Source organism: Bacillus rossius, chromosome 12 (genome assembly GCF_032445375.1).
Source record: "Bacillus rossius redtenbacheri isolate Brsri chromosome 12, Brsri_v3, whole genome shotgun sequence".
Lineage (NCBI taxonomy): Eukaryota > Metazoa > Arthropoda > Insecta > Phasmatodea > Bacillidae > Bacillus > Bacillus rossius.
This window is the reverse complement of record NC_086339.1, coordinates 33,837,104-33,981,282: the sequence shown is the minus strand read 5'-3', so window position 1 is coordinate 33,981,282 and position 144,179 is coordinate 33,837,104. Positions and strand designations below refer to the sequence as shown.

General features: G+C 39.0%; 4 protein-coding genes across 9 annotated transcripts in view; 2 read left to right on the top strand and 2 right to left on the bottom strand.

Annotated features, from left to right (window-relative positions):
• Positions 1 to 1,643, bottom strand: part of LOC134537820 (dolichyldiphosphatase 1-like) — a 39,585-nt gene extending 37,942 nt beyond the window's left edge. For 2 of the 3 annotated variants that reach the window (XR_010076048.1, XR_010076047.1), the window contains exon 1: positions 1,512 to 1,626. Coding sequence is in view for 1 of the 3 variants with exons in the window: in XM_063378667.1 (XP_063234737.1) it covers positions 1,512 to 1,617 (106 nt within the window). In the remaining 2 variants the exon portion in view is untranslated. Of the gene's footprint in view, positions 1 to 1,511 lie in introns of all 3 variants that reach the window. The other variant, XM_063378667.1, reaches the window with a different exon arrangement.
• Positions 1,644 to 60,771: 59,128 nt separating this feature from the next.
• On the top strand, positions 60,772 to 103,722 carry LOC134537818 (vacuolar protein sorting-associated protein 52 homolog). 3 transcript variants are annotated; one of them, XM_063378661.1, is made up of 12 exons: positions 60,772 to 60,975; positions 64,363 to 64,611; positions 65,692 to 65,867; positions 67,463 to 67,560; positions 69,284 to 69,437; positions 70,987 to 71,308; positions 72,982 to 73,137; positions 77,377 to 77,531; positions 79,457 to 79,541; positions 79,749 to 79,952; positions 81,201 to 81,378; positions 85,563 to 95,441. In XM_063378661.1, exons 2-12 carry the CDS (start codon positions 64,369 to 64,371, stop codon positions 85,808 to 85,810), a joined length of 2,019 nt encoding a protein of 672 aa, XP_063234731.1. In that variant the 5' UTR covers positions 60,772 to 60,975; positions 64,363 to 64,368; the 3' UTR covers positions 85,811 to 95,441. The 3 variants fall into 3 exon arrangements, with proteins under 3 accessions (XP_063234731.1, XP_063234732.1, XP_063234733.1); XM_063378662.1 differs by lacking the exon at positions 85,563 to 95,441 and adding an exon at positions 81,589 to 84,328; XM_063378663.1 differs by lacking the exon at positions 85,563 to 95,441 and adding an exon at positions 103,665 to 103,722 and having other exon boundaries at positions 60,803 to 60,975.
• LOC134537819 (lysosomal thioesterase PPT2 homolog) lies at positions 100,435 to 123,003 on the bottom strand. 2 transcript variants are annotated; one of them, XM_063378666.1, is made up of 5 exons: positions 122,776 to 123,003; positions 116,126 to 116,267; positions 107,205 to 107,312; positions 103,758 to 104,031; positions 100,435 to 100,909 (listed from the first exon to the last, which is right to left on the bottom strand). In XM_063378666.1, the coding sequence occupies exons 2-5, from the start codon at positions 116,202 to 116,204 to the stop codon at positions 100,711 to 100,713; spliced, it is 660 nt and encodes a 219-aa protein (XP_063234736.1). In that variant the 5' UTR covers positions 116,205 to 116,267; positions 122,776 to 123,003; the 3' UTR covers positions 100,435 to 100,710. The 2 variants fall into 2 exon arrangements, with proteins under 2 accessions (XP_063234736.1, XP_063234735.1); XM_063378665.1 differs by lacking the exon at positions 122,776 to 123,003 and adding an exon at positions 119,199 to 119,602.
• Positions 123,004 to 126,370: 3,367 nt separating this feature from the next.
• On the top strand, positions 126,371 to 135,100 carry LOC134537322 (uncharacterized). The gene is made up of 2 exons (XM_063377625.1): positions 126,371 to 126,524; positions 130,577 to 135,100. Exon 2 carries the CDS (start codon positions 132,257 to 132,259, stop codon positions 135,098 to 135,100), a length of 2,844 nt encoding a protein of 947 aa, XP_063233695.1. The 5' UTR covers positions 126,371 to 126,524; positions 130,577 to 132,256.
• Positions 135,101 to 144,179: the final 9,079 nt, after the last annotated feature.

Here is a 144,179-nt window from a genome sequence, read left to right as displayed (position 1 = left end):
GGATGAACTCGCTAACTTGTATTTTGGTTTAGCGAGCTAGGGTTTGTTGCAAGCATAATTATTGTAGTTAGGTACTTGAAGTTGTTAATAAAATTTTGTATATTTGGTAGGATTTATTCTTACTGTGCCTTTCTTAATAGCATCCATTACTCTTTGTATTTATCGCTCAAAATTGCCAATGATTTGAGCCAAACTATCTCACCTTGGACAACTTGAAACCAGCAAGGCTGGCAGTTCTAGGGAGAAAAAAAATGTATTTAATTTTATTAAGATCTAGATTGCTCCTAGCTTGGAGGTGAGTTTGCAGTGCCTCCCCAGAAGGGGGAAAGATCGCAGTTTAAACTATCAAATTACTTACTGAAAATACAGATTAGCAGCAGCAGGGCTAGATGACATGTATGTGCTTAAGAGCCCGTCTACAATAGTCCGAACCTGTGTGTGGTCCGTGTCCTTATCCGAATGTTAGTGACGTCACATTGTCTCACCGAAAACTGCCCTGTCCACAATTGCGATGTCCAATGTCCGAATGTATTGATTTCTAAAGTTGTCACCAGAGCACAGTAAATGTGCCAAACCAAATGTTTTTGTTTATTGTTTTGATGCTTTGTAGTTTGAGATTGAACTTATGAAAGTTGTGGGAGTTCAATTTTACATATTTATTCAGCATTCATTTCCTTCAATAACAAAAACAAACACGTTTTTAAACGGGAATCGAAAATTCAAATATTGTGAGTGTTCTGTTCTTTTTCTGTGTCCGAAGTACACAGGTTGGGACAAAAAGTTCAAATTGACGAATATCTTCGGACAAGGTAGGTTCGGACCTTCGCCCACTTGACGCATGGCGTCAGAGGGTCACGTGGACCAATCAGCGACGAGTGTCCTTCGGACACAGTTTAAGACATTGCTATTGTAGAAGGGCAATTAAGCACACATACAGGTTTAATTGCCTGTATACTTGCACACCTATACATTTGTTTTAAATATCTGTGTACCCAAAAAATTCACTATCCATTTATTTATCTGTGAAGTTTCCCTTTAAACATACATGGTTGCCTCTCAAGTTTTTTTCCTTCTTCAGAAAAGCAACTTAAAACCTCAAAATTACCACAAACATTTCCCCATAATATTTGACGTTCTTACCATCAGCCACTAACAGAGAGTACACAACAAATATGTTAAAAACATACTCTTAAACATACCATAGGCTATGTTTTACAAAATAGTTAGGCACCGATTGTATATGATCGTAACACAACCACCCTCAAGCTTGTACACAATGACAAGACAAAGAATTGGTTTATTTCGCTAACTACTATTTGAGTATCATTAAATGACCATTACTAACGTACAGTGATTATTAAAATCAATATATATATATATATATATATCACAGCATTATTAAAAAAAAAAAATATGAAATGTTTACGGAAGAATAGAACTATTAAAGAACACAAAACGAAATCTAAGAGATATGAAGTATAAATGGTAGTTAAATCAAATTTGCAGAATACCTTGAGGATATTCAACCAATGTTAAAGACAGCGGAACCCATTCTAACCGATCATCATTTGACAGTTTAGAGTGAACAAGGAATGCTTCGTCGTCTGTTGCCGCCATCTTTCACACATCGCGTTGAACGTAGTCATAGAATAGAGAGTAGTTATAGAATGTAAACTCACACAGTAGAGTACTGGGCACTTTTGTTTGTGCCCCTGGCGGCTGATTGACGAACACTCAAGCGCGGGCCTTTCGAATCATGTAAGTTGAAATTGAAAGTGCTATATTGACATTCTTACCATACTCCAGCTGCGTAGGGAGGCAGCCTGCAGTGTAGTAATGCTTGGCATGGTCGAATCATATTATGATAGGCATCTACCTAGTAATAATGTATTTAGATTTAGGTATATGCTGGCTGGCAGCCTGGCGCGAAATGACAAAAAGTCGCCTCCCCCCCCCCCCCCCCCCAAAAAAAAAACAGTGCCACCCACTGTAATGCGGACAGCAATGTCCAAGTTCCCACCCTTTGCTTAGTAGTTTATTTCTACTCTGTCCAACTCTTCTTCAGGAATCATCCTTCTGTTTCCTGTAACCAACCTGCTTGTTATTAATGCATGAAATTTTGCATCCCGCATGTAAGCACCCAGGTTTTTCCCTGTGTCTATGCAGGTTTTACCTGGACCCAACTTATCTAGTTTTTAGTCTAGAATAGTTAGTGAGGGGAGTTAGTCATGGTGCCAATTGCTGCCATGGCTGGCCAATCCCCCTACAAGCACATGATGCATGCTTCCTCTCTCGCATGGCTTTACCCTGCATGATTAGAGCATATTGGCTTCGGCCTGAGATGCGCTTAGTCTCTTTCCCTAACCCAGACTCCTCCCAAAGACACATATAGTTTTTAGTTAGGTTAGAAAAAAAATTGACATTTTTAATCACCGCCCTTAATATTACAATTTCTGGCAATTAGATAAATGATTATTAAGCTTGCAACATTTTCTTATAATAACAATTGTTTATAAATTTTAAAAATTAAATTTATTAATCTAGAACACCACTATTCACTATGACGCGAACCCCGCTACCTCTATGAAAATTTACGTAATTTTAATACTGTTCGGGATCTCAGGGTAGGTTCGGCCTTGTGGCTAGAGGTAGTGGTTCGACACAGTAGGGCCCCCCGAGCTGTTTAGGCCACTCGGGACGCCTGAAAAGTACAAGAAAATACCGGCTGATTCCTTATTAATTTATTACGGCACAGCCCTATACATAGTGCAGACCATCCTGGCCGTAACGGTTGTCCCGAATTGAATTGTCACCTGCGTGACCACTTACTCAGTGGCGGCTCACGATTTTACTGCCTGGTAAGGTCATTCACTTGGACACGATGCGGTGATTACAAAACAAACCCTAACATAATACACTAGAAACTTGATCACAATTACACTTCCCAGTTACAATTACGTGGTACGCTGGGTTAAGAAACACATAGGCCCGTAACTCCGGCGACACTATCTGAATCTTAAGACTGTCCCAGAAACTAACACGTTAGTAAGTTTGAATGTTAGTGTTGCCTACTGGCGGCCCCGTGCGGGCTGAAACTAGTTAGCCAGTTGGCTAGGATATCGCGTGAAGCGCCGAAGTAACATCTCGTAGTTCACCCACAGTACTTACTTATTAAAACGAACGCTCGTCTTGGAGCACTGAATAATTAAGTTAAATACCACTCGGTAAGTCGAGGCCGACCACGGGACTGAAAGAAAAGGTTTACGGGAATATTACAACTATTGAAAACTACATATCAGTGAAAATAAGAATTGCTGGTCCCGTGTTGCGCGGAGGCTGCCGGCCTCTATAAGCTCCGGAAGGATACTCCCGCTCTCACAGCGCGCGACCCCCCTCCCCGCCAGCCCTCCCGCGGAAACGTGTGATTTTCGCGGGAAACTGAACCGGCCAGGTTCGGGACAAGTCGCACGGTAAAACATAATTTTGGAGAAAATAAAGTGTTAAATAATGAAAATAATGTCTAATAATATCCTGTGGAAAAAATACTTACATTACATTTGTTGTAGTGTGGCGGAGGGATATGCCACACCTGGCCGGATCCTTCCGCCGACGTAGCACTTGTTACATGGCGTTCGCCCCGTTGCACTTTTGACACTCCGGTGCGCGCACGAGCGCATTCGGTGCACACGCCTTCGTGAGACATTGATGAGGCATAGCGGTCTATGCGACATAGAGGACCATTGGCGGTCGGCGTCAACTAACATTTAAATTTTTCAAGAATAAAATGTATTATGCTAGAATTATACATGCAATAATCGATAATAATACATAACTGTATAGAGACACCATTTTTAAGGGGATTGGTGCAGGACAAAAAACATTCGTCAGAATTTGTTGAAAATGACCTTAAGTGTTTCATAAATGCTTATTTATTACTACTGTAAGGCCAGCCAGCACGTATATAAGCTAGCGGGTTAGATTTAGCAAGTTAGTGGCGAGAGAGCTTCCGTGAGGGGAGGTTGTCGAAGGTTGCAGCTCTGAGGCCTGCCATTTAGCGGGAATCTTTCGAATGTCTTCCAAAATATCGCCTTTCTCTCTCTCCAACACGGACACCCCACAGGTTTTCTTGTAAGGAAAGCGAACCGCGATATCCAGCTCTTATCTTCTCCTCCCATCTCACCCTATCCATTTTCGGATCAGGTAGCCGCCCTTACCCGCATAGACTTTCGTGTTACTCCAGAAAACCAAGACTTAAAAAAGGCACAAACCTGTGAAAAATTTGTCCAAAGCTGAATTTTTGTACAGTGGTAGAGTTGACTATGCTTAATAACATACCGAAAGTTTACCGCTGTAAACCTTGTGCGTATCACCGAAAAGTTGCATTTAAGTCCTAGGTGACAGCAACTTACATCAGTCCATTAAAATGCTACCCATTTATACTGTTTTTAATTTAGACTGTCCTTAAACTTACCAAAATAACCTAGAAACTGTAATAAACCCATTAATGTTAGAAAAAAATTATTTTTTTAATATTTAAAATATGATATAAAGCGATTAATTCATGATATATATTTTTTATCTTTGCCACCCAGATGAAAATACGATTTACACCGATTTGTAGAGCCCAATGCGAAAAAATGTCTAAAAAATGTTTTTAATAATACTTTAAGCTTTAAGATAGAATATTTATAAAGAGTCTAGCATAATTAGTTGGCTCATTAAAGCTGCCCGAGCGTTGCAGTGTACTGCGGCCGTACTGATCTTTCACGGCCGGCGGGCTTTGAAACACGCTGCGTACTGCGACACTCAATAAACTTGGTCTTATTTAGGGATTACTTAACATATAGTTAATGCATATGATATGGTGTATTCATGTTATATCTATTGAGATATACTTATTATTTTTTCTTATATGAATGATTTTTGATAAAATAAAATTAACAATAAACAATAAACTTGTAAATCAAAATTCTAGAGGACCTCTGGTTTTATATATGTGTATTCGTATTTTGTTACAAAAATGTTATTATTAAAAATTATTTTAAGACCAAAAAATATAATTAATTTTTATTTCTAATACATTATATTATTTTCGATCAGAACTATGCAACATTTAATGTAGCCTATATTATAAAATATATATATTTAATTGTATAAAATTAGTTTACTACATAACAATTGAAGAAAACGATACACCGTAAATGTACTGAGTTTTGTCACTTTTATAACATAATTTGTATGATATTATTTTTTCCAGAAAATAAATAAAACATAAGTTGTGTTGTAAAATGTATTGATAGAATTACATATTTAGTATTTTTTTATCTAAGTTAATTTATTGGAGTGCTGCGCCTAGCTGACTTTGTTGAATTGTTAGTGGCAAAGAGCGGTGGTGGATGTTTTTGCAAGAGTTTGACTGTATTTTATGACCCTAGCTGTGAGAGGGTGTTCGTCCCAGAAATCCTAACGGTCAAGGAAAATAGCGTTTCTCTGTAGTCACGCACGGGTCTGCTACTCACGCAATATCGTCAGTTTATCACAACTTTCCAGGAAGTTCTATTGTTATTTATTTATAATTTAGAAATTAAAGAGTCGATCATACTAACATTTTTACCTAAGCAAATCGCATCCTGGAAGATTTTTATCTACATTTACAGCAAAAATCACTTGTAGTTAGGAAACTTTTATTCTTTCAGATTAAAATTCAGTCTGGAATTACCATACATTAGAAACCTTAGTTTTCTGGAGCAAAAAACGTCCCAGCACGAGTGACTTTAACACTGCCGCACATATACTACGCAGCTTGAAATACATCAGTGGTCAGACTATTGTGCCAGACACTCAAAATATACACATTTAAACCTTTAAAAGAAAAAACACACACACAGACAATGTATTTAATGAAGCGATTTTGACGCTACGCTCAACATATTTATGTATCATGTAGTTAAATTTCTATATAAATATATTTTTTTCTTACCTTTTATGATTAAAATTACCAATTTAATAATAGGACGTTTAAACTGTCAGGTGTTTATCACAATTACCATGTACGAAATTCTTTTATATTACTTTGGTGCCATAATGAGAACCGACTTAAAAAAGTATTAAAATTATTAAATTTTCGAAACATTTTTGTGGATCATTGCAGAAATTATCATTAAGGACTCAACTGCTCATTATTGGTGTGATCACAAGGTTTCATCGGTAAAATTTTGACGTGTTACTAGAAATGTTTATTCTACTACTGTACAAAACAACGAAATTCGTCCCGACCCGAGCCTACTTCGACAACCTCGCAGTAGTATACACTACGCGGTTCGGATCGCTTTAGCGGTCAGACTAACTGTATGAGACACTTAAAAAAATACCAATTTAAAGATGAATAAATATGCGACAACGTTTACTTTAAGCGATTTCCACGTAGGGCTATTTAAGTTTATGTAAAATGTGTTTATATATCCTTAAAATTGAATGAAAGTTAATTCGTTAACTTTAATGATTTAAATGGTCTATTTTATAGAAACATGTTTAAACTTTGTGCTTTTTATCACTATCCTCAGGTAGGGCAATGTTTCTAGATTATTTTGGGTTCCATACTGACAGTCTACTCCATAAACTGCATTTGCAATATCCATTATTGTGGATCGTTGCAAACATTTGTCATTTTGGACTTAACTGCTCGTTTTTGGTGTGACGCACAAGGTTTGCGGCAGTAAAATTTTGACGTGTTACTAAGAAATGTTCATTCTACTACTGTACAAAATTTTGGCTTTGGGATAATTTTCTATGTATTAAAAACCTTTGTTTCTTCACAGCGAAATTCGTCCCGACCCGAGCCTACTTCGGCAACCTCGCAGTAGTATACACTACGCGGCTCGGATCGCTTTAGCAATCAGACACATTACACACTAGGCGCAGTATAACTCCGAGCTTGAGCTACGTCACACATGAGGAGCAGGGACTGCAACACGTGTGGGGGGTCGGGTGTATGAGGAGGGGGTATAAGCAGATACGGCGACCTTTCACAGCAGGTAGAGAAAAGCAGAAAACATTGACCTCTTACCACTGACATTCCAAGCACTATCTCAGTTCTTCAACGCCACTGACTGTTCCATCCGAAGAGTCTGATGTGTAAACGTCACTGCTGTCACTGTTTGCATCACCTAACTGAACAATCACTTTGACGACAGTCATCGTGCCTCCCGGGTTCAGAGGCCGTACCTGGCCACCGACGTGGGCCTGAGGTAGCGTGTTTCCCCTGTGAAGTGCGACGGCCAGGGACGCACCCGCGTGCGCCCTAGCATGCCAGTGAGGGTTTTCTCTGTGTGACTTTATCACTTTATCTCTGTGTGCATATATTTGCAAACGATCAAGGGTCTTAAAAGTATGTAAATAACTTAATTTATTTATTAATTCTTGTGTAAATTCGCTGTTTAATTAATGTCTCGTTTAAGTCTTTATAAATAATTCTGTAACTTTTCTGAAGGGTTTCGCCATGTTAATATGTAACCACAGCCTGGCGCGCCGCGGGACGGGGCCTCTCCCACGCCGGCCGATTTCCCCTCCCTCCCCGTGGCCCGCGGGTGCCGGCCCGCGGGCGGGCGGGGAGAGGCAGTCGTGTCCTGGTCTCGAGCGGAGACAGACATGTTCGCCGCTCCGCGAGCCGCGTACCTTGCGCTCGTGGCTAGTCGTTCGTTCAGTTCACAGATTGCTGCGGCAGCTGAGCTGCCACCGCGAACCAGCAACGTGCTTAATTTAGGAGTTTTCGGGAGACATGTCCAGCTGAGAGTTTCTGGAACGCGAACGTGTTGTTACAGGTTTCTGAACATTCGCCGCCTTAAGGGACATTACGTAACGGGCCGCGTACGCACAGCGCTTCGTCGCCGAGTCATCTCTAACGGAGTCAGTTTTGCATTGAGAACTTTACGATTCGTGTTGAAACGTATTCGCGAACAGTACGGTCTTCAGGGAGTCCAGGTCGCCGCAGTAGGGCACTTGTTCCGCGACGGTTCCGCCAGGCTGCGGCAGGTCTTTGGACGTTAATAAAGATAGGCTCGTGAATTCGTTAATGCCGTGTTCTCCTTGCGACAGCCTACCAACATTCCTCATCACCTCACTCTCCCTCCAGGTCCTGCATTTCCCGGTCCCGGCCACGTTGGCCTGGACCCACACCTCTCCGACGAGAGCAGTACGGGCATAGCAGGACAATTACATCAACGGGAAAACGGGGACCTGAAGCCGAGGGACGTCATTTGGCGCCCAACTAGTGTGGCCGTAAGCATACGCAAGCGCACGCAAGCGCACGCAAGCGCGCAGGATCAGGACAGGATGGATGCAGGTGCGGCCGCGCGGCGTGGGAGCAGCGCGAACTCGAGACGTCGCGCCGGCGCGCCGGCGGGAGATAACGCGTCGCGGGAACGTCGCGAACCGGAGACGTTCGGCGTAAGATAATGCGACGCGGGAGCGACAGAAATACAAGACAGCGGCGCAGCGGTATCCCGGACTGAAGATAACGCGCCGGGTAGGATCGTATTGTATTACTGGGGGAGATTGTGTTCACGATCCGCGGATCAGCAGCACGAGAGGACAGGATGGCGTGGAAACAGGCGGGACAAGAAAGATACGATCTAAAGAGTTTCGAAACAGACTTGTATGAGGAAGGAGACTCTGCGAAAATGGACGTAAAAAACGAGGTGTGCGGGTCCGGCGGCGCGGCCGAGGGCGCGAACAGCACGGACAGCACAGTCAAGGACTATAAACGGGAACAGGGGGACAGGCCCGCGGACGTGGAGGGGCCGGTAGTGCGGTACGTGAGCACGCAGTTCGAGTTGCCAGTGTTCGCGGGGAGAGACAACGAGGACCCGCGGGAGTTTTTGCGGGAGTGTGAACACCTCCTGAAACTATACGAAGTGCGACGGGCAGAGTGGGCGTCGCGAGTGGCGGGACAGCTCCGCGGCGAGGCAAGAAACTGGTGGTCAATGGCCGGGAGTTTTGATACCGAGTGGGGACATTTTGTACGCCAAGTCGAGACTAGGTTTGATAACGATCAGGCGCGTGCAAAGTGTTTGCGGACTTTTTATTGCCGAAACCAGGAGGAGAACGAGAGTGCGGAGCAGTTCATTTACGAGAAGTTACGAATGTTCCGCCGATTGGGGACGAGTGGGGGCGTGAGTGCGGCGCTGCCAACCATTGTCGAACAATTGCTACCAGAGTTCCGCCCCTTCATGAGGACCGCCGCTGGTCGTGACACGGAGGAGTTCGTGGCCCTCGCCCGCGTGATCGAACGTGACATGTCGCAGTGGAAGACGGCACTCAGAGGCGCGAGAGTTCCCCGGGTCCGCTCGGGACCGCGGGGGGTAACCGTCACAGAGGTCACGGACAGTGACATGGCCGTGGTGAGCTACGCCGATGGCGCGGGACCGCGCAAAACAACAGACCGTGGTGGCGCCAGGGAACGCCCGGAGACAGCTGCATCAGGAGGAGGACATCACGAGCGGACGGCTACGCGGGAGAGAGACGAGCGTCCGCCGCGATGCCGGTTTTGCCCGGAGGCATACCATTGGCATCACCTGTGCCCCACCAGAGCCGCGTGGGAGGAGGCGCGCAAAGGCAACACGTCGCAGGCGGGAAACGCAGGACCGGGGGCGGAGGGACAACTGGGTGCCGCTCCCCGGCCCGCCAGCCACCGGCAGACCCAGTAACCGACAGGACTCGGCAACCACCGCCGGCGCCTACCACACCAACATCCTGTATGCCGCCGGGGAGCAAGGGGCAACAGGACTGCTCCTCGTCAGCTGTCCCCACGCCGGGGCAACTTCAGGGACAGCCGAATGCCGGCGCCACCACCGCGGCCCTGAGGCCGGTTATACCAGGGCCGGACCAGCCGCCTCGTCGACACGCCATCGACAGGGTGGGCAACCGGAGCATCAGCGCAGGCATCCCGCCGGCAGTTCCCGTGCAGGGACAACTGGGTGCCGCCAGAACCACAGCGGCCCCGACGGAGGTTTTTCCGGGGCCGGACCAGCCGCCTCGTCGACACGCCGTCGACGGGGTGGGCAACTGGAGCATCAGCGCAGGCATCCCGCCGGCAGTTCCCGTGCAGGGACAACTGGGTGCCGCCAGAACCACAGCGGCCCCAATGGAGGTTTTTCCGGGGCCGGACCAGCCGCCTCGTCGATCTGTCACCGACAAGGTGTACCACTGGAACGTCAACACGTCAGCGCCAGAGCGAGCCGCGGACCTCGCCGCGAATTCCCCCCTCCCGGACGGCCAGGAGGCCGGGGGCGGTGGGGGACGGACGACTGCTAAGCTGGGGCAGGTCGGCCCCGAGGCGCCGGAGCTGCTGCGAATCCCCGTCCATGCTAACGGGCGGGAGATGCTGGCCCTGGTGGACACCGCCGCCAGCCGAACCTACATCGCGGCCCACCTGGTGAGAGCGGAGGCGGTGACGCCGCGGAGGGAGCTGGTGCAGCTGGCCACCAGGGACGCCATCGTCGCAGCAGGGGGCATCACTCAGGTAACAATGAGCATCGTTGGTCACGTTAGCCACGTCGAGGCCTGGGTGGTCCCCGAGCTCCGCGAGGGGCTGATCCTGGGGGTCCCGTGGCTGCACGAGGTCGACGCCACCGTGGAAGTACGAGCTGGCCGGATGCACTTCGGCACCCGGGGGCGCTGGACGGTGTACGGCGTGTACCAGGTTCCCCCCAGTCCCCCTCAGTCAGTCATCCGCCTAGAGGACCTTCAGCACGGTGTTCCAGAGGAGTACGTCGACGTCATCAACCATGTCCTCGCCTCTCAGGCACAGGTATTTGCGGCCGCGGACCGTCTACGACGGACGAACGTGACAGCACCGGATACCGATGGTACCGCACCGCCCTCCCTTTGAGAAGGTATACGGATTTGGCATCAGAGAACGGGAGGCCATACAGACTCAAATTGACGAGATGTTACGTGACAGGGTAGTTGAACCCAGAACCTCCCCGTATAACTCGCGGGTGGTGCTGGCCACCAAGAAAGATGGAAGTCTACGCTTTTGCGTGAACTTCAAGGCGATAAACAAACTGACCATTCCCGCCCCGCCCCCGCAGATCAATATCACAGACGCTCTGGCAGGACTGGGGGACGCCACTATTTTCACGACACTTGACTTGAAATCAGGCTACTGGCAGGTGCCGGTATGCCTGGAGGACCGCCCTAAGACGGCATTTACGGCACCAGACGGTCGACGTTACCAGTTCTGCGTCATGCCGTTTGGTCTCATGGAACCCCCTGCCACGTTCCAGGCCCTGATGGTACGTGTTCTGGATGGGTACATTGGCGAATTCGCCAGTGCCTATCTGGACGACGTTATCATCTGGTCCAGGACGTGGGAGGAACACGCGCACCATCTGGCACTGGTGCTGGAACGTATGGCCAGACACGGACTGACGTGCGCCCCAAAGAAATGCCACATTGGGGCCACGGAAATCGAGTTCCTAGGACACATAGTGACGGCGGAGGGGTGCCGCCCCCGACCTGAGCAGTTGGAGCTGATTGAGGGAAAGGGGGCACCGAAGACCAGGAAGCAGCTCCAGAAGCTGCTGGGGCTGCTCAACTGGCTGCGGTCCTTCGTCCTCGACTTCACCACGGTAACGGCCCCGATGACGGACCTACTGTCGCCGAAGACTAAGTTCCGGTGGACCCCCGCCGCGGACGAGGCCTTGCGACAGGTAAAGCGCCGGTTCAGGAACTGTCACACGCTCTCACGCCTGGTGCCCAGCCGCCCCATCTTCATCCAGACAGATGCGAGTCAGGAGGGGCTGGGGGCCGTGTTGTACCAGATGGATGACCGGGGCGAGAGGCGCGTGATCGAGTACGCCAGCGCCAAGTTTGGGCAGGCTGAGCGGAGGTATCACGTGAATGAGCAAGAGTGCCTTGCGGTGGTCTGGGCCCTGCAGAGGTACCGTCACCACGTCGAGGGCCGCTCATTCACGCTGAGAACCGACAGCCAATGCCTCCGCTGGTTAGACTCCGCTCAGGGCCGGAAGTCTAAGTTCACTCCGTGGGCCATGCTGATCCAGGAATTCTCGTTCACGGTCGAACACATTCCTGTACGTGAAAATCAGTTGGCCGAAGAGTTGTCCCGGAATCCGGATCCTGAGAATGAGTTCCACGACGACCAGGGCTGGGAGGAAGTGCTCCTCCCTGAGCGTGAGCGCGGGGTAGAGGACTCGGTGCCGCGACCGTGCGCGTTGTACGTGCTGAAAAGCCCCACTGCTCCTGCACCCGACGCGCGACCTGAGACTATGACTGACCTGCTCGCGTGGGTCCACGCGGCGCAGCTCCGGGACCCCGACACCCAGACCCGACTGACAGAGTGTGGGGAGGGGGTGGTACCGGGCTGCCGGAGTCTGAACAGGGTGCTCCAGACCAAGGGGGCTCACAGGACGAGCGGGTGGCGGACCCATGTGCCTCCCGAGGCAAGGCGCTGGGTCCTAAGCTACCTGCATGACCACCCCCTGGCAGGACACCCGGGTGCGGAGCAGACACGGCGTGAGGTCAGACGGACGTTCCGCTGGCCTGGCGACGCGGCAGAAGTGAGACGCTACGTGCGGGCCTGCCTGCGTTGCCAGGAGCAGAAGTCCAGGCGACCCGACGGCAAGGAGCAGCAGGTCCCACGACGGCCCCGAGATCCCTTCCACACTGTGGCGGTGGATATTATGGGGCCGTATCCTCGCACGTCCCGTGGTCGGCGATTCATTGTTGTGGTCACAGACGTCTTCACCCGCTGGGCCGAGGCGTTCGCAGTACCAAACGTGAAGGCCGGCACCGTGATTGCCCTGCTCGAGCGCGAGTTCTTCCCGCGATACGGGTCCCCCGCGGTCCTGCTGACGGACAACGGGGTGCAGTTCACGGGGAGAAGCTGGCGAATGTCCTGCGCGGGATGGGGAGTGGAGCATCACACGACGCCCACCTACCATCCGCGTGCGAATCCGACCGAAAGGCGGAATCAGGACATTAAAACTCAGCTGCGCATCCGGTTGGACGAGGACCACACCAAGTGGGACCTGCACCTGCCGACGCTGCAGTTTTGCCTGCGCCGTCGGACGAACGCGGTCACGGGCCATTCCCCCGCTGAACTGGTGCAGGGCCGAAACCTCGCCCTGCCCGGGGAAGCGCGTACATCCCCCGACTCGCACGACATGACCGCGCACGATCTGCGCGAGGATGCCCGACGTCGCCAGGCTGACTACCTGACTAGACGCACCAGCCCCCAGAACGTTTGGAGCCTGGCCAGCAGGTGTTTGTCAAGTGTCACCACCTGTCGGCTGGCGAGAGGGGTTTTTGCGCTAGTCTGGCCCCTAAGTGGTCAGGACCGCAAGAGATAGTGGACAGACTGGGGACCACCTCGTACCTCGTGCGTCGCGCCGACGGACGGACGACTAAGGTACACAGGGACGACATTCGACTGATAGGCGACCCGCACGACGAGTACGACCACGACGACAGCGGACCAGTGGTCAATGACGGGGCCGAGGATGACGTCACCGAAGGAGTACTGGTCGACCCCGGTGACCCCGTGGTGACGCCACCGGTGCCGGACCTGGGACGTCGACGGGGACACACCCACCCCAGGTCACGGCGGGTGGCAAGCAGGGACGTTGACGGGGACGACGGCACACGGGACAGGACGTACGGGGACAGTCACGACGGTAGCGGACCGGTGGTCCGGGACAGGGCCAATGACAACGTCGCAGTAGGAGTCCTGGTCGACCTCGGTGACCCTGTGGTGACGCCATCGGAGCTGGATCAGGGACGTCGACGGGGACACACTTACCCCAGTTCACGGCGGGTGGCAAGCAGGGACGTTGACGGGGACGACGGCACACGGGACAGGACGTACGGGGACAGTCACGACGGTTGCGGACCGGTGGTCCGGGACAGGGCCAATGACAACGTCGCAGTAGGAGTCCTGGTCGACCTCGGTGACCCTGTGGTGACGCCACCGGAGCTGGATCAGGGACGTCGACGGGGACACACCCACCCCAGGTCACGGCGGGTGGCAAGCAGGGACGTTGACGGGGACAACGACACACGGGACAGGACGTACGGGGACAGTCACGACGGTAGCGGACCGGTGACCCGGGACAGGGCCAATGACAACGTCGCATTAGGAGTCCTGGTCGACCTCGTTGACCCTGTGGTGACGCCACCGGAGCTGGATCAGGGACGTCGACGGGGACACGCCCACCCCAGGTCACGGCGGGTGGCAAGCAGGGGCGTTGACAGGGACGACGACACACGGGACAGGACGTACGGGGACAGTCACGACGGTAGCGGACCGGTGGTCCGGGACAAGGCCAATGACAACGTCGCAGTAGGAGTCCTGGTCGACCTCGGTGACCCTGTGGTGAAGCCACCGGAGCTGGATCAGGGACGTCGACAGGGACACGCCCACCCCAGGTCACAGTGGGGGGTTGGCAGGAGTGTTGACGGGGAAAATGACACCTGGGGAACGACACATGAACGGGCCCGCACGAAGACCCCGACTCAGCCTCCCACGGGGGGACAGCAAGGGGAAGACGGCGGTTGGCGACTGGCGAGAGGGGGTGGGGGAAGGACGCCCGTCAGAAGGGGCGGAAGGGGTCCGCGTGGCGCAAGCATGGCAGAGCTGGAGCGCCTCGTGAAACCGGGTGCTCCCGCCTGATGACGTCAGCGCCTACGCCAACGACATTGACGGACCACTCATCGAGGACGTGACGCATGACGACACTGCACAAGGCGACTTGGTTGACCTGAGTGAACCAGTGGTGACGTTGCCGAAGCCTATCCCGAGACGTGGACGGAGGTACGTTCACCCCTGGGAACGGCGGGTGACAAGGACGGACGTGAGCAAGGACGTGACAGACGGGGTAACGGTCCGGCTCCTCAGTGGGGAGGGCGACGTCGACAGGGCCCAGCAGGTGGTCCTGGACTTGCCTTCCGGGGAGCCGATGATGACCGCTCACGCGGAGAGGGGACCGGCGTTGCGCCGGTCCACGCGTGAGAAGACGGACCCCCACTACCTCTGGGACTGCGAGTGGGGGGGTCAGCACAAACCCCGAGACGTGAGACCGACGACCGACGGGGGGCTACGCTGCAGCGTGATGCAGCTACTGCCCCAGTTTGCCCGACCCAGACGGAATGACGTGACGAACTCCGATGATCAGACACGTAGCCAGACGCGGACGCAATTGCTGGTCTAGGTCCGCGTCGGGGGCCAGGACGGCCTCGGGGAGGGGGGGGGGGGGGGGCACATGACGACAGTCATCGTGCCTCCCGGGTTCAGAGGCTGTACCTGGCCACCGACGTGGGCCTGAGGTAGCGTGTTTCCCCTGTGAAGTGCGACGGCCAGGGACGCACCCGCGTGCGCCCTAGCATGCCAGTGAGGGTTTTCTCTGTGTGACTTTATCACTTTATCTCTGTGTGCATATATTTGCAAACGATCAAGGGTCTTAAAAGTATGTAAATAACTTAATTTATTTATTAATTCTTGTGTAAATTCGCTGTTTAATTAATGTCTCGTTTAAGTCTTTATAAATAATTCTGTAACTTTTCTGAAGGGTTTCGCCATGTTAATATGTAACCACAGCCTGGCGCGCCGCGGGACGGGGCCTCTCCCACGCCGGCCGATTTCCCCTCCCTCCCCGTGGCCCGCGGGTGCCGGCCCGCGGGCGGGCGGGGAGAGGCAGTCGTGTCCTGGTCTCGAGCGGAGACAGACGTGTTCGCCGCTCCGCGAGCCGCGTACCTTGCGCTCGTGGCTAGTCGTTCATTCAGTTCACAGATTGCCGCGGCAGCTGAGCTGCCACCGCGAACCAGCAACGTGCTTAATTTAGGAGTTTTCGGGAGACATGTCCAGCTGAGAGTTTCTGGAACGCGAACGTGTTGTTACAGGTTTCTGAACATTCGCCGCCTTAAGGGACATTACGTAACGGGCCGCGTACGCACAGCGCTTCGTCGCCGAGTCATCTCTAACGGAGTCAGTTTTGCATTGAGAACTTTACGATTCGTGTTGAAACGTATTCGCGAACAGTACGGTCTTCAGGGAGTCCGGGTCGCCGCGGTAGGGCACTTGTTCCGCGACGGTTCCGCCAGGCTGCGGCAGGTCTTTGGACGTTAATAAAGATAGGCTCGTGAATTCGTTAATGCCGTGTTCTCCTTGCGACAGCCTACCAACATTCCTCATCACCTCACTCTCCCTCCAGGTCCTGCATTTCCCGGTCCCGGCCACGTTGGCCTGGACCCACACCTCTCCGACGAGAGCAGTACGGGCATAGCAGGACAATTACATCAACGGGAAAACGGGGACCTGAAGCCGAGGGACGTCAACTTTATCAATTTAAATGTCAAAACGCACATCCTTATCCCAGTATTTGTTCTCGAGTGTCTTGACGTGATTGCAAATCGGTATCCAATCTTCTGGACCCATTCGGTTAAATATCTCCTCGCAAAGTTTTTTTTACATTTGCCAAATTGCAAGTAACATTTCTTGAAGCGACTTCTCCTTTAACTTTAGCCCATATGCTTTCTATCGGATTCAAATACGGATAAGGGGGCAGACGAAGTAATGTGTGACCACTATTTACCAATAGTCTGTCTGCCGAGTACTAAAACCCTTTTCGCCACCTGCGTGAATCATTATTAATCTTTGACCTTTCGCGACAAGCACTAGTAAACCATTTGAGGATATGTCACTCCACATTTTATTTTTTACATGAGACGACAATATGTACGACTCATCCGTGTATATAATTGTGCGTTCATCGTTTCTATATTGACGCATTCTCTTGAGATATTCTATACGTTTTTGCCGAATATATGAATTTTCTATTAAAAGTAAGCGCTGCGATTTGGTTTTCTGCCACCTGAATCCTAGCTTATTCAAAGTCGTCCTTAAGGTTGTATTGCTACCTTGGTAATTTGTCATTCTTTAGTTTACGTCGTTCAGTTTCGACAGTCGGCACACATTTTTCAAGTAAGTAAAAATTGTACACAGTACGTCGTACCACAGCTTCATCAAAGGTGTCAAGTTCGTGTTTACATGTTTTCTTTCGCTTCTTGTTGGGCGTCTCGAAAGATGTTCCTTCCCCAGCTTCATTCCTCTTAGCCTCCCTTTTAATTGTTTGTACAGTCGTGCGAGACACACCCGTCGCCTTAGCTGTTCTCAGCTGTGCTTTCTCTAGTGAAATGGAGGGTTCCTGCAATCGCGCTTCATTTTCCATAAACTGCAGAATGTTATAGACAATTTCCCGCGCCTGCGAGTGCAGTTTTTTACTCTTAACTTGTGACAACACTGGAGGCATTTTATATATAAAGTTGTACTTTACTGAAGTACTGCACTACATATGCAACACTGGCTCTGAACAAAAGTGATACACTACATGCACACAAACCTCAGATCCAAACTGTAAACGAAAACGTTTAGTAAGTACCACGGATGTGTTAATAACGAACGTATTCGTCGGATTTCACCGAAGGACTAAGTTTTCACTCTGTGCAGTAGCGTGTAGCCTGTTATCAAGTTACGCATTATCTCTCACTGCCGCGCCACGTCTGCCTTCTCCAATGTCGGGATTCATATACACACAAAGATTTTCTAACCGTCACCCAGGCTCGAAGTAATGTTGCGTCTACTGTACCAGTGGCGAATATAGGTTATAATTTGTGGGGTGGGGGGGGGGGGGAGGAGGGCAATATGACCGAGCTTACCATCATTTATGCTTGCTTTTTTTTTAATCAACATCATTTAATGATAATGTAAGTTTACAAAGGGTTTTGAGGAAAGTTTTAGGACAAAACAATAGATTTATTATTTCTATTTATTTATGATTTGGTTTTCGGTTATTTTTATAACAGAACTGCATTGATTTTTTATTATATAATAACACTTTGTTTTGAAAAACGTGCGTATTTAACATTTAATTGTATTCACGTTTATATTAATTTCCCTTTTCCCTTTACTTTTTTCTTTTTTACTTAATGTATTACCTTTTTTTAGTAAAGATTTTTTTCCCTCTTGACCCAACAACCCAACAAAAGTAAATTTTGTACAATGGAAAAGAATGTTGGTTTATTATTTTTGAGCTATAAAAATGGTGTAATGATGTAAATACATTTTAAAAATTCGCTTTTTATATAACGTTTACAAAACGAAGTCCAGATTTCTTGGTTTACTAGCAAATTTATTAAGTACTTCTTCATCGCTTATTTTAATGTCTCTATGGATCGAAAGTAATGCTAATCCATTAAGGGCCGATATTATGACCTCCGGCTAAATCCACAGGTTAGCTAGCCTCCAGGTAAGGCTAGCCTCCGGTTAACGAACGAGGTGTGTATTATGACCCATACTTAGCCTGCGGTTGGCTAACCGGAACCTGACGAAGCGTGTGGTGTAATAATGGTTGTGTTGGTAATGAAATAAAGCAGAATTTGGTAACTTTTGTTGCAAGACAGTTATTTTTTCTGGTAGAATGTTAGTCAGCTGTTTGTTTGTATTGTGATTCGGAATGTTTACAGATGCAGTAAAGAAATATGCCGCGAACTTTATCTTGCAACAGATATAATTAAATTAACCAAAAATTACTTTGACGTCAAACCTGCTTTGTATTAAACCATAAAATTACAATTTACGATTCAAAACCGTGTGTTTTCAACTTTACTCTTGTATTGAAACACATGATTTTGTTAGGTTATATATTAAGCCAAAACTAACGAAGTAATTCTATACCAACAAATAAATAGGGATGACATTTTTGCTAGAGAACACTTATTTCTTTCATAAATTTATTTCATAATCAAATAATATAGACCCCGTTTCGGGAAAATACTTGTCGATTTTCATTTCACTGGTGTAGGTTTCATTTTTGTTCTAATAGTTTCGTATCACATATCCAAATTAATCCGATCCTGATGGAATTAGTTTGTGGTATAGGATGCTTGCTGTTTTAATTTAGTAGGTCAAGAGATCCTAGATATATTCACTGGGGAAATAATTATGATTGTAAAATGTATACTGACGCAAGGGCCCCTCGGACTCCGTCAAGATCTACAAGATGTCACTCAAAAATAAAAAAATATAAGATAACACTCAAGTTTTCAAAATAAACATTAAGGGGGCGGGGGGGGGGGGGGGGGGGGGTGGTAGCAGTAGAGCTGGTACAGGGATTGTCTAACCTCCTTAGGACAGGGGGTGTAGGGTGTTGACTGAAAGAAAAAAAAAGTATTATTTATCCCACATCGTTTCAGGTTTTATTTCTGGTAAACTATGACCAACACAAGTGTAAATAATTAACTGATTAAATAAATAAATAAAGTCAATGTCAACATACTCTGGTAACAAACAAAAAAAAAAAATATTAAATACTCTTTTGAAATAAGTAAAAGAGAACGATTATTACTTTTTTTAAAATAACATGATTCTTAACACACACCTCGACCCATCCTTAAGCTAAATTAACGAAAGAAAGTTTACATTACTGGATACCACACACTGCCTGCAATCCTGGAAAGAATTAAAACGTTAAGCCATCCTAACACAAGTTTGAAATACGCCCACAACTGTTACAAGAGGTGAAAGAAAATTACGAGTTCGCCATTACTTACAACACCGTCGAACGGCAGCACGCAGCTACCCGCCAAGCCGAGGCTCCGACAGACCTCCAGCACCTCACCGAGAAGAACCACCCCGGCGCACCCCGGGTGGCCCCCTTTTATTAAATTCACTTCACGTCGTCATCACGACGAGAACACTCCACGCGAAAACAAAAATCGCAGCCGCGATTCCACAAACCGACGCTATCCCCCCCTCCACCGGTCATGCCAGACTCGCACGTCTGCCACCTGGTGGCGACACAAACACCAACGCAGCGAAACCAACCAGAGCAGCCAACACTCCCGGAGATTCCAGGACAGGATGACGCAACCGCCCGCGCAGCTGGCCAGGCTCTCGGGCGGTGAATCACGTCACCGCCCCAGAAAAACAGAGAGCGTTAGCAATCTACCGCGCCAGGAAAACAAATCAAAGCCCGAGTGTCGCAAACAAGTGTCAGGAACTCACGCGGGCTCACAAAGCACTACAAGCACAAAGCCAAATTAAAAAAAACTCTACACGTAAAATTTTACCGCGTGACATCACTCCGGACGACGAGGGCTTGTGCCCCACAAGCCAAGAACCACAACTTTAAATTTACAAACAAAGGATTGAAAGAAAATTTTACAATGTTAACTATTAAGATTACAAAAGAAGCCTGAGAGGCACGAGCCAATTCCTAAAAGTCATAGCAAGACCGGCCAGAGGAGAATCGATGACATAACAAACAGAGCTAGACTTAAAGACGGGTTCGAGGTATCCAAAAATTGATCCGATTGCTTACATCATAAAATTACAATTTCATATCTCCAATTATGAGTGTACATAGTTGTATTGAGCTAAATAAAGTAATCTTGAGGTACAAGCACATTTAAGCCTAACTTGACTGGCCTACAGCCGAGAGAGGCGGAGTATGGTGACAGAACAGCTCGAAGGGGCGGTGGAAGCCATGATCCCGGTGGACGATCTGCAGCTCGTCCCCAAGTCCAGGGCTCCACCTTTTGGAGTAGCACCCCTCAGCTCCAGCCATCTCTGCTGCATGTTGCCAGCAGTGCCATCCGTCAATACTGTGAAACTTTCATACCCAGCATCAGATTCATCAACAACATCAACAATAACAACAAAAAAAAAAAATAAAAATTAATCTTAGGTGATTCATAAACATAAACTTACATAGGGGTAGCAACATACTTCAACAATAGAAAATGACATACTCATAAATTTAACCTTTCATTAATGTCATTTAACAACAGTGTCTAACATAGGCAAATCTCAAACAAGGTAGGTATGGGAATCCAAAAACGCCTAACCATTGATGAACCCAGGTGCCTGTTTACCCCGCAGATTCAATAATTAGGATACAAAACTTACATCCTACAAATAAAGGTTAACCCGAGCAAAACAAGAAATTTGCAACAAAATATCCTTCCCCTTTTAAGAGGACCGAGGGCACAAGAGGATACGCTTCTAGGTAGGAACCAGAAGGTAGTTCAAAAGTTTCAAAAGTTAGTTGAAGTCCAAAATCTTCACAGAGTCGTAATGGCAGCAACCAGCTGCGGGATAGAACGTTCACCAAAATCATTAGTACAGTAATGTAGCACTGGCTTCTCAACGTAGCAATGCCATGATAGCGGCGAACCCCACTGCGACCAAGCAGTCTCGTCTCTTCTCTTCTAGAAACTGAGAGTCCACACATACATGTCGCAATCAACTGGGGTCATCCGACGAATGCACTTCCACAGGAGTCACACACACAGCCCACAACAATTCCTGGATGGGATAACAGTTACTTTTTCCCACCACCAGGTACAGGCTGTATAGTCCCAGATCCTCGGTAATGAGGATGGACACGAGGATTGATGCTATAACAGTTCATTTTCTACACTAGCACCACATGTCGAGTTTAAAGTTGGTCCTGGCTCTCCGAGTCCATGGAAATCTGGTTCAAACGCACAGTACATGACACTGGAAGGAGTATGGAAGGGAGGTAAAGGAGATAAGGAACTCTTTCTTGGCTTAACTCCCATTCCAGCATAACCTATCAAAATAGCAGACACCTAGGGTCATCTCTGGTTAACAAACAAAATCTAAATCTTTATAAACAATACACCAATGTGCCCAAATAATTAGTCGTAACTTACTTTGTTTTAAAAAAAACATAGCTAATTCTTCATTAAACAACAAATACCATTTTGAAATAATTACAAACCGCGATAACAGTAAACAATTAGGATGAGTCCATCAATCAAAGAAAATTTACCTCATGGTTCGATAAGTGTGATGGTTACAAGAAATTCATCACCAGTGTTACTGGACAATTTGGCCTTTATTACATTTTCATTACGTAATCGTTCTCGTAAGTCCATAGCCTCTCCACTCGTGGAGGCCTCAACAGGCGTGACTGGGGACGATATCTTCAAATTTTTCTGTGCACTTCGTTTAAGTTGAATACACTTCCAGATAAGAAAAGCCAACATACCAATTATAATTCCCAATATAAAAACCATAACTGTAAGTTCAGCATTTAACATAGCGGTCTCATCCAGTGCAGCTACACGTGGGAATGTTCCAATACCCACAAGGTATGGATTTCTAATAATAATCAAAAATAGGGTACCCCCTATCACAAATAATGCAATACTTTGAACATGTCTGACCATGAAACTCAATATTTCAACCGGTTTATTCAAAGAAATGGGGTCCAATCTAGTGAACCGAGAAACCGTGAAATTCAAATGAGGAATGGCAGAGGGCCAGTCCTCATCTAAACAATCCTCCAATGAGGGGAAAACTGTGTGGCTGGAAGCAGTCCGTGGAAAAATCTTTAATTTCTTTAACCTGGTCCAGGCTGCTGGGATCACATGAAGTAGTTGAAACTTAGACTTAGCTCTATAGTCACAAGGGTACAATTCATTAATTTTCAATTCACTATTCAAATACAATCGACAGTCACATGGAACTTCTATGTCCACAGCACCTGGTCGTTCTTCATCATCTATAATCAAAGTTTGGTTAGGATTCTTGGCACACTGTAACTCCACCTTGCCCCTAAGGTGAGTCAAAAAATAGCGTTCCGGCCCAGCCTGCGTGATCATGAGGTGAGTTCCGGAACGGCATTGAAAAGTACAAAGTTCTGCAAGTCTTTCGATTGTAACCCCCTGAAACAAAGCTTTGGGGCACAATGCACTTCCCATGGTGTCTCCTGAAAATCTAGGCACAAAACACAAATTCTCCTCCAAAGGCCGGCAGTCCAACAAGTTACGTCCTTGGATCGTCACTAGGTGGTTACCATCCACCGCTAAAAAGTTTGGTTCATGTTCTAGGTGACATGTATTATTCTTCCAATGAAAAGGTATACCAACAAACTGAAACAACTTCCAATTAGAGCTATAGCGTACAATAGGGATTTTAACTGACACATACAGACTTTCTTTAAATGCATTACATCTACAAATAGGCAAATGGAAATAAGCCTGAACTTGGGTACTACTAATTGCTAATTTATAACCATCTTTAACAAGGATAGCTTCCAAATCCTGCAATTTTTCCTGTAAAAGTGCCGGCGTAATCAAAACAGAAGGAATCTTATGTGAGCGGCATTGATCCAAAACTTCAATACGAGTTAGAGTGTGAGCTTGCTTAGCTAACTGAGCCGCTAATAATAATTGTAACTGAAAAGAGTGACCTATTTCTTTTACCATCCCGGAAAAACGAACTGTCATTGCTTCTCTAAAAGTTCTCAGGTAATCAGTAAGGTTAGTGAATTTCGTTTGAACTCTTTTCAAAACACTCGTCATGGCTTCATTAACAACACTAATAGAATTACTCAAATTGGCAAGCGCCACATGGTCATCTATGATTTGTGCTTCCATCTGATCAATATGCAGAGCAATCTGTTGCTGATTTAGAAATAAACTTTCTACTTGACTGGTCACCGCCACATCACAACACCATCTTACAAAATCGCCAATAAAAGATAAGCCTCGCTTTTCTCTATTAACCACACTGTCATACTCCAAATTCTCACCAGCTGCATCATTTAGTTTATTCAACAGCATATCAGAATAAAACATAACCTGTTTTAATTCCCGGAAAACTGAACACCAGTCAGAGGATGCATTAGAGGGGCAAGAACTCAAAAGGGTTATCCCTTCATGAATTTCTGTTAATTGTAATGGCCAGGGGACCTTAAAATTTAAAGGTACCGATGAGGTATACAACATCACCTTTGGTAGAGGTTCGAAATGGGCACCAGCAATGACCCCCACTGTCTCAGGTTGGAACGGCGAATGAGGCGCGTCATCCCCTCGAGACAGCACCAGCATACCCATCAGTAGCCACCAGCAAGTTGTCTTCATTATGAGGGCCCGAGTGGCTTTGAGGGTACCTGAAACACTCTTACGAGCGACTTAAAAAAAAAAAACAAATCTTAAATTGACAAGTCACTATTAAACAAAATTACCCAGGACCGAAATGAAATGTATCACAGGTTACAATACACAACAAACGAACACCAATAAACAAATACTTGATGGCCTTACAAAGAATCTAGACACAATACAAACAGGGCTCACAATTGACATCACTATAAAAAAAAATAAATAAATAAATAAACTCAGGCAGCAAAGAATGGTTTCATTCTTTCCACATTAGTTACCTCATAGCTAACTTTACCACGTTGACACTTTTTTAACCGATACAGATTATCAGATATTTTTTTCTCAACAACAAAAGGACCAAACCAGCGATGCAACAACTTCTCCGAAAGCCCCTTTTTCCGGATCGGAGTGAACACTAACACTTCCTGCCCCACCTTATAACTCACCGCTCGTCTTCGTCTGTCGTACCTGCGTTGGTCTATTCTATCTGGCTTGGGATTATTATAGCAAAACACATCATCATGCAAAGAAACATTTTTGGTCCATCTACGTAATTTTGTCTTAGGTCCTGAAGGCATTAACCTGGGGTCAGACTGTTGCTTCTTAGTCAAATCAATATCTTGCACAACAAAAACAGGTAATTCTAACGTTTTCTCTTTGCCCCTTAGGGTTCTACTACTAACTTCCTCTGCTAAATCATTACCTGCAAAACACACTGGAATTCGTTGATGCATCCTAGCCTCGTTGTGTGAATGCTCTTTTATCCTGACACAACCTAACCTCAAAGTAGGTTCTGATTCAATTTTGTTTACTTTAGGAGGATCATCTTGTTCCTGACTTCTGAACTTGGTTATCACAAGGGGGTGCGTTAATTTTATCATGTTTTCTGTGTCTGTCCTTAGCCTCCCTCACCTCTGCTCCTTGTAATGGAATGCCCGCAGTGGGATGGTTTATTGTAAATAAAGTATTTCTGTTTCCCTTACATGAAATTACTGCCTCAAACTTAGTAAGAAAATCACATCCTAAAATAAGACCACGGATTGGTGTATCTACCAGTCCTACTGGGTGATGATAAAAAAATTGGCCTAATTTAAAACCCAGCATAACCATGTGATTCAAGTGGTGGGTTTGTGCAGACACCCCTGCTACAACTCTGTGTTCTGCTGGTTTCCAAAAACGTTTAGGAATTAACTTACTATCCACTAAAGATACAGCAGTGCCGCTATCTATAAAAACGGGGATCTCTGTCCCAAAAATCTTAGTTTTTAGACTGAACACCCCATCGCACTTAAAAAGGGACATTGTGTTTTTACAGAATGCATTCCTAGTCTGTGCATAACTTTTCCTGCCTAGTTTCCCTGTTTTCTGCATATTTGGCTGTGAGCGACAGTTCCTCTGAATGTGTCCCGGCTTGTTGCATTTAAAACAGATGGGTCTCCCATCAAAGGTCCTCTGGGGTCTAGCAAAGGTTCTAGAACCGGGATCTTGGGTTGTGTCTCTAGGTGTACTGTTGTGTTTCTGTTTGTTAAGGTTATTTCTATTTTCTCCACTAGGTCTGAAATTTTGTAAGTGTATGGGCTGAACTCTTAAAACTTCCATTTCTTCACGCAGTTGCTTTAACTGTTTCCCCAACTCCATTAGTCTATTTTCTATTTTTGAATCCATTGTGTCTGCCTCCCTGATATTTCGAACAGGAACTTGTTCTGGTTTTACTGCCCCACTTCCCTTTAATCTATCATGACTCTTCGCATAGTATAGGCCTGCCTCAATTTTTCTTAAATTTCCTAGCAACTGGTCTACTGTGTTGTTAGGAAACAGCATAACTTTCTCCACAATATCCGGTCGTAAGCCTCTTAATAAATATCTCACTTTATTGGCTTCTGGCATTTTGGGGTCAAGCCGATTACAAAGGTGAAGAACGTCGTAAATAAAAGATTCAAATGGTTCCTCCCCACCCTGTACTCTTGATTGAAGTCTTATTTCCAGGTCTTCTACCTGACCTACACGAACAAAAGCAGCCTTTAAAGCAGTGGCTAATTCATCAAAAGTTTTCAAATTTTCCAATGTTGACTCATAACTGTCATACCAGCGGCTAGCTGGTCCCCTGAGAAATGTGGGTAAATACGCAATACATTTTTGGTCATTCCAGCCATTGACCTTGGCTGCTCTCCTAAACTGTTTTATAAACTCATCGACATCTTCTATTTGTCTCCCCCAAAAATAGCTAGGTTCCACAAAAAATTTTCCTGCCTCCATTGTGTCGTGGTGGTCTTCTCTAGGTGCTGAGTTTAACAAATGCAATTTTTCTTGTATCTTTACCAGGGGCTCCTCATCTGAACTACTATTTCCACAAATATCAGGTATCCCTGTCTTGTCGTCAGTACATAGGCTAAGAGTGTATTGATAAGACATGCCCAAACATAAAAAAAAAATAAACAGAATACTCAGTGTGTGGACATACTTAAACTAAAAAAAAATAATCATGCTCCTGATAAACATTCAGCCTCCTACCTAACCTGGCTTAAAAAAAAAAATCTTAAATCAACTGCTTATAATTACACACACACAATACCAAAAAAAATAATTGAAATACTAAAGTGCAATGTTTAAAAAAAATTACTTAACTTAATGAAAATTTAAAATACTTAACTCTATAACAAGACCATTTCATTTTTACACTTAGGTATTCAGAGAACATGTAAGTAGGCATTCTGTCTCCACTCCTCTAATTAAAACCTGAAAATGGAAGGTATGCAAATTAAAACTCCTGAATATGTTGTTCCTTGCTGATAAACATAAACACTTATCTCAAACACTGGCTGGAAAAAAAAAGAAAATGATTACCATTAAAAATAGGCCATTACTAAAACCAAATTAAAAAAAAATTAATAATAATCACTCATGCTTAAAACATTTATAAATAACCTGGCTGTACCTCGTGACCCCTGAAACAGATATGGTTAAAACCAAACATCACCATTACACCAAACAAATTTAAAAAAAAAATAACACACACCCTACAATTAGACATACCCTAGCCTCACACCATTTTGACGCAAGGGCCCCTCGGACTCCGTCAAGATCTACAAGATGTCACTCAAAAATAAAAAAATATAAGATAACACTCAAGTTTTCAAAATAAACATTAAGGGGGGGGGGGGGGGTGGTAGCAGTAGAGCTGGTACAGGGATTGTCTAACCTCCTTAGGACAGGGGGTGTAGGGTGTTGACTGAAAGAAAAAAAAAAGTATTATTTATCCCACATCGTTTCAGGTTTTATTTCTGGTAAACTATGACCAACACAAAAGTAAATAATTAACTGATTAAATAAATAAATAAAGTCAATGTCAACATACTCTGGTAACAAACAAAAAAAAAAATATTAAATACTCTTTTGAAATAAGTAAAAGAGAACGATTATTACTTTTTTTAAAATAACATGATTCTTAACACACACCTCGACCCATCCTTAAGCTAAATTAACGAAAGAAAGTTTACATTACTGGATACCACACACTGCCTGCAATCCTGGAAAGAATTAAAACGTTAAGCCATCCTAACACAAGTTTGAAATACGCCCACAACTGTTACAAGAGGTGAAAGAAAATTACGAGTTCGCCATTACTTACAACACCGTCGAACGGCAGCACGCAGCTACCCGCCAAGCCGAGGCTCCGACAGACCTCCAGCACCTCACCGAGAAGAACCACCCCGGCGCACCCAGGGTGGCCCCCTTTTATTAAATTCACTTCACGTCGTCATCACGACGAGAACACTCCACGCGAAAACAAAAATCGCGGCCGCGATTCCACAAACCGACGCTATCCCCCCCTCCACCGGTCATGCCAGACTCGCACGTCTGCCACCTGGTGGCGACACAAACACCAACGCAGCGAAACCAACCAGGGCAGCCAACACTCCCGGAGATTCCAGGACAGGATGACGCAACCGCCCGCGCAGCTGGCCAGGCTCTCGGGCGGTGAATCACGTCACCGCCCCAGAAAAACAGAGAGCGTTAGCAATCTACCGCGCCAGGAAAACAAATCAAAGCCCGAGTGTTGCAAACAAGTGTCAGGAACTCACGCGGGCTCACAAAGCACTACAAGCACAAAGCCAAATTAAAAAAAACTCTACACGTAAAATTTTATCGCGTGACAATACGAATGAAATATATTTTTACAAGACCTGACATAATTTGTTTGCATCGTGATATGTTAGGTATTTTGTGTCGTGTACAGGATTTTTTAACATTCTAAATTAAAACAGCAAGTATAATGTAAAACAAGACCAACACATAAAGGGTCATGCCGATAGGATCAAGGGATAAACTTGGATACGGTAAACAGAATAATTCCAGTGCTGTTTTCGTTTTGCACTTGCGTGGCAGGTAGATAATAAGTACCTAATGGTTTGTAAGATAGGGAAGGGATAATTGGGTACATTTATTTTCACATTCAATTGTATTCATTGAATTAGAACCACGTCTGAAGTCGTATGAAGTGCATTTCATTCCCGGCATATGTCCACTGTATTACGAATAAAAATTCACAGATACAACTTCCACGAAAACACGCATTTTATAGGTAATCATAACCCTCGTTTTGCAATTTTAAAATTCACTTATTTACACATATTCTTAAGCAGGAACATTTAAGTTTATATACATAGCATACGTTTATGTACTTCGTGATCAATTAAAGTCAAATAATAATACACGACTCGACGAAAATAGAAAAGCGTGACTACACTTTCATGCCATGTAATTTTTAATAAAACTTTGACGAATACGGCGAAGCATTTTACATTTAGTAATAAATTATTCCATCGCATCCTGTAAATATTCAATAGAATTCCTCAAATAGTCATCATCACTATCAACAACTAACCTCGCCTGATACATCGCCATTTTATTTTCTGTTGCTTAGCCTCCGGTTAAGCAGCTAGCGGCCGGTTCATCCACCCGCTAGGTTAGCCGGAACTTTAGCTGGAAGGTAGACGTTAACAGGGAGTCATAAAACCGAAATAAGAGCTAGCCTGCGGTTAAATTTTAGCCGGAACTTTAGCCGGAGGTCATAAAACCGGCCCTAAGGGCCGGTTTTATGACCTCAGGCTAAAGTTCCGGCTAAAATTAGGGCCGGTTTTATGACCTCCGGCTAAAGTTCCGGCTAAAATTTAACCGCAGGCTAGCTCTTATTTCGGTTTTATGACTACCTGTTAACGACTACCTATCAGTTAAAGTTCCGGCTAACCTAACGGGTGGATGAACCGGCCGCTAGCTGCTTAACCGGAGGCTAAGCAACAGAAAATAAAATGGCGATGTATCAGGCGAGGTTAGTAGTTGATAGTGATCATGACTATTTGAGGAATTCTATTGAATATTTGCAGGATGCGATGGAATAATTTATTACTAAATGTAAAATGCTTCGCCGTATTCGTCAAAGTTTTATTAAAAATTACATGGCATGAAAGTGTACTCACGCTTTTCTATTCTCGTCGAGTCGTGTATTATTATTTGACTTTAATTGATCACGAAGTACATAAACGTATGCTATGTATATAAACTTAAATGTTCCTGCTTAAGAATTTGTGTAAATAAGTGAATTTTAAAATTGCAAAACGAGGGTTATGATTACCGGTAGGTACCTATAAAATGCGTGTTTTCGTGGAAGTTGTATCTGTGAATTTTTATTCGTAATACAGTGGACATATGCCGGGAATGAAATGCACTTCATACGACTTCAGACGTGGTTATAATTCAATGAATACAATTGAATGTGAAAATAAATGTACCCAATTATCCCTTCCCTATCTTACAAACCATTAGGTACTTATTATCTACCTGCCACGCAAGTGCAAAACGAAAACAGCACTGGAATTATTCTGTTTACCGTATCCAAGTTTATCCCTTGATCCTATCGGCATGACCCTTTATGTGTTGGTCTTGTTTTACATTATACTTGCTGTTTTAATTTAGAATGTTAAAAAATCCTGTACACGACACAAAATACCTAACATATCACGATGCAAACAAATTATGTCAGGTCTTGTAAAAATATAATTATTTCCCCAGTGAATATATCTAGGATCTCTCGACCTACTAAATTAAAACAGCAAGCATCCTATACCACAAACTAATTCCATCAGGATCGGATTAATTTGGATACGTGATACGAAACTATTAGTACAAAAATGAAACCTACACCAGTGAAATGAAAATCGACAAGTATTTTCCCGAAACGGGGTCTATATTATTTGATTATGAAATAAATTTATGAAAGAAATAAGTGTTCTCTAGCAAAAATGTCATCCCTATTTATTTGTTGGTATAGAATTACTTCGTTAGTTTTGGCTTAATATATAACCTAACAAAATCATGAGTTTCAATACAAGAGTAAAGTTGAAAACACACGGTTATGAATCGTAAATTGTAATTTTATGGTTTAATACAAAGCAGGTTTGACGTCAAAGTAGTTTTTGGTTAATTTAATTATATTTGTTGCAAGATAAAGTTCGCGGCATATTTCTTTACTGCAGCTGTAAATATTCCGAATCACAATACAAACAAACAGCTGACTAACATTCTACCAGAAAAAACAACTGTCTTGCAACAAAAGTTACCAAATTCTGTTTTATTTCATTACCAACACACCCATTATTACACCACACGCTTCGTCAGGTTCCGATTAGCCAACCGCAGGCAAAGTATGGGTCATAATACACCCCTCGTTCGTTAACCTGAGGCTATCCTTACCTGGAGGCTAGCTAACCTGAGGATTTAGCCGGAGGTCATAATATCGGCCCTAAGCCTAGTTTCTGATGTGGTATTTCTTATGTAAGTCTTCAATCTTCTTAAGCTTGAGAAGCTACTTTCTACGGTTGCGACAGAAACAGGCAGAACTGCTAGCAGTTTCAAGAGATTGTAAATGTTAGGGAAGAAAATCTTGTCACACTTTTCTAGAGAACTAATGGCTGTTTTGGGAAGATTTTCTGATTTTTCCTGACTCCACTTTTCTTTCCACAACATAAACTCACTTTGCACGACCTCTCTATGTGACAAATCATCTTCGTAGAAATTGAAAGCAGCTTCCAATGAACATAAATCTGTTTTGATACAAAATTCTGGAAGGATTTGTTGTAATGATGCAACTGTATCCTTGTGGGATTCAAAGCGTTCGTTCAGTGAATTACAAATATCATCAAGGTAAGGTACATAAACAGCTCGTCGGTAGTATTCTTCTTCTGTGCTGTAAGGGACGTTGCTGCGGGCTGTTTGAAGGCGACAAACTCTAGGAATCTCTTCTTTAATGTCGAGTTTTGTAGCAAATTCCTTTACTTGAGCATACAGGGATTTGAAGTTGTCATTGGCATTTTCCCTTTGTTTAGATAGCAGATCTAAGACACTTGTAACATTTGCAATGGCTTGAGAAAGATCTATGTTTTTTCTTTGAAGGTTCACAGATAAGTTATGTGTAGTTGACAGCATCTGGCTCAAAAAAAAATATTAACAAGAAATTGAAATTGACTGATAGAACTACTAAGAGCATGTGCCTTAGGTGCTGTGTCACTTGATTCTTCTTCTATTTTCAAAAGAGAGAGGCGAATTGGTTCTAAAATCTCTTTAAATAAAATCACTGAGTCGTGCCTTTCCACCCATCGTGTTTCACATAGTGAGATAAGTTTCTTTTTTTTTCTGTTCAGGACAACAGTCAGATATCGTTGATTTCAATATTTCAGTTCTTTTGGCTGACATATGGAAGAATCCGCAGACTTCTTTGATAACGCCCATACAATTTCTTATAGACGGAATTTTACTTGCATCTGACAAACACAAATTTAGACTATGTGAAGAACAATGTGTGTGCAAAGCTAGTGGTAGTTTTCCTTTGATAGCAGCTTGTACCCCTCTGAATTGCCCTCTCATCGTGGCAGCGCCATCGTATCCTTGACCTCTCATTTTCTTTAAGTCAAGCCCTAAATTTGACAAGGTCTCTAACACTGTGTTAGCTAAGCCTGCACCAGTAACGTCATAAACGGGGACAAAAGTTAGGAAATCTTCTCTAATATTGTATGACTGGTCTTCAACATACCGTACACAAAGAGAAAACTGTTCTATTTGGCCAATGTCAGTTGTTTCATCTGCTAAAACGGAATAAAAAATAGAATTCCTGACATTTTTCACAATTTGGGATTGGATTAAATGACCAAACGTGTTAATGAGCTCGTTTTGAATAAAAGAACTAGTGTACATGCTCCTACCTCCACTGTTCATTAACTGGTCTTTTAGGTCATTATCGCCACTGTTTGCTCTGTATCTCAGCAGTGATCAAAAATTTCCGTCATTATTTTCTGGCTCTTCTAGGCTTATACGTCCACTGTCACGATGACCACTTAGTGCGATTTGCTGTCTTCCACAAAATCTTATTGTTTGTATGATAGGGATCAGTCTTTCCCTGTTTTTTTTTTTTTCAATATTCAATCTTCTTTGAGTATTGACTTGATTTATAACACACTCAGTTTTTTTTGTAACAATTGATTTTGTGTTTTCAGCAATCGAAACTGATGTTTTATGGTACGTGCAATTTTCATGTTTACGAAAAATTTCCTTGGCTTTTTTCAAATTACTAAAAGCCCTTGTTATTAATGCTCCTGTTTCTTGGTGATCTCCTTTTCCTACACTTTTGGAGTGTGAAAATATGACGCAATATTTACAAAAAGACCCTGATTTTTCTTCAGAGAAGGCTAACCACTCAAATTCTTCTAGCCATTTCATTTGAAAAGATCTAGTATGATTTGAACTAGAAGAACTACTAGAAGTAGAAGGAAATTTGTATACTGGATGAGGTTTCCAAATATTTTCTACAAGCGTAAATTTTTCTTCATTCGTTAACGAACGAACGGAATTGCTTTGACAATAGTTTCCAATATCATATATATTTTTTCTTACTTGCTTGAAGTCTTCCGCAGCTGGTGCTGGATCAACGGCACTAGTACTTGCGACACCAGAAGAAACATTGTTACTGGCACAGTCAACGTCAGCACTGTCACTAACAGGTCTATTTACACTCTGTTTTTTCGTAACAAAGTTTTGAATAGAAGCTTGTCTCTTCATTATTAATGCAGTTTACTTAAATAAAAATTAAAGATTCCAGAACAGGAACATCCAGATGATCGCAGATACATTCACAAACTCCATAGAAAAGAGAGTATATATATAGAGATAGAATGCAAACTGACCATAGAACAAGTGGACTATTGCGACAGCGCTCGGACGGCTGTACACCAAACTAACGAACATGCGCATGCAAAAGTGTACTATATCCTTTGTAGCAAAATAGGTCCACGTACCCTAGTTTCTAAACATAACCTATTTTTTTAAGTACGAATTTTTTTACAGCCATCGCCCCGAGAAGTTTGCATATATGCACCTTTTCGAATAAAAACCCAACTTAATATACTGTTCTCTCCACAAAATAATTCAGAAATACCTTTACAAATGGAAAATTTTAAGTTTTGAAGTGGGAAGGGGGAGTGCAAGATCCATACGAACGTCTGAAAACCATTAGTTATGTGTATTAATAATTAAAATAGCAACAATCAAATTAATTTTGTTAGATACTTGTATGATATGGATGTATGCATGCTTCTGCAGATATGTTACAGTTAGACAAACCCAACACAAAAATTTAAGTAGTTGCTGGACTGCTAGAATAGAAGCACAAAAAAAAAATAACACATGGTTCCACCTCACAATTTAATTAATTTTACCATCAAATTTTTCCTATTACATTCAGTTCTTAAGTCTGGCTTGACACAAGAGACTAAACCTATTGTGCAACTGCTGTGTTAAAATAAAATAATTACTGTAAAACATCCTCTAAATGCCCACGTTATTCCTGTTACCTACGTGATAATAATTCTGGATTTTTAAAAAAAGTTCACCAAATTTCTCTACACTTACTATTTCCCCCCCTCCCCCCCCCCGCCAACAATGCCATGGGACAATGGACAAAAAAAAACAAGGATGTTCTCACTCAACCAATAATAACAATTTCTGACATCAGGAAATGGTTATATACACTGGCTTAGATATAAAATTACATTACCCTTCCACCTTAAATGGCAATTGCTTCAGTAGATGTGGTTTGGGGCTGCCATTTCATGAAACTTTCACACATTTTTCATAGTGTGCTTCAGCTATATATGCACACACCATGAAAACTATATGCTACTAGCTACTGCATGCAACAGATGTATAAATTTGATAAAATTACCCTCCTTTCCTAACTTTAACCCTGAAGAATACAAATTTTAGGCTTCATGTGCCACTTTAATTTACAGTAACTTAGTATGTTTATTGCGAGTTTTAAGATTTTAATAAATTGAGGCTTACAAAGAGCAATTTTCTATCTATTGGATGATGATGCAGGAAATTTAGTGCTCCATCAGTACTACCCAAGCTGAGGTTTGCACGCAGACTGTGTAATAATAATTGTCACACAAAAGTTTAATAAATAAGACATGATTTTATATCTGGGACATTCAGTGCACAGTTGTTAAGCAAATCTAGCTAATAAGGATGATTACAGCACCCAGCAGCACACACAATGACATGACACTACTTCGTGGATTGTTTCCAATGTTAGTATTGATTAACTGTTTTATTGATATTAAGGGACAGGCTGTACGACTACTGTTACATCTTCTGAAACAAATTGATGATTTTTATGCAACAAAAGTGTCATAAACATTTTTAACTGAAATAAGCTGCAAAAAAGACTAAATTAAGATGGTACCCTTTATTATGGCTAAAGTACTTTTGTATAATAATTCACAATTGCAAGAATACTGAGTAGTTTAACCTTTGTCAAAAATATAAATTATTATATGTGATGCATAAAGATAACTTTACTAATAAACTAGGTAATATTTTTACAAGAGATGTGCAGGATTAGTACAAACAGGTAGGTACTCATAGAAAAAACTCTGCGGGACAAATAAACACTAACGAAAGCAATTTTCCTATCATTTATTTGTATAAAAAGAAACAACGGGCACAAGTCAGGTGCTATTTCATACTGAAATACACTTCCACAATGTTTTCATATGTACAAGAATTGCTTGTAATGAATAGTATGCATAAGTATCTAATACACTATGCATTACAATTGACAAGTATATACAAACCTCCTGAGATGATTAAAATGTCATTTTTAAATAACTATAAAACCAATGTGCTCAAGAAATGACTTTTATATAAAATAAATAAACCCTCAAAGATAACATTGACGACAGTCGTCGTGCCTCCCGGGTTCAGAGGCCGTACCTGGCCACCGACGGGGGCCTGAGGTAGTGTGTTTCCCCAGTGCTACATCGGTGAAGTGCGACGGCCAGGGACGCACCCGCGTGCGCCCTAGCATGCCAGTGAGGTTTTCTCTGTGTAATTGTAATTCTGTGTGTATATATTTTCAAACGATCACGGGTCTTAAAAGTATGTAAATAACTTAATTTATTTATTAATTCTTGTGTAAATTCGCTGTTTGATTAATGTCTCGTTTAAGTTGTATAAATAATTTTGTAACTTTTCTGAAGGGTTTCGCTGTGTTAATATGTAACCACAGCCTGGCGTGCCGCGGGGCGGGACCTCTCCCACGCCGGCCGATTTCCCCTCCCCACCCCGTGGCCCGCGGGCGCCGGCCCGCGGGCGGCCGGGGAGAGTCAGTCGTGTTCAGGTCTCGAGCAGAGACAGACGTGTACGCCGCTCCGCGCTGCTCGCGAGGCGCGTACCTTGAGCTCGTGGCTAGTCGTTCGTTCAGTTCACAGATTGCCGCGGCAGCTGAGCTGCCTCCGCGAACCATCAACGTGCTTAATTTACGAGTTTTTCGGGAGACGCGTCCAGCTGAGAGTTCTGGAACGCGAACGTGTTATTACAGGTTTCTGAACCTTCGCCGCCTTAAGGAACATTACGTAACGGGCCGCGTACGTACAGCGCTTCGTCACCGTGTCATCTCTAACGGGGTCAGTTTTGCGTTGGGAACTTTCCAATTCGTGTTGAAACGTATTCACGAACAGTACGGTCTTCAGGGAGTCCGGGTCGCCGCGGGTAGGGCGCTTGTTCCGCGACGGTTTCGCCAGACTGCGGCAGGCTTTAAGACGTTAATAAAAGAGGCTCGTGAAATCGTCAATGCCGTGTTCTCCTTGCGACAGCCTACCAACATTCCTCTCCACCTCACTCTCCCTCCAGGTCCCGCATTTCCCGGTCCCGGCCAAGGTTATTAGAGAGAGGTTGCCTCGATCGCTTGCGCATCGTTCTGCGCATCGCGTCACTTGCAGCCCCGGCTCGGCTTGCCAGCCCATCCGCTCCTATCAGTTACTTAGTTTACAAGCACATCTGCTCGTAATAACGTGTCAAACTACAGCGTAATGCAGGGGGAGTTATTGTTGTGAGGAGTTTAATTGAGAGTGCGTGTGTTATAAAATGTTGGTGTTGCTTATATCATAAGTGCACGGGTGCTTCGTTAATTATAACTAGCAGGCAAAACGTTAAGAACACGAATTTAAAGTGAATATGTTTTATTAGGCTAAACGCTGTTAACAAGTTGTATTTAAACATAAAATGCCAGGTACGCGGTGTACAGTGGCTGTGTGTACAAATAGTTTGTAAAAACAAAATCTTTACCTGAAACAAATCATATAAAATATCATTGATTCCCATGTGATGATCATCTGTTGAAAGTGTGGGTTCAGAAATGCCAACGTGATGGTGAGTGGAATCCAAAAACAACTTACATATGTTCAGATCACTTTACAGATGATGATTACGAGCGCGACTTGAAAGCTGAGTTGTTAAATGCATGCGCTAAAAGACGTCTTAAACAAAATGCTCTACCTTCATTAAAACTTGGAATTACAACACCTGTAGAAACATTGGAAAGTTGTGTGCGCCGAGAAGACCGAGTTAAATGCAGGAAAACAAAAAAAAATGTTTTGTAAATTAATTGTAGATTCAAATGAAAATGTAAGTGAGGAATAAACCTGTTCTTGTAGTCAGTTAAAGCATTCAAAGTCTTGTTCTAACAATGACTCGGTTGAAATGCTTAGGAAGTAAATCCAAATTCTTAAAGAAAATTTGTTTCTTGCCGAAAGAAAGTCAGTTTTAAATTTGGAAGTCATGAAAAAACTCAAAAAAGAAAACGTAAATCTTAAAAACAAACAAAAAAACGTTCTTCGTTAGAGTTCCGCATGCGGAATATTCTTTCAGGTGTTTTTTTTTTTTTTTTTTTTTTTTTTTAAATCAAAGTGACATTACTTTCGTTGAAAAAAAGAGTAAACTGGACCAATGAGGAAATAGCTCTCGCTTTCACTTTGCGTTATTTCAGTAAGCGATGTTATTTATTTTTAAAACAGAAACTTAACTTCCCATTACCTGGACTTTCAACTCTTCAACGATGGGCATCTTCATTTGACATGAGAAAAGGTATCCTAGTAAACATGTTTGAATTTTTGAATGTAGCACGTTCTTCGTTGCTAGACTTCGAACGCATTGTTGTTCTTTCATTTGACAAAGTAAAAGTGAAGAAAACGCTCCAGTATATTGCAAAACAGGATGAAACGATTACACGAAAAACTGCTCTATTCATGTTAGAAATTTATTTTTAAATCTAACCTCAGTTTATTTATATTGTAAACATTCCCAAAACGTTTTAATGAGCTATGGCTACTTTTATTAAACACTAAGAAATTGATATGCAATTATTTTAAACATTATAATCTTGCTGAGAAATAAATACAAATAAACAATTTTGTTTACTAGTTACATGTTAATTATATTAATTTTTAAAAATTCATGGATTCATCATTGATATTTTGAAAAGTTTTACTGTCACTTAAAAATATGTTGAAATAATAATTCATCCTTGTTTTCAGTCACAGCATTTTGTCATTTGAAAAGCATATCAAAACGATTATAATTAACAGTAATCAACAAAGCATAAATGAAATACTATAAGTATTGCGTATCAGACATGTGAAACGAGCCGAGCTGATAAGAGAAAGCCGTCAGTCAGCGGGTGCAGTATTACGGCTGGGAACGGCGGGGCTGCAGATGACGTCAGAGCGGAGTGTCGTGCTGTCTACATTGTTCTTATGGGATCGAGACAACCTCTCTCTACTAACCTTGGGTCCCGGCCACGTCGGCCTGGACCCACACCTCTCCGACGAGAGCAGTACGGGCATAACAGGACAATTACATAAACAGGAAATCAGGGGCCTAAAGCCGAGGGACGTCAACTGATTATAGGTTTCTCATGACAGGCATTGAGACATTAAAGGAACCTGTTGTTATTGTTGTAGCAGATGGAAGTAAAATACTCATTGCAAATGAAAAGGGAAATATTGTTTCTGATAAATGTACATTGACAAATGTTTTGATTGTAAATAACTTGAGATACAATCTTCTTTCTATATCAAGGGTTTGTGCAGTTGGGTATCAAACAACCTTTCTTAATGTTAAGATGATAATAAGCAATTAAAGTATACCTGTTCTCGTAGGTCAAAAAATTGGTAAACTGTATGTAGTAGGGCTGAATTGTTCGGTAGTTGGAAATGAACCTGTGCCCAGTGTAGGGATGTCTACTTGGCATGAGAGGTTAGGTCACCCAGGTGAGGAGGCAATGAGAACATTGAGTAAGATGACAGGAATTAAAGGTATGGAAGCAGTAAGTGATTGTAAAGTATGTATTGAGAGTAAGTTGACTAGACAACCATTTAATTCTATAAGCCCTAAAGGGAAAAGGTGTCTTGAGATAATATGCAGTGACTTGTGTGGTCCCATTAAGCCTACTACGTTTGATGGGTATAATTATTTTCAGACTATAACAGACGCATATTCATGTTTTTGTATGGTGTTTCTGTTGAGGAGGAAAGATGAAGCCTGTGAAAATGTGAAGAGCTTTATAAAATCAGCACAAAGGCAGTTTTCTTCTGATAATCGTAAGGTGTTGAGAATTCGATGTGATAATGGGGGTGAATTTTGTTCTGCAAGTTTTCAAGGCTGGTGTTTCAGGAAAGGTATTCAGCTGGAATATACTCCTGTCTATACACCTCAGTTAAATGGACAAAGTGAGAGAATGAATAGAACTTTGTTAGAGAAATCCCTGTGTTTGATAGGAAACTTACCTAAATACCTATGGGGGAAGCTGTTAGGACAGCAGCATTCTTGTATAATAGAACCCCTAGGTACAATGGCCTAGTACCAGCTGAAACATGGTATGGGGGGAAAGTCAATTACCATAAGATCAGGTTGTTTGGGAGTAAAGCTTTCGTTAAGGACAATCATCCATCTCTGGGGAAATTGGATAAGAGAAGCATTGAGGTTTACATGGTAGGGTACGCTTCAAATGCTTACAGGTTTTTTGATCCAAGGAAGAGATAAATTGTAGTGTCAAGGGATGCAAAGTTTCTGGAGGATGAGACGTACTATGAATCACTGTATGATGCAGAACCATTGAAAGTAAAGGTAAATGGCGTAGACAGGCTAGAAACAGTATCATGTGATATTCAAAAGGAGAGAATGTCTGATGAGGGTATAGAGGAAGGAGGAAGGAGATCAGAAAGAACTAGGTTACCTCCAGTGTGGCATAAAGACTATATTACTGAGGACTATACAACGCAAATAGCATTGAATGCATGGGGGTTTCTCGATCCTAATGTTCCCTTGACAGTGTCTGATTTGAAAGATAACAGAGACAGGGAGGCATGGGAAGATGCAATGCACGAGGAGATACATGCCCTAGAAAAGAACCACACTTGGGAGTTAGTTGAAAAACCAAGTGGTAACACAGTAATAGACTCCAAATGGGTTTTTTCAGAAAAAGAGGTAAAAGGGAAATTAATTAAGAAGGCAAGATTAGTTGCCAGAGGGTGTTTTCAGGAAGTAAAACCAGATGAAGAAATATATGCCTCTGTAGCTAGGATGCCTACTATTAGAATTTTGTTATCACTATCATTACAGGTGGGCTGGGTTATTAACCAATTATATGTCAGAAGTGCATTTTTGTATGGAGAACTAAAGGATCCAGTTTTCATGAAAGTTCCTGAAAGGATTTGTGGGTCTGAAAAGAATAAAAATCTTGTTTTCAAAATAAGGAAGGCTTTGTATGGTCTGAAACAATCCCCCAGATGCTGGTACGAAAGATTAAGCAATGAACTATTAAGACTTGGTTGTAAGCGATCCAACTCTGATCCTTGCTTGTTCTTTAAGAAGGGCTTATACATTTTGGTCTATGTTGTGACGCCGTCCCCGTTGCCTAAACTGAATTTACGTAAATTTAAGCTGGTAGGTTAATTTTGAATCTCAAGGGGGGGTTCCTGGCCTCGTGGCAGTAGGCAGGGATGCGGCGACAAAGGACTCCCCGGGCTGTTATGGCCTCCCAGGACGCCTTACTAATGAAACACACGAGTTCTTTTGGTGATTTATTACGTAGCACACTCTACAGGTCACACGTTCACGTGACTGGCCGCTTCACCGTCGACCTAAGCTCCGCGCACCTGAACCTGCTAGGGTCTCTGCGAGAGTACACGGACGTGGCGTGACGTGTGTGGACGATCGATCCCGCAAATTAATTAAGGCAATACATGACACTAGATTACTGTCGTTAGTCCGCACAGGAGAATGATTTACTTATTAAAACACGTTACACTGAATTACTGCGATTAGTCCCGCACAGGAGAATATGCATGCGCGGATAGTCCGCGGGGTGGCTGGGCCACGTTAAGCTGGGCACGGACACGGTGGAATCTGGAGCGATATCACACACGTGGCCGTGGCACGTCCCAGGTGAATACTCGTCCGAAAGTTCTGGTCGCGTTCGGCGCAGTGCCGCCCTGCGTGGGCAAAGAACTATGTCCCGTGGTGGGACGTTAAAGCGTGAGGCGCAGGTGCCACGACAGGTCACCTAATTGCTTACGTAAACTATAAAAATCCCTGATGGGATACACATATTATTAAAAGACCGCGCGTGGTTGCTAACGGCCGATTTGGGCCGACCGGGGAGCTGATATAAAACGTTTGGACTATATTTACCTATTGCAGTTATATGGTGTTGGCGCGAAAATTGAAGGTTCCCCGTGCGTGGGCTGCCGGCCCGGGCGAGTGCTGGATGGCGACTGACTAACCTCCCTGGCCGCCGGGGCCAGGGAGGGGGAAAATTCCGCGGGAAAACTGCGGAGCGCGGGAAGGTGACTTCGGCCAGTTTTGTGAATTATACCCTTTTAACATATGATCATTTAATTAACATTAATTATTGAATGGTTTAGATTTCCTAGTTTTTGTTTATATTATGAAATGCTTGAGAAACAATACCCTTGCGCAGTGCCACACCCGGCCGGGCGCTTTGCACACGTAGGAGGCCGTGACTGACGTCACGCCGTTCGGGGCACTGCACTACGTTGCGCGCACGGGCGCGTTCGGGGCGTGGCACTTATCAGGTGTTGAGGACACATAACGGCCTGTGCTCTCAGAGGGAGCACTGACGGCGGCGTCAGTTGATGATCTAATGTTTTTTTCTGATGATAAAGAAAAAATTCAAAACCTTATAGTGACTTTAAAATAAAAATTTGAAATGAAGGAAATGAGTGAGGGAACTGGAGTTTTTAATTTCCTTGGGCTAGAAATTATTTGTACAGATGATAGTATATCTATTATGCAATGTAAATTGATTGAGAAAATATTGGAAAGATTTCAAATGAAAGAGTGTAAATTCTCAGACTTGCCAATGGAAATTAAATTAGACTTTCAACCTTCAGATGAATGTGACAATAATGTGCCGTATAGAGAACTTATTGGGTGTTTGATGTATGTAATGCTGGGTACTCGACCAGATTTGAGTTTTCCTATTGTATATTTCAGTAAGTTTCAGAATTGTTTTGGAAACGGTCATTTTAAGTATTTGAAAAACATCCTAAGATATTTAAACAAAACAAAGGAGTATTGTCTTAGATATTCTAAACAAGTGTGTAATGTGATAGAGTCATACATAGATGCAGACTATGCAAATGATAAAATTGATAGGAAAAGTATTACAGGATACTTCATTAGGATATTTGGTAATAATGTGATATGGAAATGTAAAAAACAAAGTTGTGTTAGTCTATCCAGCACTGAAGCTGAATACGTAACCTTGGCTACTGCTGCTACAGAGTGTATCTTTGTGAAAAAGATGTTGACAGAACTTTTAGAATTAAAGAATATTGAAGTGATTATGTATGAGGATAATCAATCCTGTATAAAAATGGCATGTACTCTTGAGACAAAAAGATCTAAGCATATTCATGTGAAATACAATTTTATAAAAGAGCTTGTACAAGAGATTATTGTAAAACTTGTGTATGTTGATTCAGATAACCAAATAAGTGACTGTTTAACCAAACAGGTACCCTACTGTAAATTTGACAGATTTGTTTCTGAGTTAGGGTTGTCAAAATTGGGGAAGGTGTTGGTATTAGTCAATTTTGACGTGTATGGGAATTTGTCTTTATGTTTAATGCTCAGTTGGTGGTACTGATTTGTGTATTACCTTGTACGAAGTGATGTTGCATTAAACTCAGTCTTGGTGAAAGTTACATGTCGTCTACATGTCTGTTTTTGTGCTCCGACTTTCCCATAACAAATTCTGGCCCCACCGTTGGGCTGACAGAAATCTATGTGGGGAAACTTTCGATACTTGATTGTTTTGGTGTATGTCTAGGCCCCACTTTGTGTTAGACAATTCAATTATGTTGGGCTTACTTTCTCTGTGTAAAACAATATTGCTTAGGTAACACTCAGTTGGCATGTGTTAGAAGTATTTAAGCTACAGTTAGGTATTGACTTGAAAACATAGACATAAATATACACTTGGATAGATGAGAGAGTAAATGACATAAAGACCAACACACACTTATTTATTTAATTAAAAAAAATATATTTCAAATCTCTCTCTTACTATTAATATTTACTTATTATCCTCAAATTTCCTAACAGTAGATTGGCATCGCATTACACATAAAATTACCAACTGACAGGAGTGACGATACGCACATTTCATTATCAAGCAAAAGTTTTTGGTTCGGGTTAGACGATATTTACACAGTTTTAGTTCGTAGAATTTGGGTTCTTAATTGATATTATCTCGGCTAGATGGTTAAATTAGGTCGGTAGAGCTCAGAGTCTCTCGCTCATCAGACCTCTGAGTTAAGTTAGATGTGTGTAAAAATAAAATAAATTATATAAAAAAAAGTCAATTTCACGTAGACAATCTTATTTAATTTCTAATTTCAATGTTTATAGTTCGTTTAGGCCGCGATGTGACGATTTTATGGGATGTATGTGACGATCAGTATAGAATTAGAATGACAGATTCTTGCGATTCTTTTACTCGCGTAATTATCACACCTAGGGTCTTTATCTTTGTAAATTAAGCCTAATTAAGTACGTTTACACCCTAATAATACATAATTACCATCCTTAGTCCAGGATGCCTACTACTTTCCAGCTATTTCGTAGGATTTAGTTTCAACGACGTCACGAAGCCATTACATTCCTTTTCAAACCATTCTCAAATTAAGCCAGTTAACAATGCTAGACTTAATTTCAAATGGTGGGCCGTGATTGGTCGATAACCAAACATTGTTACATTAATTACTAATAGTGCTGGGTCATTCGTGGACGATTCGTTCAAAAAGAACGAATCTTTGAGAGAACGAAATCTTGCGATTCGTTCGCGATGTAAAGAACCGGCTCTTTGGAGCCGGTACCTTGAAAGATTCGGAAGAATGAAAACGCGGAGAGAACGAGAGAACGAGATGAGAAAACCGGCCACGCGCCCTGTCTGATTCGTTCGTGAAATTATTCATGACGTCAGGAGTCTGAAGAATTATAATCACAGCGTGCGCATGTTCACAAGAGCAAACGATAACTGATCAAATAAAATAGGTGACGCCGTCCCCACTACCTCCTTTAGTTTTACGTGATTTTTATATGGTTCGTGATCTCAGGGCAGGTTCGGCATTGTGGCTAGAGGTAGGGGTTAACGCAGTAGGGCCCCCGAGCTGTTATGGCCACTCGGGATGCCTGAAGAAGAACACAAAATTACTGATTGATGCCTGATGAATTTATTACGGCACAGCCGTATACATAGTGCTGCCCGTCCTGGCCGTAATGGTTGTCCCGAATTGAATAGTCCCACGTGCAGCCTCTTCCTCGGTGGCGGCTCACAATTTTACTACGCGTGAAGGACCTACTCTTGCACATGATGCGGCGGTTACAGAATAAACCCTAACATGACATATTACACCCTGACGAATAAAACACTTCACTATTACACTTTACGTATTACACTGGGCTAATGACATGTAGGCCCGTATCTCCAGCGACTCTGCCTGACTCTTAGACTTGTCTCAGATATTGACTCGTTAGTAAGTTTGATGGCACGATACCGTGCGGCGGTTACAAAATAAACCCTAATATGACATATTATACCCTGACGAATAAAACACTTCACTATTACACTTTAGGTATTACACTAGGCTAATGACACGTAGGCCCCTAACTCCGGCGACTCTACCTGACTCTTAGACTTGTCCCAGATACTGACTCGTTAATAAGTTTGGTGGCACATGTCGCCTAAAGGCTGCCCCGTGCGGGCTGAAACTATGTAGCCGGTCCGCTAGGTTGTTGCGAGAAGCGCTGACTTAACTTCTCGTAGACTCCCCACAGTACTTACGTATTATGCTGAACACTCGTCTTGGAGCACTGATTAATTTAAGTGAAATACCACATGGTAAATTGAGGCCGACCACGGAACTGTACGAAAAACATTGAGAATGATTACGACTATTGAAACTACATGCCAGTGAAAACAAAAGTTGCTGGTTCCGTGTTGCGCGGTGCTGCCGGCCTCTCCGAGCTCCTGAAAGACACTGCCGCTCTCCCCGTGCGCGACCCCCCTCCCCCGCCAGTCCTCCCGTGGAAACGTCTGATTTTCGCGGGAAACTGAACCGGCCAGGTTCTGGACAAGGCACACAGTGAAACATAATTTTTGAGAGGACTGAAATATTAAATGATGAAAATAATGTCTAATAAAAACCTGTGGAAAATATACATAATTACATTCATTGTAGTTCGGCGGAGGGATATGCCACACCCGGCCGGATCCTTCAGCCGACGTGGCACTTGTTGCCTGGCGTTCGCCTCGTTGCAGGATCTACACTGGTGCACGCACGAGCGCTTTCGGTGCACACGATTTTGCGAGACGTTGATGAGGCATAGCGGTCTATGCAACATAGAGGAGCATTGGAGGTCGGCGTAAAATGCCCCCCCCCCTTCTCTGAGACCGCTATATGCATCAACGCCTCGCTTCACATGCTGTGCACTTCACTGACATCCGGTGCACTGCGAGCCCTACACTAAGCGGTGGAGTGGTGGTGTGTTGTGATGTAATGATTCTGCCCGGAATGCCTCTCCCACTCGATGAATGACCCTGACCGGTGCCCGTTACTCCCCTGGGGATGGGCGGCGATGTGAGCCTCTCCTAGCACAACCTGGTGACATGTGGGTGGAGGGGTCAATGGGTTCGGGGTGTAGCATGGTGGTGGAATGGACGATGTGGATGGGGGGATGATATGGGTTCGGCCACATGTGTTGGCGCCACTGGAACGCCCCCCGCAAGCCGCGCCCGGGTGGAGTAGCTTGACGGGGATCTGGACCACTCGTACTCCGCCAGGTAGGCCGGGGGTCGGCGGGTGCTCTGTGGTCGTGTGGCGGGAACTGTGTTTGTGTGTGTCTCTACTGGGCAAAGTGTGGTAGGCTCACTCGTGTCCGGTTGGGTGGTTGGGGAACTGGTCTCCACTGCAGGGACAGGGGTGAACTCTACTGGCTCTCTGTCATCCGTGCAGCACGTCCTGACCGGGGCCCGACGTCTGCATGTGGGGCACCTACCCCTCCTGTCTGGTTCCTCCTCCCCGTCCTCGAGCTCGTCCACGGATACCCGGAACTTGGTGTCTGCCAGGCTTAGGTCCAGCGGCTACAGTGGCTCGTCGTCCTTCTCAGAAACCTCTTCCCTCTCCTTGTCAGGGAACCAGACTAATGGTCTCTCTACCTCCGCGGGGACATGCTGAACTGTGACCAGTTGCACTGGGGACCTGATCAGGGTGTCCTGGAGGTCGGATTCGGTGCATTTGGGTGCCTGATCATGTTTACCCCCCTCTGGGTCACCCGTGTGCGTGTCCCCCCGGGTGGCGAGTTCAGGTCCTGCTCCTTCCCGCGGTGTCTCTGTGGCCTCCTGGGGTGTGGGGAGTGGGGAAGAGGGGGCTGTTGGGCCAACTCTGACCCCATGCGCGACTAAACACTGGTCGTCCCGATGTACTTTAGCGAGTCACCCCCTTGGGGTCCGGAATGCATAGGACGAGGGGCCCGTCCTCCATAGGACCTCCCGCGGCTGCGACCATCGAGGTGCTAGCCTCGCACAAAAATTCCGTGCCCCAGATGACAAATGGTGCTGCCTGATGTACACCAGCTGACCTGGCTGGATCGGGGGTGGGGGGTGGCTACTCAAGGGCGTGTGGGCCGCCAGGAATTGGGCCTTTTGTCGTCTGGCATGCTCTCTCCTCTCCTCTCGATTGGGGCGCATCACCGTGCCCATGGCGACGTCAGCCACCCTGCTCTCCCCGGGCAACGCCAAGTTTTTCCCGTACAGGAGCTCGGCAGGGGAATGGCCGGTGATGGTGTTGGTGCGGTGCCGGAGACAATAAAGCAGCTTTGGCAGGTGGACATCCCAACTTCGAGTGGTTGTCCCCCAACCTCAGCCGCAGCTGCGCCTTGACCTCCTGGTTTCTCCTTTCAGTGGGGTTGGCCTGGGGATGGTAGATGGGGGTGGTGTGGTGGTCGAGGCCCCATCGGCGACAGTCAGCTCGCCAGCGCCTCCCGCTGAACTGACAGCCGTTGTCCGTCAACAGCACGCATGCAAAACCATACTGCGGGAAGATTTCATGGTCCAGCAGGGCAGCTATGGTTTCGGCATGTACGTTGGACACCGGGATGGCCTTGACCGACAGGGTGAAAATGTCAGTGATGACGACCAAGAATCTCTTTCCCCGAGTGGTCCGCGGGTAGGGCCCCATTATGTCCAGGGCCAGGGTGTGAAACGGGTCGCGGGGCCGGTGGGGATGCTGCTGTTCCACTCCGTCCGACCGCCTCGTCTTCCTCTGCTGGCACTGCTGGCAGCGCCACACCAGGTCCCGCACGTCCCGCGTCACCCCTGGCCAATGGAAGGTCTTACGGATGTCCGGCTGTGTCTGGTGTGTGTCTGGGTGGCCCGCCAGCTCGTGCATGTGGTGGAAGCCCATGACCTGCTCACGGGCACCGAGCGGCACATGAAGGCGACAGGCGTCCATGTCCCTCAGTACCCGGGTCTCCAACACCTGTCTATGCACCTGTGGTAGGGGTGAGCCTGCTCCCCACATGACCGTACCTTGGCCTGTGTGGGGTCATCTGTCCTCTGGGTCTGTTTCACGAACTCGACTAAGTCGCTCAGGGTCTCTACAGGCAAGATGGTGGGATGGTCGGGGGCCCTTGGGATGTGAAACAAGGTTGCGAGAGCCTCCTCCGGAGTGACTGGCGGCGCGACTCTCTCTGGCGGCAACAGCCCTTCCCAATCCTGGTCATCCTGAAAGGTGATGTGTGGGTCGGGATAACGTGACAGTTCGTCGGCGAACTGGTTGTCCCGTCCAGGGACATGCTCGACCGCGAAGTCAAAGTTCTGGAGCATTAATGCCCACCTCGTGAACTTCGCCTTTTGGCCCTGAGCGGAGTCCAGCCAGCGGAGACACTGGCTGTCCGTCCGCACCGTGAACCGGCGGCCCTCCAGGTGGTGGCGGTAGCAGCACATAGCCCAAACGACGGCCATAGGACGGCCATGCACTCCTGCTCGTTCACATGGTACCGCCGTTTGGGCTGGCCGAACTTGGCGCTGGCGTACTCCACCACCCGGCGATCGCCTTTGTCCCCCACCTGGTACAGGACGGCTCCCATCAACTCCTGACTGGCGTCCATCTTAAGGTACAGGGGAAGGTCAGGCTGCAGACAGGCGAGCCGGTGGCACTCGCGGAACTGCCGCTTTACCGCGGCCAGTGCAGCGTCTGCTCTGCTGGTCCACTGAAACCTGAGCTTGGGTGACAGCAAGTCCGTCATCGGGGCTGTGATACTGGAGAAATGAGGAATGAATGAGCACAGCCAGTTGAGTAGGCCCATCAACTTCTGCAGCTGCTTGCGGGTTCGTGGGGCGGGTTTTGACTCAATCAGGTTCAGGTGCTTTGGCAGGGGCTGGCGACCCTCGGCGTCCACTATGTGCCCCAAGTACTCCAGCTCGGCCGCACCCACGTGGCATTACTGTGGGGCGCACGTGAGGCCGTGTCTGACCGGCCTCTCAAAGACCAGGCTGAGGTGCCGAGCATGGTCCTCCCACGACCGCGACCAAATGATGACGTCGTCCAAGTACGCAGCGGCGAACTCGCCCGCGTACCCGTCTAACACATGTACCATCATGGCCTGGAAGGTCGCGGGGCGTCCATCAGCCCGAACGGCATGGCACAGAACTGAAAATGTCGGCCGTCAGGTGCAGTAAAAGCGGTCTTCGGACGGTCCTCTGGACATACGGGCACCTGCCACTACCCGGACTTGAGGTCCAGGGACGTGAAAATGCAAGCGTCGCCCAGCCCTGCCAAAGCATCCGTAATATTGATAAGCGGTGGTGGGGCAGGTATGGTTACAGAATTGACTGGTTTAAAATTAACGCAGAAACGCATGGAGCCATCTTTTTTGTTCGCCATGACAATCTGGCAGTTGTACAGCGATTGACTGGGTTCGATGACTCTATCGCGTAGCATTTCTGTGATTTGGGTCTGTATGTGGTGCCTCTCAGTTGGTCCGAACCCGTACGGCTTCACGAACTGGGGTTGGTGAGGTCGGGTGGGGATGGCGTGTTCTGTGGTTATGGGATGGTGGATGGCTGCAAAACCCTGAGGCTGTTGGGACAGGACACTATTTATGAGCGCTACATGGGCTGCGGGTACACCATTTCTCAGGTCCGCGAGCATGATGGGTGTTCCCTGTTCGGCGGGTGGCCGATAGCCCAGGCTGTAAACTGTGCGCCGCTCGTGATGGCCAACGTGCAGTCTTCCCTCCCTGACCACCACAGTGGCATCCTCCTGCACTAGCTAAGGCAGCCCCAGGATTAGCGTCTCCTGTAGCCCCTCTACAACTAATGCTGCTGTGTGGCTGACATGGTCCCTGATGGAAAGGGTGATGTTCGCGCGACCGACAATACGAGCTGATGCCCCCTTCGTCGCTAAATGAACCACCTCCGCACATGAGTCAATATCCCGTGAGCTTGTGTACTGAGCTGACACATACGTATAGCTGGCGGCCGTGTTGACAAGGGCATGCACTGGCTGTCCATTTATCCTGACGGGAATCCTGAGCAACTGGCCCGCCCCAGGTCTCAACTGCCTTAATTGGTACGACTCACCGCACTGCTCCAGGGGCACTGTCGCTGCCGGCATGCGGTCCGCAGGTGCTGCCGGTGTCGCGTGGGCCACCTGGTGTCCGGTATGGCTCGCCAACGACATGGTGTGGGCCGCTGACGGGTCGGGTGAGCGGCGCCCATCCGTCCTGACGGGGCGCGCCGGTGTGTCAGTGGACACCGCAGGTGCTGCCGGTGTCGCCGGGGCCACCTGGTGTCCGGTACGGCTCGCCGACGACACGGTGCGGGCCGCTGATGGGTCAGGTGAGCGGTGCCCGTCCAACCTGACGGGGCGTGCTGGTGTGTCAGTGGGCACCGCAGGTGCTGCCGGTGTCGCCGGGGCCACCTGGTGTCCAGTGCGGCTCGCCGACGACTCGGTGCGGGCCGCTGACGGGCCGGGTAAGCGGTGCCCATCCGTCCTGACGGGGCGCGCTGGTGCGACAGTGGAGGCCGGGCTAGGGTTCCAGGGACAGTGGCCAGCCATGGCACTACCCCCTAGCAGGCGTTCCCCGACGCGGGCCCGCTCATCCCACGGGCTTGCCAGACAGCTGCCCGCGTGGGGCCAACGTCGTGCCAGTGGTACCTCTCCTCGCGGCAGTACTTGCAGCGCGGGGCCCTCTGGTTTGGTGCCTGGGTGGTTCCCCTGTTTGTGGCGTGTCGGTATGGCTGCTCCCCCTGTAGCCTCGTTGCTGGCGCCACATACGGTACCAGGGCCCTGGTACGCAGGTGGTGATGCCCCTGGCCGTCGGTTAGGCGAGTCGCGGCCGCGGCGAAGGATCTGCACATCGTGCTCCACCTCGTTCGCTAACCGCACAAACATCTCCAGGCCCCTGTCAGTTGCGGCTCTGATGAATAGCCGCAGTTCGGGCAGCATGAGCTGGACGACCACCCCTAACAAGCTGCTGTCGTCCTCGCCCTCCGCCAGCTGTCGGTGGAGCCGCGCCTTGGACCTGATGAAGGCTTCCGCGCTCTCCCCCACTTCCTGAGGCTGGAATAACAGTGATTGCTGGCACCGAGCTCGGGCACGGGTGTCGTTAAAACGTTCCTCCTGTCTATCAGCGAAGTCACCCCACTCCATCCCGTATTCACCGGCTGTGGCCCACCAGTCGAGGGCACACCCTCTCAGCTGGTTGCACGCCTTCTCCGTCCACTCGTCTGTAGGAACCGAGTATCGGGCCAGCCTGTCCCGGCATGTACGTAGGAATTTTACGGGGTCCTCATGCTCCTGCCCCGCGAACTTCGGTAGCTTGAGTGTGCCGCCAGGGCGCGGTGTGTAAGGGGGCGCCGTTAATACTGGCGGTCTGTCTAGCATGAGCTCGCACGCGCGGCACATAAATAGCCCATTTCTGAAGTTGAGAAATTCGCGAGCCTCTGTGCATGAGCGGTGCCTCACGGTACCGCATTGGTGACCGAACGCCACCTTATCGGGCCGCCTATGGCACCCTACCGCGCCGCATTTAAGTGTCGACGTCGGCCCGGGTTTTCCGTCGTCGACGTGTGTTTTGGGCTTCCTCTCCGTGTTGCAGGTACAGATGGCGATTGACCCGCCGCAGCATGATTTACCGGCAAGCCTGGCAGTAGGCATGCATGGCATACCCCTTCCATGTCTATGCTCATGGCTCTGTCATGGCTCATATCGATGCGCGCAGCAGCGACGTAGCTGCGCCACCTGATCCCTGTGTGAGGCGCGCGGAGTTCCGCTCCCACAGCCGTTATCGCACCTGGTGCGTAACTTGATGCGCGCCTTTATCGCGCCTTTCGCGTAACTTGACGCGCGCCTATTGCTAGGTGCCCGCTCCTTTGGCCGTCTGCGCGTCGCGTCTGTTTCCGCGCGATTCCTTTGTTCCTACACGAGCCCTTGCTGCTACACTAATTTTGATGCACTATGGATTTGAAAGAATTGAAAGTTATTTTTTTTTTTTAAAAAAAAGCCACACTTGTTGAGTGCCATTTTGAGGCCATCCCCACTACCTCCATTTAGTTTTACGTGATTTTTATATGGTTCGTGATCTCAGGGCAGGTTCGGCATTGTGGCTAGAGGTAAGGGGTTAACGCAGTAGGGCCCCCGAGCTTTTATGGCCACTCGGGACGCCTGAAGAAGAACACAAAATTACTGATTGATGCCTGATGAATTTATTACGGCACAATTTATTACATACATAGTGCTGCCCGTCCTGGCCGTAATGGTTGTCCCGAATTGAATAGTCACACGCGCAGCCACTTCCTCAGTGGCGGCTCATGATTTTACTACGCGTGAAGGACCTACTCTTGCACATGATGCGGCGGTTACAGAATAAACCCTAACATGACATATTACACCCTGACGAATAAAACACTTCACTATTACACTTTACGTATTACACTGGGCTAATGACATGTAGGCCCGTAACTCAGCAGGCGACTCTACCTGACTCTTAGACTTGTTCAGATATTGACTCGTTAGTAAGTTTGATGGCACGATACCGTGCGGCGGTTACAAAATAAACCCTAATATGACATATTATACCCTGACGAATAAAACACTTCACTATTACACTTTACATATTGCACTGGGCTAATGACACATAGCCCCGTAACTCCGGCGACTCTACCTGACTCTTAGACTTGTCCCAGATACTGACTCGTTAATAAGTTTGGTGGCACATGTCACCCACTGGCTGCCCCGTGCGGGCTGAAACTATGTAGCCGGTCGGCTAGGTTGGGGCGTGAAGCGCCGACGTAACTTCTCATAGACTCCCCACAGTACTTACGTATTATGCTGAACACTCGTCTTGGAGCACTGATTAATTTAAGTGAAATACCACATGGTAAATTGAGGCCGACCACAGTACTGTACGAAAAAGTTTGAGAAAGATTACGACTATTGAAACTACATGTCGGTGAAAACAAAAGTTGCTGGTTCCGTGTTGCACAGAGCTGCCGGCCTCTCCGAGCTCCTGAAGGACACTGCCGCTCTGCCCGCGCGCTACCCCCCTCCCCCGCCATCCCTCCCGCGGAAACGTCTGATTTTCGCGGGAAACTGAACAGGCCAGGTTCGGGACAAGGCGCACAGTGAAACATAATTTTTGAGAGGACTGAAATATTAAGTGATGAAAATAATGTCTAATAAAAACCTGTGGAAAATATACATAGTTACATTCGTTGTAGTTCGGCGGAGGGATATGCCACACCCGGCCGGATCCTTCCGCCGACGTAGCACTTGTTGCCTGACGTTCGCCTCGTTGCACGATCTACACTTTGGTGCGCGCACGTGCGCGTTCGGTGCACACGCCTTTGCGAGACGTTGATGAGGCATAGCGGTCTATGCGACATAGAGGAGCATTGGCGGTCGGCGTCATAGGGTATCATAAAAAGTATCTATACCTGCAAATGTCAACTGTTAAGTAGTGGTTTAAAATTTCTTTTTCACATTCACATACACAATTTTGGAAATATAAAACTAAAAAAAAAAACTGTATGAATAAAAAATAACAGGGGAAGTAACTTCAAATGTACACACTTACCATTTTTCGGTTAATTAATGTACTTCATTTGTCTCTCTTATAATACTGAATCGCAGTAGTAGTATTAAATTTTTGTCTTTTTTTTTCTCTAAATGTGTTGGTTTATTTGTAAACACTTTACTGTCACTAGAGTGTAAATAGACTGTATATTAATATTTGTAACTTAAAAAGGAATAAAATATAAATAATCTTGTTTCATATACGCAACTGTGATTCACTGGCTACGAAAAGCAATGTTCAAATACTAGCTATAGTGCGATTACAAATTAAAGTTAAGAAAAATCACTTTCGTAACATTCTTAGATTTAATGCTCCCGTATTATAGAGAATCCCTGCAGGAAGCATTTGCAGCGATCAACAGTCAATATTTTATAACAGTAGACATTTGAAATTTCATTTACCCATGCAGAGTAGATAAAGATTACTACCCACGCGATCCAGCCTCTTCACGTTATCGGGTCACGCGATAACGTGAGAGGCTGGAAGCAAACACACAGCTAATACTCTAAAGAATGAATTAGTTATGACACCTGATAAGAGAGCCAGATCTCATACACAGAAAAGAACGAAATGAACGAGATGAACGAATCGTTCTGAACGAATCATTTCGCGGAACTGATCCAAATGAACCGATTCGGTCTAAAAGAACCATTCTGCCCATTACTAATTAGTAATTCTAGAGATGAGCGGTATTACCGATAACCGGTAAAAATAACGGTTACGAAAAAATAACCGTTACGTTACGTTCTTGGATCTCTGATAACCGGTTACAAAAAAACGAGAGAATCTAAACTGAGCGTGGTTGAACACATCGCCCGATCTAGCAAGCAAATACAATACTATGATTCTAACTTTTGTGTAGTAGCTAGCAAGGATGCGGCTAGATGTCGCCATATGTGCATTTATTTTGCGTAAAACCTGCTGAAACGAAGTTTTTTCATATGAAGCAGGGATGTTAGACGGTACACATACCATTTTTCAGGGTCTTGTACCATGTACCAAGTATAAATTGTGCTGGTATGCAGAAATACCAACTTTGAACATCGACCATACGCGATGCGCCATGCATTACCAATTAACATTAGGCGTGGACGAATAATTTGAATAGTTGCGTTTTAATAATTCCATCTGTATACGTTTAATAAAACTGCATTTTAAGAGAAATTTTTAAGTGCTAATTTAATTGAAACCATTCATACTAGGTGCTAAAGTTTTTATGGCCATCTTAGAATTTCAGAAGCTAGTTCTGTAGAAATTGATCACAGCGCCATGCCGTATTGCCGTCATGGCGTGCGGATTGAATAAAAAATAGGTTACCAACCTTATCATACTTTATTTGTTGACAATTGTGTAACCTTTTATGTTTCCAAAGTATATATCGTATTAAAGCAGTTTATATAAATATCATTTATATATATATATATATATATATATATATATATATATATATATATATATATATATATATAATCTATGAAAAAAAATCTACAGGATCTTTGTCAGTGTAAGATCTTGGAGTGTACCAGTTTTTCTTCTTCAGATACCAGCTTTTAGTGACATCTGTACCAGGTTCGTTGAGCCACTGTCTAACATCCCTGATATGAAGAGTTATGATGATTGGACGTAATAACACTAATCAGAGTTTTGTTTATTAATTTACGATCCCATGTCGAGTAATCAAACTTATTTGCTATAATTAATAACGAATAGTTAAAAGTCTTTCTTGGAAAACGTTCATATAAAGATCTCAATGTTGGAGTATGCGGCGGCGGTCTGGGACCCCTACCTGGTGACTGAGGTGAAGGAGCTGGAAGGGGTGCAGCGCAGAGCGGCTAGGTGGGTGATGGGAATGTGGAGAAGGAGGGAGGGGCAGGATGGGAAACTGCATAGCCCAACGGAAATGATTAAGGAGTTGGGGTGGGAAACGTTACAGAGGAGAAGAAGAGTGGAAAGGTTGGTCAGGATGTTCAAGGTGCTGAAGGGGGAAGGGGGATGGGGGCAATTGGGAAGCAAAGTACATAGAGGGGAGTACAGAGGACGAAGAGACCACAGATGTAAGCTCCAGAGGGTGTGGAGGCGGACAGAGAGAGGGCGGAACACCTTCCTGGTGAGGACGGGGAGGGAGTGGAATGGGCTGGGGGAGGAAATGGTGGAGGTCAGGGATGGGAGGGAGCTGAGGAGAAAGCTGATGGAGGGGGGGGGGGAGAGGGGAGTGAGTGGGAGTTCTTGCCACCGGGTGAAAGCCCAATTGCAGGTTAAGTAATAATAATATAAAATACCGTTATATCGATTTTAATGAAAATGTCGATACCATATTTTACCTAAAGTTCTCGGTATTTAGCTTGCGGTTACACGGGAGCAGTGTTGCCAGACGTACGAGAATTCCCGTATTTGTACGGGAATTTAGAACGTGTGTACGTTGTAAGAGGTAAAGTTGGATCTCGTACGCTTTTGTACGAGAATTTTTAAGATCACTATTAATGTTGGTTTTTTTTACCCGGGTTCTAGTATGATGTATTAGTTTTATTGTATCGTTTTGTCAAAACAAGTGGGTATAACATTTATTTTGTAACTTAATACCATTAAGTGAAGTTCCTGCCCGACAGCGATGACTTTTTTTTTGGCTGGCAACACAGGCGTCACACACAGATAGTGTTTTTTTTTATTAGCAAGTGCCAACCTCTATTTGTCTAGCACAGGAAATGACCCAGAGTCAGAATAATGTTAAATGCACAACCCCAACACACAATTTAGAGTATTTTTGTATCTTAAACTAACGAAAATAAAAAAAAACTGGATTTTTTTACGAAAAGAATAATGCAAAAAGAGTGAATGGCAGGAATAATTGTATTGTTGTGAAAATTGTTGTTAATAATGTTTTACTTATGTAATCATAGGATTGTGAAAATTGTTTAGTTTAGATTTGTTAGGCTTGTAACTCAAATGTCTAGTACTTATATAAAAATATTGTAGAAACACATTTAAACTTTTGTTTTTACAATACCAGTGTGTACGAGATTTTTTGTGTGTCGTATGAGAATTTTCGCTCCTTGGTACGAGACATTGACATTTACAATCTGGAAACACTGCACGGGAGTCTGAACTACTTTAGGTGAACATGTTCAGCTGTTGAGTGCGGTTACATACAGTCTGAACATGTTTCGTTCGAGGCCATTTCCCATTTAACTTAAACAGGTTGGCAAAGTAGTTCAGATCGACATATCTTCTACATTAGCCTCTGATTGGCTGTTTAGAATTTAAACAGTCCTTTGCAGAAATTCAAGATGGAAAGTGTTCCTGGCACAAGTTCGAGTAATATTTTACCGAATGCAACAACAAAAATCAATAGGTTATATATATATATATATATATATATATATATATATATTTGATCCTGACCTTAATTTTCTTAAAACTGAGATAGGTACTCTCGCTCAAAAAATAATAAAAAATAAGTTTATAAAATTTTACTGTGCATGTTGTACGAATTCCCGATTTGTAAAAAAAATATTGAGTGATATGAAAACATTCCATTTCTGCTGATAATACTTTATAAACAAGTGAGAAAATCCCGCGTTTTCTGAATACAAAATAGAGACGATCAACAACTAGGGATGCAACATCGCTCTTAAAAACATCGATATCACGAACATCGATGTTCAAACGAAAAAGCATCGATGTCAAAATACATCGTTCTGACAACCGATACATCGATGTTTTAACCGATGTTTTTATATATCAGGAAAAACATGCCAAAGTGATTTAAACTATAGTATGTAGCCAAAAACCATACCTACTACAGATTCCTGACCACAATATCCACAACCTAATTACAGTCGTGTCTCGTGCAGAACAAAAACATGTATTAAAAGCAAATTCTGCTACCAAAAACTTAAAAAAACCCATGAACTTCTTGACCATCTCTCAGTAAACTTCAAAGAGTTGTGGACAAATTTAAATGACTACAACTTCACAACATTAGCAGAAGTAAAGGTAAACATTAAAGGGCATGTCCCTAATTTAAATATATGTAAAGATGGCCGTCTGTTCGGGGTTTATGTGTGCTAGTGAGGCGGGATGATAAGCGCGACGCTCGCTGGTGCTTCTAGCTCAGTGTCTCATCTGGACTGGCGCGCAGTCTTCTCGTCGTCACAGGATAACTGAGAGAACTGAGCGGTGACCGTGACATTATATGGCCGAGAAATGAAGATAAAGGTGTACTGCACTGCCCTTAAGTGGTTTCAAGATTCTGTATCGGTTGTTTTATCCCTAAAAATTACTCCGAAAACACGCCTTTTAGCCATTTTCATTCTACTAAAAACACATTTTAAAAACTTAATCCGAATTCAAAAGTACCTTTCGACATTCAGCGAACACTTTAATGCTTTTTGTAAACAGACCCCACTCGGATATCTTGAGTAGTTTTCAAATCACGTTGGTTTTTCCTGAAGCTCTGCGCACCGTGTGTGTGCCCGGGCAGACTGCAGGCTTACTTAAAATTACCCTTGTTATTTTTGTTTTTAGTTATCATTTCATGAATATAGTACAAATCATGAGGGATATATTTATCCAAAAAACCATTGCGATACGACATTTAGTTTTCAAGAAACTTTTTTTTTTAATTTTCGATACTTATAAAACTTACATTTTTAAGTATAAAAAAGTAGGTAAATGCTAAACCATTTTGGTTGGTACCCTTATCATTTTTTTCCCCAGTATTTTAAGAAGTCCAAAATCATTTAAAAAATAACTATTTTTTTACACAATTTATTTTTAATTAAAAAAAAATAGGGAAAAAGCATGAAGTGTATGTGCAGGTTTAAAATGTAACATTAATTTTCTCGATAGAGCTAGCGAGACCGTATCAGTACCAATCAATAGCTTGTATGTACAACAAGCTATGAAATTGTCCATAAAGTCTCGCTGCTTTTTCCCTATATTTTTTAAAATTTTAAAGAAAATTCTTATGTAAACAATTTTTTTTAACGGTATTCATTTTTTCCAAATGATTTTACACTTCTTAAAGTACTGGGAAAAATTTATACTGAAATCAACCAAATAGTTCAGTATTTACAACATTTATGATACCTACCTACTTAAAAATGTAGGTTTTTATAGTAAGTATAGACTGTTAAAAAAATTGTATCTTAAAAACTAAATGTCGTATCGTAATGTTTTTTTTTATATATTCAATAAATATTCATGAAATGATAGCCAAAATATTATTAAAAAACTATGGCAATTTTAATGATGAACGATGTCGATGCATCGGCGATGTATCGCTCTTCAAAACATCGATGCTGACATCGATGTTTTCAAAACATCGATGTATCGTTTGCATCCCTACATGGAACCAATAGATTTCACTCATCGCTAATAATCTCCGCGCACAAATAGCGCGGAACTCAAATTTTGTACAATTTAAATTACTAATATTAAGATCATAAATTACATTCCATAATAACGGCATTGTATATAATTCCTCCATATAATTGTTACTGATACAAGAGGTACACATTACAAAATAGTTCATCATCTGTCCTCCTCAGTAACCCGCAATCAAGTTCACTATTTAATTATTTTGACTACATAGCACTGACAAGCATTTTACTTCCTATGTTAATTATACCATGTATACGCACAATAATAAATGTTAATAACGATTAGTGTTATCTAGGGTAATTTTGTGGTACCAATCTTCGTCGATACCACAAGGCTTGCGTAGAGAAGCCTGTGGGATACTGCTTTCTTTGGGAAGCGGCCATATTGGTTTCAGTAAGTTTAGAACACCGAAATTGCTGTCTTAGGAAGGTCTAACGATGGAGTGCATTATCATTAATATATATATGCTCTTCCATGTTAAAAGGCATATTAACCCAGCTAACGACTCTCGCTTATGGTGCAGCATATATAACACTATCTACATTGCATGGAAAACCAGAAAGTTTACTACGCATTATGATATAAATAGGTACCTATTGATTATAATAAATTTTGAAAAATGTATAATAGAATAAAAAATCCATGCTTAAGTTTTATGAATGTTAACAGCTTGCTTTTGTTTCGGTAGTTTTCTATTGGCTGTAAATTTCTAGCAGTTACATCAACTGCAAAAAAAAAATATCCTTCCTGTAAATTCGCCATAAACCTCTGTATATTATTGAATGCCGCGCAATCTTAAGCTGGACTCCCAATCATCCGTTTCATCCGTCCGTCGCCCGTCCGTCCATCAATTTCGGTCCGTTATTTCTCTCGGCAATTATTACCGACTCTCAACCATCCGCCATCCGTCTGTCCGTCACTATTCTAAAATATCAGTGCTACAACTTTCCGCCACATACTTTCTCTATTGTAGGTACTTAAACTTTTGGTGACAATAATTTACTTTGGATAATTAACCTTTGTTTTTATGAATGTGATAATAAGTTGACAGGCTTTGACAAGTGGATTAAACGGGTGCCGTCTTAAAATTAACATTAGTCACGCCAGCAATAAATAAAATTATGCTTCTTTTCTACTGCGTCAAAGGAAACAGAAAGAAGCTATTTCTATCCAGGCTTTTTCCGTCAGTTGCTTATCCCTATAGTCTTTGCTATATATATTATACAAATGCTCCATTTCCCGGACGTAATTTATCAGCATTTCTTCCGAAAAGCTCATTTTCATACGCAATATTTACTGTTATTATGACAATAATAATATGTCAATACGACACAGCCTTCTATATATTGCAAATTAAAAAAATCGAACACTGTTTTCGGAAAGTCGTATTGAAGACGATCGACATAAGAAGGCGGTGGACCATCAGTTGGTCCGTCAAAAGCTAAAGCTTGGCAAGGTTTTGACGGACGGACGGAATTTTTCGGGCCATCTGATTGGCTGCAGGTCACGTGATTGATGGACGGACGGGTGACGGACGGATGAAACGGATTATTGGGAGTCCAGCTTTAGGTACAGTTCTGTAGCGGAGTAGAGAGAGTTACGACGATGGGATAGGTCGCCGTAAAAAAGTAATGTATGGTACCTATCAAGATGTTCGGGTAAGGTAGCGATTAAGCACTGTCTTGTTGGGATACAATAAGCTAACTTGTGGGCCATATTCTAGAACTTGTTTAAACTGTATCCCGGTAAGGATACACATTGGCAACCGTTTTAATAAACAGAGTACTGCACTAGTTTATAAAGTGGTTTCAACACACATTCTTGCAGACATTTCGTAACCATCGATACAATTGTTACAGCAAAAATAGACGTAACAGTATCATCGCAAAAAAAGTAAACATTTTTCTAATTATCTTAAGAACTTTTAAAGTTGAGATTATTTCTTTTATGACAACACGCTTAAGTCCAGTAGTGAGTGACATGGGATACGAACTAAAACTACTCCCCCCTGCCTTTATTTGGCAAACGAACACTGAATTCAATTGGAATTTTTTATGGTTAATATTAGAAAAACATCATTTTTAAGAACATTTTTGGGTAAGGAAATACAAAATATTTTTACATTAAAAAATGAAAATAAAAAATTTTATTTTGTATAATTTTGACAAAATTTAGAAAATAAACAATTTATTTATAATTTCGTTTTTACACATTAAATATATACTTGTTAAACTTTAATTATTAATTTTTGTTACAAATAATTTGTGTTATAACATCTGTTTCCGCGCCTTAAAGCGCTCGCTGCGAAAGCCTCAAAACACAAGCCCAACTTGTGCGTTATCTTTTAATGTATTATCGTCTCTGGAAAAATGTTTGTTGATAAAAATTAAACAATGTTTTGATAAAAGTGCAGAATGTTTCTGCTATTAAGAACAATCTGCAATTATGGAGGTCTTCGCATTTATGCGGCCATTAAATAAATATTTGCATACTTTTTAGGTGTTTGTGTACAGGTTAAATAAACCTGGTGTAAATAATACATTTTTGATCGTAGGTATTTTCATTAGTTTAAATTTTTGTTAAAATTTACATAGACAATTTACATAACATTCTTTTAACTACGTGTTTGCTAATGTATTGGGTGTAAAAATAATTTTTTAAAAATTCCTTACGCTTGTAGTATTTTGGTGTTATAGCTTTAAACTAGTAGTAGTGTTAAGAACCTGCTAAAATAGGTCGGTGGCTGTACGGTACCTGTTCCTTAAGTGTTTGCATGTTACAATATATGCCGATGCTTGAATGGTGAGCTTCCGGTAAATATTTACTTGGGCGGTATTTCCGAAAAAAAATGTTAAAAATCCGAAAATACCTTTATTTTATGCTCTTCAACGTCCTCTTTTCATTAAAAGTGGCGGAGGTAAGAAATTCCAAATACTTTAGGAGATATCGAATTTTTAAATTTCATCATATGTAGTTGAGCTGTATTTGCGGAAAAAAATGTTAAAATTCCGAAAATACCTTTATCATATGCTATTCAACTTCCTCTTTTCATTAAAAGCGGCGGAGATTAGAAATTCCAAATACTTTAGGAGATATCGAATTTTTAAATTTTGCAATACAAGACCTGTGGAACCATTCGAGCGGCGCCATTTTTGTTATTTTGCCGTGTGTTCGTGAATACGTGAATCGTGAATGCGTAATTAATAAAATGGTTGATTAGGTCAGGTCAGTTACATTATTAATACTTTCAAACTAAGCCGACATTAAAAAATATTTTGTGAATTAATTTTAATGGCTGTTTAGTTTTAAAATATTTATAATGTAACTGACCTGACCAAACAAACCCGGACAGAGGGTGAACAGTAAACTAAAATGGTCGATTAGGTCAGGTCAGTTACATTATAAATACTTTCAAACTAAGGTGATATTAAAAATAATGTGAATTAATTTTAATTATTCTTTAGTTTTAAATTATTTATAATGTAACTGACCTTACCTAACAAACCCGTAACAAAGGATGTACAGTAACAACTCACGTAAATTTTTTTGTTACTTATTACTTGCGCAACAATATCAAAATAACAAATAAGACTTTAAAATTAGAAACGTTAAAAACTCACGTAAGTTGGAGGCGGTAATTAAACACTGTTTTAACAATAATTGAACTAAATAATCACGTATTAGTTCATTTGAATTCTGGCCTATCACGAACAATCACGTGACATCATTATCCAATAAAAAAATAGATACTCGTACGTAAACAAGAAACAATGGTGCACGCACGCCACAGGAATGCGCTGGTTTTGTGCTGAAATTTAAAAATTCGATATCTCCTAAAGTATTTGGAATTTCTAATCTCCGCCGCTTTTAATGAAAAGAGGAGGTAAATATTTACAATCGCGGTAGATGCCAAAAAAAATGCTAAAAATCCGAAAATACTTTTATTCTATGCTCTTTCACTTCCTCTTTTCAAATCAACCGGCGGAGATAAGAAATTCCAAATACTTTAGGAGATATGGAATTTTTAAATTTTGAACATGTAGAGTAGCGGTATTTGCGAAAAATAATTCTAAAAATCTGAAATTACTTTTATTATATGCTCTTTCACTTCCTCTTTACATTAAAACCGGCGGAGATAAGAAATTCCAAATACTTTAGGAGATATCGAATTTTTAGATTTTCATCACAATACCTGTGAATTCAGGCGGCCACCATTGTTTCTTGTTTACGAGACGAGTATGATTTATTTCCGCGTAGGTGAACCGACCATTGTTGCTTGTTTACGTTTATGATTTTTTATTTTCGCGACGTAGGTAGAACGACTACATCATTTTCTACTGATGGCAAAGGAATGTACCCGCCTCTAACGTATCTGAGTTTTTAACGTTTCAAATTTTAATGTTTTATTTGTTGCGCAAGTAATAAGTAAAAAAATTACGTGAGTTCCTACCGTTCATCCTTTGTCCCGGTTTGTTAGGTCAGGTCAGCTACATTATAAATACTTTAAAACTAAACAACCATTAAAATTAATTTATATTATTTTTAATGTCTGCTTAGTTTGAAAGTATTAATAATGTAACTGACCTGACCTAATCGACCATTTTAATTAATTAGGCATTCACGAACGGTAAATCAAGACGCACATAAAGTTCTGCCATTCCCGATTACACCCGAACCATTTACCTTCGGCCAACCTCGGTTTTATTTATTAATATTTATATTTCTGTTTATTTTAATGTAGCTATACTAACCTAACTAACCGTCCGTAGTGTTTTAAAGTGTTTTAATGTAGCTAACATTACATAACTATAATAAAAGTATTTTCAGATTTTAATAGATACTCCTAAACAAGCAACAATGTAGTCGTTCACCTACGTCGCGGAAAAAAAATCATACTCGTCTCGTAAACAAGAAACAATGGTGGCCGCCTGAATTCACAGGTATTGTGATGAAAATTTAAAAATTCGATATCTCCTAAAGTATTTGGAATTTCTTACCTCCGCCGGTTGATTTGAAAAGAGGAAGTGAAAGAGCACAGAATAAAAGTATTTTCAGATTTTTAGCATTTTTTTTTGGCATCTACCGCGACTCTACATATGATGAAATTAAAAAATTCGATATCTCCTAAAGTATTTGGAATTTCTTACCTCCGCCGGTTGTTTTGAAAAGAGGATGTGAAAGGGCACAGAATAAAAGTATTTTCAGATTTTTAGCATTTTTTTTGGCATCTACCGCGATTGTAAATATTTACCAAAGAGGAAGTTGAAGAGCATATAATAAAGGTATTTTCGGATTTTTAACATTTTTTTTTCTCGCAAATACCGCTCAACTACAAATGAAGAAATTTAAAAATTCGATATCTCCTAAAGTATTTGGAATTTCTTACCTCCGCCACTTTTAATGAAAAGAGGAAGTTGAAGAGCGTTAAATAAAGGTATTTTCGGATTTTTAACATTTTTTTTCGGAAATACCGCCCAAGTAAATATTTACCGAGCTTCCTTAATCCATCCACTATATATATAATATATATAATATATATGTATATATATAATATATATTCGAAGGGTTGGATTTGTATTTCCTACTATTTTGTGAAAGAATTAGGTAAGGTTTTATATCTTACATTACAATACACGTGTTTTACGCTGCTGCTGCCATTCATTTTTTAGCCGTAAAAAATATGAATATATGTTTTCCATATACTACAGACATTCCTGAATTAACCCTGAAAGGAAGGTTTCTTAATTCTTATTGGTTTGTAAAAAAATAACAGTTTAGTGCTTACATTACAATACCTACGTAATCGCGTAATCCCCAAAATTCCTTGTTTACCCGTGTAGGTTTTTAGTGGTACTGTAGTTTTATTTGTGTGTCATGAATGGTATTATTAAAAAAAAAAAACTTGAAGTTATTGTTTTTATTTTGATATTGTTTTAGATCAAAATGATATCCGTGCTGGAAGACAGCAATAGATTCCTTGAAGATGTTGACGACCAGCTCGGGAACATGGAAGATGCTGTCGTTCAGGAAGTTCTGGAAACCGGCACAGACTTGCGACAGTACTCCAAACAAGTTCAAAAGGAACTGAAGCAAGTGGAGAATAAATCCATCCAAGATTACATCAAAGAAAGTCAAAATATAGCCAGTCTTCACAATCAAATATCAGCATGCGACAATATATTAGAGGTTTGACCTATGTTCACTGTACCTTGGACTATTTTATTCTTAAAGTTGAATTTAGAAATTGAAATCATTGCTATTGTAAGACATCTGCCTGGTTGTGAGGTAGTAGTCAGCTGAATTAAGTGTTTATTTTCTACAATGCTGTATCCTTTTCAGCTCTATATAGCTGCACAGTATTACTGATTTACCGTAATTGTTACTGTTTAAAATAAGTTACGGAATTACGGAGGGTTATTTATTTATCACAGAAACAGAAAGGCATGTCTGAAATATTGTGAGCATCATCTTTTTGTATGATAAATCTCGCTTGTGACGTTCATGAAATGAGGTAAACATTTTTAAAAATACTTAACATATATATATGTATATACATTACAGCTTGGAATGTAATTTAGCTTTTTAAATATTATTTTGCAAAATGGTTTAGTTTTTAAATGGGTTAGTTTGTCACATTGTATGCATGAGTGTTGCTTATTTTGTAGTCTTAGTATTTGGCATGAACTTGATGGTATTGGTTTTCGCATGTTTTATTGTATACATAAATATTATTAATAATTATGTATGTGTGGAAGTTGGCAGCGGATGCGCTACAGGAGTCTGCCGGCAGAACACACTCATACGTGCCCATTTTGCCGTGCCTCAAAATAAAATAAAAAATTAGAAAAGGGGGTTGTCTGTAAAGTCGGTTTATGGACGATAATTTTACGTGATGACATCATAAGAAAACATTGATGAAAAATTGCATACTTTTTAATTTTCAATAATTATTTACAGTTTTTGCAAATTTAATTAAATTAATTTGTTTAATTATAATCATGAACAATTAGTTAAAAAGCCCGCCTTAACCTCAGGCGGAACGTGACAATTTTTCGTGCGTGCAGCCGGCGTTCATCGATTTATAAGACGTTATCACGTCAAAAAATAAATAAAACAGATTTTGAAAATGATTGACCTCATGAGACAACAAAAACTGTTAGTTAGAAGTAAAATAACTCTTTAACAGTTTTCCTAAGGGCCTTCAAGTTACCCGTGCGTTGCCTGGGCGAAAGTGTACCGTGACCTGGGCGGGTGGCGTTGTCGCAGAGGATGGAGTCGATGCTGCTCAGCTTCCAGTCGGACCTGGGCAGCATCAGCAGCGAGATACTGTCGCTGCAGCGCAAGTCCGTCTCCATGAGCCAGCAGCTGCAGAACCGACAGGGCATCCGCGCGCAGCTCAGCCAGTTCATCGACGACATGGCCGTCTCGGAGACCCTCATCACGTGGGTGTTACCTCGCTGCTTTCCTTTCCCTCCCAGGGGCGTCTGAACAACTGGCCTCAAAGCTCACAAAATAGTCCAGCAATTTAACAGCAATGCTGCTGACAGTTGTGAAACATAATTTTCAGCAGCAATGTATTAAATTGAATATTTTTTATGCCTTACTTAAATGTAAACAAATTAAATGTTTACTTAAATAATGTAGGGCTTTTCTGTAGTAGATCTATCTTGAATTATGGTTATTTTTTTTCTTGTTATATTTGAAAATACAAACCCTGGTATATAAAAATATTAAAAGGAAAAATTTATATAAAAAAAGGATATCTATTACGTATCATGTATCCAAGTTTATCCGTTGATCTTGATGGCTTGATCCTGTATATATTGATCCAGTGGTACATGATGTTTGCTGTACATTGAAAGTTTCTGGACATAACAAAAACTTGAATATCACAATACAAACAAATTATCTCAGGTCGTATGGAAATTTTTTTGTTTTGTATACATTTCGCGATCATAATTCATTGGGTTTTTGTTATGACCAGGATCTTTTGATGTATGTACTAAATTAAAACAGCTAGCATCATGCACCATAAGATCAAGATATGGAACCTTTACCATCAAAAGTTCCTGCAAGAGTCCTGAAATTTTTTTATCGTGTATTTGTAGACATCCTGGATTCATTATTCACACTTTGGATATAATTATTTCTTCTTGAAGTGTCATAAGCATACTGCTTATATACTTCCTTTATTAAAATATGTAATATGCTTTTGATGGTATGAAAAATACTTACAGTAATAAAATTATTCACATGTACAGTATTAGATTCTGAAAACTGGAAATTCCACGGTACTTCTGTCAAGTCATACAGACAAACCTCAATAACACAAACCTGAAGTGACCATAATTTTATCATCCTGCAATAAAGAGGTACCGTCAGTTGGGGTAACATTGGCCCTTTGAGGGTAACTTTGGCCCAAGACAAACAAAATGTTAAACCATGTTACAACTCTTTAAAATATTTATTAGATGTGATGATACATATGTTACATATGTATCATTACTAAATGCAAGTGTTTACCTTTGGAACAAAAATTTTTTGTATTACATAATAACCATACTTTTGTATTAGGTACATAATTACTGGGCACTATAAATCCTATTTAATTTATTGGGACTGTTAAAACTCTTTATATTAATGAGAATTTCTTATTAACAGGGTTTTTATTTATGAGGTTTCACTGTAATAGGTTTACAGTTCCATTAGTAGCTGTGATAATCGAGTGGTCTGACCACTTGCCTCCCTTTGAGGGGAACTGGGTTTGATTCCCGGCGGGCTTGAACCTGGATTGTGGTGGACGTTGCTGTTGGGTTTTCTTGAGGTACTCTTTCACACGCTGTATCACATGACTCCTAACCTGACCATAAAGGTATCCTTCTGCCAAGTGGACTCATTCCCAGATTGTTACTTGAGACAGTTTTATTGTTCAAATTATGTATACAAATTATTTTATCATGAGAAAAATACATATGTACTGGAGATTTTCCTGTTACGAAGAAAAACCTGCATTTGTGTTTGTGTTTATGTATTTCAGAGGAATTTTGGACTGTCCAGTTACTGAACAAGAATTTTTGACACAGTTGGCAGATTTGAACCATAAAATAAATTTTGTTAAGGAGCAGAGTTTCAGAGGTAAACTATGGAATTAAATAATATTCAATATGTGTGTGTATTTATGTATTTTTTTTTTTACATCAATCTAATAATCTTGTATAATGTAGCTAGTTCATCATGGTGATTTAACTTTTCTTGTGCTCACTATTACCTTATTCAAGTACAGTGTAAACTCTATATAATGACACTTAACGGACTGAGAATTTTTCGGTGTTATAGAGAGTGGTCGTTAAATGTAGATAGATATCAATTTACTATTCTATAATAATATGTATGTACTGAAATAGTACACATTTTACACACGAACATTAATATTCATACAAATAACAACACTTATTGCATATAGTCTATTATTGTTTCTTTGTTTTTCCATATTGTAGACACGGTAGAGCGGCTAAATCCAAAGCGTCTTCCAACATCACTGATCTTTTCTCCCGCCTCTATTGAGCGGAAACTTATTAATAAAACTTTCGTCAACACACAAAGATTTTCGTTTACTCGCCATGTTTACAGTTCGAAAGTCTGTGAGCAACTGTGAAAATGATAACATGTAACAACGTGACAAATTCTATTGACCGAGGAAAACATGTGCAAGTTCATCATACAAAAACAAAAGACAAAATTTCTTAGAATCTCCGGTATGTCAGTCAAAGTAAACACGTGCTAGATAATACAACAAAACAGCAAACAAAAGAACGTACACAGCTGCAGTTGTTATCAACTTCAGCAACTTAGAATGTACTTCTTAATGATTTATAATGCTGTATTGTTGTCGTTAAATAGAGTGAGCGTGACGCTATAGAGAGTGTATTATTGTATAGAAAACTAGATAAGCCTACCAAAGTCAAGCAATTTCGACGTTTTAAGGAGTGTGTCGTTAAATCGAGTGACGTTATAAAGAGTTTACACTGTGTTATTAATAGTCTTGATTAAATTCCTCTTCATTGTGTAATTTTTTTCTGTATGGTGTGCATTCTATGAATATGTGTATTAAATTAAACACAAGATCACAATTAAAATGACCACAGTGTCATTACTTGACAGTAAGACATGAAAACTTGACCGCTTAAGGTTTTTTTTTTAAATGAAAAGAATTTCATGTTGTACACATCCATTTTACTCAAAACATTGAAATTTATCCCTTAAATCTTTTTAATATAATTTTAAAATTGAGAAATTAAAATATTTTTTTAAGTTTTCTTCCATCGTGTTCTCATATAAAATTGTCTCCAGATTGGGCCTTTATTCACAGGACCTGGAATGAAACATCTTAAAGACTTTTTACTAAATTCTAAATCGTTTACTTAGTCTGAATTAAACTTAGCAAGGTTATACTCCACGATCCTACAAATTTTGTAGTCTATAGAGAGATTACTTTTGAACTTGTTGGGAGTACAAGCAGGCACAACCTTAATTTTTAGAATTTGTTAATATGTTTTGTTTCAGTTTTCCAGAGATGCATTTTAATATTTTTAATAAGGTATTATTTTTAGAAATTCAGTATAGACAAATGGAGAGGTAATTTTTGTGGAACAGTGTGCAAAAAAAAAAAAAAAACATACCATGGAATAAAATATCTTTAGACTAGAGTAGTTTTGTCAATCCATAAAAAATCTTGAGATGATGCTGTAAGATTTTTTTTTTGATCTCACTATGACATCAGGATCTTCAGATTATAAAGTTTCTTTCCTAAGTATTTCAAAATTATCACTGCTTAATATTCAGAAATGTTCTGTTTTAGAAGCCAGATGCACACACGATGTAAAAGACATTCTTGAGAAATTGAAGATAAAAGCAGTGACAAAAATACGTGCATACCTTCTGGAGCAGATATACAAATTTCGGAAACCGATGACGAACTACCAAGTTCCTCAAAATGCGATGTTGAAGTATAAGTAAGTTTATAAGTATGTATATTTTTTGCATTAATTAAGTTGTGTGTGAGGTAAATAAATATGTAGAATGTGTTTTAAAAAGTTGGTGATTGTAAAAATTAAATGATTCAAAATATTTATTTTTTGTCTGTGAAGTTAAAAAATCATTGCATAAATATTTACACTACACAAAATATTTAAGCCAAAAATTTAATTTCACTGGGGTTTTAAGTAGTTGTAGTACAATGCCAAACAAGTAGTTAATCTTTGCATCATCATTGTCGTTATTTACTTCAAAAGTTTTTTAATTCTTTTAGGATGAACTTTTGTATGTAATTGGGTTGTATGAGAGAGTTCATTATGATATCTACATAATTTACACATTAAAACTTGTTACTGTGTATGGGGCTACCCTATTGAAAACTTGGCTGTAGGTTTTTGTTCTTTATATTTGTACTTTCTTTCTTTTATCATTTATTTTTTAAGGGCTGTTTCTAAAATTTTAACTTGTTACTTCCCTTGCATTTGTATTTCTGCTACAAATATTTCCGACAGATATTCAGTTTGGTAATAGCAGACACACAGTGCAATATCACGGGTTTAAAAAGTCGCGCAAGTGATGATAATTACGAAGATTTGCGTGCCTTTTTACGCTCATTATATTACACTAAGTGAACTTATCTGTTGAAAATATTTGTGGAAAAGTAGGTATCAAGTTAAAATTGTATGAATAGCCCTTAAATATATGTTATTACAAAATAACTAAATAAATCAATATGGTATGTATGTGAGACAGAGTCCTAATGTTGAATTATCTTCAGCGTATATTTGTTGAGGAACAAAATCATCCATAAATGGTTCCTTTGTAACTTCATTGATGTATGCTCTCTGTAAACTGTAGTGGGTAACTCTCCAGTAATAAATTTAACAGCGCCCAACTACAAAGAAACACTTTATTTTTCATCACCTTTTCACAGCTCCTTCCAATCCTCCATTACATGCCTCTCTCTCCCTCCAAAACGAAGTTACATATCCTTCCGCGGCCAATATTTGCAATTACCTCAACCAAACATACACTTCAAAGTAACATTAGCTTAACAATAAATGGATAAAAGATTTTAAACCACAAATTCATTTACTTTGCCATTATGTAACAGCTTCTGGCAACCTATAAAGAAATAGTTCCGGGCACAATATGGCGGCAGCCTACAGCGATTTTCTCCCAAATAAGTCACTTGGCCAATCACAGCTACTAGGTCACACCACAACACTTTTAAACACCTCTTGGCGCCAGCTGACGGCCTTTCCTTACTCCTTCTTCCCAAAACCCGGCTTAACCTTAAATTTATAAATTATCTCTGCCAGAAATCACCAACACAACAAAAGGAGTTATAGAAAAACATTTAAGGGATGCAGAGACAAATATTTCAACACCAAACATAACACAAGAATAAATATTTTTTATCTTCTCAAAACCCCCACGTTAAAGAATCAATGTTGAAGGTAGGTCAGGGCCTAACCTCCTGACCTCCTTACGAAACGTGTTGACGAGCCTGCGAGCGTGATGCAGGTTCTGCTTCGAGTTCCTGCTGTCGAACGAGCGGAACATCGCGCAGGAGGTGTGCAGCGAGTACGTGGACACGATGAGCAAGATGTACTACTCGTACTTCAAGTCGTACGCGTCGCGGCTGTCGAAGTTGGAGTTCGAGGAAGCGGCCACCAGGGAAGACCTGATGGGCATCGAGGACACAGGGCCCCGCGGGCTGTTCCACAAGGCGTCGCTGAAGCACAAGGGCACCGTGTTCACCATCGGCAGCCGGGGGGACGTGCTGGCGGGCCAGCTGGAGGCCCCCATCGTCGTCCCGCACGCCGCGCTCAAGGCCGAGACCAGGGTTCGTGCCCCCTTCGCTTAGTTCTCCAACACCTTCACAGCTTGAGTATTCTAAATATTAGATCTTCAGAGAAAAATATTGGGAAGGAAAGTAGTAAATTAAACAATTGAACAATGACAACTCTGGAGTCCTATTACTAGAGACAAGTTTTTATTGTTTTATTTTTCGGCCGATTTCGTTTTTAAAACAGGAGATTTCGGTTTTTAATTATTTTTGCATATTTATCAACAAATACATAACGCCTAAATGTTCCATGAAACTAATTGCTCGAAAACAGTGTCATTGTGACCTATACCTGGATGCATTTTTACAAAACAATGGTTTTTAATAAGCATGTCTGAACTGTCCTGAACAAATAAACTAAATCTGTTAAGTATTTTTATGTTTGAAAAGTGTATTAATGTTTTAATGTAAAAATGTGTAACTAATAACAGTTGCAAGATTTAAAAAAAATAACATTTTTACAATTTTTTTTGCATAAAATGTACTTCAAACTTAATGCTAAATAAATTACATTTATTGAATTTAATATTTAAAAGTTATGTATTTGTCATTAGAGTTAAGTTTTGATGAAAATGCTGATTACCGTGTTTTATCCCATAATCGTCGCACTATTATTTTAAGGCGTCCAAATTTGGAGAAAATATTCTCACACAAACGTAGCATGATGTTTTTGGTCCTGCTGTTAGATTCCGAGTGCTTTGTGTAGTTACTTTTCCTGTATAAAACGATGTATTTTAAAGTTGAAATCTAGTATTTATTCGGATTAACAGAAATACGAAGTGGTCAGATGTATAAATTTTCTTTTAAAAGACGTTTTCAAATGTTATAACCTTTATCTGTTCGTCTTCGTCGTCACTGTGTACCGCTTATAAAAATGTAGCCAGCGCCAGCTGACATAATTAATGTTTGGTTATGTTGATTTCCGTATAGAGTGCGTGCATGTAGTCGACTATCGATATCGATAGCTCGCCGTTTCCATGCAATGCTCGCTCTCTGTATAGTGCCGAGTTAACTACATTTGATAGCCTGTACTCTTTTATGGTAAGTGTGTACTACGACAATAGTTAAGCGTTAGTTCCGGCTCACGTTCAGGTCACTGTTTATGCTTTTCTATTTAAAGTTGAACAAAATGTTTTTGTTGCATGACTTATTAATTATAAATTGTTTGGCGTGCTTTTGTATACTCTACTTTTTAAATAAATGTACTTTCCATGAATAGGTTTTGTTTTTATGAATAACTTCACCAAACAAAAAATGCTTTTTTTTTGCATAAAAATCGCACCTCTACTTTTCAAACTTGTTTTTAGTGTAAAATGTGGGAAGATTATGTGCTGGAACACGGTAGTTTCATGAATTTAATTGCTTATCGGTGCTTTGTAGTTTCATGATTTTAGTTACTATTTCGATTGCCTATTCGAATGAATACACTCTGTATCTGGTGAAGCACTTGTTAACTTGTTAAAATATGGAATTTAACAGATGTGATGATACAAGCGATGAAACGTTTCATGATTATAGTTGCTATTTTAATTGCCTATTCGAATTAATGCACTCTGTATCTAGTAAAGCACTTATTTACTTGTTAAAATATGGAATTTAACTGATGTGGTGATGCAAGTGATGAAACTGTATCCTAACGTTGATGAAATGTCGGACTGTTTGTGTTCCAGTACCCTCACGAGGCGCTGTTCAGAAGCGAGCAGTACGCCTTGGTCGACAACGCGTGTCGTGAGTATCTGTTCCTGTGCGAGTTCTTCATGGTGCAAGGCGCGCCGGCTCTCGATCTCTTCACCCAGGTGATGGGGAAGACCCTCGGCCATCTCATTGTGAGTACCCCGGGCGGCGTTCAGTTGTACGCCTGTGCGAGTATCATTTTTTTTTAGTTCAAATCGAGTACCAATACCTCATTATCCTCAAATATGAATATCAAATTCAAATAGTAAGATTGGGAATTGGAATTTCGCTAAAAAAACGTCATTCACATCACGTAACAAATATGTACGTAGGTAAAGAAAAAGGTAAATATGTAGTGAAGTGGCTTCTGGGAAATTAAACTTATACTGAAGTGAAAGATTGGTTAGGTTAAGTCAGCTACAGTAAACATATTTAGTATGTTTGTTAAAATATTTGAATATTTGAAGGGAAAAAGATGTATTTTATGATTTAACATAACATGACCTAACCATCCTTTCACTTTAGTTTTTACTCACCTTAGTTTTCAGTACCAGCCACTAGTTCTATTGATCCAGAAAATTTTCACTAACTGCATAATCCTGCAAAATGCTGCTGTTTTCGTGAAATATTTATTTAATGAGCACATATTTACATATTGTAAACCTTAGTTATTTATGAGTTTCCATTGTAAATGGTAGCCAGATAAACTGTAACTTTAGTTATGTAATAATAGAATATTACGAACATATCTGCTAATTTCCTCAGAAATCAGGAACCATTATTTACGATCATTTAATTTTTTTATTCGCAACAGTTTTTTTTGACATTGCAAAGGAGTGCCCGTGTTTTAGACGTTTACTTTTTTTTCCACTACTGGTACTCGTGACAAATAAATGCAAATGATAGTTTGTTTTTAGTTTGAAGTTGTTTTGAATTGCCCACATAGTTTTTATTTATTTATTTATTTATTTATTTATTTATTTATTTGTAATTGTAACATGCCAACCAACAGGACAAAGCCTTTAATGGTTGGCACACAATTAGATACATATACACTCACAATAATAAACATAAATGAAAAATACAAAACAATACAATATAATACATATAAAAACAAAACACACATAACGAAAGACAATAAAACAAAAATCAAACGTTACAATTTAGACAATACAGAACTAAAACACATATGATCATTAGGAACTAAGGAAAATAATTAAAGTCTTTATCAAATTTATTAAAATTGGTTATTAGCCTAAAGATAATATCATTATTTCTGTTAACTGTACATAAAGTGGAAGTTAAACGACTGTTAAAAGGAGGTACTCTTAAACCGGTGTTGTCAAGTATATATTTATAGTTTAATTTGTTAGTATAACATTTTTTAATAAAAATAAAGTCAAGTAATTCTCTTCGACTTGAAAGAGATATCAGATTGGGTAGAGGAAGTTGTTTTTGAATAATAATATTTATTAATTTATTCTGTATATTTTCAATTTTCATATTATCGCACATATTGATGTTGTTCCAAATTACTGAGCAGTATTCTAGTTTTGACCTAATTAATGCTAAATAAAGTGAGAGGATAGAATCAGTTTTGGTAGCATAACATGTGACATATTTAATTAAAGCTAATGTTCTTCGGGAACTAGAAATTAAATGTTGAACATGTTGGTGAAAGAACAATTTATAATCTAGAATGATACCTAAATCTTTGAGAGAAGAGGATTTCTGAATTAAGATGTTGCCCAATTTATAATCGTATTTTATAGGAAGGTATTTTCTGGTAAAGGATATTATTTTTGTTTTGCCTTTGTTGAGGGTCACAAGATTGGCTTTACACCAGTTATTAATTTCATTAATGTCAGTTTGTAATAATAAACAGTCATTGAAAGAGAAAATTTTTCTACTTATTTTTAGATCATCTGCGAATAGAGTGCCAGAAGAATGATTCAGAATTTGAGTAATGTCATCAATAAATATGTTAAAAAGTAAAGGGGACAAGGTACCACCTTGAGGAACTCCAGAACTAGCTATAAAATTTGAAGAATTGGAGTTGTTGATAGATACAAAAAAAGTTCGATTTTTAAGGTAGCTAGAAAACCAATTAACATAATTGTCACTAAGACCGAAATTATGTAACTTGCCTAATAGTAATGAATGGTTTACAGTATCAAAAGCTTTAGCAAGATCAAAATAGCAGGCATCTACCTGACCCCTGCTAATGACTTCATTAAAAATAGGATTGAGGAAAGTAATTCAATTGGTAGCTGTGGTCATTCCTGATCTAAAGCCATGTTGATTACTAGATAAACGATTTTTTAGTTGGAAATTAGTGATTTTAAAAACTATTTTTTCAAAGAATTTAGAGAGACCATTTAATAGTGATATTGGTCTATAGTTAACCACATTTATTTTGCTACCGTTTTTATGAATTGGAATGACCTTTGCAATTTTCCATTTATTTGGAAAAACTTGGGTTCTTAAACTAGTATTAAATAAATGTTTTAATAGGGGTACTAATATATTTGAACAGCCTTTCAGAATAAAATTAGGAATCCCGTCGGGTCCTGTAGACATTGAGGGTTTTAGAGCCCTTATTCCCCAAAGCACAAGGCTGTCAGAAACAGAGGGAACAGATATTGTATCAAGGAATGAATTTAAGGTGGGAACTTGGTAATTGACATTAGAGGACACATAAACACTTGAAAAGTATTCAGCAAATACATTAGTCAACACCACTGGATCACTAGATACAACATCATTAACTTTTAACGAATGCTGTTCATGATAACCGTTTTTTATTAATTGACATAGCGCCAAAACTTCTTAGGGTTGTTCTTGATAATTGTTAGTGGTTCTGGTCCAATTTATTTTATCACGCTTGATAAGATATTTGGTTTGTTTTCGAAAGAATGAAAATTTAGTATAATAGTACATATTTTTGTTTCTTCTGTAAAGTTTGTGAAAATGTTTCTTGGATTTTAAAGCTTGAATTAAGTCTTTTGAAAACCAAACAGGGTATTTAGATGGTTTGCTAACGAAAACGGGGATGAATTCATTAACATTGTGACATATACAAGTAGTTAATTGATCAACAAGATAGTTAACATCAGTAGATTCATAGAAATTTGACCAATCATAGTTTTTAACAGCATTGTAAAGACCAAGATAGTCACCATTTATAAAGGACCTAGAGACTCTAGTAGAACTGACCACATAAGGAATGCTGTCAGATATTATTTTTATAATTAAGGCAGGATGATATGGGTCTTCAGTGACAAGTGCTTCATCCGCATGAGATACTGAACATTGCGAGATGTTTGTAAAACAAAGATCTAAGAGGTTTTTGGATGATAGGATTGTATTATACTGAAATAGACCAAGACTAGATATAAAGTTTATAAGATATTGTGCTTTAGTCTTGATGTGCGTGTGTACGATTTTGGTAGTTAGATTATTGGTCCAATCAACACCTGGGACGTTAAAATCACCAAGTAGCACTAACTCATCTTGATAAGCAGCCAGTTTATCTTCTAAAGTCTCAAAATAAGATGAATAAATATTTGGTGATGTTTGGGGTGGTAAATAAATATTGCCAATTATAAAGGATTTATTCTGAGACATTTTAACTTTTAACCAAACAGATTCAATTCCGGGGTAGTCCAGGTGAAAAATAGGCTGAATAGAAGTGAATTTAAACTTATTGACTCATTGACTGCTATCAAAACACCGCCACCACGATCTTTAAAAGTTAGCAAGGCGTCTCTATCATTTCTGTAGATTGAGTATTGGTCTGTGACCGCTACTGTTTCATGAGACAGTAGTGAAATAATTTAAATACTTGTGTGTTTAAAACGCAGAGTATTTTTAATGAAGCTGTGACCCCATGCATTGTAAACTTTCCACAGTCGTAAAGTTTTTGCTTGTCATTTTAATTTAATTCAGTCTTTTCATCTGGTTTTAGCTTGGAGATTTGAATCAAGTTCTTTAGAAGTGTGAATGGATAGTATCAGTATTTAATGTACGACTGGAAAATTGAGGTTTTAATTAATTAAATTAAATTTTTTTTTTAAATAGGAAAGGGCAAACATGCCTCATGTAAATCTTTATGTATTAAATGTTTGATACAATATAATACACCTGCCTCTCGAATTAATGCATTAATATGTTAATTACATCAAGACATGTATCATTAAAATGAACTTGATTAGTACAGCTAGAAGGTACATATACACTTGAAAAATACTAGGCAAAAACATCTGATAACAGCATGAAGTCACTCACTGTAATTTACACTATTGGTTTTTAGCGAGATTTGTAATAGAAGTATTATATTTTTGGGAGAATAATGTGTAAAGTTTATAGGATTGTGATTGTGCCGTTTCTAGAAAAACATGGAAGCCTACACGCAAGACTGCTACGACACTATAGCCTTGTTCCTGTGTCTGCACCTGATACTGCGCTACCAGATGATGTGTCACAAGCGGGCCGTCCCCGCTCTCGACAGATACTGGGACTCGTTGCAGTCCCTGATCTGGCCTCGGTGAGTGTCGCTTCAGTGGTGGACCGAAACAGGGTGAAACCTTGCTATTGGGCTTCCGTGAGCTCTGTTGTTTTTAATTTAAACTGAATTTTGAATAGAACATCAAATTATTCACTACATTAAATATTTTTGGAATTTTATTCAAACATGCAGTGACACTATATTTTTCACACTTCACAGAAGTCCAAGAAAGAATTACGGAATATACATAAAAAGTAAAAAAAGAGAAATATATCAATCATAATCACAGATTATTTGTTAGATATAAAATTCATGTACATTAAAACCGTGTTATTATGACCCCTTGTAGTTCCTGAGAATAGGGTCTTAATAGCGGGGGAGGGGTTGATAATAATTTGGCACTGTTTACTGTTTGACACACCCCCAACCCCTATACGTCAAAAAAATGTCATTTTTTGCTACGTCCGTTTTCAGTCATCTATGTTACAGATTACAAGTTTTCAAAACTAAATATAAACCTATTGTAATACAGTAAAACCTGTTTAAGACGACATGGCTTTAGATGTTTTCCCGCCTAAAAGTCAGACTAATATAGCACTAAAGGTTTCCCATGCCATTAACCTTAACATCACTCATTTAATACAATTTGGGGTTATTAGATTTTCCCGCTTAAAAAAGCACTAAATCAACACAAAAAATCTTTGTTTTCGATAATAAATCTTTTGACCCATTACATGCCCGAACGTATTCTGAGCATAGTGACCACTTTTTTTGCACACTAAATTTAGGTTTGTGTTTATGGAGGCTTGGCACATCAAGCAGTGCTGTAACGTCTAACTTGCCCAATATGTATCAGGCCATTTACGGTAACTATGGTACTGTATCCGAGGTTATTGTACCATAACATTTAACTTGCACAATGTGTATCAAGCCATTTATGGTAGCTATGGAACTTTATTCAATATCACTTGCTGGTCATTTGTTTTCACTTCACGTGTGTCGTGCACCATTTTCAGCTAGGTTGATGGTAAATAATCGAAGTATATTTCGTATTTGTGTTACGTTTTGATAATGCACGGTACAAATTAATTATGTTCATGTGGATAAGGATATTTGTACCCCATCTTGAGAAACTGTTGTGAGTACACTTACATCTTTATAATTTTGTTTGTTTTAACCTCTATTTACGTAAACAAAAGTATAAGGATGAAAGGATGATACATTAAATTACAGCTACCGTGAGATCCGGAAAAATTGTCTCTTGTGAATTTAAGAAAAATTACTTAACACTATTTAACAGTGGGAAATAAGTTTGAATGCAAGTTAAATATTTCAGGAAATTTTGAACTGGCAAATGTCTTTGAAAATGATTTTCACAAATTTTGGAATCCATTCAAAAATATTAACAAATTTCTAGTTATTTCATGGAGTTTTTTTTTATAATTATTAAATAGATAATCAGGAATGCAATGTGATGACAGATTATTACCGTAGCCTGATTTGAGCGGCAGCGGGAGGCAGAGATTATATAAATATTTTCTTAATTCCAGACAGGATTTTAAAAATATCTGTTGTTTATATATATATATATATATATATATTAATCTTTAAGGAAAGAATTGTTATAAATACTTAGGAGTGTAGGATTTAAAATGTGATTAAACCGAACACACATGTCAGCGCCTCATTCTTGAGTTCTTGGAATATTTTTATCACTCCTAGCCCTTTTCCTGGTAGGAAGTATTTTCCTTCATACGTCCCTCTGTAACACACTTTAATTCACATGAACACTTTTTGTACCTTTGTGCATTTGTGTTACTTTTTGTATTTGCATTGTGTCATTTGTGTGTGTGGTGCTTGTGCTTGTTTTGCATTCAGTTTGAGTTTGGCGCTGCCATGCTCATCTACAACAGTGGTACGTTAGCATTTGTATTATTTATAATCAAGTGGTGACTATGTTTCAGGTTTGAATATGTATTCCGGTTGAACATCCAGAGCATTAAGGACTGTGATCCAACAAAATTCAGCAAAGAGATGGGACCACATTATGTAAGCCATGCATAGTGTTTATATTCTGTTTGCAGTAATGTTTATGATTTACTAAAAGAAAAGTAATTTTCATTTCCATCTTGATGGAAGACATTCTGTTAGTATTTCTACAACTAATTTTTAGCTCCCAATCCAAGGAACGATTTAGGTGTATGGTCTTATCAGTGGTGCAATACCAGTAAAATTCAAAATTCCTATATTTTTCAGATTACTCGTCGCTACGCAGAATTTAGCGCAGCCATAGTTGGCATCAGTGAAAGCTTTCCAAGTGAATTGGTCAACAGGCTGTTGGCAGAACTGCAGGAAGAGGTGGAATGTTTCATATATCGTATGGCTGCCATTTTTCCACAACGAAAAGAACAACTTATATTTCTCATCAACAACTACGATATGATACTAGGAGTGTTGATGGCAAGTTTTATTTTTATTTTGACCTGGTTGGATTCAGAAATAGGTATTTGAATATTGCTCGCAAGTTCAGTAAAAGGTTTTTGATCCGGGATTACAGTCATTCCAGATTAGAGATTTCGCTGGATTATCTAACTTCAATTTAGTTTTAATGAGAATACCATAGAAAAATTATTATAAATTGCGAGGGTATTTCAAACAATTGGTAATAAACTGCTTTATAGAAAGAAGAAATATAGACGAGCAATATTGTTTAAAAAAGTCTATGTTTGCTATAAGATTTTATGGTACATTACGATAAAACCGAAATAACTATGAAAACCATGCCAAAGCACTGCATAACACCTAAATGCAAGTTAATACACCATGAAGCATTAAAATGCAATTCATATCATGGAATTAAGTAGCGTTTAACAAATACTTAATTAATTTAAAAAAAAGTAATATTTAATGTTTGAAATTCATGGAATGTCGTTATTTCTGAACAAAAAATTGTACCATAGTAGTACATAAATCAGAAAACTTAATGTAATTTTTTTTAATTTTGCATTTCTTATTAAATCATTTTCAAACCATAAAGGCTCATTCATTCATCAAAAACTATTTTACCGTAAAAATGCAGCATAAATATTTTACCCCTATTTTGGTGGAGTATGTATTACAAAATATATTTTATTAAATTAAAAATTAAAGCCTGTGCAAAACTTTGACCAAGCAAATCAATTGAAGTGCTTTTTACTATACAATTTGACTTTGCCAGAAAATTTGCTATTTATTTTATTTGAAGCTTCACATTTGTTGCAAAGCTTTATAACAGATAAAATAAATAAATAAATTTATTTATATATATATTATATATATTAGTTGTATTTGCTTTGCTTGAATAAAGTTTGTTACGTACTTAAAAAAAAACCCAAGGTTGCACTCTGTTTGATTTTTTGAATACTCAATATTAATTTAATGCATGGTTATTTTATAATTTTTTTATTGAATGATGTTATACAAAGCGAAATTGGTTAGTCACTCACTCAGTTCAAACATTACACACGTCAAATGATATTTTTTTTACTTCTATTCTGTATTTTTAAAATAAGTGTAATAAAGCTTTGCCGTGAACAATATTGGCAATTTGATTTGACTTTGCATAAAGCTACTTTAAACATTCAATTTAATATTAGCTTCACATGAAAAATACTAGCATTCGCACCGGCCTATTTATGGAAGTAGAATGTGCTTTGTTCTTTGATGCAGGAAAGGACACGTGATAGTTCCAAAGAAGTAGAGAATTTCCGTGAACGTCTGAATACACGCAGTGCTGAGTACGTAGAAGAGATTTTGAGTCCACATTTTGGTGGTATCATTCAGTTTGTGAAAGAATGTGAAACTCTTGATGAAAAAGGACAAACAGATGAGATTAAGAAACAAGAAAGTAAGTTGCAAGCATTATTAAATATTTATAAGGGTATGCTTTATAATATTTTGTTAAAAAAATTTATATCCCATTCTTAAAGATTATATTATTATTTAAAATATTTTATTGTATGATAGCCATCTAGGGCAAGAAGTGTGCCAATGTAAACTAAAAAGTTCTTTGAGCTGATGGTCCTAATCCCCTTTTTTTTGTCCATCTTTTTTCTAGGAATAAGGGATGCTCTTTTTAACAAAAAGTAGACCTGTGGCAAATAAACAGCACCTCATTTTACATTTAATTAAACTGAAAAATTCTTACCTCAAGATTTTTGTGAATAAACTAATAAACCTCACAAAATTGTAATTTTCTAACATTAAATATGTTCCTCTTTTTACCCTGAAAACAGCATTCCTAAGTTCCTTCCGATTTCTGAGAAATTGCCATTTATAGGTTACATTAAGGAGCCTGTGCTGTGACGCGGCCATCACCATTGTGCTTAAGCATAGCAATGTGATCCTATAGTATATTTTGTATTGAAATTTTTTGACAGTAAATAAAAATATAATATAATATGTGTTTCATGTATGACCACGGGCTGCCCGGGTATACAGTTGGCTGTTAGGGACCATCATGGTTTTTATAGTACTGGGTGATGGCGGCATAATATTTTATAGTATGTACTATTTGTTGAATTTAAACACCATCCTTTTTTTTATACTAGTTTTTGTGTTGTGATACTAAAGACATAGCCCAACAAATTTCAATGCTGTGGCTAGGGATATGAATTAAATGTTTATAATAGAGGTTTAGACATACCATTATCATGCTAATAATAATTGCCTTCTGCTTATATGCATAGTTTTAGCTTATAGGTAGGGCCTGGAAAAATTAGCATCTATTTATTACATAATTAGCATTTATGATGTTGAAAATTAGCATCTATTTTCCAGAAATTAGCATCTATTTTTGAGAAATTTGCATAAGATATTAAAGTTACATAACAATACAAGAAGTTGTAATAGTGTTTATACCCATTATGACGAATTTTAACACAAACCAAAATCATTAAACGGTATTTGTAAACAAACGTTTGACCACTAGTAATTTCAGATGGAAACAAACTGACGATTCGAGTTGACCAACTTCAGTACGCTAAATGTGCACCACAAAATGTATGATTTGTCCCTATGTAAAATATTGATCAGAAAAAAAATTTGAAGACTAAAGTGATTATCAACGAATGTAAAAAACCGCGTACTAAAATATTTGTAGTAGTTTTCAGCATTTAAAATATTTTCATTTTTATCTTTGCAAGTTCACTACGATCCCGTCAACGACCTAGATATTTTCTAGGTTGTTGGTTTCCGTGATGCGCTTCCCGGGAAATTTTGTTTTGTTAGGTTAGATACTCTTCATGAACAGGCAACACACGATGCAATGGCGAACGTAGGCGAACGTGATGTGATCTAACAAAACAAAATAACTGCGTCGATAAGTAGTGTGAACATTCTTTTCTAAACAACATTCAACGGTATCTTGAGTAAATCGTAAAGAATAAATTTACAAAATTACTTATTCTATACTATCATGCGTGATATTTGGTTAAGGAATGTTTTATAAATAAAGGTTAGGATTCGGATTTTATTCCTTCAACAAGCCTTGTCAGAAGCTATTGTTTACGGTAATTGTGTTATGGTGGCTATTTTCAAAAAAAATACTTTGAGGAATGTGTGTTCAAGCCATTTTGTTGCATTCTATAGTGGTTTTTCGCCCGATAATGGCAATTTTACCGCGATTTCGCAAATATAGCATTTATAACAACAATTAGTAAAAAATCGCATCTAACCTCAAAATTCGCAAAAAAATCGCATCTATCGCAAATTGCGAATTTTTCCGGCCCCTACTTATAGGCATACGTTGTTTAGTATTTTTTCTCACCCAATGTCATCAAACACTATAATTTAATTTGGTAGATTTTTCTAGGTGGAATGACGTCTTCCTTTTCCAAAATTGAAAAAAATTAAATCCCTTTGACATCCAATTAAATACTCGTACAAATTAGCGAATTCTATTATCTCTCAAGCCCACTACACAAAGGATCTCGGTATCATTCTTGATTCAAAATTATATTTCCATAAACATGTAGATTACATATATTCCTATGCACGAAGAACTCTAGCGCTTATAAAATTTATTACTTCTTATGCAACCAACTCAGACTCACTTATCTTTCTTTACATGGCACTTATAAGATCAAAATTAGAATATGGTTCTGTTATCTGGAATGGCATCAACTTAACAGATACTGAAAAAATTGAAAGTATTCAAAATAAAGTTATAGATTTAATTATTACGAAGAACCTCCCACGCCCCACTTGGACACCCCTGGTAGACCGTAGGGCCTATCAAGATGCCCTTTTTGTTCATAATTGTTATATTCATAAATTCAGATGTCCTTATTTTCTTGACAATACTGCCTTAAGAATTCCTCAATTCAATTCCCGCTTACGCTCTACTCTGTGTACTCTTCATACTAATAATGATATTATTTACCTATAGACTTATAACAAACTACAATAATCTATATTTGAATTCCAACAGTGTTTAATTATAAATTCTGATTTATGTCTGTCATATCTATATTATTTTTCCTTCAATTGTTCTCTTAACACTTAATGATATGATTTTACCTTCATATATGTTTTATGTGTTATGTGTTATGGTTCTTTAACCTTTGTTAGTGTTTTGTCTGTATTGTTATTATCACTGCTAGTGTGTGGTACTCTTGCTCTCGTTTGCTGGCCATCTGTAGATGTTTTCCTCCTATGGTACCGACGGAGGTGGGAGTCCATACACTGGTAGTGATAACTGTGCTCTTGTTGTTACATGTAGTGCCCACCACTAAAGTCTATGATTGTTGGTGGGCATGTGACAAATTCCAAATAAATAAAAAACAAATTAGACAACACCTATGCTAAACTGTTCCAGACTCTTGCTATACAAATAAATATTCTCAAAACACACTCCGTTATGATGCTGAATAAGCGATAGTATAATCCAAGATGTAAATCTGTGTTTCTATTGGGGGGGGGGGGGGGGGGGAATTCTGGAAAAGTGCATGGGTTATGTTTTACAAAAAAAAATTGATTGTCTGTAAAGTCGGTTTACGGACGATAGTTTAACGTGACAACGTCATAACAAAACATTGATGAAATGATTGATCCAGAAGAAAAGGAAATATATTCGGCCTGAGACTGAGCCGTAATAGGTTTTTGCAACCAAACCAGTTAGGCATTAAAAATATTATATTCTTTGAGGAAGAAATTTTTTTTTTTAATTTTTCTATCTTTTGTATGATAAAATCTACCTCTGCATACTTTTATGAATAACATTGAATCATTTTTATTGAATTATCACTATTTTGTATGGATACAAAGGAGTGAAATGGAATGTACAGTTTAATTAATAAATTTACTTTTATTTGCATTCATTAATTCAAATATATTTATTACTTTTGAAATGTTGCGTGTGCCGTATTTGTTTTCAAGTACAAAACAAAATTTCCGCAGCTGCCAGGATTCGAACTGACAACCCTTGGATTGGAAGTTAGCGGTGCTGACCGCCAGGCCACGAGGCCATGCTTGAAATTTAGTTGTTTCAGATGGTATATACATATTTATAAAAATTTTGCTCATGGTAGGGGTATAATATTAACACGATTTTATAACAAATACGCATCCGAAATACACCAAACTTATTTATAATGTGTTACAATATTTTTTAAAACATTGTACAAAATATCCCGGGTGTAATTTGAATTATTATGTGTAACTGTACAACACCATTGTTGGTTCAAAACGTATTTGAATATTCAACATTACTTTTAAATAACCATACCAATTGTGCTGAAAATCGGTGGACATTCGTTAAATTACATAATATTATAATTCAAACAACGAAAATATGATTGAAAAGTCAAATCGATGGTTGTTCCAATCGAGTGGAAGAGAGATGCCACGCATGCGTACAATGAGCAAATAGGGCACATCCGTAGTGGGACACTTTTTCGTGCGTGCAGTCGGCGTTCATTGATTTATTAGACGTTGTCACGTCAAAAAATATTTTTTCAAATACAAAAATTTCCCACTCGCGTCTCCAGTCGCACCCTGGGGGTTCCTGACTCGGGCGTGTGCGTCCCGCAGAGAAGATGGTGACACTGGTCCAGTCGTTCAACCGCGGCTGGAAGGGCGCCCTGGAGGAGCTTCATCGCGAGGTGCTCTCCTCGTTCCCCAGCCTGGTGACGGGCGCCTCGCTGCTGCAGCTGGCGCTGGCCCAGCTGGTGCAGTACTACCACCGCTTCCACAAGCTGCTGACGCCCGCCGCCCGCCCGCAGCTCACCAACGTGCACCACGTCATGGTGGAGCTCAAGAAGTACAAGACCAGCTTCTAGCCCCGCCGCCTGCCGCTCGTTCCGGCCCCTGCCGAGGCCACTCCGGTGTTTCAGGGGCACTACGCAACCCGCGTTTACCTCATAACATTCAATGCTATTTTCATTTTGCTTACAACTAACTAACTAATATAGATTTCGAAATGATGCTTGCTTGATATGTAAGACGATGCTCTTATCAAATCCCCTTTCTTCAAAAACGTTCATAAATCATGGTTCAAACCTAGACAATACACTTATGCATATTAGTAAAGATTAGTATAAAACCATAATTTATGCACGTTTTTGAAGAAAGGGGCTTTGATAAGAGCATCGTTGTCTTGCATATCAAGCAAGCATCATTTAGAAATCTATATTAGTTAATTAGTTATAAGCAAAATGAAAATAGCATTGAATCTTACGATGTTAACACGAGTTGCGTAGTGTCCCTGAAACACTGGAGTGGCCTCTTAAGGTTGCTTATCCCATTGGCAACATTCCAGGCAAGGAGTTTCAAGCTTTTTTTTTTTTTCATTAAAAACAAATACTCAACATTCATGAATTGATATCTTGGTGATACAAGTAACATACGTTCTTTGAATGATTCTTGTAATATCTTGTCCAGATTATCTGTTTAGTATCACAGTTCGGTTAGTTTGTTCATCACTGTTTTTTCAAAGGTGGTTGTTTGTATTTATTGTTTGTACTCTCTCGCCAGCCCAGTTTTTTTTTTTTTTTTTTACTAAATTCCTTTCACAGAATTCTTTGTACTGTCTTGCCATTAGCTAATTTTGGCTTGTTCTTCATGAGTTTATGTATTCATCTTCGTTTTCCATTCTCAAGTTTTTTTTTATAAAATCTGGTGGAAACCATAAAATTTGATTAAAGAGTATAATTTGATTAAAGAGCAGACATGCCAACTTTTTAAAAGACCTATCAGTAAAATCCAGAAATGCTAAAAACATTGCGTGAAATCCAAGCGGCAAATTTTTGTGTACATTTAACCTAGACCTAAAATTCTAATTAAAACCATATATGTCTACAACAGTGCTATTTAAGTTTCAGAAGATACACAACAAGATCATTTTCTTCATTAAGTATAGAACCATACACACACTCACCTACTTTCCTTTTTCTTGGAGCAAGATGGCTAGTAGATGACTGAAGATTTTGATTTGCCAGTTCAACCACTGTACATATTGAAAAACTAACACAATCTTTGCAACATAGTTAAAATAAATCACTGGAAAACAAGGGAAAAATATTTACACTGTCACAAATATCCACATAAGTTATTCTTTCGTTAAAGAGGCTGCAGTTGCTTTTTTGGCTTTCACTAGAAAAGGTTCAGAAAAGTTTTGTTCATAGCAAACTCCTGACTGGTTGCATTTCATAACACACATGCTCTCTAATGTTTTGGTATACATTTGTGATCTGAACTTGGTTTTATTCTTAGTAACAAGACTGAAAACACGCTCGCATTCAGCATTACTGTGGGGAATCATCAATACCGAAAACATTACTTTTGACAGTCTGTCAAACTTTTTATGGCCATCTACACCTACAATATTCCCCACAGTACTCCACTTTACATCAACTGAATCTTCTTTCGTGAAGAGAGATGAAGTATTTTCCAGCTGAAGCAAAGATAACTGTTTTTGAAGTTCATCAATTGCAATGTCTCTCGTTTCATTATCATTAACTGGCAAAATGAATGGAAATCTTTTAGTGAAAAAAGTTACATCAGAAAACTTGGCATTTTCTATGTTTTCAATCACTGCAACTTCTGCTTTCTCCAGTACTTCATTTTTCAGAGGGAATTTAGTGATGATATAATCACATGCAGTTACAAAGTAGATTCTTACTGCAGTAAAAAATATCCGTTTGTCGTTTTCTTCAAGTTTTTCAACAACCTGAGATGTCTTACTACCAATAACTAATTCAGAGTCTTTATGCTGATTCTCAGTGGAGTGGTAACTCACTTGCTGGAACTCTACATACTTTATAGCAACTGGTTTCACAAATTTTACCAGCAATTCTTGCAGAAGATCACATAGTAACCTTCTCAAAATGTGAATTTAAGGAGAGGCAGACTGCAATACAGTGTTTGTTGTCTCAAAACAAGGTGTCATGTAAAGCAAAAAATAGACAAAATGCTTTGTTCAAAGAAGAAGAAAGGAACATGAACAATTTTTCTTCACGGGACAGATTCAAACATTGGTTTTTCAGGCTAGCTTTTGCTTCTACAGAACTGGAACTGAATTTAGATTTTTTCATTTGCCTACTATAAGGCAAGTTTAAATGTCTTTTCTTATTCTTAACAGTTGTACTTCCTTCAGCTGAGTGACTTACAACAAGCCTAGGTGTACTGAGTTTTTGAACTAAGTTTGAGGCAGGCATAGGCCTACATGGTGACTAACAGGCATGTTCACAGAACTGGACGTTCTTGTTACTGGTTTGTTGGCTGAATGTTTACAACATGAAGTAGAAAAATCTTGTGTTGCATCATGTTTACTTACTAAGCCTACAGAACCACTTCTGTCTTCAACTTTTGGGATTTTGAATGGCATTGCAGATGGCTGCTGCTTCTGCGTAGTCACCTCATCCTTGAAAAAACTTTGCAAAGGGTCCCAGTTGTCTATGAGCCTAGGCAAACTACGTCCAAGTGATAACCACCTAGTACAAATGTGTTTCAAAATGCTCCTTGCTTCACTATTGTACAACTCTTGAAATTTCTGGAGCTTTTCCTTACGTTTGGCACTTTTCTCAAGATAATAATATATATCAATGAGAATATACCCAGCACTGCAGGGTAGAACAGCTGCTGCTTTTCCAGCTGCCAGGTTAATTAAATGGCATGGGCAACCAACAATAACAAGCTCTTCTTGTTTCTCCTTCAGAACTGCAGCCACGCCATTTTTACTGCCTAACATCACTGCTGCATTATCAGCAGAAAAAGCTACAAGATGCTCAATGGGTACATGTAAACGATCAAGTTCACTTACAAGCCAACTACCAATGTTCTTTCCTGTGGCATCATCTTGCAAAGCTGGCAAAGAAAGAAGCTTTGAAACTATTTTTTGTAGGGATGGGTCGTAAAATGTTATGACAATAGGATAAAGTTTAGTATCAGAATCATTACTGCCATCCGTAGATACAGAAAAAGGCAAAGTTTGTAAAATACTTAAAATGCACTGGGTTGCATCTGCAGCCATCTCTTGCATAATGGCAGTAGATTTCGTTCTCCCACATCCATACTTTTTTGCCACATCCGACTTGGGGAACACTTTTCGGAACAATGCACCGGTGTGGTCTCCTACGCTCATCGGAAGGTTATGTTCAACTAAAAAGAACGTAAACAAACATTCTGCGCGTATTACGTCACTGCTAGAACTTTCACCAACAAAAAAGTTACTGATTTTTTTTTTAAATTCTTTCACCACTTTTCACATTTTCCACGTGTTTCGAGCACTTCAGGTGATTAGTAATATCATTTTTCCCACCGTGAGGGATGTTAATATCACACCTGCATATTGTGCAAAATGTGAACTTCTGCCCTTTGTCCGACTTCAAAATACACGGAAAGTTTTTACTATATTCATCACGGAACACTTGAAAATACTGCTTCTTTTTAGCCCCAACGGACATTTTATCTGCAACTGCTGAACAGCAAACGTAAGAACACTGCGCCGAATGCAAAAAACCAAATAGGTACAGTAGAATCCCGCTGATGCGACCCCTCACGGTTCCCGGAAAAACGGACTTATAAACGGAATGGTCGCAATAGAGAATTCGGGCCAATTCCCCCCCCCCCCCCCCCCCCCCCAAAAAAAAAAAAATTATCCAAATACATAAAATACTCGCGCTAAATGAATTCGCGTCACGCTAGTTCGGCTATGCTGGCGGGCTGGTAGTTATTTTCGTTCAAAACGTGGCGAAGGAACTTGTGTGGATCAGGTAGAAAACATTCAGCTATAAACGAAAGATATAAGAACAATGCTATCCTGAAATGATGTGACATGTTTTTGGAGTAATCACAGCGACAGACCGAAAGGATGCGCTCCCGCCCTGCCGTCAGCTATGTTTATTTTGACAGTTCAAGCAATTATATTTTCCACGTCCCTTCACAACGTAAAAAAAAAAGAAAAAATTACGGAATGCAGATGGAAAAGTAACTATACAGTAAAATAAATATATTTACGGCCCTGCAAAATTTTTCTATTCAATAAAATTCGAGGTATTAGTGATTTTTCAGCAGAAACTGCTGTGTGACTAATAAACAAATTGTATCATAATAAGTTAAACTTATAAAGTATTTATTAACGGCGAAGGACAGTCTTATAAGCCCATAAAATTATTTATTTTACCGAGAATGGACTATACAACCTGGCTTTTGTCGCACGTGGTGTGGGAGGGTAGGAGGATGCTGACAGTTTTCACGCAGAAGGTTGAAATAAGGGAGGAAATGTGTTGAAATGTTAGTTGGTAAAGGAGGGGGGGGGGGGGGGGGTTTGTTTTTACAATGTCTGTGGCTCTGGGAGGGATGAGCCTTGAAGAATTAGCAGGGGATGGGAGAGGTAAGCGTCGCGTCACGTATGACGTCAAGCCGCCGGGCGGGTAAGATAACATGACAGCTGAGACGGCTTTTCGTGCGATAGTGGATGCGCCGAGCTCGGCTAGACACTGCCGCGTGAACAGTCTAGAGGGGTGGTATCTATTTTTAGCCGTCTTTTTTATGCCTGCCTGCTTACAGTACAGCTGCCGCCAAGATAAACGTGAACACACAGCCCCCAACAAAGTGTAAGAGACTTGTTTTTCAGCCGATTTTACTCAAATTTTCGACTTTCTCTGCTCAAATTTTTCACGGTTTCTCAAAAAACGGTCGTATAAACGGAATGGACGCATCAGAGGGGGGTCGCATCGGCGGGATTCTACTGTACTTATAAATCAAACAAAGAAGAACACAACACTTGAAAAACACACCAATCGAGCGAAAAATGCATGGCTGCTTCTTGGCTTTGTACCATCCATTGAACAAAACAACTTCCTTTATCAAGCCTACGCATTATGACACAGTTCCACCATTTTAGCAACCGACTGACGAAACACGAACCGCCGGTCGGTTCGGCTACGTTCGTGCGATGTGATTAATGTGGTACAGGTAGAATGACTACATATCTCGTATGCTAGTTAGTAATTACTATGGTACCTAAAGCTTACGTTATTAAACCAGACACAATACTTCGGTTACAAGTACAATATGCGTACCATAAGTATGTTACCACAAGCGCACAATTTATTGAAATCGCTAGTACGGCGCGGGAAATTGTTCAATCTCAAAATGACATAAGAAAAATCCGTAAAGTATTAACATCTCCCGTAAAACCGTAAAAACCAAGCACTTTCCGTACATTTTACGGAAGATCCGTAAAGGTTGGCATGTCTGAAAGAGTATGAGGCCATGAATTTAATTCCAAGCCAGTTCAAAATAACACCAGAAAGGAAAATTAAACAGCCATTAGCATTATGAGTTAATAAGCAAACCATGTGCAACAAGACATAACATAAGAAAGCTGCTAAACAAAACTGGCATAAATCTAAGAGGTGGTCTCATTCATCAATGGATGACAAGGTAGCAAAAGTGTTCAGGACCTAACTAGAAGGGATGCTGCATTTGGAGGGATCCTAAACTGGCGGAGTAATTTTTTTACTATTGATATTTACTCAAATATCATAGTGTTAGACCACATAAAAATGTTGGCAGATGAACGGAATTATTTGTATTGAAAGATACATTATGTATATAGTCAAATATTTAAAAACAGATATTTTTAGTGTACTGTCCAATTTGCAATGTATTGAAAATGACTTCATATAAATCTATTTATTTACCATCTAGGTTGAATCAATAGTGGAATTAATATGTGGAGGCGATCTGAGATATTATTGGAAAATTAATTTTGTTTGGTTCGTTAAAAAAAAAAAAAAAAAAAAAAAAAAAAAAAAAAAAAAAAAAAAGTGCACTAAGATGAGTTCCTGCCCCAGATGGAAACTAGTCTAGTTATGTCCCTGAATCCAACAGAGCACGGAGAAAGCCTAGCGGCGACACCATGTACGTGTACACCAGTCGTATTGGCAACAATGTAGGGTACCTCTTATGTTGACATGGTGTATCTATAATATTCGAAGACCGACAGGCTGTCTTGATTTAGGTTCCCAAAATAACTGCAGGCAAATCTCAGGATGGTTCCTCACCTTCCCCGATGCGAAGCCTTCTTTTCACAGACGAGAGAGCCAAACGCCCGATCTTGCATCTTAGGGTTTTTTTATTTTGGACAACTCATGATAACTAATGGTCAATTAGGTCAGGTTAGCTACATTATAAATACTTTAAAACATTGTGGACGGTTGATTTGGTTAGGATAGCTACATTAAAGATACTGTGAAATCATGTAAACGGTTTCCTAGCCCTGGATAGTTACATATTAAAAAGTTATTTGCTAAGCAACCTTCGGGGAACTTAGGGAGTGGCTCTCTCGTCTGTGAAATGAAGGCTTCCCTTCCCCAATATCTCTGGTGTGTGTTAACCTCACAGTTGACCAGACTTTAAGACCAAATAAATAATACATCATATCTTAACTGTATTTGTATAATTTCATGCTATCAGTTTGTGTTTTACCATAGTATGTTGAACCATGCCAAGTTTGCTTTGCTAGAAAGGTACAAACATGGGTAATATAGGAAGCATGGATGACGTGATTACATTTTTTAAAAATTAAAACGTTTTCAGAATTTTAGGTAGATTGGCTGGTGTAGACATTGAAGGGTACAGTGTGACTAATTTCCCAAATGTTTCTTGGGAAAATGATGCAGTTTTTGTCCCATTTCTTGCATAGCAAATTCATGTACTGAGTGTGACATTCTTATTGAAGTGATGGGGTCAACTCTTTTTTGTCTATTATATGCACACAATACCTTATTACTCAACCATGCCAATGCCTGGAAGATAAATTTTTTTAATTAAAAAAAAAAAACAAAAAAAAAAACAACGCATCTTTTTGTTTCAATGAAGAATATTATGTTAAATCAAGTCTTATAATGTTTGAGGAGACTAATATAATGGACTTTAATGAATTTTAAAGAACCATTCTACAGTAAAATCTTATTAAGGCATTATAAATGCATAAATTTTAAAACGTTTTGGCTAGAAAAAATAAGAATATTCTTTTGCTTACTAATCAGATTAATAATGCTCAAAGCCTATAAAGGAATTAAATATCTCCATAGAAAATAAAAGTTATTTCAAATTACATAAGTCCAATAGGACCTCAATTACCACATTACAAACTACAGTTACATAATCAAAACTAATTTGGCAAAACCTGGAAGTTAAAAGTACACACTTTTATACCCAGTAGCTGACAACGGAATAATTCCCAGACATTTTGGCAACGAATACATGCAGGTCTCAGCAAGTGTTTATACCATTCGTTCATCGAAAGAACATCTGCAAATGTTCTCACAACTCCCTGAACTAACACGGTGCCGCGTAATTTTCAGGATGAACTGTACATATGCATCAGAAGCTGTGCTGTCGGCTATTGGAACACCTGGTTTCCTACAGTATGTTTGTCCACAGAACTTTGAGCCCGTTTTCCTAGCTTGCTACAAGTAAGGATTGTCCATGCATACAAATTCAACAGTCATTAAAAGATTGATTTTTCCTTTAAATTGCAAAAAATTTATATTACAAATAAAAGTCAAATACAAGTATTCAAAAGCTACATACATATACACACATTTATCTAATTAAATCCAGTAAACAGATTTGACACAGTTAAACATCAATTTAATTATACTATTTTGTTTTACCATTTACATGCCATTAAATTCTCATTAGAAAGACTGTACTAGATCATGTGTTGGTAGTGGTTCATAAAAAAAAAACTTGGTTGTTTGAACAAATTCTGGGGAATCATGTTTGCTAGTATAATTGAAGTTTGACTTGCATTTCATCATCATCACAAACATTTGCCATTACAAATCAATTCACCATCATTTAATTTTTAGTTGTATATTTAAAAAAAAAAAATACAATCACATGTACATAAAGTAATGCAAAAAAATATGCAATTTTAAATTAATTGTTTCTCTCTTTTCAAAAAAGTTTGGTAACTTCGCCACCAAATAATTTTTACAACAAGTAAAATGCTACTTATATTCTTGCAAAAATAATATAAGGACAGTAAAATTAAGGTTACACCAACATCAAAAGACTAACATCATAAAAGAATAGATCACAGTACTGAAAGAATTTTTGTTGTAAATGTAATACATTATATTTTAATGATTAATCCACATATCAATTTATATATTTGCACTTCATTACTATGTTTTATCGCATAATCGTTGTACTGTTATTTTAGGACATAGAAATTTGGAGAAAAATATTTCTCGCATAAACTGTAATGTTGCAGAACCCTGCCCTCCTAATTAAATAATTTTTCTTTTAAACTATTTTCATGAATGTAAATATTTCTTAAAAAGTCTTTCTAATGATATTTTACCGTTTGTTATATATTTTAGGGTTGATATTTTTCACTTGCTGTGTTTTAAGAAGGTATTTTGTATTTTATTAGACATTTTTAATCACTACTATTTTTTATGTAATAAAATTATTCACAAATGAGCCGTTGTACTAGATTTTTACCTGTTTAGGCCTAATTTTTCAGGTTTTTTCTCAATAAGTTTAATTTTGTAAAGTAATTCGTATTATAATTATTGTTCTTAAATTTTATTAACGTATTGTAATATAATTATAAATCACGGGACTGTGTCTGGGCTGGTGTGATGGTTAGAAAGAGAGGCATGAGAGGCCTGTAAGTGCAAGTAAGAAAGGAACAGTGCTACCCCGCCAACCGAGATAAAGACGGTAATTTCCCCTCTGCATGGGAACCGAGTGATAACTGCTGTCTCACGGTGTGGGAGAGAGAACGAGAATGGAATACCCCGATTTCGAGGTGAAATTGAAAAGAGACTGATCAGGGGAAGCCCAGAGTTCTGTATGTAAAAGATTTTTTCAGGTATTGTAACTTGTTCTGTGATTGGCTTGTATCTGTAAGAGTGAATGAAGCGTGCGTGTGATTGGTCGGTGAGGTCAGGTGACTTCTCCTCCCTGCGTGGAGAAGAGAGTGGCCAGATTTCACCAGTCGTCTGTCGAACGCTGGACGAGTAGGTCACGTTCGATGGCTTCTCGCTAAATTATAATGTAATTTACAAAGAGATAATTTCACGTTGGTGGTCGGAGCCAGGCCTATTGTTAAATCAACCTAATTTTTTTTTTATATATTTCGTTTCGGGTATAATTAGAAATTGCGGCCACCTTCGTAGGCGTTTTGGCTCGGGGCGAGATTCGTTTTCGCTGGGTGCGGCCCTGTTCCAGCTCGCACCATCTTCGTATACTTGCAGTAAAACATTACTGAAGGACTTCATCTACGCTATTATTTTTCGGTAATTTCTCATCATGCGAGCTACCAGCAGTTTTTCGACGGGCAGATGTATGTGGACTGAATGAGTAACCTCTTTTGAAAGTGTTTGGAATCGTCTGTGCAACATTCTATTAAAAAAAAATAAAAACATCAAAATTTTCAATCGGCGTCGAACTGTTTTATTTTGTATATAACGAAACGTTATAAAACGTCGCATAATGTTTTTTTTTAAAATCAGAGTGCTTTGTGAAGGTTGTTAACCCATATAAAACAATGTCTTTTAAAGTTGAAATCTACTATTCATTTGAATATTACTGCTTATTTAATTATGTAACTTTTCTTTTAAAACTGTTTTCAAACATAAGTTATAACCTTTATATTTTCATCTTCGTCGCCGCTGTATACGCTTATAAAAATGTAACCAGCGCTATTTGGCATCATTCACGTATGGTTGGTTCCTAGATACGCAGTCGAATATCGATACAGATAGCTCATCGATTTCATGCAACCCATACAATCTAGTGCTGAGTTAACTACATTTGATAGCCCGCGCTTTCTTGTGGTGTGTACTACGATGATAATCATGCGTTCTGACTAGGGTTAGGAGTTTTCCGCGACCGTGGAATATTTCGCAGAATTACAAGAGTCCCGCATAATCGCAGAATCACAGATTTTGCTGTACCTTTTTTGTCCATTTTGAGTGCAGTAATAATGCGTGCAAGGGTTATGTTTTGTTCTCCCAAATAATATCTTAATTATTATGGGCAGAGTGAATAATTTCCAAGCATTGTATAAAACATACGTTTTCATATAATCAATGCTGTTAAAAAATACAAGTTTGAATTACCAAAATATCACGTACGGCAAAATAAATTTCGTTTGCAGAGAATCCAAAGATAAGATTATAAGATGAGTAGCACATTGAGCGAGCGATCCTACCGGCGTTTATGAAACGACTGTAGTCACAGTCGATGGAAATATGTGCGCATCAATCGACTAATCGATCGATACAAGCCTTTGATTACGAAAGAATGACCTTATGGCCGTTGGCGCAAGATGTAGGCCACACAGCATATTAAAAAATATAAATATATAGATATATCGTGATCCACTAAAGTAAATGAAAATGTCTTTAAGTAAAAACTAGGCATGTGCGAGAAAGACTTTTTTGAATTCGAGACGAGATCGAGAAAGCAATTTAAAAATTCTCGAGAATCGAGTCGAGATCGAGAAATCTGTACTTTAGTTAACAGGATAATATGATCCAAAAAAGTAAAACTCAATAATCTGACAAACATACATAATTATTCAATAATTTTATCTATTATCCACAATTGCAATTGCAATTGCAATTACAACTTTACCTTTAGGGCGCGGTTACACGGGAGTCTGAACTACTTCAGGTGAACATGTTCAGCTGTTGAGTGCGGTTACACACAGTCTGAACATGTTTCGTTCGAGGCCATTTCTCATTTAACTTAAACAGGTTGGCAAAGTAGTTCAGATCGACATATCTTCTACATTAGCCTCTGATTGGCTGGTTAGAATATAAACAGTCTTTTGCAGAAATTCTAGATGGAAAGTGTTTCTGGCACAAGTTCGAGTAATATTTTACCGAATGCAACAAAAAAACCAACAGATAATTATACATATTTTTTAATTTATCCTGACCTTAATTTTCTTAAAACTGAGATAGGTACTCTCGCTCAAAAAATAATAAAAAATAAGTTTAAAAATTTTACTGTGCATGTTTGAATTCCCGATTTGTAAAAAAATATTGAGCAATATGTAAACACATTTCATTTCTGCTGATAATGCTGTATAAACAAGTGAGAAAATCCCGCGTTTTCTGGATGCAATTAAACAATAGAGATCAACAACACAGTCATTCGTTGACAGTAGACAATCGGTTTTAGAGCTAAACACACTTTTCAGCAACTACCGTGTAACCGCACACTTTCGCGTTTGTAAACGTGTTTACTTAAACATGTTCACCTGAAGTAGTTCAGGGTCCCGTGTAACCGCGCCCTTACACTCAACAGTTTATTTGCCTACTGTCGTATGTAAACATACGTTATTGACTCCATAGTCTATACAGTTTCCTTGAGCCATGGACGGTACTTGATCATGAAAGTCTGAACATTCACCACTATCGATATGTCACTATCGATACGGACCGCAATTTAAACATTATGTTGCTTGTTATATACTGCTGGCCGTGTGTATAACCTAAGGCCATAAAACAAAATGCAATCGCGGAAGAATTCTGCAGTCATGTTTATATTTTTATTTTTTACCGTACCGTTTTACGTTGATACTTGATATTGATACCGAAAATGATTTATTTTTAACTTTAATGTTGGTTTTATTAACGGAAATTAATCATTTTCTTCTGTAATTTAATGTGATAACCACAGCACAATTCATTGTTTACGTTTACCGTTTCGTAGTGACTTGTGAACGGAAGTTGTTCGTTTTTAACTTTTTAATAATTTATCGTGTATACTATCGTAAGAAGTATATTTTATTTTATTCGATCTACGTTACGTTGAAGATATGTTAATTATTTCAACACGCAACGCAAAATGCTGCCTCAATATATTATATTACCTAACCTATTTCTTGTTTACAAATTCTCAAAAATTCCGAGCCAAAAAAATTATCTCGAGACGAGATCGAGAAAATTTCTGTCTCGACTCGTTCTCGATGATGCCGAGACTCGCACATCACTAGTAAAAACGTTTTTTTAAAGAAGCCAGCAGGGGTAAAACAGCTATTCAAAATTGTTTTTGTTAGCTCGTTGGAAAAACTGGCTTCTTTAGGTTGTATATAAATGTTTCAAACGTGATAAACTATTTTTAATATATTGCAGAATTTTACATTTCTTATTGCAGAATTTCTTGTTTTCTATCGCAGAATTTGTGTTTCACTATCGCAGAATTTTGGCCTTTGGTGTGCAGAAAACTCCTAACCCTATTTCTGACTAATGTTCACGTCACAGTTTTGGTTTTTCTATTTAAAGTTGATTTTTAATGGTTTCGCGTGCTTTTGTATACTCTAATTTTTAAATAAATGTACGTTCCATGAATAGTTTTAGTTTTTATGAACAACTTTACATTAAAAAAAAAAACTGCTTTTTTCACATAAAAGTCGAAAATATTCTTTTCAAACTTGATTTCAGTATAAAATATGCTACGATTATGCGATAAAACATGGTAAATTGTAAAGTAATTGTGTGTCGTCAATATTCTATAGTCAATTATATTTTAATCATTGTCATATAACAATATTGGCCAATTTAAAAACAATCAAATGAACTCTACTTTTCTAGTACAGTTTCTGAATTATGATGGCATTGGTTTAATTATGGTTGTTCTGGGATAGCTCTGAATTTTTAAATCTTATGACTTGATTTAATAAGAACGTAATCACTACCCCAAAAGGTTAATGTGGGCATTAATTAATGTCCCATCATGCTTTCTCAGCTTAACTTAGTTTAATGTACTTCACACACTTAAAACACTTCATCCTAAATAGGAACCTTGCATTTAAAATTTTACGTTCCTAGATATGCACTACACAACGTTAGATGTCAATACCATACTCTATGTCTGTAGAAACAATGTAAGCTGTATTACATGTTTACAAAACTGCTCCTAGGAGCTGAGGAGAGGGGGAACACCCATACATTTGCACTTAGAGATCACCAGCAATTGACTACTGAAAACAGGAATATTCTCATACCTTTAGTAGGGAGGGAAATATACATTCAAAATTCTAATATATTAAATTTTACTTTTGGAACACTACAATTTCTTAGATCATGCAGTATTAAGCTAGCAATATTTCTAAAACCAAATAATTTTTATAGGAAGACTCGTAGTGAAAATACCTAAATTACCACATGCAGTCAGTGCTCTTATTCCGGATTCTTTGGTTTGGCATCAAGCCGCTCTCTTTTAGATTTGCGGGTGGAATCATGCAAGTGGCCATAATTAGTAATACGTGAATGACTTTATACAGCTATTGAACAATGTTAAGTAAATATTTGATGTGAAAATTTGGGACAAAAAATCCCAATGCTTTCAAATAAAGTGACAGAAAAAGCCCTCAAGTAACAGTAATGATAAGAAATAACCATCATTACAAAGGAGATTGAGCCTTAAGAGAATCTCACACATCAATAAAATACCAAACTAGCAGCTAGTACACATTGCATCTAAAACACTGTAACTTACATAGCAAGTTACTAAGCCAATTCCAAGCAAAGGAAACGTTGTCTGTGTTGATTTGATGCAATGCAGCAGGAACAAAAAAATTGAGGCCATTAGTCATTGGTAAACACAAGACTCCCAGGTGCTTCAAAGGGAGTTTCTTGTCCTGTGGATTATGCTAGTAACACCCGTGCATGGATGACGAGAGAACTCTTCTCAAATTGGCTGGTGAAAACCGATAAGGATATAAAAAAATAAAAATTCTTTTGTTAATAGACAACTTTGCAGCACACAATGTTGATGTTCGACTGGAAAACATCAAACTGATGTTTCTGCCACCGAACTGCACATCTCAGTTGCAGCCCCTTGATCAAGGCATTATTCAGAATGCCATGGTAAATTTTCGAAAATGCCTTGGTGAGAGGTTGCTCATCAACATTAGGTTGAAAGTGCCCACCAACATCAATGTTCCCATCAGGCAATTGAGATGATCACAGGAGGATGGTGGAATGTTCAACAAGAAACTATTGCCAACTGCTGGAGGAAGTCGGCATTGGAAACTAACGCTGACGAGCTCACTGCAACTTCATCAGACCAGGATGCAAGCTACACTACAGCACAAGCATGCGGAAGCAATGACATTGACCCTGAAGTAGGGCAACAAATGTCAGCCTCCATGCAGTTTTATGCTGTAAGCATTATCTCTGATATAATAAATGTTTTTTAATAGAATTAAGTTTGAAATTATTTCGATTAATTCTTCTATTTAAACTGTTACAAATAACAGTCATACCTCTAGAACTCCCTGTAAGGGGCGGAAACTATGAGGTTCTCTCAGAAATAATAATAGTAATGTTGTAAATCCTCTCGCAGCTCTATCATAATAATGATTTAATTCTTTTTGTTCATGAGTTACACCATTTTTCTCCCAAAGAACGATACCATCTTTTCTTTTTTCATTGTTTGATTCTAACCTATCCCCTGCATATTAATTGAAATGCTACGTTACAATATTGTTGGCTTCTTTAACACCAGCACAAAAACACATCATCAATTGATGAATAAGTAGGATACTTTTAGCTAACTGTAAGTTGTATCACCAAGAAAAGCTAGTAATCAGACCGGGTTGCATTTAGTTATTCACCTCTGATCCGAAAACTCGCTGACCTCGAATTAAAGCAAATTTACCACAGTTTCTTGGCTGTCAGCCTCCGTTCTGTATTCAATCCAGAAATGGAACTATGTACTTGTCAATGACAGAAATGTTCCTGTGCCACGAAAGGTGGTTTACACCATTTACGGTTATGACCTTCAACTTCCGTTGTTCGTCCAGAGTCTTCAGCCCGAACAAGTCGTCGACGTAAGCACTGCGCTCCCTGAAGTCTATCACGTCCTCCATCTCGTTGAAGTATCCAAAATGGCTGCAAGTAAAACAACTGGTTAGAAATGTGGATGGGACAATTCCCCCCCCCCCTTTTTTTTTGCCCCATTACCAGAATAGATTTACATAATTTAAGCTAGGTTGATATACATTATACAATAGTTTCTTTTCTGCAGATTGGTTAGGTAACATATTTACCCAAATGAGTCACAATTTTTTTGCCACTTATTTGCCACGTAGTAGTAAAATAACCATTGCGCTGTGTGGTTGAATGTGTGTGTAATAAATAGCCTATGTTGGTTTGTAATAAATATAACTCCACGAGTAAGTATAATTTTAATTTGTTTAATTAAAGCATCTCAGCAGTAGTGAGAAACTCCGTGAACAGCACAGTGATTCTGATTCTACGTCTGCCGCCTGCCCGGTTGGTGCCGTCAAGTGATGTGTCTGCTGCACTGCGCTGGCGTCGCAGGGATAATTAATAAAATAAACCAGAGAAAGAGAAAGTGAGTGTGTGTGTGTGTGCGTGCATGTAGGAAGACAGGACTGGAGTGCTCTTTAGTCTGCAGCCACTTCAGCGGGGTCTCATGCGACAATGCGCCAGACATCGCACTTGAGGTGACAGGTAAAAAAAAATACAATAGACGGAAGGGAAACATGGGTATAAAAAATAGCAGTCTTCTCCTTTGTCTTTTTGTTAGGTAGTGCAGCAAATTGGAGGGCTTGTACATATGGCAAAATGGGGGCACAGGGCTGCCAACTCACCCTCTCATAGTAAACAGACAAAGAAGAACCAAGGGTCAACACCAGTGCTGTATTTCTTGCATGCCAATAAGCTGAGACACGGAACCAAATACTTCACTTGCATCCATGGAACTCTAGTGAAGACAGATGTGTGGTGTAACCCTTATTTGAGGCCAACCCTCACAACGAAAATGTCACATTTTTATGCCCAAAATTATAGGTGCAAGCCATATGCAGGTAGATACGGTACTGTTTGAAACACAATTTTTTGGTTATCAGTTGGTAGAGGTTAGTATGGGTCCTACCTAAATCTCAGATGTTCATTGAACCATTTTTATGTAAAGACAGACAAAATGTAAATTTTATTTGGTTCTGTTTGTATAAAAAAGCTGATAAAATTTTCCTTTTTTGGAGAAAATATTTGGTGAATAACTGAAAAATTTCCTCAAAAACATTTTTCATGAAAATTAACATTTCTACAATTGGTATTAAAACCGAGGTTTGTTCTGTTGATTCAGTGGTTAGAACTTAGCTGGTGGGGCATAGGATAGGGTTTGATTCCTAGTTGTGTCTAAGATTATCAACTCATGTAAAATTCCCTTCCTGGGTCTAGGTCAAGGTGGTTGTGTTGGCCATACTGCGTATGACTAACATACATATGGAAAACCACTGCAGAATCACTGGCATTATAAACCCCAGGTGTGCTCAGTACAGGGAGCACAGAGGACAGGGGCATTTTGGGAGGTGACAAATACCTCCCAGTTAAATGAAGACTACCATTTCAAAAAACAAAAGCCCCCATAAAAAGATGTTTGCAATAATTTCTGATGTTTTGAAGTAACTTGCAAAACTATTGTTTTACCTGTTTTTTGAAAGTACTTAAGTTTAAAAAACAGTAATTGGATAGGTACGAAGAAAAACCCAAATACATCTAGTAAACTTCGGAATTGTCTGTGGTAAATTTTAGATTTTTTTTTTAAATTTCTATCAATTAATTTTTTAAAAGATTTTTTGACATGATAACATCTTATAAATCGATGAACGCTGGCTGCACGCATGAAAAAGCATGACTCATTGTCACTTTGCGCCTGAGCTGAGCGTGCAAGCGAGAGCGTGGAACAAGCGATAGAGAGGCACGATCGGCTTGTGACGCATCTGTCTCTCTTCCACTCCATCAGCCGATGCGTCCGAGTAGAAGAGAGACAGCGGCAGCGTACAACCTATGTACTCGTGAACTGTTTTGTCAACTGTTTATAAAGTGAAGAGAAAAGTTAATGTGGTTTCCATTGTTTATTACAACAATTGCGGCAAAAAAAAGTAATTAATGCTTGCATTTTAAGAATTTGATTAGCGATATAATCTCATATATTTGTTCTTTGATTATTAAAAACAAGTAGCATCGGCCGACTAGTGCAGTAATAATAGGTTATGTTACAATTTTGACTAAAAAATTATTATCTCATATAAACGATCGTATAAAAAGTAAACTGCTTTTGTTTAGTATTCAATGAAAAGAAATGATTGTGCTTAGCTATTAATGTAAGATTAAAAATTAATGTTTAACCTCACACATGTCATAACATGTTTCTAAAATGACAAGTTAAACCAGCCAACCACCGTGCGAGAAAATCTTCTATATTATCAAACAGGTTAAGGCGGACTTTTTAAAAGCAGCAATTTAAAAATTTTGATTTATTTGTACAATTTCGTCATTTCAAATTAACAATTTATTGACATTGATTTGATTTCAGTTTATTTCTATAACTAATTGTTCGTGATTATATTAAAAAAAAATTATTTAAATTAAATTTGCAAAAACCGTAATTTGAAAATTAAATAGTATGCAATTTTTCATCAATGTTATCTTATGACGTTATCACGTAAAATTATTGTCCGTAAACCGACTTTACAGACAATCCCCCCCCCCCCCCTTTTAATTTAAGGATTTGATGATATAATTGCCCCATCCCTAAAAAAAAAATATTTTATTTATTAACATTGCATAAAAGCATACAATACTCAAACTACAATTGTATTATCACGTACGTCAGGAATCATAGAGGCGTGAAGAAGGCCCATCAAAATACCACAGCTACCCAACACTGGCAACTGGTGGAAACCGAGACGGGTGAGGAACTGCGCACCTGGACTGCCACGGCGTGATGACGCCGTCATCGGGCCCGCCGATCAGGACCATCCTGCGGAGCCGGGCGACGCCCGCCTTGTACGAGCTGCCGTTGCCCGACCGACGCTCGCCGTTCACGTACGGCAGGAAGCGGCTGTAGTTGAAGTACAGCCCCTGGTGGTGGGGGTCGTTCCAGTAGTTGCCGACGGAGGTGTGCTGCCCGACGGTGGAGTAGAAGAGCTCGTAGGCCGTCCGGCAGGCTAGGCTCGGGAAGAACAGGTGCAGGAACTGGGCTGCGACATCCACGACCCCCGCACTTCGACCACACTGCACGTTCTTCCCTGTCTCGTTTATCAATCTCGCAAGATAATATGAAAATACAGCGGAGTCTTGCAATCAGAATCAGTTTGGGGTGAAAAGTATAAAAAAAAAAAAAAAACTTAATTTTTTTAAATCTATTATAAAAATTATTTTTGATATCTTGATGCAAATATCTACATGTTAAATGATTTGCTCTATAAAGTGTTACAGGCTACATGATAACTTAATGCTTCTATTTATGTACTTGACTACACGCAGTTGCATTACAGCAATTATTTGGCTAATCCTTAAAATATGATACATAATCTCAACAGGTTTCAGCCCCAATTAGTTTGGATTAGCAAGACTTCACTGTATTTAAGTATAAGTAATTATCTAACATATTTCAATCACTTTTAACATGTCAAACTGACAATTAAATCTTTCCTCGCACAAAAAAACAATTTGCACTGTATTTTCATCAATTTTATGCAACCAATGCTGTTAATTGATTACCTAAAATGCAGACAGATTTTAAGACATCAAAGGAACACGGTAGTATGTATTAAACATACAAATCCAGTTTGTTTATTAACATTTAGTCAATTTCCCTGTGTTTTCCAGGTTTTGAAAATGCCTATTCAATTCCTATTAGTGAGTGGTGGCCCCAAAATATGCGGGGTTCCAAAATTTTGGAGAGGTGCCTACCACAACCCTAGGAGAAAACGCGGAAAATTTGAAAGATAAACTTTTTTTTGGCAATGTTTTTAAGTCAACCAAGACACTCATTTCAACGATGGTTTTGCTAAATTACACAACAATTTGGAATATAAAAATAACTAAAAAACAAAAGTGATCGGTTTAGCGTTAATAAATCCTAATAAATTACATTTACGTTACATAATGAATAGTATTCAACGGTTTAGCGACAAACATTTTATATTACCAGTGCGTTAGTAATAGAAAGGCCGGTGTGGGGCCTACTAGTTGCGGGGACAATTGCCCGGCTTGTCCGGCCCTGGACTAATGCAGTCTGCCCCGAGTTACACCTGTTTTCCCGATTTCCCATTCGCTGGAAACCTGCTGCTGTCCCGATGAACAAGTCTGTGGGCAGATGGAAGTTGGCCCTCCAACTGCCACTACTATAAACAAGTGTGTTGCAAACTGAGAATAAAACAACACTTGAATGCTACTAAAGAGTTAATGGTTATGAAATGTACTGTACTATGTTTGAAACTATGATTAAGAGGATTTAATACATACTGATTATAATTTAGCTAAAAAAAATCCAGCCTTTTTTTATTAATTCATGTATGTTTAAACAGGATGAAAAAAGCTACATTATGAATTAATTCAACTTTAAAATAATATTTTTTTTTGGTTCTTAGCATATTGAATAATAAGAGGAAAAAAATTATTGAATTACTGATAAGTGACTTGCATCTTGATACAAGACATGTAAAATAGTATGCCAGTATCCCTAAACTTAGGTTAAAATCTTTGTGATCAATTGGTAAGTATAGAAAGTAAAGACAACTTCTCTATAATTTATTGGTTATCAACACAGTGGGTTATCAATATCATGAGTAAAAAAAAAACGGTGTAGAAATATTACAGTAACTTTCAACTTGGCTTCAAAAATTTTAAGACTTGGCCATGAAGTAGTAAAACCAGTATGGGTTTAATGAATTTATCAACTGAATCATGAAAGGTGGTAACACTTCTGAGTGCATATTAATTTGCTGTGGAGTTAAAAATACTTATAATACTTAAGAAATGTGAGGGAAAATTTTCCTCTTTCCCATTACCAACATATATTTACATTATTTAAGATTTGTTGATATACATTATGCAATAATTTCTTTCCTGCAGATTAGTAGGCACTGTTTAAAACACAATTTTGTTGTACATATCTATTTGTAGAGGGTAGATGGGTCCTTCCCAACTCTCAAATGTTAAGTGAGCCATTAGATGGTAAAGGAAAAAAAAAACAGTGTATATTTCTTTGGATATGTGTATATAAAAACTTAGATAAAATGTGTCAGTGTGTGAAAGTATAACACATTGGAAAATTTTCCAGTAAATCACAGGAAAATACTTTTCATCACACTTATGACTATTTTGATTATTTATCAGCTCAGAGGCTGGTTTAGACTACCTAACACCACGGGGATAGGATGAAGGTGACTATGGTAACTGTGCGATAGTTGTGAGAAATCTCAGAACGAGCTGGGAATCGAACCCGGGACACCAGAAGTAAATGTGGCACTAGACTCAAGAAACATACTGAGCAAAGTGGGGCAACAGTACAATCAATGGACTCACATTCAGGTTTGAATCCTGTGTCTGGCTGTCCTGATTTTGGGTTTTCCACGTTTCCCAAAATCCCTCCTAACAAATTATGGGCAAGGTCGATTCCTGTCCCATTATCCCTGAGCAGTTTTGTAGGTGCCATCTCTAATGACTTCACTGTCGACAACACGCCAAGAAATAAAAAAACAGGGCACATGCAACCCATTAAACCAGCTGCAGTGAAGTCATGGTAATCCGAAAATCCGGCTAATCTGAACAGTTAAGGATGAAAATAAATACTGTATTTAAATTTTTTTTTATTTTAAAAATAATTTTTGAAGTCTTTACACAATTATTAACTTGTTTAGTGATTTCATGGTTGTAAAATGTTGTAGGCTGTGCAACGTGATAACTAAGCACTTACAGAGACATATTTTATTGCACACTGATGCATTACAGCAATTACTCAGCTAATCCGAAAAATTGGTAATCCAAACAGGTCTTGGCCCCAATTAGTTTGAATTTGCAGAACTCAAACTGCATTAACACAATGGTTAAATATTCCAAATTTTATTCCAATAAAAACTAAAAGTTGTTTTAATATCTGTACCCTGGGGGTAATGGATGCCATGTCACAAAATTGCAATTTTTTTAAGAGAAAATTTTTGTTTTTACATGTGTTAATCTAATTTTCAGGTTTCTTCACTAGTCTTATGGATTCCTTTATGACACTTAAGCACACTACGTATTATTTATTGCAAGAAATAATACTTTCAAGGTGACAGTCTGATGTTTTAGATGTGCATTTAATAGCAAAATGGCCATGGGATCCTTTACCTCTGAACTACTGATACTTCAGTCAACGTTCACATACTGCCGTATTGGCCAGCCTGTGGCGAGCTCAGCGAGATGAAAGTGTGGACGTTGTGCTGCGGAAATGCTTCCAAAATCGCTCTCCCTATCAGGCCGCCTTGAGAATACCCTGCAAGAGAAACAGCGGAACAAGCTTAGTAGCAACATTATTCACAGTTTAACGTGCTTCTGCAAACTCTTGAGTTTTACATAAAAGTAAGTAAATTATAATGCATTAATATGAACTTCAAAATGTTGTAGGATTGTACATTATTTTTAGTGGTACATAATAAAGTTTTACATTGAAAGCTCTTTAATCGGACAAGTTTAGGACTACAGACATGGCGGATTATTGATTATACCATATTACTGAACATCAATATAGTTTTAACAAAAATACCAAAGAAAAATGCTGCTTTATAGAAAATAAATAAAAGAACATCATTGTTCAAAAATGTCCCTGATATCACATTGTATCCATAATTCAGATATATTATTCAAAAAATCAATATGGAAATGTAACCCTCTAAAAAAAACCTGAAATACTGTACTGAAATGAAAATTAACAGTAAAGCAAAACTCACAATGATCCATCTCATTCGTTTGGTACCCATCCATCCGTCAATCACGTGACTTGCAGCCATCAGATGGCCCGAAAAATTCCATCAATTCTTCTGTCAAAACCTTATAAAGCTTTAACTTTCAACGGACAAACAGATTAAATAATCTCCAAAATATTAGTAAGGTATTGCCGGCAACCTTTACTATCTTAGAAAGTTTTTAAGTTTGTCAGTTTAGCTGCTTCCATTCAATTGAACACATTTTTAAGTATGATGTTTAATACAAAAATTGCCAGAGGCATAGAAATGTAAGAATCTGAAAATAGATTAAAAATGAGTTTAATGATATATAAGTGCTTAACTTTCGTGATTGTCAACCTATAAGAGAAATTTTCAAAAGGCTTACTTCCACGTCAGTTGGCAGCATCAAATTGGGAAAGTATTCTACGGACCTGCGGATCTTTGTGAATCACTTGGCTTGTTGACAGACGCCATCAGGCGTCAACTAGTTGAACGATGAAGTTGTCTTCCCTTACAAAGGTGAAAACAAAGGGGAGGAAACCCTGTGTCAACTGACCAATCTCACAATACAGAACCAGGTACATGATCATGTAAGGAAATAATACTGGAAAAATATTCTTCTCTGAAAGTCTGAAAAGACACATCACACCACCTCATGGCTCGCCCTGATTGGCTGGTGAGGTAGCACCCAGCGAAAGTTCTAGTCAACTGCTGGACAGCCATGTGCTTACACACTGGGTTTTCCCGACAAAGCACTAACTTTAGTTGTGAAAAATAAACTAGCGACAGAGCATCGCGCCTGTCCCCCTTTCTGTTTAAACCTTCTAGAACGTTACCTCCTTACTAACCAGAATATGCTTTAATAATTGACAAACATAATTAATACACATGGTAAATTTAACGGACCAAGCAAAATAGAGAAAATAACATAATAAAAAAAACTGCCTTCAACTTTATGTAAAACCTAGCCAAAAATTATATAAAATTAATATTTATACACAACACAATACCTTGAATGCCCATGGACCATAAAAGAAACATGAGTAGTAATGCGTTATAAAACATGAAGAAGAAAACATCAGCAACAAAAAACATTCTCAGTTAGTGTTATTAGTAGCATGGGGCAGAAATTATGCTATGTTCCAAGTCTAATTACTGAAAAGATCAGGGCACAGAATATGAAGCAAACTACTTTACAAACTCCTGTCTTAACTGAATTAAAAACATTGTAATGTTGCAGAACCCTGCCCTGCTAATTAAATAATTTTCTTTTAAACTTCTTTTTGTATAGGTAAATATAAATAAGTCAATGTTTTTAGAGTGGTGTGTATATTATGAGACAGTATAATCAGACGTTATGGCTTTTAATATATGTTATTTTCACTTGCTATGTGTTTTAAGAATGTACCTTGTATTTTAACAGACATTTTCTATCATTAGTAATTTTTATGTAATTATTCACAAATAAGTCGCTGTTCTAGATTTTTACGTGGTTAGGCCTACTTTTTCAGGTTTTTTCTCAATAAGTTTAATTTTGTAATGTAATTCGTATTATAATTATTGTTCTTAAATTTTATTAACGTGTTGTAATATAATTATAAATCACGGGACTGTGTCTGGGCTTGTGTGATGGTGAGAAAGAGAGGCATGAGAGGCCTGTAAGTGGGAGTGAGAAAGGAACAGTGCTTCCCCGCCAACCGAGATAAAGACAGTAATTCCGCCCCTGCATGGGAACTGTGTGATAACTGCTCTCTCACGGTGTGGGAGAGAGAACGAGAATGGGAGTCCCCGATTTCGAGGTGAAATTGAAAAGAGACTGATCAGGGGAAGCCCAGAGTTCTGTGTGTAAAAGATTTTTTCATGTGTTGTAACTTTCTCTGTAATTGGCTGATATCTGTAGAGTGAATGAAGCGTGCCTGTGATTGGTCGGTGAGGTCATGTGACGTCTACTCCCTGCGTGGAGGAGACGAGTTCATGAGATCACCAGTCGTCTGTTGAACGCTGGACGAGTAGGTCGCGTTCGATGGCTTCTCGCTAAATTATCATGTAATTTACGAAGAGATCATTTCACGTTGGTGGTCGGAGCCAGGCCTATATTTAAATCAACCTAATTTTCTTTTTTTTCGTTTTGGATATAATTTAATTAGAAATTGCGGCCACCTTCGTAGGCATGTTGGCTCGGGGCGGAATTCGTTTTCGCTGGGTGCGGTTCTCTTCGAGGTCGTCCCATTTTTTTGTACTTGCAGTAAAACATTACTGAAGGACTCAATCTACGCGATTATTTTCCGGTAATTTCTCGTCATGCGAGCTACCAGCAGTTTTTCGACGGGCAGATGTATGTGGACTGAATGAGTAACCTCTTTTGAAAGTGTTTGGAATCGTCTGTGTAACATTCTATTAAAATAAAATAAAATCATCAAAATTTGCAATCGGCGTTGAACTGTTTTATTTTGTATATAACGAACCGTTATATTTGGCGCCCAACGTGGGGCTTGAATTTGGACACGACCCTGAGATTAAGACGGACATTTTCGGCAATAAACAATAAATATAAACATTCTTAAAACAGTTTGTGACTACGATAACCTGAAATAACGAAAATTTACGATTAATATTGAATAGTTTAGAAGAAAACGGCAAAGTGTTTCCAGAACTATCGGCGCAGCTGAGCAGCGAAGGCGGTTTTTGTCCGCGACGAGAGTCTACGAGCGGCTTCAGCGAGTGAAGTGTTCCGGAGAAACGACGGAAAACGGTACTTCGAGGGACAGAGCGACCCAAGGCACCGTGGGACTTCAGGCCTGTTGCATCGCGGGACTTCGAGATCGTCACTTCGCGGGACACCGTGGGATGAGTCGCCGATAATAGCAAGTGGAAAATTTAAGAAAACTGTATTATTTGTATTGGTTTTGAAAATTTAACTTGTATTTGTGTAAAATTTGGTAATTTGTGTATGTCAACATGGATAACGCTAGTACGAACAGCAGCGAATCAGATTTCATGGGTTTTCAGGAAAATGTAGAAAATTCCGAACAGTCAAATCCAAATTTGGAAACAAGTTTAATAGAGCAAGATTTTTCATGTCGACAGGAAAAACCTGTAAACATGGAACATCCTGCCGAACTAGGTCAGGATATGGAATCTCACACGATTAGCAGCCCAGTTGAGGTTATGGGGGGGTCAGAGATGTTACACAGATTAATGGAAATGATCCAAGGAATAAAACAAGACATAGTACAAGGGATGACAGAAAAATTTGAACAAAACAACCAGAAAATGGAACAGGGACAACAGGAAATGACACAGAAAATTGAACAGGGACAGAATGAAACCAACAACAAAATAGATCAGGCAATTCACAAAATTGAGGTAAATTCACAAGAGATTGCTAAGTTAAGGAGCGAAATAGGCACACAGTTGCGACAGGAATTTGGCAGGGTGGAGAACAAACTTGATGACTTTAAAATTAAATTTAATGAACAGGTAGCCACGTGTACAAACAAAGTAGATGAGTGTGCAAATAAAGCAAATGTAGAAACATGTGAAAGGGAAATAATAGTGTCAAAAGAAAATGTTGAATTTATTGTGCATGATGTACATGAGCAGGTAAACATTGAGAATGAATGTGAAAAATTCCTAGATAAGGTAAACAGTGAGTGTTTGGACAATGTGGTTGAAAAAATTAGTAAATGTAGAGTTAATGGACATGTGAACAGGTTCTTGTGTAAACAGATGGAAAGAGTGGAGAATGAGATGAAAGCATTCTCAAATACACTTAAGGATGAATTTGATGAGGAAGTATTCAGTGAATTGAGTTTGACAGATTGCGGAGAAATGATAAAGGGGAAATTTTGTCTAAATGTAAGCAGTAATGTACGAAGATGTGGGTTGTGTGTATTGAATAGGGTACAAACTAAAATTTTTGCCTTGATTCATGTGAGAAAAACTGTGCAACATGGTCAGAGGTTTTGGGTGTGGAAGTATGTGTACAGAACTATCGCCGAGATAGTAAACAGTTTTTTGTTCTGTTCAAAGGCAAAAGAAAGTAATAGTAAATGGACAGGGGTGATGCAACCTCTGGAAACAGTGTGTGTTGGCTTGTTTGGCCCACGGCCGAGATGGAGGGGTAGAGTCAAAACTATTTTTGTTGTGTTTGATGTTTTTTAAATTTGTTTGCAATTTTTGCCATTTTTTTTGTAAGGTTTTTCAGAATTTTTTGGTATTTTTTGAATTGTGTACTTTTGAATAATGTTTTGTACTGTATAGAGTTTTTGTATTTTTTAAAGAATAGTTATAGTATAATATAGGAATGCACAAATGAGATTTATGACAGCAATTTTTTACAAGATTCTTAAAGAGAAGGAAGATAAATAACTATGTTAATGTGAATATTTTCTGTTTTGAAACAGTATAGTAATAATGGTATAAATTCTTTTTGAGTAGACAGTTACTAAATATTATGTGAAGAAATACTTATATTATGAGAATTGCATTGCACTTATGTATTGGTTTGTTTGTTTAATGCTGTCATGGGAAGAGGTTAACTGAAAATTATTATGAGTTGTGTTTTCGGAGAAATGATATAAATTTGTGATGATAAATGTTTGTTTTGGATTGATGACAGGGTGACAACATCCTATATTAAAGGTATGAAGTGTAATACTAAACGTTAATGAATAACAGTCGTCGAGTTTTGAAGCTGCAGAAGCAGTTGTGTGTTCATGATGGCCAGAGTTCAGGTGAATTTTGGTATTGTCCTAAATAAGCAGCTTTTTTTTTTTTTTGTGTAATATGGTTTGTGATGCAGCTGGGGGGCCAGGAGGTTAATTTTAAATATGTTTCCGGCATGGAGTCCGATGTTTTTGTTTGCAAGGGTGAGTCCCTTCTCCTTGGTCGCTCCCACCCCTCATCAAGGTTAATTTTATGTGCTGTTGTTGCTGAAAGGGAAGATATGTTTTGAAACCTGAGGAAGGGCATTAGTTCATGTAATTTGTTTTTGAAGAATATAAGCATACAATTGTATCTTAATGAAGTATTTGTCATGCCATGACTATAGAATTGTCAACTTGTTGTTTATGGAAATTTAAGTAAGGTATGTAAAGCTTAAAATTTGATGTGTAATGACAAGTGCAGTGTATATTTGTGTATAGCTTTGTATTATTTTTTGTTTTAAATTTCATTAAAAGGTTAGCCGAGCTGACTAGCAGCTAAAAGGGTTGTAGTTGAGCGCCCCTTACCTTTCGGCTAGCTCGGGAGCTAGGCATGAGGATAGAGGAGTTTGGAAGAACTTCATGTATTTTTGTGTATTTGTTATGTATAAAAGGTTAGCCGAGCTGACTAGCAGCTAAAAGGGTTGTAATTGGGCGCCCCTTACCTTTCAGCTAGCTCAGGAGTTAGGAATGATTGAGAAGGAAGTTGGAGGAAAAAGAACTGAATTTTTTATGTGTGATGATAATGATGTTTTTGTGTTTTTTATATTATGATTAATGAGAATAGAAGATGTAAGTGAATAATGTCAAATGAAAATGCAGTATGTTGATACAGAATTAAGTTAATGTGTATTTGGTGTAAATGCTAAGAGGTGTAACATTTTAATAAGGAAGTTTGAATATGATGAGTGATAATGTAGTGTGTTATGAAAAAGTTTTTGAAGTTTCAAATAACTAATTTAATGTTTTCTGGAGTTGTATTTGTTGTGGAAGATTTATTATGTGAGTTTCTGTGTGTTAGGAAGTTGAGGCATTTAGTAGAAGTTGTAGTTCATGGGTTATCAATGTGGAGCAGTCTAGTTCTAATTTTGAAATAAGTGTTATCCAGTGGTTGGAGTTATGATGGAGCTATTGTGAAGATTTTTAGAATTTGTTTTTTTGGAGGGAATTTAGGAAAATTTGGTGTCAACAGTTTTGAAGCGATAGTGTTGTCAATGTTTTGTTGGTGCAGATATGAGGAGTGGAGATATTGGTGGATTTGTGAGTTAAAGTGGTTATTTCATGGGATTTGAGGAGTTTGTCAGAAGCAGCAGAGAATCAGAGTAACAGCGGTATTTTAAGGGATTTTAAAGGAGATAATTTGTTTTGAGGTTATTTGTCGTCGTCATTGAGGTTAGAAGTTTTTATCGTCGTTGAGAAGTTTTTATCGTCGTTAAGGTGGTCATGGAGACGTAATTCCTGGAGTTGAAGATTTGTTGTCGTCGTCGAGGTTTCTGCCGAGTTGTAAGTTTTTGAAGATGTTGAAGTTTTTGTATTTGTCATCGTCGAGGTAGTCATGGAGACGTAATTCCTGAAGTTTTTTGCAGCTGGTGTTGAGGCTTCTACGGTTGTAAAAGTAAGTTGTTCAGAGTTTTTTGTTGTTATTGAAGATTCTTCGTTGACCAGGGGGTGTCTGCTTGAAGCCTATAGAGAAACCAGTTTCAAAGTTATTTGTATTTTGCACTGATGAGAGGGAGATAACCGTTTGTGAAGAGTTGTTGACACTTTGTAGTAAGAGATATGTTTTCAAATTTTTGGCTTTTTAACAAAAGAATTCATGTTATTACAGTTTTTAAGTAACAGTTTTTTGAATTTCTATATAAACAAGGGTAATAACTACTGGATGCATTTATCTCTCAGGATGTTTTGTATTTATTTTGTACAGATGAGTTTTTCACTTTTGTAACTTTTCAATTAAATGTAGTGTTAATTTAATTGAAAAGTTGGGGGGGTAATGTAATGTTGCAGAACCCTGCCCTGCTAATTAAATAATTTTCTTTTAAACTTCTTTTTGTATAGGTAAATATAAATAAGTCAATGTTTTTAGAGTGGTGTGTATATTATGAGACAGTATAATCAGACGTTATGGCTTTTAATATATGTTATTTTCACTTGCTATGTGTTTTAAGAATGTACCTTGTATTTTAACAGACATTTTCTATCATTAGTAATTTTTATGTAATTATTCACAAATAAGTCGCTGTTCTAGATTTTTACGTGGTTAGGCCTACTTTTTCAGGTTTTTTCTCAATAAGTTTAATTTTGTAATGTAATTCGTATTATAATTATTGTTCTTAAATTTTATTAACGTGTTGTAATATAATTATAAATCACGGGACTGTGTCTGGGCTTGTGTGATGGTGAGAAAGAGAGGCATGAGAGGCCTGTAAGTGGGAGTGAGAAAGGAACAGTGCTTCCCCGCCAACCGAGATAAAGACGGTAATTCCGCCCCTGCATGGGAACTGTGTGATAACTGCTCTCTCACGGTGTGGGAGAGAGAACGAGAATGGGAGTCCCCGATTTCGAGGTGAAATTGAAAAGAGACTGATCAGGGGAAGCCCAGAGTTCTGTGTGTAAAAGATTTTTTCATGTGTTGTAACTTGCTCTGTAATTGGCTGATATCTGTAGAGTGAATGAAGCGTGCCTGTGATTGGTCGGTGAGGTCATGTGACGTCTACTCCCTGCGTGGAGGAGACGAGTTCATGAGATCACCAGTCGTCTGTCGAACGCTGGACGAGTAGGTCGCGTTCGATGGCTTCTCGCTAAATTATCATGTAATTTACGAAGAGATCATTTCACGTTGGTGGTCGGAGCCAGGCCTATATTTAAATCAACCTAATTTTCTTTTTTTTCGTTTTGGATATAATTTAATTAGAAATTGCGGCCACCTTCGTAGGCATGTTGGCTCGGGGCGGAATTCGTTTTCGCTGGGTGCGGTTCTCTTCGAGGTCGTCCCATTTTTTTGTACTTGCAGTAAAACATTACTGAAGGACTCAATCTACGCGATTATTTTCCGGTAATTTCTCGTCATGCGAGCTACCAGCAGTTTTTCGACGGGCAGATGTATGTGGACTGAATGAGTAACCTCTTTTGAAAGTGTTTGGAATCGTCTGTGCAACATTCTATTAAAATAAAATCATCAAAATTTGCAATCGGCGTTGAACTGTTTTATTTTGTATATAACGAACCGTTATAACATACAAAAAAAGTGTTTGCCAAGTTCAACTATTACTGTATAATATTCACAAAATGTAGATGTTTGAGTACACACCGAAGCACTGAGGACGACTGAGCAACTACATCTATTACATCGGAACTGTGCTTTAGTGCTCAGAGATTATAAAGTGAGTTATCCTGTGCTTTAGGCTATCAAACACCAATGTAGCTGGCAGCATTCCTGACTTAAAAACTGAAGACATGGGTGTTTTAGAATCAATTAGTCCCTGCTAAACTTTTCATTATGTATGTGGTAAAGATGTTAATATGTTAATAGCCTCTAAAAATAAAATAAACTTTCCTTTATTAATGATTCTCACCAAATATATTACACTAACGGAGAAGAAAATTGTGTGAAATCTACAAAATTTACTGCTGTAAAAGAAAAACCTGCACGCTACCAATCAAGTGTATGCCTTCCGGATGAGCTGCAGATATGTTCATCACATCCTTGCCGATTTCGTTGACCTGGTGCCACATGGGCGCGAGACTGGCCCATCCCGCGAACCTGTCCGTGATGTGCAGTTCCGTCCCGGGATGATGCTGCGCAAAGAACAGAGCGTGCGCAGACGTTAACCACCGTCATGGCGTTCAGCACAATACCTACTGTGTCACACCTACAAATGGTGCAGGAATCATAAATGCATTTCTGGTAACACAAATTTTTTTTAGAGTCAGGCACACAAAAGCACCAAGCAATTGTGCTGCACTATTAATTAAACATCTCTGACACTGCAGAAAGTATGGCATGCACTGTGGAATACCTGCAAGACACTTAGGTGACTCTGAATCTCAATCTTTCTTTATCTCACTCTTTCTCTCATTTCATTCAAGTCTCACATTTGCATCCTGAATGTCAGTTAGAACTGCACATTTATAAAGGCCTCATCACTATTACACTGCTTCGCAAGACTGTCCAAGGCACACACGACAAAAAAAAAAAAAAGCCTAAGAGAAGCCAACTTTATAAGAACAAGGCACGCTATGCTACATTAAGTAGCATTAATTAAGCCTGTCTTTCGACTGCTTATTAAAAGAATTATCCTGTGGTACAATATGCTGTTTTAATTATGTATGTCAAAAGATCCTGATGGCATGATCCTGTTGGCTTGATCCTGTGGTACGTGATGCTTGCTGTTTTAGTTCAGTATGTCAAAAGATCTTGATGGCATGATCCTGTTGGCTTGATCCTGTAGTACATGATTACTGTTTTAGTTTAGTACATCGAAAGATCCTTCACATAAAAGAAAATGCGACATTAGAAAGAATTATGATTGTAGGTTGAAAATAAAATCCTTTTTATTTGACTTACTATTATAAATCATTATTATATGACAATAATTTTTTTATGTACAGGATCTTTCAACGTAATGAACTAAAACAGCAAGCATCATGTAACACATGATCAAGCCAACAGGATCATGCCAACAGGATCATGCCAACAGGATCATGCCATCAGGATCTTTTGACATATTGAATTAAAACAGTGAGGCCACTTGAGTGGCCTTAGTCTCCCTGGATTTAATTATTTTTATATTGTATAAAGTTTATTCCAAGTTGATTAAATTTTTATTACACTGTTTCAGTATTATGTGTATATTAATTTTTAAAGACGTTTTTATAAGTGCTTCTAGCTTTTCTTTAATAAACTTGGCCGCCATCATATCGAGTGCGGTAGTGTGCAAACTCCAAACTTAAAAATATTTTTTATTGGTATCAGAATTTTTACGAGTGTAATTATATTATTTAGTGGTATATTGTAATATTTATTCATTGTAATATTTTATTATACTTGGTTTATTTTACGTTAATTATTCTTACTGTGTACCGGTACTTACAAGAATTAACGAGAACTATCTAGCGGAGTGAGGGGTGGTAGAGAGGAGGGGGCGTGACGTCAGGTGACGTGACGAGTGTGATTTGGCTCCCAGCTGATAGCGGGGACTGTGTTTTTGACTGCCGGCCACGACGGAGCATTTTTGCGGAACTGCTCGTGAAGTATGCAGGGTTAACCCGTGCAAACTCGGATCCCAGCCATGGGGGACTTGCCTTTTAGTTCGTTACGTGAACGAGAGTTAACAGCAATAGTCTGTAATCATCGATAATTGCTTAGGTTTGCTGCACTCAATGTTATTTAAATGGATTTTAAGAAAAGTGGAATTTCGCACGGCTCGACGATTTGGATGGTAATTGTTTATCACTACTTCAATTTTAGTGACGGTAATGTCATGGCTAGTTTCGCAAAGCATAAAACGCGGTGTTACACGAGCGCGCGACGGTGTGGGGCAAGTGGACAAGCCACAGAAGCATTGCGCTGCTAGCGGCGCAATAGTGAGTGGGGTTTATGCCCGACCCCGAGTGTCTCCTGCATCAAAGGTATGCTTCAGCACCAAGAAAGTGACAAAACTGGATTTTAGTACTTTATTTTCCAAGCTGGTACGAAGCCTAGTTTAAAGAAGATGTGTTTTTCAAAACATAGTGCGGCGACTGGATTTAGCGTTGTGGAATATAAGGCCTGAAAAACGTCATAATTTTTATCCCCCCTCCTCCTCCGTAAGAGACTTATGGGACTTTGGTTTAGAATTTATTTTTCTGTAATTTTTGTCTGTAACTAAATGTCGCTAGTCTGTCAATGCAATTATAGCAATTTGAAATGCCACCTAGAGTTTACCTTATAAGGCCCATTCCTTTTTTTTTGGTATGACTATACATTGTTTAGAAAGTATTTAAGTTTCAGGATCTTTGGTTTTTTTAACTCATTATTGTGCCTATCACTGTAGATTTTCCGGGATTGTCGTTAAATTTAGTAGAGTATGCTAGTACAGCTTTTTGCGCACTTGCCAATAGTTAAGACAGTCTATGAGCGTCTTTTAAGCTTAAATCCATTACAAACTCAAGATGTTATTTGTGACGCGTACACGGGACTGGCGTGGTGGGTGCAGACGTGTACAACTGCCCCGGTATAAGGGGAGTTGGCCACAACAGCATCATGTACCACAGAATAAACTTCATGTATGAAACAGAAGAATTAGCATAGTTTTAATTCTCTGTAGTTGGCTACAGTTGTGCTAAACAAAAATATACATAATCACAGGTAAACAATGACTGGGGGCGACAGTATGAAAACACCGGTATTGTCATGTAAGCTTTAAACTGTTATTTTTTACTAAACAGTAGGAATTAAGAAACAGTTTTCAGGGTAAATTTAGGGGCGTCTCTAGTACTTGAACAAACCTATTTTCCTTTTTTATTTACTTTTGGTTCCCCGAAGCCGCGACCTCCTATGCAGGTATAGTAATGTAAGCTATAAACTATTATTATTCACACTCTCGTATGAATTAAGAAACCATCCCTCCAGGGTAAATTTAGGGACGTGTGTAGTAGTGTGTGAAAAACATGTTACGCGATTTTTTTTCTTTCAGTTATAAAAAGCCGTAACGAGTTCGATAATTATCACAAAACAATGATATTTACCGCTAATATCCGTGAGCTGATGGTACTCATCGAAACATTTCCGGTGATTACTCCATGAATAATGACAACTGGTTTATATGAAACAGTAAGCCTAATGTCAAAACTGATGAACAAAACAGTCAAAAGACTCAACACTATTCCACTGAAATGACACATTGTTATGTGAAAAAATGCACTGTTTCGTTATGAATACTATATCATAAACACAGCTAACGTTTTATAAAAATGTTAACATAGCCAATAAAATATCAAGCATAATATCTACATCTCATAGAGTAAATAAAGTACTAGACTAGTACACTCAATGCTATTGCAGTTCAACTTTTTTTAATTAAAAAAAACGCAAACTTGACAAACATTAAAACGACGTTGCAATGGCTTAAAACCGAGATAAAGTACCTTCTGGAGTAAGACCGTTTAAAATTATAAGTACATTTTAATTTAAATAGAACATTGATCCTAGAAAGTACAATTTGCAGTTAATATACTTAAAACACCAATTTGAATAGTAGGGAAATTTGCAGCTTCAACTGAATGTTGGCGAGCTTGTGACTTCTTTCGTGCATGCATTAAATTTATAAATATTGATTTTATTTTTTTTCCTTATAAAAAAGGCAAATCATTAAACTAAATATCGGTAAACGTAACATATAATGATTTAGGAGAGCAATATTTTTAAATAATAAGTAAATTTCTTACCTTCGGGACAGTGTTTGCCTTAGCCTCATTTGGGTTAAAAATGTTTTTGTTTACGTAGCATAACATGTCAAAATGCATAATATCTAACATATTTTCGGATTATAATAAATTGCTGCCCTTTTTTTTATGTCCATTTTACTTGTCTCAGCGTTCACACAAGTAATCGTAGTACAACATATAGATCCCTTAACCAACATAAAATATAATGTTCATTCAGATAGGCAACACATATCTGTTGGTGTTCCTCAGGGTTCTGCACTAGGACCTTTGCTTTTTCTTATATACGTTAACGATTTGCCTAAAAATGTTAAGAGTGGGAAAAATGTATTATATGCTGACGACACTAATATATCTATACATGGAGATAACCAGTAGCGTAGCCAGGATTTGTGTATGGGGGGTGTTAAGAAGCGCCCACCCCCCCCCCCCCACCCCCGTATTAAAGCGGGGGGCCGGGGGTTCCCCCCCGGGAAAATTTGGATTTTAAGGTGTAAAATAGTGCTATTTTAGCAGTTTTCGGTACTTAAATTTAAATATTGTAATGGTAAAAATTTTATTAATTTTAATATGAAATTTGTTTGAGTGATGAATAAGAAATTAATTAAAGATTTGATGCTAAGGGGGGGTTTGAACCCCTAACCCCCCCCCCCCCCCCCCCTGGCTACACCCCTGGATATAACACTTTAAGTTTAATTGCAAATAACAAGATTTTAACTAGGGACATCATAGATTGGTTTAAGACTAACAAATTAATTCTTAATAACACAGAAACAACGTGGCTGCATTTTAAACTTAATAACTTATACAATTTGCAAGACCCAACTGTATCGATAAATGGGGATAATATATCTCAATCAAATTCAACCAAAATACTAGGTATATATATTGACAAGAACCTCAATTGGAAATCTCATATTGCTCATTTAACTAAAAAAAATGAGCTCAATATTATTTGCTATGAGAACATTTTCAAAACAGACTAATCTAAATGCTTTAAAAATTATTTACTTTGGTTATGTTGAACCTCACTTATGATATGGAATAATATTTTGGGGTAATTCCACGGACTCATCTAAAATTTTTCGAATACAGAAAATATTTGTACGTATAATAACGCATGTAAATTATCGTACCTCATGCAGACAACTTTTCAAAAGCTTATTTGTCTTAACATTACCATCGTTATACATTTATGAATTACTTATATTTGCTCATCCACAGTTGAATGAACTGCAGAATTTCAATTTACATAATTATTCGACTAGAACAAAAAATAATTTTCATATATTACAATATCATACAAAATGTTTTGCAAATAGTCCAAGATACGCTGATAAACTTCCACATTTTAAATCAGAAAACAAACTTTGTGCATTTAAAAAAACCCTGAAAGATTTGCTGTTGGAATTCAGTTTTTATTATATTAATGATTAATTTAATGAAAGCAAAACTATGCTAAAAATTTATTATTATTATTATATGATGTACATTTGTTTTTTACTATTATTTTTGTTTATGTGTATATGATTGTACTTAAATGCAGGGGCGCAACAACTAAATTTCCAAAGAGGGGGCAATATACCTTTTTATAAAGAATCATTGATCCCCCCTATTGAAACGGGGGGTCCGGGGATCCACCCCCGGGAAAATTTGCATTTCAAGGTTGAAAATGGTGCCATTTAAGCAGTTTTATTATCTAAAAATTGATTACATAGCACTTACTTTTCCCCTGTTTGCCCCCACTTCAAGGTTTCAGAGGCGGGTAGGGGGGGGGGGGCAAAATACCCTCTCCCCCCCTGTTGTTGCACCCCTGCTTAAATGTGTATTCATAATGTTTAATATTCTTGATGAGTCCTATACTACATGTACAATATAATTGTAAATTTTTGTAGTCAACTTGGACAATAAAACTACTATACTACTGATTTCTGTTCTAGTAGAATCATGTTGATTGAAGTTAAAGGTTAGGATTTTCGTAGGTACCTACTGAATTGCATTACAAATCACAAACGAAACTAATGCATAAAAAAAGTGCAGAAGTATTTAATCATTAACACAGGAAATGTGTATTTCTAGCAAATTTAACAGCCTAAGATGTACAATTTTTCCACAAAAACTGAAATGAAGCTGTTACCAATTGCATCTAATTCTTTATGGATTAGGTGAAAGTACAAATCTTTCTAATATCTTCACTTCTTGAAGACAGGTGTGTAGCAATTGTTAAGGGGAAAAAAACCTTAATTTCAAGATCAAAATTTAAAACACTTCATTTTATCGCAACCCTCACCTCTGTAATTGTTGGCATGATCATGTATGACACATGTATGGCACATGATGCTTGCTGTTTTAATTCAGTACTTCAAAAGATCTGGACATAACAATGATATTACAATACAAACCATGTTACAAAGTAAAACTAAGTTTTTTCAGGATTTTTTTTATCTAATAATATGATCATAATTCATTGTTACATTCGAATTTTTTTTAAATTCAGTATCTTTCGATATACTAACAAAAAAGCAAGCAACATTACCACAGGATCAATGTATTCGGCATCATGCCATTAGTATCAAAGGATAGACTTGGATACGCAATACAAAATTTTTACCCCACCTACCTCTCGACCTAAAAATAAAATACATACAAAACATTTAGAATAAATAAAGTACATAAGCAGCAAGTTTGAGCATAATTTGAGAATCATTGACATTTAGAACAGTATCTAAGTATTAATGTCGTGTGTGCTTGTCCTCAATGTACGACAACACACTACCTACCTAAAAAGAGGAAATTCTGTAGGGCTTGAAAACAAAATGCTCATCACTATTTTAATTATACAAAACTTTTATTTTGTTTCGTTTTAATAATTTACACATACCTAGTTTCGTCAAGCGGTAACTAGTAAAATAAATTATTATCTCTTCTCTTGTTGCAGCAGTAGTTAACACAACACATAACCGAATCAGGCATGTTTCATAAGAGTGATTTATAAAGTAGTACATGTAATCATTGATAATATTTAACAAGATTACTATTTCAACAAGATTAAAACAAAATTTCCTTAGAAATTTTTTATTAAACATAATATTGTTTAATTCAACGCCGACGCCATTACTTATGTTGTTGGATAAACAAGTGGTTCAACATGCCAACGAAAACTTGTTTATTTTCTTTTAAGTAAATATATAATTTTCATTTCAAAAATACCAATTTATGCCATAAATGTGATAAAATGTTAAAACAAAAGTAATATTTATTTAATCAACTCGGTATTTTGATTATAATTTTCGTGCTCAGATGTTGGATAAAACTGTATAGAAACTAGAGGTGGGTCGAAAAGTATCAACCTGATACTTTGACACTGATACGCGCCTGTATCAGGAACGGCAAACGAGTACACTTGAAAAGTATCAGAGACTTTAGTATCAGTTCAGAATTCACCTGGAACAACACCACGGCCAATGAGCGCAGTACCCGATCGCAGATGACGGTCACTTGGGCGGAGCTTGTGAAAGGGGAGGGAGCAGGAACGACGAATAAGGGATAAAGAAGGGAAAGAATGTAGGGGAGGAAGCGCAGGGGAAGGCGTTGAAGCCTTGAAGGAGAGGCGCAAAGCGATATTGTTACAAGCAGGGCTGCCACTCATGGTTTTTTCCACCCAGATCTGGGTTTTTCCAATGGTGTTTGGGTTTCTGGGTTTTTAAATAATTAATTCCAACAACTCTAGGTTTTTTATAATTTTAATTATTTTTATACCTAAAACAATAATAAAGGTAGTAGCTACTGTATCTGTTGCAATATCTGTTTGATAAATGCAAACAAGTCTATGTGTTTCACACACAAAAATACATATAAACACAAAACTAGTTTTCAAGAAGCTAAGTCGAATATTAAATTAGACACATTCTTCAAAGAGGCTTGCAGAACACAAAACCAATGCAACAATTAACCTTCAAACCAATCTTGTAGTATCAGACTCTGAATAAAGACTAACGTACATGATGCAGTTTTATAAAAACATTTACCGATTTAAAGAATGCAGTGATGGTGTTTGTTTTGTCATGTATATATTTGTAGGTTTTTTTATGATATGTGCTGGTCCAAGAATTACTTATACAGCCATTTTGCTGCAGTGTAATTTTCTTGTATTGGTTGTATTTAACTGTTTTCAGTCTTGTAAGGTAATTAATTGTTTTATATTAAAACCAGTTATGTTTATATTTTTGAATTAGTACGCAAACATTTTCAACGATAGCATTTTAGACGCATCTGGGTTTTTTACCCATGTGTCTGGGTTTTTTTTTAGGTTATCTAGGTTTTTCATGAATATCAGAGTGGCAGCCCTGGTTACAAGTCGTTTTGTTTATTGTCCTACTTCAAAGTACGCTCAGTGCTCAGTGCGTGCACCGTCTCGTTCAATAATAAAACTAATGAAATTTTAATATTAAAAAGTACATTAATACAAGATATAATATTTATATTTGTGCACCTAACAGCTATGAAAATGCAAATAAATTCTCAGTTGACACTAATAACAGATGTAATCAACATATGGACTTTCTTTTTTCGAAAACAATTAGTAACTAGTGTTTTTATACATTAAAAATTCACGATTTTATCAAAAATAAAAAATAAAAAAAACAGATAGGTACATTAGTGAGCATACTATATCAATGTTTACGTTTCAAATGTTTCTTCAGATTAGTCGATGATTTATAACTCAGTTTTTGTTTACACAAATTACAATTAGCAAACTCATTATTTTCCGTGAAAAAATTCCACACAAATGAAGTCTTTTTCGTGCACTTATCCATTCCTTATTTCACTATAAAAATACTAACTACAAAGCATGACAGCCCGCAACATGGTGATACACGGCCAGGACGCAGTGAATGTTGAACTGATTGATACTGGTTGTATCAGGCGGGCATGAGAGTATCAGAGGTAGAGAATTACCAGGCGTGATAAATAATGTATCAGATTCTCCTTCCGGTCGCACGGTCTGCGTACGCGGAGCTTTGTTGCCTCCTGGGACCGTCTGATACAGAAGTATCAGAGACTTGTAACATGGTACAGTGCTGTATCAGTAACAGGTTGGGACAGATACCGAAAATTGCTGTTACAACCCACCTGTAATAGAAACTAGAAAAATGCGATTGCCATGCCGTATGAGGTTTGGGCCACGGTATAAGATAGACTACATCTGATCATCTTAGAGATACTCTCTAAGACTTAAAAAACTGTAAATTTATTGGCGCCCAACCGTGGGGTAAATTAAATTGAAAACCTTTGAAATATGAGTAACGATAAGGTAATAAAATCTTGTACATGTTATTTAAAAGATTTATATTTACAGCATCTGCAGCACAGTAACTATTTGCTTATTACATATAATCTAAATGTGACAATAGAAACAATTACATCAAAGAGCCTGCATGCATCACTCAGCAAATCATTGCAATAAATTTCTCTTATTCGCTTTTAACAATGATTGCCATCTAGTGGCGGGAAATGAAATTCACATTTCCAACAATGCACACGAACTTTTGCCCACTAGGGGGGGGTATATTATGCTTATTATTTTCAGCAGTGGGGAGGTGCATAGCACTGATGCATTTCAGGCGATAGCGCGAAACCTTACTTAATTTATTTTTTACATCAGGTTTTGCGCTCTCGCGTAAAAAGCGTTACGCGCCTCTTAACTGCTAAAAAAATAATCATGTACCACAGGATCATGTGTACAGGATCACGTCATCAGGATCATACCATCACAATCTCAGGGTTAACTTGGATAGCAATACGGAACTTTTACAGTAGGCCCTATTTCGGTTGAATCTATCACGAACAACCAAGTCCCAAATGTTTCTGGTACTGGTTAATGAGCTCATTAAGGTGGCATGGTTACTTATAGAACAGTAGAGGGTAAATGTTGTTAGTCATGGCTCATTAAAAAAAGTACCGAAAATGGTGTTTATATGTGTTCTTGCTAATTGTTTTGGAAATTATAGCAGTTATACTTATTTCCCATTACTACTCATTAATATTTTATATCACACTGTCCATTCAATTCAACACCCTCTTCTCATAACTTCTAAAATGTTGAAAGTAGCCTACATTCTGAATAAAAGGAACCTTCTTGCAAGAATGAATGAGTAGTAATGATTGTAAAATATTTTAAATTTTACTGACCTCACTTATCCTCATCAATAAAATACACTAAAAAGATACTGTTTTGTGTAAAATTCACACAACATACATCAATTTAAAAAGTTGTTACCTTGGCTACTGCGGATATTCTTTTTCACTGAGAAAGATAAATAATGCAGCATGCGTTCTTTAACATATTTTTAAAAAAAATATTCCATGACATAAAATCACTGCTTTAAAAATAATTATAAAATGCAGTATTATTTACCATAACCACTTTCCTAAATAGGAAGATAGAGAAAATTGTATTTTGTTGTACGGGGGTAATTATTTTCTGATGTTACATTAAACTGTGACATTTTACGTTATTCAAACGGTAGTAACCTGGAGTGAAGAAAATCTGCAAAAATAATCATGGCTGTATTGATAGACAAGATGCTACGGGTGGATGGATGTACCCTCTGCATGGGGAGGAAACTGGTATAGGAATCGGTTGCAATGTTATGTAGCCTTTTTTTTGGTAGTTTCTGTTATTCCCGTGCCAGCGGAAAGTATCGCTAGTTGTAACATATTAGATCATACTGGAGACTTTTGACAATTATATTTTTACATATTAACGTAAATAAGTAGCTTTTAACAGAAATATTAATAATTTTTATTTTTAAATTCAAAACTATGTTTTACTTAAGTTATAAGTAATCTTGTAATTATATATTTGACACATGTAGTAATAGTAGTGTGTTTGTTTGTGTTTGTAAATTGGAATTAACGTGCATCTACGAACATACAATTATTTTTCATTTGGAATATTTAATTTACACAGTTGGAGATATACCTACTGATAAAACATGAAACTAAAGCCAGACTTTGCATGGAGAGGGAGGCGAGTGCAGTGGCATGCAGGTTGAGGACATGCGTTGTGATTGTGCCGTTTGGTTTGGTTAGGCATGTTTTTGTGCTCTGGCAGAGCAGTGAATTGTAAAGCCGTAATATCCTATGAAAAGAGCCGCATGCGGCTTGCGAGCCACGGTCTGCGACCCTAGCTCAAGGGGAATGATCCAATAGTTCCATTTGTATTCATTTCTTTGCTCTTGTTGATAGACGATACCTACGGACAAGAAATGAAAAATTCCATTGACCTTTATGAAAAGAAATTACATTTAGTGCTGGGAAAAATTGTATCCTATGTTGCATATGTAAAATTTAATTCTTGAGGAAAGTACTATGAAAACACAAACATTTATAAAAATGTTTACAGATTTCCAATTTCATAGTAACTACAAAAATGATAACTTTTATGTACAAGTTCTTGGCAATTGTTGCGGGAGTAATTTGGTAGACATTAATTTAGCAGCTTCTGCGAAACAATCAATGTACATATTTATCAAGATCTTTGAGAATATAACTTTTTGTCACATGTGGATTTTTATTGGTGACTTTTGTTTTTAATGATACTTTCCACATGTGCCTATGTGCAGGGCAGAAATTTAGGATAGGTTTGCGAGATACATATGGGTAAAACATATACCGTTATTTTCACACTCGATTATAATTGTGCAAAATTTGTATGTAACGGGACAATTGAGAGTTATTTAAAATTTCGGAAAAGGTATACCTTTTTACAGATAAATGTGCATAGTCTATATTAGCCTGCCACTATAGTTCAGCCCCATGATATTTTGACACATTTATTGTAATATTTAGCATGGAAAATGGATTGTGTTTTGCGGAAACAATGGAATAGTCCGTATTCAATTTAATGTTAAGTAGGTAAAGAAAAATTCCCAGTATAACTTTTGTTTTGTTAATATTTAAGAAACTGTTCGACACTGCCAACCACAGAAACAAATGTAATATATTTGAAATTTAAATTGTAGTTCATGTACAACCCAGCCCTCACTAACATGGAGGATTTATTATGACAGGTTCTAAGTAGGGGCCCAATTATGTGAAGATTGGTTTTTTTCTATGCTTATTTTTTCGTATAACATACCTCCAAGTAGGTCACTTGAAACTAAACTTATTTTTTCAAAAATCTCAATTGGTTACTAAAGTTTAATTGAAGTCACTTGTCATTTTTTGTACGTTTTTGTAGGTTATTACATTGATCAACATTTATTATAACTTGACATTGGTGTTAATATATTTCTTAAAATAAATTTTTTTTTTTGTGGTTACATAGTTTGTGTTATGAAGAGGGGTAAAGATGACGCTGGTTATTTGGTTGCTATTCTGGAATCATATCCTTAATTGTTACCATCCTGTTTCTGAGATTGTATATTCAACATGTTTCCCTACACATGTATTGATTATGTGTAATATCGGTTGCTTAAATTTGTCAAGTTTATATGTTCACATGTTAACTTTTATAAGCCACTTTTGTAAAATCTATTCTTTCATTTAACATATTATTCATTTGTGAGAGCTTATGGTTTTTTTTGCTTGCATTTTCATGTTTTAATAGAACTTGTTAAATGAGTGTATATACTACAGAGACTTATGAAGATGTTATTTATTTCAGTGCCTTGCTGCCTGACTAAAAATATTTGTGTTTTGTCTTATCAGAGTGATAAAAGTCGTTTCTGAACTGTAGTTGCATTGGTGACCATGGTGCTTCACAAATATAGCTGTCAGAAATTCTTACATTGTTGATGTGTCACATTGCAAATAAACTTTCTCTACACTTGCATTAAAACTTTTTGATTAATCTAATTTCATTTTTTTATCATCCTGTAGTGTAACCTGACAAGCAGAATATTTTGCTCCACTAATTTGTTAAAAACTTCTGTTAATTAATATTTAAAATAATAGCACATATAGGTTTTTCTGCTAAAACAAGATAATATAACTCATAAAAATACTAATTAATTAAATAGTGTACATACCAATTCAATTAGAATGCTAACTCATATTCCCAGATGAGAACATATTTTTTTAGTATATGGTATACCCTTTTGATGTTTGTAAACATGTTTTTATATTCATTAGGGAAACTTTTTAACAGAGGTGTTATTTTCTCCCCAAACCTTTCCCCTTAAAATTAGCATTTGTAAGTAAATTAAAGTTGTAAATCTGGGATAAAAAGTTGTGTATGTACTTTTGTATGAGAGTTTCTAGAATATTTAATAATAATTTCGTTTACTATGTTATGGCATGTAATTTACATTTTAAGCAAAATTCTCGTGATATCCACAAGTTTTTACAAAAGGAATATATCAATATCCTATGTCAAATCTATTGCAACTTGAAACAATGTCACGATGCGTCTTAATAATTTTAATATACGGAGGCGGCAGCAATTAATTATGTAACATGTTAGAACCCACATGTATATCACGTCATAAGATTAGCAGCAAATAAGTATTACATCCGAAGCTGATCCAAACTCCATTATGCTTTGACAAGAAAAAACATTTTCATGGTTACGTTACCGCTACCAAACATAAACAAACAAAAAAAACATGAATGTGTGCGTGCGTGACAGCTTCCCACTGCGCATGCGCAAGTTGTTAGTTCTTATTTTGTCCGTGCCAGCGTCAACTTCGCTGCAAACGCTCCATAGCAGCCATTATAGCAGTCTGCTTATCGTGACACGCGTTTAACATGGGAGTTTCCACTCTTTCAGAATGATTGTATGCTCGTTGACCCTCTGTATGCTCTGCTCGTGCTGTGTAATGCAGAGTGGAGCAGATTTTTGATTAAAAAGAAATCACATGTAATGGGCCAATCTTAGCAGGATAATGAACCAAAATACCTAGCTATAGTAATTACAATCCAATAAAAGAACTCAAAATTTGTTAATTCTTCAAAAGCCTTTGAACTTTTCAAATTCCATTTTTTTTACAAAGCTGCATTAGATGCCGACAGTTGACTGCAAATTGTGTCATGGTTTCACGATTGTGCAATTAAGTATCACCATCAGCTAGCCACAAATAACATGCTGGCATCTATTCTCTTGTGAAAACCTATAACTGTTTGTAAGTTTGGAGTCTGTATGATACAAGAAATGTGCTAGTGAATCATTTTACTACTTTAGATTAGGTACTATTAGCACTAAAAACCATTAAATTACTTGAACTTGTTGTATAACATTAACTATTTGCTCTATGTTTTTGGCAAGAAGTAAAACTGCTTTTTTGATGATCACAATGCTCAAAATTTGTGCTTGTATCACAGCCAATTGCTGAAAATTGTTTAAGTTTTAATAATGTAACTTCTTAATGTTAAATGGGTTTCCAGCAGTTATTAGTGTGAGAGCCATATTACACCATTAAATTAATGTCATAATTAACACCAAGTAGGCTACAATTGTTTGCATGCTTAATACATATTTAGTATTGTAAATTAATTTTCAATAAATATTTCACAGAAATCATCATGTATGTGAAAGGAAAAATTATGAACACCCTTATACTTAGGTAGTGTTTTGTAAAAATTTCCATATTTATTTTATAAAGTTGTCAATCACCTTATCTCTCTAATTCCACATTAAACAATTACAATATATTGTAATTAAGTTTTGTTTGTTGCAGGCATATGGAGAAATGAACACTAGCTTTCCATCAACTGCAGTGGATACCATGTGTAAATTAGCAAGGATTTATTACTAGTGCAGTGTCTTATTTAATAACATTGTATTTATAATAAAATTTTAAGATGCCTATTTGAATAAAAATGTTTATCAAAATATTTTAATGTGTGGTTTAACAATGTCATTATTCACCAGCAAAAATGTCACAATTAACTCTCTGATGCTCTCAGTGAAAGAAACTTGTAAAATAGGTACACTTTAGTTACAGATTTGTTTATGGTGACTTATGCTGTAAAGTGGATGAAGAAAAGGGGACAGTGAATAGATTTCTCTTAGCATTAATGCAGATCTTGAATTTCATTAATGAGAGTCATATTCCAAACAGATTTGCTATTTACCTAGTTTACATTCGAAGGGGAAATCAGCTGGCAAATATTGAGATAACTTCTTATAACTTCTTCTAAAGAGGTTTAGACAAAGGTTGCCAGTCAAGCAGTTTATTTCCTTTTATTTATTAATATATATCACTATTATTCCATTACTATTGTCTATCAGGATGTATATAAAAGAGCTGTGGGAAATGGATCAAAGTATGGTAAAAAAAAATTAGCCACTAAACTTTATGTTTACTGTATTGATCAGTAGGTAATTTATTAAATGAATTTCCTTATGCAGTACAGTGTAGTGTTAAGTATTCAAGAGGACAGGATATAGATTGGCAGGCCTGCGAGGACAGTTATGGCGGCGGGCCCGGCACTTGGACAAGAGGGTTTATGTGATCTTGGAAATATGCGTACCAATACCGACATAACATGGTGGCAGCGGTATTTCCTACGCCGGTATTAATCGTAGTGTTTTCCGCAGTGTTAATCTTCGGGCCGACATGGTAGTCGGCGTGTGCGCATCATTCAAGTGCCAGTAAAACCGGGACCCACGCATCGTGTTTAGTGGTGGGCTTACCTGTTACTTTTGAGTATCAGTGAAATCGGTTCCAGTGAAATTTATGTTCCTGTGAAATTAAACGGTGAACGGTGAAATCTCTCTCTAGTAATGCTCGTAATCGTAAACTCCTTCCTCGCACCAAAAAATGGTGAAATAAAGGGGATAAGTGAAATCACTGCCTCTCGGTGAATGATGAAATTAAATACATGCAATGTTTTTCACAGAAACCTTTCATTTTGTTTTGAGTTTATTTCGAGTTAAAATTGAAAAATACTACATAATTATTATTTTAATTTTTTTTTAATAATATTGATTCCATATTTATATCCCTGTCCTTTCAGTTCAATAATATAACGAACACATATTAATTTTAAAACAATTATGAGAATTCATTATCTTCCGTGATATTCTGCTAGGCTTTCATTCGGTGAACGGTGATTTTTTTTTACTGTAATTATTACAAGTATGCAATTCGTATACTCCACATACAGTTTTACTTCAAAATATATACATAAAAAAATTATTGTACTAAGACTGAAAACGTCAGAAACTCAATTCAACGATTATGTGGACACTAAAAGCTAGTGGTCGTATTACTGTACGTAATCAATTTCACCGAATTTCACTGATACTTGTAGAAACTGGTCGCAGGTATACCCGTGAAATTTTGATATCGGTGAAAAAGTAACAGGTATGGATTTCACTGCCCACCACTAATCGTGTTTTGGAGGTGTACAACATGGCAACTTCGGCGCAATTTCACATTGTTCCGCCAGAAAATTTTGATTTTCGTGCGCTGGCGGACTGGCCAAAATGGATCAAACGTTTTGAACGTTTTCGGGTGGCGTCGGAACTTTGCAATAAGTCGGAAGACAGCCAAGTCAACATGTTGTATTGCATGGGTTCCGAGGCGGACGAAATGCTAGAATCATTTGCATTGTCTGCGGAAGATATCAAGAAGTACAGTGTAGTGAAGTCACGGTTTGATAAGTTTTTCACGGTAAAGAAAAACATAATCTATGAACGGGCAAAAATTTTTAAGCGGCGTCAACAGAGTGGTGAGCCGGCCGATGTATTTATAAACGATGTTTTTAAGATGGCCGAATCTTGCAACTTACGGGATCTTAAGGACGAGCTCGTAACGACGGTATTGGTGATAGGTGTTGCGGATGATAAGCTGTCGGAGTCGCTCCAGATGGACCAAGATCTAACGTCAGCACGAGCGGTCACACGGATTCGACAAGCGGAACTGGTACGAAATCAGCAAACCCTTGTTCGGGCACAGGATGCCATGGTCGAAACAGTCCAACACAGCAAAAGCCAACCCGATTTTAAGCGGCGTTACAGATGGAATAAGGAGACAGCGCAGCAAGAGAAAGCAGGTACAAGTAATGTAAGTGGTTCCAGTCCCAACATAACCACCAAATGTTCCAAATGTGGAGGCAAACCGAATCATCATTGGTCTAAGTGCCCAGCTAACAAAGCAAAATGCTATCGCTGTGGACAAGTAGGGCATTATGGTAGGTGCTGTGCTCATGGGGAAGTGCAAGAGTTGGAAAGTGAACACAGTCTATGTCATGCATCTTCACAGCAGTCACCATCAGGTCCACGGGAGTATTACTTGGGAGAAGTGGCACTGGAAATATGCTCACAACCATGGTATGTGAAAGTGAAGTTATTTGGGACAGAGCTTTCATTCAAGGTTGATACAGGGGCCGACGTAACGGTAATTGGAGAGCATGTCTGTCGGGATCTAAAGGTAACAATTGGTTCAACGAACAAGAAATTGTTTGGGGCAGGAAAAAATAGCATTGATGTGGTGGGTACTACAATGGCAACACTGTCCTATGGAAATCAGGAAGTGACACAAGAAATTTTTGTGGTCAAAGAGCAAATGGTACCGTTACTGGGCCGTCCTGCAATCAAGGCGCTCGATATTATGTCTGTTAAGAAGGCAGAGGAGGTGACAGAGTCAAAACCCTGTTGTGTTGACAAATTCTTGCCACTCTTTGAGGGTCTTGGCCAGTTTCGACGGGAGTACAACATTCAGCTGCAGGAAGGGGCTAAGCCATATGCTGTCATAGCACCACGACGTGTTCCGTTTCCCTTAAGAAACAAGGTAAAAGAAGAACTTGACAGAATGGTTCACGAGGGTGTGATAACTTCAGTTGAGGAACCAACCGAATGGTGTGCACCTATGGTCGTGGTACCCAAAAAGGATGGTTCGGTAAGGATTTGTGTCGATTTTACTCAGTTGAATAGATTTATACTCAGAGAGAGGCTACAGTTACCGTCTGTGGAAGAGTCGCTAGCGCAACTGCAAGATGCCAAGTGGTTTTCAGTTTTGGATGCGTCCAGTGGGTTCTGGCAGATCCCGTTGTCACCAGCTAGTGCGCCATACACAACTTTTATCACACCATTTGGGCGGTTTTATTTCAATCGGCTGCCATTTGGGATAAAATCAGGCCCGGAGCACTACCAGCGACAAATGCAGCATCTGGTGTGGGGGATGCCAGGTGTGGTGAACCAGGCAGATGACATTCTTGTTTGTGGCCGCACAGCAGAAGAACATGACCAACGGTTGGAAGCGGTACTAGGTAAATTAGTGGCGCATGGTGTTACCCTTAACAAGGCTAAATGTCGGTTTCGAGTGAAGACTGTGAAGTTCCTAGGTCATGTCATATCAGAAGGTACGGTGGGGCCTGATGCGGACAAGACCAAAGCTGTTAGTGACATGCCAGAACCGACTAATGTGACAGAAGTAAGAAGATTTTTGGGCATGGTGACGTATTTAATGAAGTTCATTCCCAACCTTGCGGAAAAAACTCAGCCACTTCGAGTCTTGTTATGTCAAGATACAGATTGGGTGTGGGACGCACCACAGCGGCAGGCAGTGAGGAACCTGAAGGAGGAAATAGCCCAGCTCTCCAGGTTAGCTCTTTATCAACAGGGGGCACAAGTGAGAGTTTTGGCAGATGCATCTTCCTTTGGCTTAGGAAGCGTATTGGAGCAATATCAACAAGGTGCATGGAAACCAGTGGCATTTGCATCTCGAAGTCTGAGTGAGGCAGAATCACGATACGCTCAAGTGGAAAAGGAGGCATTGGCACTTACCTGGTCCTGCGAGAAGTTCAGAAATTATGTGTTGGGCACACGGTTCATAATATTGACTGACCACAAACCGTTAGTGCAACTGCTGACTTCTACACCACTGACTGAGTTAACAGCGAGGCTGCAGAGGATGAGGATGCGTCTTATGTGTTATGACTACACTATTGAACATGTTGCAGGGAAAACGTTCTTTGTTCCGGATGCATTGTCAAGAGCTCCTGTGGATCAGCCAGGTGAGGGGACCTCTGACATTGTGGAAGAAGAGTTGTTTGTGGAAGCAGTCGTACGGGAAACACCATTTTCAGACGTTGCACTTCAAACCATCACAGAAGCACAGGACAGAGATGATGAATGCCAGGTTCTGAAGGATAATATATTGCAAGGCTTTAGTAGCAAACACTCCCACTTCTGGCAGTACAGAGGACAGTTAACATATAGTAGAGGACTTATCACTTTACACATAGAAATATAGTGGAACTGATACAAATTGTTACTTCATGAACAATTCAGATTCTTTTACAAAACTGGGTCTACAGGGGAACTCTGTTTGCAACAAGTTTAAATTCCAGATACATTTGAGAAAAATTTTGTAACAATCATAATGACCTTGTGAATATATTTGTAAAGTAACACGGAACTCCCCCATAGTAATCCAGTACTTAATATGGTTTGAAAGACAGCATTTAACATAATGTAATTTTGGTTACTTGATGATCCTTAACCACTTCAATTTATCACCAAAATGTACTACAGTACTAAAAAATTAATAGATCAGTTTATATTAAGATTGTAAGCAAACAACTTGCATACCTTCCTTTGGCTTATATTTTTTTAAGTTCAAATAGTGCTTTAAGAGTTCCACATATATTTAGAAAAATTTTATTATTTCCTCAGACTATTGGATTAGTATTAATATTACTATTAAATCATCAATTGTAATTATAAACAAAACTGGCATGACATTCATAATATTTCACCTTTCTTTTGCTGCCAGGCTGGTGGCTGAATATACTAGGTTGACTTAAAATGTCAGATAAAACACATACATGGTCTTGAAAAGTTTTTGCAGTTTACTTAGTTACAATTTTTAATAGCATTTATGAACATAAATTTGTTAATATGTATTTTATAATTACAGTATTTGTTTAAAAATAAAGCTCCAGTGCTGTTTACATCTCATAATTTTGGATAACAATGTGTAACAAGCCAAAATGATTTATTAGAACAATAAGAGAGATACTAAACTAATGACAAAACTTTTGCATCATAATGGTATGGCTGAAACTGACAATATTGCAATAATAATTTTGGACCTGAAGAAAGTGAGTCCTAATTTAGTGTTGTCATAGATATTTGCCTCATAAATGTAAACCCTGTGCAATAATGGCCACAGAATGTTACTTTATGCTTCTTACAAAAATTACTTATTGTTCTTGATGAAACAAAAAAACACAAAGAAAATAGCCTGTACTATAATGCTATATATATATTATGTTAGAGCCATCTATTATGATAGAGGCCATGCAACTGTTTACCAAGACAACTTTTTATTACATCATTTAGGTTTTTACAATTTAAATTGTACCAAAAAAAATTACTAATCAAAGTGAGATGTTAGGAAACTTGCAAATAAATATTTATATATTAATAGTGACATGAACACCAACTGTTTTATGACTTTAATGTTGTACACACACAAATATACATAAAACATAACAGTGGCAAACAAGCAGAACACAAAAAATATTGCCATGTTTCTGCCCATTCACATCGCTATGCTTCTCGAGATAGGCTGCTCATCGCACCCTGGGACTTCATCTTTGTATTCGCTGATCTGTATAATTCTGAAAGCATATTTCTGTATCAATAATTTTATATTATCCTCAGGGCCTACCTTGGGGAAAGAGGATTCAAATTTGGTTAGGAAAATTTATTTAAATTAATAAGTTAAGTTATTTCATTCTATAGCTTTCTGGTTTGTTTCTGTCAAATATCTATATATTATTCCAAATGACTGACCCATATTCCAAATTAGATCTGATTAATGCAAAATAGATTACAATTTGGTTGTGTTGCATAAAACTTCATATTTCTGATTATAGCAAAATCTTCGGGAAGTTGAACATAATTAATCTATACATGATAAAGAAAAACAATTGGAATCTAATAATAGGATCAGGATATTTTATGGAAGAGGTGATATAATAAATGAAGCAGTTATCTAATTTGTAGTCTAATTTAATAGGGTGGTATTTCCTGGTATAGGATATTATTGTGGTGTTACTGGTGTTGACTGTTACCATGTATGTAACAAATTATATTTACATATTTATGAAAGATAACCTAGTTAAGCAGTGTTTACATTCAGTTTGCACAGCAATTTGAAATATTTTTAGGATAAACTCATGTGGGTGTGTGAATAAACACACACACACACATATACATCTATATACATATATACATACATATACACACACACAGATATATATATTACTAAGTATGTACTTTCAGACAATAGGTGAGCAGGCCGTAGGATGTTGACAATGACACAATACACAAGGTGAACTAAACTAAGAAAATCCTAAAGAATTAATCTGTGCAATCACAGAGTACCAATTTATTGTCTGCATAATTACAGTGGTAGTTTCCTAGCATGTAAAATGTTTCATGCTCTTTATAGCAAAGCAAATTTATTGTTTTTGCTGATTCACTTACGCTAGTCATAGTGGTAAAGAGTTTTACAGGCAGCATTCCAACATCTGTGAGCTTCTCATGGGGGTACACAAATTAGCCCATTAGTCAATCGAAATTCCTTGTTCGGTGGTCACTCTGTTCTTGTGCTTTTTGCGCAAGGGCAGCATCTTGTATCTTTTTTTAATTTGTTTTGCAGTTTTTTGTGTTGGTTGTTTGTCTATAAGGGGTAATCCACAGCATTTTTTTATTTTGCCCTCCATTTCTTTACCTTGCTCTTTTAACAACATTGTTGTTTTCAATAGAAAATCATTATCTGTGCATAAATATGACAATTCCGTTAAATTCTTTAACTCAGCACGAAATTTTTCTTGAATTAAGTTAGAACTCGTATGTATATATATATATATATTTTTATACTTTGAGGTTTTGTTTGGTCCAAGATAGAGGAAGATTCACTTAATTTTCCAATGGTGCAATAATTGTTTTCTGCATCAAGTGTGATGTAGCAGCTGTTAATATATGCAGTGTTTAGCTGAACAAAACTCCAGTTGGGCAAAAACTCAAATATTGCACACATGTGTTTGCAAGGAAATCTAAAAGTGACAAAGTCCATGCAACTACACGTGGCATTGTGAAAATCAACGCAGTAAAACTTGGTTTTATCTGTAGAACTTTGAACCCCAAAAATTCCTTCAGTAATTTCTGTAATGGAGTCCTTGCTGAAGTCAGTTTGAGCAGCAGTTATTCTGGCAAGGACGTGTTTTATAAAATGCCGTGGTCTGTTCATCAAATATGATGGAATATCTGAATTGAACATTTTGACAGTAGAATTACTGTAGCAGTATTTCTTGTATACATCTGGTAGGTAGCTGTTGATAACTGTCTTGAGCATTCCAGTCAAAGATTTATCAGAACTTTGACACAGATATGAATGCTTCAGCACTTTATTTTGACTTTCAATTCCATTATTGGTGTGAATAATTGTCACAAGATCTTTTTCACTATAGGCTTGTACCCACCTGTGTGCTTGAAATAGCCACCGAGTAGAAAAATAGTGAGATGCTTTAGGGTTTCGTAGCATTATGTTGCTAGTGTTCATATTTTCTACATTAAAGTGAAACTCATGCTCATCTCTAGAAGCTGCAATAGTGCGCCACATACTTAACCCTTTCATTCCCTCTGATACCATATGGCAACACAAATTTTAAACCCCTCTTCTGAATAAAAATAAAAATATAAATATAAATATAAATATAAAGGAAATTCTGTTTTCCAATGGTTGCTGTATGGCCACATCCTCAAAATGTATATAAATTTTATTAAAGTTCTTTTTTAATATAATTGTAATTCTAGATATATATTCATCCGTATTTTACCTAAGAATATTTTTTTCTATTTTCAATAATTTGGGAATGAAAGGGTTAAAATATCTTCTACATCACCAGGTGTTACATTACCACTCTTCTTGGCCCACCTTAACCAGGCTTGCTCTCAGTGAAATGCACACAGGTAAACTGTGCTTTCAGGGAAGGTCTTGTCTATTGCACCTATTTCCGCCTCACTAAAATCTGTCATCCAGAATTGTGGCTTCCATTCAGGAAGCCATTCCTTGAATACATTCAGTGCTTCCGCAATTAATGTAGTGCTTTCGGACTGCACCACAAAAGTACCAACAACACTGTAGCCGACATTGGTCTTGACTGCTAGAAAGAAAAGTGGCAAAGAATACTTTGTAGTCTTGTATGTTGCATCAAGTAGACATACACTTCCGTAACGCAATAGTAACTTCTGTTGCCACTTTGTTTGGTGACAAAACAATAAAGTTGGAACATCTCCATCACGAACCTCTTCAAAGGGCCTGAAAAAAAAACTGTCTTCGTTATTTTGCCTCTTCCATTCATCAATGGTTTGCTGCAACACCTCTTGGTCAATCTGGTCTCTTTTCTGTGAAAATATTGCTCTGTACACATGAGCGTAGATAACTGATTTCTCTGGGTAAAATGCCTTATTAATCCTGCTAGGCATGTTGTCATCAGAGAATTTTCTTTGCACATATTGTTCGAGTAGCAACTTTACATCCCTAATGGCTGTAATTCCTTCGTTTACTAATCTCTTAATTTCTGTTACCAGGTCCCCATGTATCTCCTGGGAGAGTTGAGTGCAAATCGTTGAGTGGTTATGGTTCTCAGGGCTACTTACTTTTATATAATAACGAAGGTAGCTTATCAAAGCTGTTTTATTTTTCATTAATGCTTTCAGTTTCTTCAGCATCTGAAATCAATGTCAATACATTAGTTTACATACAATGTGATAAACGAAAGCTGGAAGGAAAGAAAACAGAAATCATTCATTGCACATATGTAGTTGGTGTAAATAATAGAACTGGTGAATTCTGCTGCTGAAATATACTGTACACTAACTTCATAGACAAAGTGAATACATATTTACAACTGTGTATACAGTATATACACAACTTGCTAACCATCAAAAATCTCTTACGTTTCAATACAGATGTACAAAAGTGCATACCGATTTTTAATAATGCATCTGGATTTAATAGGTGAACAAGCGTACATCCAAGTAATATTTCAGTCAGCACTGTAAGTTCTAGGTTTGGAATCCAGGTAAGACATAGATAGTAAAAAATTCCCTTTAGCATACAATGATCTACCTCATGAAACAAGAAATTATTAAAGTGTTGGAATTGTACAGTTCATATTAGACCTGTAATTTTTTCCATTTATTTTAATGAATAATTCTCTTTCCCAAATTAAATGACACACAGTAGACAGCTTAGTGTCGACAATTACCATGTAAATGTGTACTGTTAAGAGTAAAATTACCAGTAATTTCAATACCATTTTTCAAAGAAACCAGTGTTTAACTTTGATTGATGTTATCATTCTGAATACATTTTCTGTTCCATAATATAGTAACTATGACACAAAATTTAACTAAGAAATGTGATATTATTTGTAGGTAGGAACCATGAAGTTCACATATGTAGCTTACCTTAAAAAAAGCTGTAATTATATCATTGGCTTCATATAATTTTGATAATGTTATTTGTATACATTGACGTCGTCCGGGCCTGCGGCCCCTTTGAGCCCGATATGACACCGCCCAACCACCGTTTCAGTTCAAACCTCCCGCTCGTGCGTGCGTGTGTGCGTGTGTTTCCAGCCCAGCAAGAGGGCGCATAGACGCAGTGCGCCGCACCCCTAAGTATACCAATTAATATTGTAACCCTTTTTCTTTTATTCTTTTGCCCCAGTGTCTTGTTGCACTGTAATCATGTGTTTCTCCAATTTAAATATTACAATTAATTATAAAACTACAGACGTTGCCCGGGAGGACCCGAATAGGCACGAACTTGGACGAGGGTAGGAATGTTTTTATATAAACTCTCAATAACTAAGTAAATATTAACTAACTTTAAATTGCCAGTAATTTTTATATATTGTTTAATGTTAATCTGTAATTTACTTAACTTTCGCCGGGGCACGGAATCACAGAATGTAATAACGGTAATTGTGTTGGCGCGAAGGGCGCCATGTTGCCACCTGCAAACCATGATCTCACCCCAGTCGTTCTCTCCTGCCAGCCGAGGGCGGTCGTGTCGCTGCCTTGAGGCGACCACGTGCGTGGTCAGCCTCCTCTAAGCCGATTCGTGCCCCGGGAATTTTATCAGTTGTACCAGTGAAGGAACGTGTACGGAAATAAATCGTGAGTACAATAAACTAATTAACTGTGTTACGTGTCTTTGTGTTCGGGGGACCACGTGGGACCCCAACCTGGTCGGCGGCGTGTGGGACGCCCTGAGAACCCACTGCGTGTTAGAAGCGTGCCCGACGCTGAGAGCGGGCTTAGGTAGGGTCGAGAGCGGCGCGTTCACTATCCAGAGGGCCAAATATCTCGCCGCACACGGGCCACGTAACGCCCTGAGTTAGAGTCTCTCGCCGGGTCCACGTGCCCACTCACGTGGTGGCGCCCACCAATTTGCTCCGATAATTTCTCCATAACACCGTACGCCCTCAACATGAAAATCTTATTTTAACATCTCAGTAATTTAAAATAGATGTTAGCCTGTGGGTTATATACTAAGCAAAGATGTATCAGGTATTTAACTTACAGCACGTTTCTCCGCTCCGTGTTGGGTGCAGCAAATTCAGGGTACACTCTTATGCATTTCACATGCATCATTGCTGGACAATCGAGTTTTCTGGTGTTCTGTATCCAGAACTTCTTTTTGGTTCCGTGTGGGTGATCAGGCTTTAAAAAGCAAAATTTAATTTGTTATTTGTCAATTTTTCATGATTTGTGAATTATTTTTTACATTTATACTGAAATACAAGAGCGTCGCCAGCCGATGGTCCAGAGGGGGGCAAATTGATATATGGAGCCATGCTTAAACAGCAGACTATAGCAGCACGGATAGAATACTTGTAATGGAATAAATGAATTCATTCAAGTTTCGACGTGCGAGACTTGAAAATCAAGTGAGTGGACTTAGGACTTTGATTTCTTTGCATTTGGCTTTGGCTACATTTTTTTTAATCTCTAGAGGGGGTAACTGCACCTCCCTGCCCCCCCCCCCCCCTCCTTGGTGACACCCTTGCTGGAATACCTTTATTCAATATGGTTAATTAAGTAACAATAAAAACATAAATAAGAGGGGTATCGTTAAACATCTGCACATTTAATACAACAAACTGCCATAGCAGCTAACCAGATGATATTAGAATTAGCTGGAAACAATCTTTATTGTCAACAACTGCTCATAATTAATTAAAACATATTGTATTACAGTTAAAAAAATATATTAAACTCATATTTTCATTTTTAAACTTCTTTTCTTTGGAAAAATAAAACTGGCCAAGATATAAATATACATTAGCTGGAATGCTTAGGTACACTTTAAAACCATAATTATAGAATTGTGCTATAAAACCAGCTAAAGAAACAATGAATGTACAAAAAGGAGCAAAACTTACTAGTTGATCAGAAGTAGTCTTCGCACTGTAGTATTTGGGACCTTGTGAACACTGCAAGGTTGCCCTCTTTTCAACTGAAAATGGCTTCCCAAAATACTCAATTTGAATAGGTACCATTAACACCATCATGGTATTGAAAAAATAAGTTGTTTTTTTTCTCACTCCCTGTATCTGTAATATATTAATATAAATGATTAATTGTATTCCCCATGCACTATTATGACAAAATAAAACAATTATGCATATTGTGCATTGTAGATTATTTTTTATAAGCACCCGCTGTTATAATTTGTAGCCTCTTGGAGCACAGTAACAGGTCATGTTTGACTTGAATTTTGATGTGCTGTTGAATTTTTTTCATTATTCAACTTCTAAATTTTCTGGTTGACTGCAACATGCAGTGTAGTAGTTTACTGGTTTCACTTTATTTGTGAGCAATACTCTCCGTGCTCTCTTATCCTACGTCTCTTCACTTCTAGTAACCAACATTATCTATGTCAATAGACAGCTGACAATAAATACCATGCCCACAATACTATTTACTAAAGATGCGCAATGGATGGAGGATGCCCTAACAGTAATTATTGGAATAAGTGAAAAGGCAAAAAAAGTCAATTTCAAGAATTCTGGCTCTTCCATACTCAATAGTCGTTACCTGCTCATGAACTTTAAAGGTAATTTAATTATGGCCAAAAAAAGGGTAATTGGTTTGTAGTTTCTTCAGCAATGTGGTCATTCCACACATGTGTTACGCTTCTTGTCGTTAAGTGGTCATTTCACTTGCCTTCCCAGCAAATATATCTGGGTTCATTCTCAGCGGGATTAGAAATGGATATTTAGAAAGTGTGGAATGTAACAGACATTGTGGTGGTAGGTTGGTTTCTCAGGGTACTTCCATCAATCATCGATTCATTCAATCACTGCTCTATTGTTATTTAATCACTCGTACAGGTTTTGGGAACTTAGGGAAAAATAGTGTCTGCTAATTATAAGGGTCTAGCAATCATACCAAGCTCCACCTGAATGCAAATTTAACATTTTAATGTTGCCCTGCTTTGTTTTCTATAGAAGATTAATTTCAGTAGATTGCACTGCTCTTGATTTAAGTAAATAATATTTTTTCATTCTTTACTTTTATCGTAATAAATAAGCAGTACCGGTAACAATAAAAATCAAAGAAAAACTTTTGGTTATTTGTTCCTAATTTTTATCAAAATAAATAAGTACATATACAAATCTAAGAAAAAAATTAACAACCTTTTTTCTCTCCAGCTGATATCACCTATACAAAGTTTATTATATATAAAACTAAAATCACTAAAGTTACACAGGAGTATTTATTACCTGTTGAGACATGCACAGCACTGTCTCTAACAGAATATGAATAACCTTCAGTTTTCAGAAAATCGCAAAAGTTACTGTAGCTTGCTTCTGTATCTATATATCCAGAAATCGTCTGATTGTTTCCACTTACAGAGCAATTTTGTAATTTTTGTTTCACCACCTCTAAAAACATCGTCATTGTTATAAATCTAAAGCCCGCTCTGTCATTGAAAGCCCGCGCTTTCCGTGTTACCGAAGTAACACGAGCGAGAGGCTAACTTCGGAGCTGTTCGGGCATGTCGAGAAATATCTGTGAACCTTCGGTTACCCCCCCCCCCCCCTATTTTACAAAAGTTCGTGTGCATTGTTGGAAATGTGAATTTCATTTCCCGCCACTAGATGGCATTCATTGTTAAAAGCGAATAAGAGAAATTTATTGCAATGATTTGCTGAGTGTTGCATGCAAGCTCTTTTATGTAATTGTTTCTATTGTCACATTTAGATTATATGTAATAAGCAAATAGTTACTGTGCTGCAGAT

Excerpts from the sequence above, each read along its gene's own strand:
- LOC134537322 (XM_063377625.1), top strand. The coding sequence starts at position 132,257 with ATGGCAACTTCGGCGCAATTTCACATTGTTCCGCCAGAAAATTTTGAT.
- LOC134537819 (XM_063378665.1), bottom strand. The coding sequence starts at position 119,354 with ATGTGTCATTTCAGTGGAATAGTGTTGAGTCTTTTGACTGTTTTGTTC. Across the intron at positions 116,268-119,198 it reads TCAGCTCACGGATATTAGCG|CATCATCCCGGGACGGAACT; the intron begins GTAAATATCATT and ends TTCTTTGCGCAG. Across the intron at positions 100,910-103,757 it reads ATCACGCCGTGGCAGTCCAG|CCATTTTGGATACTTCAACG; the intron begins GTGCGCAGTTCC and ends TTTTACTTGCAG.
- LOC134537818 (XM_063378661.1), top strand. The coding sequence starts at position 64,369 with ATGATATCCGTGCTGGAAGACAGCAATAGATTCCTTGAAGATGTTGAC. Across the intron at positions 67,561-69,283 it reads TAAGGAGCAGAGTTTCAGAG|AAGCCAGATGCACACACGAT; the intron begins GTAAACTATGGA and ends GTTCTGTTTTAG. Across the intron at positions 81,379-85,562 it reads TGAGATTAAGAAACAAGAAA|AGAAGATGGTGACACTGGTC; the intron begins GTAAGTTGCAAG and ends TGCGTCCCGCAG.